The sequence below is a fragment of the Manacus vitellinus genome, unplaced genomic scaffold (assembly GCF_001715985.3).
Source record: "Manacus vitellinus isolate BGI_N305 unplaced genomic scaffold, ASM171598v3 scaffold_58_pilon, whole genome shotgun sequence".
NCBI classification, from domain to species: Eukaryota; Metazoa; Chordata; class Aves; order Passeriformes; family Pipridae; genus Manacus; species Manacus vitellinus.
The window spans coordinates 1,527,940-1,649,835 of record NW_021940671.1 but is presented as its reverse complement, the minus strand read 5'-3'; the positions used below and the strand labels follow the sequence as shown (position 1 = coordinate 1,649,835).

Below are 121,896 nucleotides of genomic sequence, written 5' to 3'. Positions count from 1 at the left end.
TACATCATCATTATCTCCCTAGATGCTGGACTATTACTGTTGATCAGATATAACTGCCAGTCTTTTATTGCTTCCACAAGGTTTAATTTTCCCTGGAAGTGCCATATATATTCTAATGACCTGCTGAATTAAAAGGATTCTAAATTGGTTCCCAATTGATGAGATGGTGTTTCTGAGATCAGCCAATAAAGGGCATTTTCTCTCATAGACAAAGGAACACAAAAATTCTGGGGGTGATAATGGGTCTTCAGGTGTCTGAAAGAGTGATACCTAATTTCAGAGAAACACAAACAATAGATGCATTTTCCATTTACAGTGATTGTAAATAAAGAGGAACATAATGTTTCTGTTTTATAAACACGATCACTTGCCTACTCAGCGTTCTCCAACTATATCAAACTACTGTTATTCTTCAAAGAATTGAGATACAGGAAGAGTTTAACAGACTAACAGCTAATAGATACTAACAGATAGCTAATGGAAGCATGTTAGAATACTAGACACAAAAGGCTGGAGGATCATTTCCAGAGCATATGCTGGCACAGGAGAACCCCATTTTAATTTTCTATAAATACAAGTCCAGCTTTTAAAACAAAACATTATTGGAAGCACAGTGCAAGGCACTTTTCCAAAGATGTAGATTCCTTTATTCCAGATCCTCCTTCCAGCTCTAAGCCCTCATTCTATGGCAGTTGAGAAATGATTCCCATAAATCACCTCCTTCACCCAGAAGCCTTTTCCCCAGTCGGCTGGGGGTGGGCTCTTAGTCTGACTCCCGGCTGTGCTGCTGAATGATTTTCCAATTTCTGGTGGCTTTAGCACTTCAGGTTAGTTATGCTGCACATTATTGAGCTGCTAAGTCATCAGGAGAAAAAGGGAAGCAACCAAGGGTGACGCATGTGCAGACACAATAAAAATCAAAGTAGCCTGCTCTTACCACAGCAAGGGCCAGGGAGGCTCCTGCACAGGGCAGGGATGTTGGTGTGCCCCGAAGAGTAACACAATATTTCCTGAGCTCTGCAGACGTATCATGCTATGTGGAAGCATCTTCTTTTTCCCACTGAGTACGTTCTGAAACACCAAGCAAACAAAAACACTTGAAGGGCAAACCCATAAATATTTCAGTTGGTTGTATATAGGTTACTCCTTTGGAGTTAAACACTGGAGTCAAACTGACACAGTGTGTATCTTACATGTCACAGACACTGAACAACACAGAACTCATCCAGGGAATAGCAAGGATTCCAAGCTATGGGCCAGACTGTGGCACAGGAAGCCATACAGCCTCTTTGGGGAGGATATTCAATAATGGAATGTTTGGAAGGTAGTTGCTTCCTTACCTTTTGGTCTTCACTGAAATTTCTTCACTTAAATGTAAATTTGGGGAAGCAATATTCATCTATGTGATGTCCTTAAATCAAAACAGCAAGGGAAAATATTAAAATTAATTAAATTCTTTACATAAGGCTACATCTAACACTGACCTAAAAGAGGCAAAAAAAATTATTTATTTTAACTAAGATACAATTTTAATAGTAAAGTGTTGCCGAAAGAATCCAGATACCCAAATATGTGGCCAGCTAACCCACAGCACCGAAATCACACGTGTGAGATGACTTCTGATGACTCTTCCCTTCCTGCCTAACAAGGCTGATTTCATGTGATTCAAAAGATTGTGTCTGGCAAAAGTCTGGAAGCTTTATAAAATGACCTGATCTCCAAGAGAGAGGAGAATCACAGAGCAAAGGGCATTCAGCCAAACCCAGCTCTGCTGGAGAGCCTGAGTTGCTGTGGAGCTTTATCACAGTCTCTGCATCCAGGATGAAAGGTCAGCAAAATATGCACCCTCTCTCTACACCCCCTACAACAGCATGTCAAGTCCTCATCGATCCCAGTGAATTATATCTGGCTTCATTTTTGTCACGCCTCTCGTTTGTCCTGTTGCAGGTCACGCTGCCTTCACACACCCCAGGGGAGAAGTTTGCTGTGAACTCGCGCCGAGGCTGCGCTAAATGTTCATAAATGTCATTTCTGATGTGCCTGAGCTCACCAGGCCTCTGCAGGCACAGAATGCTGTACAGCAAAATGGAAAAATGGGAAATGAGAATAGAAGACACTTTGTTAAGGTAATGCTCGTATCTGAATTTCACCCCAATATAGATCATGTGTGGGTGAATATTAGATTTAAGCAGTTAACTGAATGCTGAATATTTTAGTGACAAATATGGTCTATGCACTTCCTAAAGTGTCTAGAAGTATGCAAAGCAATAACACGTGAAAGGCAGGATAGAAAGAGAAAGGAAACTTTTAATCTTAAGGTTTATTTTTAGGTGATACATTGAATGAAGGTTTGGCTCTTCCATAGAACACCCACACCCATGCAGCAGAGCAAAGATTCTGATGAATGTGATACCCAGAGTATCACAGCTTTCTTCATGGCTGCTTTTTTCATATAATGTAGTTAGTTAATTAGATCTCCTCTGATCAATCATTGAATTACTGCTTCAAAAGGCATTATGATATGATGAGAGTGCCTCGCAGCAGTTAAACACTTTGATTTTTCTGTCCTAACACATTTACAGCTGGTGTCAACTAGGTCCTCCCAGCAGGAATAAAGAAATACTTTTTTAAATTACAAGCACAATTTATCTCACAATTTATCTCACAATTTAAAAGCTGACCAATAAATTTACTGTAATATGGATTCATTCTCCCCATTGCTCCTTTCTGGTATTTAAGAACAATCTCTTTCATGTTTTCCATGTGCCTTATGTTTTGATCTCAAGTTCTCTGGAGCTGTGACCTTCTTTCTTGCTCATGTTCCATTCAGCTCTTTTATACCATCACCGTCCCACATCTGTGACTTCAGCTGTGTCACAGCATCCCCCTCCTTGATCCTTGAGGTCCCTCTCAAAAACCAAAGCAGTGTAGTCACTACAAGAAGATATTGACAGGAACTCTTTTATTTTCCTCTTGTGACGGCTTTTGAAGAGAAATTGTAACCTAAGGGTCACAACTTCAACAAGAGATTTGCATGACTTGGAATTGGGGGCTGTTGGCAAATTACTGCCTTGATTTCTCTTCACCCCTCTATGAAAGACCAACAAGGATTACAGAACAATGTTACTCCAAGAATTCCCTTCTTACAGTTTGGACTGCTTGGAAGTCCAGGTGATGTGTAGGTCAGGGAAAGGTCTGGGTTTGCAGCCTCTCCAAAAGCAGATGCCACTTCATGTGTGTAACATTCGGGGATCTTTGCACAGTGATGTGCAGAGGAGTTCTTGTGCTTGCACTACAGCAGGTAAATAAAAAAGCTCTCAAAGATTTGCTTCTGTTAGTGATGCAAGCCCCCAAATGGGGAGAAAAGAGGTGTTGGTTTTCTGAGCAGTATAAATGATGGGAAATAATTTACTTTATAATCCTAAAGAAATACATTTGCCCAATGAAAGAGAGCTGAGCTGTTCTGCTGTTGCCTTTCCAGCAGTATAGTGCAGTTTGCAGGTAATTAAACAACAGAAACCAATACCCATAATTCAACTGTATGTCTTAGCTATTATTTGGCAATTCTTTTTCTTTTGGAAACTCTTATACATAATATGTGCTTAAAATGGAAATTACTCATAGCAAGTTTTATTTCATTGTGAATTGTTCTCATACTGCAATATGTAACCACATTTGTAAAGAACCCAAATCTTCTACTGCCAACTGAAGCTGTCCTGCACTCTTACAAAGTCTGCTATTTTGAATTTGAATGTGCTACCTGCTACGTGGGCAGCAGACCCCAGAGAGATGATATACCAGTCTGGCAGCTCTCCATTCTGTGAAGTGGAAGGGTTCTGACAAATTGAAGGGGATTTAGAAAGCAGCAACTAGAATGAGAAGACATAAGATATCCGTTTTTCTGGAGAGATTAAGACTTGGGTATTTTTATAGCAAGGTTGATTACTGCTCTCAAATTAAACACCACTACTCAGGGAAACGTATTATCATCTGGAAACTCATTTCCTAGTACTTGCAGGTCTCCCCATGGCCAGGCCAGAAGAGGAAAGAGATTTCCAGGTGCCCTGCAGAGCCAAGACGAGAAGGGGTTCCTGCTCTGGACCACCCTGCAGAGCCCTTTTCCTGGGGCTCAGGGAGGCTGAATGTGGTCCCTGTCCTGTGGTATTCACAGACACCACTTCACTCTCCAAAAGAAAGGAATGGGCATTTTGAATAGAAGTCACTTGGACTTCTCTGACTTAAATATTCAGAAGTTTTGTTGCTTCTTTCACTCCTTTTTTAGTGTTGGTTTCTCTGTGAACATCTGTTTCAACTGTTTCTCATGAGCTAGTATTCAGTAAATACTACAAAGCAACGTAATATTTAATCAACATTAAGAAGCAACAGCTGGCTTTTCCAGCTGAAACTGATATGTGGAAAATGAAAACCAAGAATGTTTCCCAATATGATCCTGTTACCAGAACCCACACTGACAGACATCTCACCTGCCTGCCACAGCATCTGGGTATCAAAAAGATCAGGCAGTTGACTTTGGGCTTAGGCTGAACGTGTGTAAGGTGACAACACTCTTTCTAGGAACTCAGCTGTTAAAAAGAAATGGAAGAAATCACAGTTTGAAAGCATGAAAAAGGGGAAGGATGCTGGGGAATAGCACTGACTACCTCAAGCTAATGCAGGGCCCCTCATCCATGTAGAATGAGCTTCAGCTCACCAGGAGCAACTTAATTACTTCTGTTCAATGGTTTCCCACCCACATGTTTATCGAAGTTCGTGCTCTTGGAAAGTGCTGAGGAAACAGCTCAGAGGATGAAAGGGGATTACTCTCATAGGTAACGGGTGCTGCAAAAGCTCCTTGTGAAAGCTTCTGTGCTGCACAAATCCAGGGTGCCTCCACCTGGACAGGATTGTCTGGCTCCTGATAATGTGACAGTTCAGGCTCTGGGACTTTTTCCGGTGCTTGGGATTAGTAAGTAAGGGGATTCCTTTGCACTGGTTGAAAGGGTAAGTTTTGTTTGGGCAAAACACCCCAAACTAAAAATCTCTTAAAGCTGCACATTCCTTCACGTTAAGGCAAGAAACCATCAAGAGATGGAAAGGAAACTCTGTTAGACACACATCCTCTCTGAAATGTTTAAATGACTGAACAGGAGCAAGAGGTTCTTGTATCAGATTATCAATCTCTTGCAGTGTCCAGTCCTCCATAAATCTTGTTCTCAAAGGACAAATCCTTCCTGCCACAGCCACCAACAGCAGTGACCACAGCACAGCCAGAGCAAGGTTTTTGAAGCTCATGAGCCCTGCAGGTGGAACACAGAAATGTTCTTGAAATCCAGCAAGGGCACCACCTAAACACAGGCAGGAACAACCTCATCTTCAGCTGTGAGCATCCATTAATCACATATTCTCTAAGGAGGGACAACAACTGAGCAGATCCTGCAAGGATACGAAGCTGGTGGTGTTTGCACCAAGGAGTTAACAGGCCCTAAGGATTCGTAATTACACAAATAAATATATAGCTAATAAAAAATCCCTATTATCCTGTACTTTTTACTTTAAAATTTCTTGTTCCCAAGAAGTGAATCAGGTCTCTCTTCATATAATTTATAGAACACCAGTTTCCATAACAACATAATTGCTCAATGAAGCAAAAATACCTGGCAGAGTTGCCATTATCATGAAATAATTGACCACAACAGTGAGTGAAAGAGGCTGCATTAAACCCCACATTGCCATGTGTCAACATATTCAATTACAATCCAGTAATGCCAGATCAAAGAGCAGCATTCCTAACATGAGTCATTACAAATCACAGCATATCCCTAAGAAGCAGAGCAAGATAATAGCGACAAATATTTTTCCCCACAACAGAGCACAAAGTCATGTCCAATCATTTAATGGTTGCAGAACTCCGTGGGCAACACCATGACAGGCAATTTTAGGATCTGAGGGGTTTGCTGTAAAGAAATACAGGCAAGAACATCTCTCTCACTTGGTATCTTCATATGAGCAAAGGTACAGGCTACTTTATATTTCTCAAAAGGGGTGTTTGTTCCACAAAGGCTTGTCAAGCATTGCCACGTGGTAAGATCCAAGAGGAAGTGGCTCACACTCACTGCTGAAAACACCTACTTCATTGAAAAACACAGCCCTAGTCTAGATGTAGATCTGCATCTCCCCACAGAGACTGCCACTGCAAGAAGGAGCCAGCTTGGATCCTGTGTGCAGAGTCTACCTGGAGCATGGTAAGTCAAGAAAAAGCCCCAGGTACAAAGTAGCCTGTGTGTCAGGTGAGGTCCAGGTGTGAACCAAAGTTAAATTGCTGCTGTGGTACCCCAAACAGATCAAGCTGACCTGAAATATTGGCCACGCAACTCCTCCAGCTCCAGAGTAGCTCTGCTTGTTCCCAGTACTGACAGTTTTCTTCTGGAGAGGCTGTTCCAGCATATTTCCAAACTTTACACCTCATAAAGACTAAAAGCTATGGTACAAAGTACTCACATCTCTAACTCAGATGTCTCAGCATGATATTTCTGTGTTCCATACCACAGGTCAAAATTATTTCCCTGTTCTTGCACCCCTTGTTCCTTACACACAGGCAGGGTGAGCACAGCATGATGTTGGCTCTGTCCTTGAGCATTCCTGAGTCACCCAGGCCAGGCTTTGCACCTTAGCAGTCAAGGGATGTTTCCACTGATTTTGATGTTATGAGTCACCTTGGTGGGTGAGTACTCTTTCTGCTCTGATGTATTATTGATAACCCTGGAAAAAAACAAACTTATCAGAAACTCTGTAGGGATATTAAAAAAAATCAGGATGGTCTTTTATTTTACTACGTGTTGCTTGTCTAACACACTCATAACAGCTTTCTTTTCCCTTCAGTTTAATGAGAAATTTCTGTTCTTTTCTCCCTTATCAACTTTTGCAAATATACCTTCCCATCTTGTATTTTCTCTACCCAGCACCAGGGAAAACCCTGGCACACATGTACCACGTAGCTTTGGACATTACAGAAGCAAAGAGGAAGAAAGGTCACACATGAGCCTTATCTCTGGCTTTGCAGTTCTGGCCTGATTTGAAAGCAAGACACATATGTCCTTCAATTATTCACTAGGGTAACAGCAAACTCTGAGGCTACCTGCACCTCTTGCTGCCCATCTTGCAGCAGCAGGAGGCTGTGGCACACAAACACCTCAGCATAGAGGTCCCAAGCAACCAGAAAAACTGAAACATTTGTCAGAAATAATGTGCAGTAAAGCAAAGAGAAAATAAGGCAATTAATCACTCAAAAAAGGGGGCTGAGGGAGAAGGGGAGAGAGAGAGAGAGAGAAAGAGAGAGAATGGGAAAAGAAACCTGATAGCTTGTGCTGCCTCTCCTGGAAGTCTGTCAGCCCACTGACAGGAAGATTAAAGATGCTGATGGGAATTCCTTTCTCACCACAGGCAGCTTTAAAAGCACAGGACAATAATCTACTTTTACAGGTCTGGCTGTGGCTTTTCCACAACACGTCTTTTTCCTCCCTTACTCTAAATAAAAAAGGATGATCCATTGCAGCTCAGCTTGTTTTCTGAGTGCTGCCTTCACAGCCGGGGTGAAGGTATTGATTGAAGCACTTGGACATTTATTGGATTTGTGACTTCTCTGATGTGTTAAAAATGTTTTGACCTGCTTAACTCATACAGTCCTACATGCTCCAGCATTTGTTAATGTAACCACTAAAGGTCCAGACTCTCTGCCACACTTCCTTTATGAAGAGACCAACCAGTGAAATTCCTGGAAGGCAGGATACAGATTTCAAAGCATTGGATTTAGCAATATACTTGACACTGGGCTTGAAGAGCCTGCACAGCTTAGAGTTCACCTCTCCTTGACCCTCTGGGAAGGACAATACACATTGCTGTACCCACAGCTTAAGCTGGATTGCTGGTTTCAGTGTCTTGCTTTTTTAGGAACCTGTTCAGCAGAGTGAATTGCACTGGTAGGTTGTTCTGAATGGCCTCTTGAGTCGAGTTCTCCAACCATCCCCATGGCTTATTTACTGAATGGGTTCATCATGGGATGAGGAAATGCAAGAAGGGGAAATTACTTAGGGACAAAGTCAGTGCTGTCCTTTTGCCCCATAAGGACAGAATTTTTGCTGCTTGATTTTCTTATACAGACCTCTAAGTTTTTCATCTGAGCAAGAAAAGAATGATTGATCCTCTTACAGGCAATCTTATACCACTCTCATACCTGTGCTTTATTTTCACCCTTGTTTCCCAATTTCACAGAAAAGGCCTTTATATATCCTGGACAAGGTGACATTTTTGTGTTCTGTGATGACATCACTTGCTCTCAGTTCTCTGTGTGCTTGAGTCAGTCTGGCCTTTTTGCATTTTCAGAAAGGGTCATCCCTGTGGTGATTTCCAGGCTGAAGGATAATTTGTGCTTTACACACAGGAATATTCCCTGTTGCAAGAGCATCAACTCTTGAAATGCTTGATCTAAATCTCCAGAAGAACTACTCACTACTGCAGTTCTCAGTACCTGAGGAGTGATGTCTCACATCAGGCTTTAGCAGTGCAATTAAAAAACAGCAACCTCCTGTTTCACTTGTTTCATGTAACTAATTTATTCTGTTTTCTGGGCTGAGGCTCTCCAAAGGACATAACCAAGCTTAGTAAGGGGAAGAAGAGCAGAAATGGGAGTCAAGTATCCACTTATGGGCAGCAACTGTACCAGCTCTCAGCTGAAATAAATTCCAGGATCCTAATAGATAATGCCACCATATGACTGTAAATAAACTGTATTATTATATTCTTAATAGCTTTTCATGGATATTCAAATGAGATAACATACACAAAATAAAATACTAGTAAAATAACAGACAAAGGAGTTTTAAAAAATAGTAACCTAATTATTTCTAAAAAGTCAAATCAATAATTAAATTCACAGGACAACAGAATTATTATTTTTTTAAAGTGGAAGTCAATAACATGTGTTGTAAACAAAGCTTTAATCCGAGGTTACTCCAGATACACAGTAATGTTTTGCAGTCAATAGGCCCCAAAAGAGTATTAAGCTTGCATAGATGCCTGACTAAGATGGTGACATATTTACAATACATACCACTGATTTATATGTGTTTTTTCCTCTCCATCCAAGCAATAGCTTTTCCTCATCCCTATCCTAACAGCTGCAGCTACGGGTTTTGCTTCAGGCTTTGTTTGGGGGATTAAAAGCATCTCAGTATAATCTCTTTTTGTTTTATACACTGAAGAAAGAATTAGAGATGAAAATTGATGCCACAATGGATTTCATTAATCACACCAGGAGGCTTGGTTTGCTGTAGTAGGCACTTCCAGCAGAAGGTGCTCACAATCAGCTTAAATATTAAACGCCCTCCTGTGTTTAAATAGTGACGATCAAATCTGTGAAAGCACAGCTCCCATGGCAGGGCAGGGGTTCTTTCAAAAGGGCCAATGCTGTTCCAACCAGCTCACCTTATGGTGAATCCTTCTCTCCAGCAATGTAAGCATCAGTTGACTGCCAGGACAAAAGGACTAGAAAAATCAGTGCCTGGGGGAATTGCTACAAGATAAAGGAAGCGTCACCTCTGGGTCAGCAGCGCAAAAGAAATCACGATGGTCATAATGGCCAACAGTTACCACAGTGGGACGGGTGCTGGTGGCTTGGCACGAGGTACCAGGTGTCCGCCTGGCCCTCGGAGAGCAGGAGCTCACATTACAAAAAGCACCCCAAATGTTAACTGACGCTGCCAAGAACAGGGCCGAGAATAGACAGGTCCCGCTGGCTGGGCTGTTGGGGCGTATCCCCATGGAAGGCCAAGTCCCAGTGGCAGATGGCCAGAGGGAAGTTTGCATTCCCACAATTCATGTTCTAACTGTTACGAATAATCAGCAGCTCTCCAGGGCCCTGGGTCTGACACGAGGCAGGAGCCAGCCCTGCTAGAAAACTGCATCAGTCACCAACTGTCCCAGCCAAAAGCATCCTTGGACTGATGCATCAGGGCTGTTGCATACAGATGAATGTGGTCTGAGTATTCTGTAGAGGAAAGGAAAGCAAGCCCCATGGAAACCGGGTCTACAGAGAAAAGCTGTAACACTTGTAATTCCTTTCTGCAGAATCCAGGAATCAAAAGCACAAGTTCCCTTAAAAATGTTTTTGTTCAATCACTATTAAAGTATCATTTGAAATTAGAGCATAATCAGAATTGAGGGAATGGGGTCTCAGCAAACGTGACAATATACAGTTTTATGCTGCCTTATTCTGCCTCAGCCTCTCTCCTGTGGTGAGACAACAAAACCAAAACTGAAAACCCAACAAGTCCTGACCCCAGTAGAGAGAACAGTGCCAGGAGAAGAATTGACTACAACTCCCAACGTTCACTAAGGGTACCTTTAGGACAAATGCTATCCGGGAACATCCCAAACAATCTGAAATTGAAAGCGAGCCCCGGTGGCTGTTGGAAGCTGTAGTCAGCTCTCCAGGGCGAACCACTGAGCAGAAAGATCCCGAGAGCCGCTCTGGTACCCAAAAGATCCCCTCTAGAGCTCAGGGTAGCAAGCAGGCAGAACGCGCTGTGCCCCTTCCGGAGGGGTGCCAAGCTCCGCTTTTGGGCTTTCCCGATGTTCTGGGGGGATTTTCGGCCTGGGGCTGCGGCAGAAGCAGCGAGACCTGCCGGCGGCAGGCGGCTCCGGGAGGGGCCGGGCAGCGACCCGCGGGGTCCCGGTGCCGATGCGGTGCCGCGGGGGATGCCGGTGCCGCCGGAGGTGCCAGGCGCGGTGCCGTGCCCGCTGCGGAGCCGCCGGCGGGGCCCGGCGGCGGGGGCGGGGCCGGGGGCGCGGCGCTCCCCGCCCAGCCGCCGCAACCGCGGGCCGGGCGCGGGGGCGCAGCGGAGCGGCGGCGGCGCGCAGGGCCATGTCGGCGCCGTGCTGCGCTGCCCGCCGCCGGGTCAGCACCGGCGAGGCGGACAGCGCCGGCGGCATGGACCGCCCGGGGCGCGCCCTGGAGCTGGCCCTGGAGGAGGAGCTGGCGCTGCTGGCCGCCGCCGGGGAGCGCCGGAGCCGCCGCCCGCCGCCCGCCGACCCCGACCCCGAGCTGCTCTCGCTGATCCGCAGAAGGAGAAAGGACCTGAGTGCTGGCGGCGCGGCTGGGGAAGGCGCTGCTGGAGCGCAACCAGGACATGAGCCGGCAGTACGAGAGGATGCACAAGGAGCTCACCGACAAGCTGGAGGTGAGGCCCCGCCGCCCGGCCCCGGCCCGCGGGCGGACATCGGAGCGCGCCCCTTCCCCGCCGGGCCCCGGGCACGGGCCCTGCCGGGCAGCCCACGGGACTCCCCGAGGCCCTGACAGGGAAGGAAGGGTCTGAGCGATCCCTCCGAGGCCTGGGGGAGGCAAAGCTGCTGCTTTCTCCCCCGCTGCCGAGCTGGGGCCGGGCTGCAGCGCCGTGCTCGGGAGGTCCCCGGGGGGCCCTTTCGCCCCAGGACCCAGGTACCACCTAGGGGAGGAGATGTGCGCGGTGCTCGGCTCATCTCGTCACAGAAATACCTCAGAAGTTAAATCTGCGCAGCAGGTACCGAGCTACAGAGCATATGTGACCCTTGTGCTTAAGCTGTTGCAGCTCAGGCATTAGGCATGGCAGGAGATAAGCCCTAATGATACATCTCTGTTAGCTGCTTGCTCCGGAAAATACCTACAGGTATCTGGAGAGAGCCAGGGACTCGGTGGGTTGAGCTCTTTATTGATTTTTAAGGACAATAGAGCTATTACAAAGAAAAAGACTTGTGCAGGCAGCTTCTTTTGGAACAACTCTCTTGCACAACTATGTGAGAGAGCCACTATTATTACCAGCACTCTTTTTCACAGAGGTGCTCCTGAAATAGTATTTCCTCCTGTAAGTAATACTGCTTAGAAGGCTGAGAAGAGCCTCTCTCACCTTTCTGGAGAGTTTGAACACTGCTGGATGAACATTCAAATTTCAAGTCACAGCCCTAGACCAGTTCTTTCTGCACAGTCCTGCATATTCCTGTATTCCTTCCTCATGGACTTAACATTTCTCAAGTTCAAGAGGATTTGTGAAATTACTGTATGGCCTTTGTTCTCCTGAAAAAATTCCTCTCTATTATTAAACTTGTCACTTTACCCCCCTAACTGGTCCCTTCCTCTTTGCAGGGAAATCTCCCTGCATTTATTATTCCGACCAAAGAATAGTGAAGGTGACATTTGCTCAAATTGCTGTTTAGTGGCTCTGTTTATCAGATTAGAATTTCCCAGAGTATTAAAACTTGCCAGGGTGAATGTTTTCAGGTTGGTCTTTAAGCAAGAACAGACGTATGTGGCGTTGTGCTGACGTGGTTTTCCTTATGAGTCGGAGTAGAATCGTTTCTGTCATTAAAGGAAAAACACTCAAGTTTAGGTACTCACTGAGCAGCCTGTCAGGGAATTCAGGAGCCTCAAATACCACTCACTGTTTGCAAAATGTGAAGATGAAAAGGAGGGGGGGGGGAAACTGACTTTATATAGCACTTTAAATAACATCCCCCAAATGTTTACCTGTGCTCTCACAGGCCCGCTCAGAAGGTGAATGAAAGGATTGTAAACACAACCGTTTACATCTTTTCATCCCATTACTATTGCCCTAACTTCCCACTGGAATAACAGATTGCTATTTTCCAGGCTACCCATCTGATAGAGTGAGTGTTATCTACTTAAGGGTCATTTTTTTTTCCAATGGGTTTGGCAAATCTAACCCAGTGCTACTTCATACAAAAAAAAAATCAAATTTAAACATTAATCTTCTACAACACAAGCCTGGTAATCCTAGCCTCTGCAAATTAAATGTTGGCCTCCTCCTGTTGCCACTGAAGTGAATAAAATTTCACAATAAGCTTTCCAATTCCAGAGGAGCAGGGAGGAAGGACCCACAGCTGTTACCACCATCAGAAAGTTCTCAGCAAAGAGAAGGAGACCAGGTGCAAAGTCTCAGATGAGATCCTTGGTGACAACCTGATATAATGATGTTTTAGTAGCATTTAGGAGAGATTTTCTCCCAGTTCACAGTTGGTTACAAGAGCTCAGTGAAGCCTATTTCACAACAGCCAAGGTGCTGCCCTGCTCCTCAGGTGCTTTGCCGCAAGATTAAATACATTCTAGTTTTGTGGGTTCATTACTGAGGTACAGCATTCCTGCCATACACCTACTCTAGCAAACCTTTCACTTCACAACCTGGACTTAAATTCATTTCTAATCGTGGAATTGAAGTCCTGTAATAAATTCTGATATGCGATCCTAGTCAGTTTTATCCTCTGCAAGGGATTAAAACAGTTAATACCGCTGCTCCTCTGACACAGAGAAGCCTGCTGTGTCCAAGCATTTTACAGTATGAACCCTCTCTATCGGCTGGGAAACACCCCCTTGCTTTCATCTCTTTAAATGAGGACCAGCCCAGCTCAGTTAAGTAGAAGAGAAACTGTTTTCAGATGAAAACATCTTCTAGAAAGCAGTTCTGTGCAAAAATCAATGAGCAGCTGGTGAATGGAAAGACACTCAGGAAACAAGAAACTCCCCTACTGAGGACAGCAGTTTGCCCTATCAGCACTGTGTGCACAAAAACCCTGTCCAGATCTGCAGCTGTGAAGGTGCTGGGGTGAGGGCAGGCGAGGGGAGATGGCTGCTGAGAGAGGCAGGAGGGACCAGTCAGCATGTCTGGTCTGATTTATCCTCCTCTTTGCAACAGCCTCTCTGCGCCCCACTGCACCCACAGTTCTGCTTTCTCCATCACAAGAGAATAAACTTGATATTCTTCACCTCCCCCTAATTCCAGCCTTTGTCATGGCTTCTTATTGGAACCAAGTGTAGAGTGGGTTTTCTTTTACAGTGAAAGACTAAAGTGTCTTTTAAATGATTGACAAGGCTTATCAGTGGTTTCTAAATCACATTTGAGTGTGTCTGGGGCACTTCGGCTGCAGTGCTGCTCCTCAGCAGGCTGAAGTTCCATTTTCCATTTAGAGAAGGCCCTGGATCTTTCTGAACGTTGCCTAGCAGTGAAGGAGGCAGAGCTATGAAAGACAGAATTTTCTGTGTGCCACTAAAAGTGAAATTGTGGCTGCTCTAGCCCCACTTGAGCTACAAGAAAGATTTCTTTGCAAAGGTTGTCATGGGCCTCATGCTGGGATCTCATGCCTACCTATTGCATTAAAATATTTATAATACTGCTTAGCTCTCTTATTTGCTAAGGTGCTCACTCTTCTAGTGTCTGAAATATGGGGTAATACTCTGCTATGAGCCACTCTTTTTATCAGCCTCACATTTGAGGGTTTTTCATGAAAGTTCAGAATTTGCAGAAGGATTTGGAAGGACACAAGCAAGGTGCTGTTACACTGAGCTGAAAGGAACATAGGAAAGGATTTGGAGATAAGGTCAAGAAAGAGAAAACATGGCAAAGCAAAAGAGGTGGAGGATTAGTGATACAGAGGCCAGAGGGCTGCTGGGGAACTGGAGGGCTTTGACATTCAGACCTGCTCAGGAAGGTGACAGAGACCCTGCAAGGGAGGCTGTGTGTCATCAGTAGTAGGCACCCAGGGGAAACAGCCCCCTCACAGCCTGTGTTTCTAACAAGCAATAAAAAGCCACTTCACATAAATGCAGCCCAATTTTCTTTTCCGCCTAGCAGGTTTATTTTCCCCTCCTCTCAGAAGTGCCATGGGAATTGTTCACCAGGGAATCATACTCTGGGAAAAATGGGCGAGTGCTGCCAGTGTTGGGCCCAGCAGGTTTCTGTTCTTTGCTAAAACACATTCCTAAAAGACTGGTGAATCCGATAGAGAGTAGCAGGAGATTATTCTGGGGGTCGGAAGACAACCAACAAGGAGAGGACTCCTGCTCTTCAGGTTTCCCTGCTAATCCTGGGACTTGGCCATGTCCCCAGCCTGTGATTGTTCTGCAAGTAAGAGTGTGGCTTCAGTCACCAGGGGAAATTCAAGCTCACTTTCAGAGCAGGGATTCTTTCAAATGGGCACAACATAAATCTGCTCTGACCTGATTTGCAGCTCTGTTTCAGTCAAGCCCTCATTTAATTGAGCCTGTAAAACAGGCAAAAGTTTCAGGTTCAGATTCATGCTGTCCCTCACTTTCTAGCCAATCCTGAGCAGAGCAGAGTCTCCAGAACTGAGTGGTTTCTAAGAAACCCAAACCCAGAACTTACACATACATAATGTCTATAGCTACCAGTTCATTGCATCCACTGCCATTCCAGAGCGGACTGCATCAAACAATGGACTTACTGTGCACCATCAAACTCTCAGACAACTAATTAGGTCAGGAATAGAAGGAGCAAATGGATAGATGATTCAACTGTTGTTCATAAGACCCATATGACAAGAAAGATGCCTCATCTACATTCCTCATCAACAGTAAGAATACAGTTCGTGTGGTTTTGACTATAAAGGCAATTTTTAAAGAATTATTCTACTGGCCACTGAAATATTGCTTTGGAGTTAAGCTGGGCTCTGCTAAATCAATTGCTCTGCCTGACCTATATATTCTGTCTATTGACATGCAGCCTACTTTACTCTTTTGGCAGTTATTTCAGTAAAAATTCAATGTGCTGATCTCCGGCGGCCAAGGACAGGCCAATTGCTGGAAATGGAAAACAACTTCAGTGCCAGTGACCTGCCCCAATGTGGGACTGCAATCTCCATGGCATTCTCACGCTCTAGTACCATTCCCTTTCCTGCACAAGGTTTCAACCCTAAGCATAGACAAGGAAAAGGAGACTGTTTGCTTTCCTTCTGCTCCCTTCCTAACCTCTTCTCTCCCGTTATTTAGCACCTAGAACAAGAGAAACACGAGCTACGGAGGCGATTTGAGAACAAGGAAGGAGAATGGGAAGGGAGGGTGTCTGAACTGGAAAGTGACGTGAAGCAGCTGCAGGACGAGCTGGAGAAGCAGCAGGTTCACCTGCGCGAAGCCGACCGCGAGAAGACACGGGCGGTGCAGGAACTCTCCGAACAGAACCAAAGACTCCTGGACCAGCTCAGCAGGGTGAGTCCCCACAGCACAGCCAGGGCAGGCACCTGCCACCCTGGGCACACAAAAGCAGCTCTGCTGTAAACCACCTTTCGGGCAAGTGAGTGGGGAAGCTCCCACTTTCAGGAAAACAAATGCTTCTGCCTCTGGTCATGTTGCACAGGTGTCCCAGTAAGACATGCTGCCTTTAAACTGATTTTACACTTTTAAAGAGTGATGCATTTCTTTGGTAAAACAGTTATGTTTCTGGACTGAATGGTCATTTACTGCACAGATGTCTCTCACCTGTTTTTCGTATCTAAAACTGGTTTAGAAAATCTGTTTCTAATTTACTAATAGGCTGAACAAATGTAGCATGCAAGGAAAAGGCTGATCTGTGACTGTGAGGGGAAAGGCATGTTGCTGGCCTCCCTTTTTTGAGCTACATTGGCTGTACTGTAAAACTGAACATACCCTGTCATTCTAGGACGGTGTGTCACTACAGATAACTTTGCCATGGTTAGATGTGTGAGAACCTACTGAAATTCCTTGGAATGGCATGTTTCATCAAAGAGCTTAACTTGCCTGTGAATGAAAGAGGATTTATTGCGAGGCTGCTACAAATCAGCCTAATTGACTGAATACTTACAGCATGAGTTTCTTTCTGACAGCAAAAGACTTAACAGTTTCTGCCTCCTTCCCCCACAAGTTAACCTGTCTTCCAGAATGAAGAACCTTGTTTTTTTTCTCCCCACTGGACAGTTAGTACAAACCATAATTTTAATGCTTGAGAACACAGTTACTCCAGCAGATAAAGGCATTTTCTTCTTACCAGTTGCTTATTCCCAAAATAGCATAGAACAAAAACACACACCACAGATTCATGGTGAAGAGGCCCATCTAATGTTCTAAGAACATCTTTCAGGCTAGATTCTGTCCTAGCTGAGTCTCTGGGGCTGACACAGGGATTTTGCCTATGGGATTTTCACCCCAGACCAGGAGACTCTGAAATGGGCCAAGTACACAGGTCTTCACTCAATCTGTGTATGCAGCTTTCCTGTGCCTCTGGAGGTAAGAAGAGCAAGTTTTGGGTATGACACTCTGTACTGATCCTTGAAGAAATCATTCCTTATTCTGCTGTAGATTTTCTTGTCAAAGACTAAAAAAGCCACTTAGTGCAATTTGATTTTTTTTAACTGGCTTTAAAAAAAATACAAAAATACCTCAACTTCCTTAACTCAGGAACATTGCTAAGTTTATCCGTGTTTTTAAAGCAATATCTCCCAAGTGCAGCAGATGAGCTAGAGAAGATATTTCACCCTTTCTCTGGACACAGCATATTTCACATACAACATGGATGAGAGATTCCACCCAAGCTTTCACAAGTTGTGTGTTATGTCAAGTTTCTTATACAGGGCTAAGAACTTGTCTCCCATCAGACTGGGTGACCCTCAATAATTTCCTGTGTATGGATGATTTCTGTCACTGACTGGGAAATGTAAGGCTTGTTATGGTTCCAGCATAAGTATAAACTGAAAGAACAGACTAGAAGGTAGGAGAGGAAAACCAGACAGCTTGCTTTGGGCTTTAAACCACATGGGATTATCCTCACATGACACTTGCGCTGCGGGAGCCGCTCACAGCCAGACGCTCAGGGAGACATTCAGCTAAGCCTTGTCAGAGGAGCCACCAAGTCAAGTCTACCAGCATGTAATGTCCCAGCATGGGTTTTGTTCCCCTAACTTCCTATTACTGCCAGAAATAGTCTTCATCAACCCACTCCAGAACTGCCACATCTGAAAAAGTTGAGTCTTGGTGCTGCCCTTCTCGCTCCAGCCCAGCCCTGCTCCCAGCCTGGAGGACTGTAATTCCCCAATGCAGATGAAGCAGAAAGATGCCAAGGCACGTTTCAGTGCTCATCATTGTCACCTGGCCAAAACTTGCCAGTAACTCAAATACACCAACGGATAGAGCACTGGTGTAAACAGTCTTCCTAAAGTCAGGAGAATCTGGGCAAATTAAAAGAGAGTGGGGAATGATCTGTTGTTGTTCACAGGGATTTAGCTGAGGCTTTTTAAAATCTCAGCATTATATTAGCACTTGATTACTGGCTGCTTAGTATTCCACATTTGCTGCTCCATAGTGCAATTGCAGTCTCGTGTCTGGTCTCTTATTTTGAAGAGGTTATGCATGTAATCCCCGAGGCAGTGGTAGTGCTTAAATCCTGCACCCACATAGTCCTGGCTCCTGTGCCACTTAGGCTTTCAATTAATAAAAAGGACAAACAGAGCTGCATGGATGTGCTTGCCTACAGCCATATTGCCATGGGCTGGAGTCCTGCCTGGGATCATGAACTGAGCACTGACAGAGGAAAGGTCCTGCAAAGAAGTGCTGTTACAGCTTCTGTGACCTTTGAGGTGGTGTCCTCCTTGAATTCCTGGTTCTTCATTTTGCACCTGCCTTTCGTGTCATGGTGGGTTCTTTGGGAGGAGGGGGTTAGGAGAAGTCTGGGATAAGGCAGTGAAAGCCTTACTCAGAGGCTCAACTCTGCCCCATCCAATACTGCTATACCCTGCTTCACTCACGGGACAGAAAGGGAGCCTGCTCTCTGGTATGAGTCATTCTACACTAGTAGGCACTAGCTCTTTAAATTTGAATTTCCACAGTTTTTGGCAATTAACATCTCATGGCCCCATTTCACAATACTTGATCATCTCCCTCCTGGAGAAGGTATTCCCTTGGCTTAGGTTCTACATGTCAAATGACAGTCTCAGCCTCAGGAGCTGCCAGCCCACACGGTCCTGTTTGCTCCTTCTAGAGCCCCTGGGCTTCAGCCTCTTTTACCTCAAAGCAGGGCAGCAGCCACCATCCTAACCCTCCTCCTCCCTGCTACTGATGACGTTCTTTAACCAACTAATTAGGCTTTAGGACATTTTTTTAACCCTGCCTCCCCCAGAGATGAAAAGCCAACACAAGCACATACTTTGTCTAAACGTGGCACAAATGCAAACCAACCATGCACACCCCCCCCACACACAGATAGCAAGGGGACTGAAAAAAATCCAGCCTCAATTCTAGCAAAGACTGATAAGGAAAACTCAAGGATAGGGATTTTAAGTCTGTTCCAATCTCTAAAAATTATCCTTTTGCCTCTGCCAAGAGGCTAAAATAAGGTCCTTAAAATGATTTGAGGTCTTCCGATGAGGTGGTGATATAGGAGAACTTTAAATATCTAATAATAGTAAGTAGGCTATAAGGAACTTTGCCTCCTCTTGAAATACAGCCTTTGGTTCTCTGCTTTTAGCAGAATGAAGATATTGCCTGAGGTTATAGCAGCATTAAACCATGGGGAAAATTTGGTGAGCTGGACCAGGAGTGCATAGTGAAGGAAACAACTGAGATGCCAAATATCAAGTTTAAGATCTCCACAGTAACCTTATTTTTTAATTTGCTAAGTGATGATTAAAATCCCTTCTGCACATTGCTTTGATTTCCCTCCCCCTGCCTCAGCACAGCAAAGCAGGAGCTCTCAGCAGTGTGTCCACACCAAGCTAAATGCTGAATTTACCAAGGAGAACTGCAAAGCTCATCGTGAGCAGGATGCCAGGGTACAAACTGCTCACCAGAAATGCTCAGAGATAAAGTATGGGAGTCAAAGAACAGTTCTGCTGAGAAAGTCGAGGCTTGGGAATTATTACATGTTCTGTTTCCAGCTCCTTCAGTCTCTCCCATCTGTTTCAGTTCTCCACTTGGGAAAAAAAAAAATCCTGTGCTCTCTGTCCTTTAGTTATAAAATGTGAGGGCAGTGGGTACAGGGAAAGCTCTCCTCTTATTGGTGCTCACAGCAGGTAACACAGCTTAAATCCTGTCCCCACCTTTGGGCTTCTAGGAGTTACTAATGCAAACAATAATAACAGGCAACCCTCTTCCTATAATGAGGCAACATATTACTACTTTGTCAGGAAGTGAATGAAAAAAGACTTTCACAGTGTTTCTAAGTGCCTTCACCAGATGGCTTTCCCACACATTTCCTGCTACCCAGCTCTGGGCTCCTGTAGCTGTTTGCTGCCTGTAGCTTGGGCGAGGATGTGTCCATGTATCCTTCCCTGTTCAGCTGGGCTTCCTTTATGGTACATGGAGCATAAGGAGGCAATTTCACAGTGTCAGGCTCAGGTAGTTTTTGCAATGCAAATCTGTTTTCAGTGGCAGGCAGAAGCGTGTCATCTTGCACCACTGAAACAGCTCTTTGTGTTCAGAGGGGAGCTCTGGGTCCCTCAGAGGGGCCCTCAATCACCAAGTTCTTATATTCACTCAGCATCTAGAGCCAACATGCTGCTACAAAGAATGAGGTGTTTCAGTCAATCCTTCTGGTACAGCAAGAACATGATCAGCCAGCCCACAAGTCTCCAAAGGAGGTTTTATTTACTAGGCACAAAACCTTCCTTTCAGTAATTTTTCAATTGAAGGAGTTCTGTTTCTAACTTCATGCTCTAACATGCAGCATAGCTTCAGAGGACTGGCAGGCACTGCCTGGCTTGGATTTTAGAGAAATGGGTTTTTATTCAAGAATAAGCTGATCATGTTATATTCTCCTTTCCAAACCACTTTTATTTTAAATACATCCTTTTGTGGTCAAGAACACACTCACAAGAGAGGTGAACCTGTTGTCTATTATTGATTTGAGGAGATTTTTCTGAATGGTTAGTTGTTGGGTCTATCAGCATAGGAACAATGTTGGTTTTGAGAAATTCAGACTATTCACTGAAAAAAAACTACTGGAACAAGTGTGCTGAGCAAGATTCACTGTTTTTGCCATGACAGATTTGTAGCTATTACACTATGAAGTGGCTTGTCTTTAATTCTGTATTTTATCTATACAGGTGCTTAATGCAAGCCTCCTTATGTTTCTTGTTTATTAGGTTGTCTCTGATAACCTGACAGGGTCTATTGGGAACTTCATGCTTAGCACAGAGGCAAAGGAGTCAAGCTGAATTTAAGTCCTGCTTCAGGGGATTTATTTTTAACCAGAAGAGGATCCAGGGTGCACCTAAGCTAAAGAAGAGTTGCTCTGACTAGCCCCACATTTCAAGGTGCAGATCAGTCACTACACTGAATTCTTTTTCATAAAAATTGTCCAGTTTTTGCTGTGGCTCAAAGTGTTTACTGGACCTATTCAGTGAGTAGCTTACTATGAGGAACTCCCCTCTGCACTACTCAGTAGCACAGAGTTTTGTATAGCCAATCTTGATCTGAGCAGTCTAAATTCAGTGGAGGGGGGGAGATTGCACTGGAAAAGGCAGCAGCTACTTTAGGGACTGAAGTACCTGCTTGTCATGGCAGCTCAGGTAGGGCTGCTCACTCCCTGGGGGAGGCAGAGAGTCCTCCCAGCACTGCTTTGTGCCTGGCATAAGGCTCACTTATGCTTCTGTGAGAGGAAACAGATACCACCACAAGACAGAGCCAAACACTGAAGCCAGCAAACCTCCCATGAACCACATGAAGCATTCCCCAGGTCCCCTCCCCTCTGGAGCATCAGCAGATCCTCACACCACACAGCCAGGTCCCTCATCACCCAGGGAATACTGATTAGTGCACAAACAGGAAAGGCTCCTTCTCTCCAGTTCCTTCTCCCCTAGCAGAGAGCACTTGTTAATAATTCAGCTTCGTGCCACATCAGGCCTGGAGTGCTGAGGCTTTCTATGCTAAAGCTGTAAATATAGGACGTGACTGCAGCTGCGTGTTCTCGCCTGCAAAGTCCTTCAATGAAATGATTCAGTGCCCCAGAAGGTAATGAAGAAACATCTCGAGGTCACTGCTGAGTGGCACTTACCCACCATCCCTCTGGAGGAAGGGACACAGGCAGGGAGAAAGGCTCAACCCTCTGCTGAAAGTCTGTCTGTTAACCCCATTTTAGGACACCCAGAGCTTCAGGACCCAACAGGAACAGGGCCATCCAGACACCAAGGCATGAACACAGGAAATGCTAAAGAAGTAATTTCAGCAAAGATGGGTGAAAGGCACCCCTACAGAGTTTGCCCCAAAATTTTGCACCCACTCATTTAATGAAAGATTTTTACCCTGGAATCCTTTAGTTTAAGTGCTGGTGAGCACTGAGGGAATGGACAGAAAGGCAAGGGACTGTAGTGATAGGACAAGAACTAATGGGTGCAAATTGAAAAAGAGTGGAAATTTAGGTTAGATATTAGAAAGAAATTCTTTACTGTGAGGGTGGTGAGACACTGGAACAGGTTGCCCAGAGAATTTGTGGATGCCCCAGCCCTGGCAGCCTTCAAAGCCTGGTTGAATAAGACCTTCAGCAATCTGGTCTAGTGGGAGGTGTCCCTGCTCATGGCAGGGCAGGTGGGACTAGGTGATCTTTAAGCCCCTTAACATTCCATCATTCTAAGAAAGCTGTACATGGGATAATACAGGGGCTACTGAATAGCAAAGCCCTCCCTAAGGAAAGGGTTAAAAATTACTATTAAGGTTAAAAAAAAAAAATGTTACTGTTAAGGCAGTGGAGCTACAAAATCCCTGTGAAAGGATGGCATCCATGGGTCCCGGGGGCTGGGTGGGACCCTCATCCCCCTGCGGGGCAGCGGAGCAGGTTCCCCGCCATCCCCGGGGACCCCGGCTGGTTGCAGGATGACAGCACCGCACGTCCCAGCTGGTGATGTTGCTGTGGCAACCGGGTGTGATTCCTGAGCTCGCGGTGCCACGGCAGCGAGCGGACGCGCAGGGAAACGCACTTGGTGACGTCCGAGCGGCGGGCGTGCCGAGGTCCGTCTGCCAACCGCGTGGGCTCGCTCGCTGCCGACGTGTCCCCGCAGTGCCACCTCACCCCCCGCACCCCTCTCCCCACGTTTCCTCCCCTGCTCACGGCAATTTTTCCCCCCCCAAAACCCCACTGGGGCTGTCCCAGCCCAATGCAGCCTGTTGTCCGTGCCACCCACAACGAGCTCCTGAGCCTGCGGGGGGACAGGTAAATATTTTGTTTCCTGGGTAGAAAGAGTCCCTTGTGAGCTCAGCCCACAGAGGGTGACTCCACCAGGGCATGTCCCTGGAGTCCAGCCCGCACCATGGCACGACAGAAATGATTATCTGCCAGAGCCACTGAGCCTCCACCCTGTGCATGGCTCATCTCACACCCTCACACGCTTGTGGTGCCTGGATGGAGCAGCAGAGGCTGGACCCGAGAGACATCACAGAGCCCAGACCTCCTGTCCCACCACCTCTCCTTTCCCCAGGGCAGCACATCAGCAGAACAAGTGTCCAGAGCATTATCTAGGACAAACACACACAGATATAAAGCACGTGGTAGTCTGCCATGCACTGTTTTTCCCTGCACTTCAGCTGAGCCCAGCTCACAGCCCAGCTTTCTCCTCTAGCCAGTGGTTCTAGAAGAGATTTCTGAAGTTCCTGCAAGGCTTCTGCCTTGAGACATCAGCAGCAGCACTAAGCTGTGAACACCTGAAAGCCAGAATCCAACATGAAACTGAAGCTGAATTTGTCCTGGAGTGAGGAGATAAAAATCTGAATGAGTGCCTTCTTCCCCTCTTGCATGGCACTAAAAATTTCAAGTGGCTATTCTGTTTAGACCCATGTCATTATGTTTATAGGAAGTATTTTACTGTGCAGGAGCTCAGAGGTAGGAACACATGGGCAGAAGAAATTCTTTCAAAATATTTCTGCTTATTCACACTTGCTGTAAACACTTCCTCCAGGAGATTCTACAAAGTAGGACACACAAGGTGTTTGCATCCAGCCACTGCATTACTAGCTAGAACCAGGGCTGAACATGATTGAAGGCTTTGCAAATATCTACACAGGAAAACCAATTAAAAACATTTGATCTTTAAAGAGCCATTCTGGGTTATAAAGTTTGCACATCTTATAATGAAAGTCTTTAAATTCCTCCTTTTTTTCAAGTAGGATTGCTTTTTCTAAATGCAATTTAGTAGACAATAGCTCAAGAGGGAGATCTCTTCTCCACTGCAGGGGTTTTGCCAGCTGTATTGGGTGCTCTGATTACCCATGAAATCATAGAAGCCCCTTGCAAAAGAGCCCAGAGCTTAACCAACATTTTGTTTAGAATGGCATTTAGCAAAACCCAGTTTGCTTTGAGCACAGATATAGGATCAGCAAGACTTGCTGATGCCACAGTGCAATACAGAGCTGGGTAATGCTTGGCAGTGCCACCACAGGGATGGGAAATGCCACCACAGGTGGGAACACAACACCATCCAGAGGCAAGAGTACAACGGGAAACAAGTGATGGATGAGGACATAAGTCAAGGGACCTGCACGACAGAGCAAGTGGAGTGAAAGGCTGCTCATAAGTAGGCCAAGGGAGCATCTCACCAACAACCTCATTAGGTGTCCTCCTGTAGAGGCTCAGTTCTGTAGCTGCTGAGATTTGCACCAGGTTTCCATCATGGAGAGGACCCCTGTCAGTGTTTGAGGGGGGACTATCAAGATCAGAAGTGTTGGGAACAGTTCCAGTGGCTGTTCTCACCATCTCCTAACTGTTCTTCCCAGAAGGTTCTAATGCTGAAGCATGGGAACAACACTTCTAAAAGGAAGAATTTCTTGGGTAGTTTCAGCTGGGTTATGATTAATGCAGATGTGTCATAAATGTAGAGTTCTCACAGAACAGTTACTAGATCTGAGGATGTTTGGATAACTAAAGCATCCAGCTCATTGAATCTGCCCTTTAAATACCATTTACTAGTTTCACTGTGCAGTTCATCTGACTTTAAAGAAAAATTCTGTTGCATTTTGTCTTTACTGCACCCCCCCTTCCCCTTTGTCCCTCATTCATTCTCCCCTCCTGGAGCCATCTCAAGCAATCAGTTGAAGCTTAAGCTATCACCAGCCTCATGCTGGTAGTTGTCTCTGCAGTTTTGTTCCTTAAGCTGTTGTGAGACCAGTTTCTTTGAGGTCACCTTGGCCCTGACTTGCAGTACACCAAGAGAGGAAAATTTAACCTTGTGATTCCCTTGTTCTCCACATCCTTGGAAGTCTGGAATCCACTTCCAGACTTGGCAGAGCTTTGAAGTGACAGAGGTGCTCTTAGAAAGCTGTTCCATTTGGCAACCATTTAGCCTAAGCTGTTCATGGTTACTTGTTGAACAAAGCACCATTGTATTTGTTTGCCTACACACTCAGATCCAGGAAAACTGAAGTCTGCTGTAATTCATGTATTAGACCAGCAGATTTGTTGCTCACACCAGGACTCCAAGGAGGTATAAGCCTTGAGACTTGCTAGAGGGAAGGGTCTATACTTGCAGAAAAGATCTATAGTCCCAATAGCTTTTGCAGGTGAAGTGTTTCAGGACCAAATAAACACCCACAAGTTTTAAGAGAAGGGAACCTTTTGGAGAAGTACTTAAAGAGTTCTCAAGTGTTTCTTTACTTAGTAACAAGTGATTTGCATAGATTTTATTGCAACACCAGAAGACTGAAACACTGACAGACTAGGCAGCAATTGTCAGTATAAACCAGTAAAAAAAGACCCTACTGAAGGAAAAGTCTCCTTTCCACTCAGGCAGAATACACAAGAGCTCTTGATCTTACAGAACAGGGATGAACTGGGTTTTTAAGGTGTGGATTAGAAACTTAGTGACCTATGTCCCATACTGAAAATGTACCACCCCAGGAAAAGGCCAGCAGTCAGACATTACTCCTTGACAAGTTTAAGCCTCATTCTTCATATCCCTTACATAAAGGACAATGTGTATAACTTGCAGGGTAGGAATTAGACTGACATGAAGAAAAAGATCCTTGCTGTAAGGTTGGCTGAGTAGAGGAGATGGCCCAGAGATTCTACAAGGTCTCCAACAAAGGAAGCTTTTGGGAAGTGGCCAACTGGTCAGGCATGGCTGAACAGTTTTCACACTGACATGGGAAGAACTAGGCAAAGTTAAGCCTTCTGAGGTTTCTCTTTTATGCAGACAAGACTTTCACTAACATCAGGTCAAGCCTTCTTGCTATGTATGAATACTAAGGGAAAGAGGCAGAGAAGCCTGAAGGAGTACTCACAAGGAATAAGTGATCTCAAGGACTTTGGAACTGACTTGCACTTTCATCTTCATGGGCATAAAGTAATGAAAGAGTGCAAGCAAATGTAAACAGGCCACTATTCAGAGGCAGGTTCCAACCTTTGCTTGAACATGAGCTCTTGAGCAGACTCAGATTTCATGGGAGTCACACTTTCTAGCAAATTTATGTTTAGATAAAGCCAAATGAGAAAGCCTGAGATGACCATGTTTGTTCAAAAGAGATTGTAGAATTTAGCAGTGTGATATTTGTCCAAATAACATCTATTGATCAGCTATGAAGTTGCACAGGGATTTGCCAACTCGAATTACTCCTGTAAGTTTGCCTCTATTCCAGAGAGATTTATTTCCCTAGGCTTTACTCTGTGTTATTTCACTTCATGCACAAATTCTTCCTAAATGTTGTGCTGCTTAGTCTTCATTTCCCTTTCCACCTTAGCACAAAGGACCAGATATCTTAGTGAAGACTAACTAATAAATATCCAAAGCTTTAAGAGCTCAAGGCAAATGCTTATGGAATCGATTTCATTAATACAACCCCTTCCTGGGCCCTTTCTGTGCCCAGGGCAGTGGTGCCATGGGCACAGGCCCTCACCCTGCAGAGCTGCAGACAAGGAGGGGTCTCTCAGTCTTGGGCTGCTTTATCAGCAGAGGCTGCAAGAAACCATTCCAGGCATTATCCAATCCAGCAGCTCAGTTAATCTCTGCTTACCCAGATTAACTGTGGCATCACGAGACACAGCCCATCAGCTTCAGGCTGGCTCTCAGCAGCTCCCCCCTTTCAAAGGAGTATTCAGGCTTTCAAAACTCAGGAAATTCCTTCTGTCTTCCCATCCTTCATAATCCTCCATCAAGAGACAGTACCAGAGACTAAAGAGGTCAAGCTGGGGGAGAGGGAAGGAGACAAGGCAGCCTTTTGCCCTCATTTGCCTCACCTCAGCACAGGAAGGGAAGATTTGCCCAGTGTGGGACAGCTCCAGACCACAGAGCTTTAGTGCTCCTGGTCCCAGACATGGGCCTCCTCCATCAGTCTCTGCCCCTTCTCATGGTCAGTGAACACAATGCCAAGAAAATATTTTGCCATGTGAAACAGGGAACGCAGAAGCCTTTCCAAGCATGAACTTGTTCAAATGAAGATATTAACTCTCCGGCTTCTTTTAATCTCCCTAAGCAGAGCTATAAGTCACCCCAGGTCAGGGAAAGTGGCATAACTGACCAAAATACCTGCTCAGACCCACATCCCAAGTAGCCCATGATGTTAATCCTGCCCACAGCTCGGTGAATGTGACATAAGCACCCAAAGCCCACAGCCAGGTGGCCACGGGCAACTGAACTCACCCTGGGGACAGGGATGGAGGAAACAGCTGTTTGTCTGGAAAGGCACTGACAAAGCACATACAGCCTCCATGCCTGTCTGTACATACACATCTCCTCCACTCTTCCTTCCCCTCACATCCCTTGGCACACAAGACATTTGCATGAGGCACCTCCTAGTATTTCGGGCACGTGAAGTGGATGGTTTTCATTAAGCCTCTGTCAGCACCACAGACTGAAATGGCTTCTTTATACTGCTTATCCTTATTTATACTCTGCTGATGCCACAGAGTGCAGGTGGCTGGACAACCATCTTGCAGCACCACAAAAGCCTTGTCTGCCCCTTCCACAACACTGCATGAGGCCACTGCAGGATGAATTGGAAAAATCAAGGCCAGGCTGCTGCTGCTTTAATATCACTGGAACATTTTTTGCATGTGTACCAGTCCTCCATATTCATCACAGAAGAGACAGTACTTCAAAGGCACTCATATAATCACTTTTTGGTGCATTCCACCAGCATCGTTAAGCAAATGTCCATAAATACCCTTCTCACATATCTTGTTTCACTCAGATTATCCTTGTCTCCTTGGCAACTGTCAGATGATGTATAATGCTAGCAGGGATTAGCCCCAATGAGCCTTATAACCCTCGTGTAAATTCCAACTCTATGAAGGGACCTGACCAAACACTCTTCTTTCCTGGTAATGTTTAAATGTTGCCATAAACAATATTAAATCCAAGAACCTTTCAGCAAACCTGAGTAAAGATGAAAACCAATATCGAGCTTTTTAAGTGGTACTATTTGTCTTGTCCCCCAAACAAATAAGTTTGAGACAGGGATACACTTGGTGTTTCACATCTTGACATGTAAGGCTGTATTTTGAATTAGGACTTAAAAAAAGGCTTGTGCTGAAAACTTGGGCTCTAATATCTTTATCTTCCCCGTCCCTTGGTGCCAGTGGGGATCACACTGGGAAATGCCAAATCCCTGCAAGAGCTTAACAAATTTATGCTACACTTTAACCTATTAATTTCTGTAAACCAGCTGGGTGCACACACTGTCTGACTTGGGACTTTCTGCTTCTGAGCAAGCAGCTATGTGCTGCACCCTCGTGCCCCACTGTCAAAGCAGACAGACACCACCAAAGCATCAAGCCAAGGAGGTACAGCACAAGCTTTCTGCAAGTGGAGAATGTCTCTGCTCCATACCATGTCTGGGCCTGGTGTGGAAGCTGGTTGTCTCTTGGAAGCCCATTTGGCATTCCTGGGCCAAATTTTGCCATGTATGGTCCTGACTTGAGACCTGTCCCCACGTGGGAGATGCAGAGTCTACCAGTGCAGGGAGCTGAGCAGCACTGCACTGTGTGTAAGTGTTAGGGGTTGGAGTATCTAAGTGATTAAAAACAGCCTGTGATGCACTAGTGACATGGTTAAACTACTTGTTCCTTCTTCACTCTGAGTCTTTATAACATCCCAGTTTGAGGACATCTGCTCTAATTCAACAGAATTAAAAAAAAAAATCTTTAAGCAGAGCCAAAGAAAGGAGGCTGAAAGCAGCACCAGCCTCAGGAGCAAAACCAAATGCAGACACACTATAGCATAAATAATAGTATTTCTGTAATTAAGCAAACAAATCTCTGGCACAGCATTGTGCCTATATGGGAATTCAACAATGTGCCATGGCTGATATCTATTAGAGTAATCAACTAGAAAGAGCTGAGGGAGGAGGGGAAAAAAGGTCTCCAAGATTGTTCCAGGAGGTAGGTCACAAAACAGTCAAGCCAAGGGGTGGTGGGGAAGCCAGTGCAGGCAGGGTAGTGACAGGCAGAAGAAAATCCAAGTCTTGGCACAAGCTGGTTACCAATGATGCAGCCTGGTTTCTCTGCATGTTTCTGCAGACCTGTTTGCTCCCCAGCCATCTGCCAGCTCCAGCACACACCTCATCACATGCAAGACATGCAAGGAAGGAGAGATGGGATCAGTGGCTTCAGGCAGGTGATTTTTAGCACAGATAGGATAAAAATCTTCCTAACTCATGTCTGTGTACTGGCAGGAGTTCCAAACAGCACCATTTTAGACACTCCAGCACACAGCAGGCGCTCAGGAGATTTAGTGTTGCTACCACAGGCTTGTGCACATAGAGAAATTCAGCTACAGCAGCAGGAGTAATAAAAACTGCTGGAAGCTGAATACCATGATCTCCTCTGTCACTGGTCACATCGCTCTTGATGTCAGGCAGCAAAAGGAAGAGAAAGTTAATCATTTCTATGCAGGGAAGCTAGGGAAGATCCCAGTGTAAAATCCTACTGTAGTAGAAGAACTGGAGCAGGAGATCAGCCTGTGCTCAAGTGCAGGATAACCCACACACACTTGAGCAAGGCAGCCCTCTCTGCTGAAGATAAAGTTATTAAAACATAACTGGAAAGCAATGAAATTTGCCACAGTAAAGTATGATCACACTCAAACAGGGCTTTCAAAATGAAGCACACTCCCAACAGTAACTTGCCAGGGAGTCTTCAAAGCTGAAGAACAACTGCTGCCACACCAGTTTTGTTGTGTTTTTCTTGCTGACTTTATAGCTGGTCTCCTGTTCCCTAGTTAGGGCCAAAAAGCACATGCACAGGGTACATGCCATCAGTACTGACATTTGCTTAAAAGCACCTGAGCCAAAGCCAACAGCATTTTCCCTATCCCCTCCTCTTGTTCCCAAAGGGCACCTCCAGGCCTTTACACACTCTGCCCCTCCAAGACAAAGCACTGAAGGTGAAACAGGAAACTCTGGTGAAGGGAAGCATGCTCCCCCCTTTTCTCTTTTCATGGCAGCTTTATCAAGGGTGCTTTTCCTTACCACACAAAGCCTCAGCCATCAAACCTTCACCCACCAGGGCTAAGAGATCTTTTCTCAGCATCAGACACACAGGACAAGCTGCCAATTCTATCTGTACAACATCTCCCAGTGTAAGATCTTGTGCAGTGCTTACAGGTCTCCACACCCCAGCACTGGTTTGCCCCACGTCTGGGCTGCAGATCAGTCCCCAGACCTGCCTGTCACTGCTCCCTGACTCAGCCCAGGCTTCCTGAGAGCTTGCTTGGAGTCAGCTGTCAGAAAGCAACAGCCTCTGTGCCAAAAAAGCACAGCTTGAATGATTCTTACCCCTCTAAGCAGCATCTTAGTGGGGAAAAGGGCTTTCAATTCAATGACACCTGAGCTGCCATTTGCAAAACCTTGGCTACAGGTGCGAGTCTAAATCTAACACGTTTGGGCCAAATTGGCTGCCCACAGCCAAGCACAGTCTTTGTGATGCTTTCAGTGGACTCCAGCTCCCAGACAGTCTTTATTCTAACACAGCTGCTGGGATGTTGCTACAGCAGGTTTTTCTTCCTCTGGCAGCACTGCACCTCCCCTCCTTCAGAAAAATAACTGAACACAAGAAGGGTTTGTGACTGTGTTGTCTTCCCTACAAGAAGACAGGACTATCCATGCTTTACTGATGTTTACAGATACACCAAAGCTTGAAACTCATATAGAGAGGGGCTCTTTCCACTCCCTGATAATGATTCTCCTGCAGGTGTATGATTTGGCATAGTATATTTTATATGCCATCCCACAGCATGTGCTGCACCCACCTCGTTTTTCAGCTATGTTTGCTCTCCACATCTACTTGCTTTATTTTTTTAATTCCAAGCACAGCTTTTGTAGGACTTAAAGTACTGAGATGCCAGTGAGTTTGCCAAAAGCTGTTGTTTAAATAAATTCAAGCAAGAACTTTTAAAAAGCCAGATTGTAGGAGGACAAAGCTCCAAGGAGAGATCCACATTCTTGTTTCCAGACCCTCCTATCATCTAGAGACTGGCCACAGCTACACCCATGCAGTCTCTTCAGAGGAGCACCTCACCTGCCAGGTTGGCAAATGCATAAGAGCTGGCCACTTACAGAAGTACTCAGCAGCTTCCCAAAAGCTGGGTTACAGGTGTTGTTCGGAAAATTTATCTTCAACTCTGAGTACACCTGCTGTGGCTTACTTTAGGCTCTAAATGAGAAGTTACTATTGCATATTTGCCCCTACACACTGCTGTGGAGGTGCAGACTGCTCTGAAGGCCAAGCCCTGCCCTGAGGATCTACGAATTAAAGACTTAATCCCCTTAGTGCCGACATCTGTGGCACTGCACAGGAGGTAAACAAGTGCTCCTGTGTTCATCATCTGCTGCACTGAGTCACGGGCTGAACCTTGGTGGAAACAGAGCAAAGCTGGGCTGAAAGGAGACAAGTGATCCTGTACTTATTACATATGGTAATGTACAAAGTATAGATTGGGCTGCAGCAGATCAAAGTGCTCAGATGTTATTACGAACACACTGTAATTATCTTTTGTCAGCAATCACCAAGAGCAAGGTCTGCCTTGTGCTCAAAGTCTGCTCCAAAGACCTTATGCTCTAAACAGATCGTTTCATGCTGCCAGTGAGGGAGAACAATTCAGATATAGCTGGAGGCTGCCAAAGTACAGGAAGAAGCATTGCTAAGTTAAATGATATCTCTAGAAGCTTTTTGTCTGCAGGTATCCAGCCCAGTTCTGCTGTGCTTAGAATGACAGATCAAATACTAGCTGACCAAGAGATATTTTTAAGTAATGTGTTACCTAACAGCTCCAGAACAATCCCTCAAGAAAGTAGATTTGTACCTTTTTATTTAAGCATTGCAATGTGACATAACTGCCACATGATTTTCATGTTTGGGTTTTTTTTTTCCCCCCAAAACTTTGTCATGGATTTACTCATTTTTATGTCATTCACCTTTCACTTATGACACTTTTGCACATATCAGTGATTAAAGCATTTAGTGAAGAGAAAGCTTTAATGGAATAGTTTGAAACTGTAGCTCTCATCCTGGCCAATATTCACTATAGGGTTTGGGTTTCCTTATTTTTCTAAAGAAAGGACCCACACGTTCTACTGTATCAGCCATGAGAAATAAGCCCTCTGCACAAAACATCTTCTGTCTTGGTTTAGTTAAGCCAAGCTCCTAAAAATTACTTCTTAGCTCTTCCTCCTCCGAGTTTTGAAATAAATTCAACAAGTTTTGTAAGAAAGTAGCAAACACATCAGCACTACTTTTTAAAAAACAGCCTGATAGAAGTTATCTGGAATCAAACTTGGCAGGGATTTAAAAGCTAATAAAACATCTCCAGGTCAATCTACCATAAAATCTACATTTTAGAAAAATCTTCCTGTCTGAAGATTTCCCGAGAGATTAATATATTTTAAACCAACTCTTTGAGTTTTGCCCCATCTTTTTTGGCACTCACTCATTTCACATGTATGGGAACAGACACCAGTATTTTCATGCACTCAGACATGTTTGTAACTGCACATTTGAGCATCAGGTCTACATATATTGGAAAACTTTTGGTTTGTATACTACTAAATCCTAAACCAGTATATTGTGAGCTTAACAAGGTGTATAGATGAAGAGCAGACAGAGCTGCTAGCCTACCAACACATATTAGATATCCCCAGTGGAGCTCAGTTTAATTTTCTTTGAAATAAAGGAGAGAAAGTGCTTAAAGCCAGAGTAAGAGACTGCAAAAAGTTTAATTATTGTCTCTTTCTTCCAGGCACATTTGAGCTTGAACACCTTCAGGCTTAAAGTCTTAGACTAAAAGAATTTCATAAAAAAATAAATTCAAGAATGGAGATTGGCTGTCCTGACTTCTGCCTACCTGGGGAAGACAGCAAAGTCCCTCAGAGCAGGAGGGAATGTTACATTTCTCCTTGCCTCCACCATCACAACCTTCTGCTTAATTTTTCAAAAGGTTTTAATGACCAGGTTAAGTCTTCATGTTTCCAGTTCAGTTATTTCCAAACTAGTCAGGCATTTTGTATTTCATTATCCTGTCATCTGACCCATGCTTATGGCTCACTAGAAATTTACTGGAATATTTTTCAACCTTTAGCTCACATAGAAAAGTCAGACTAAGCTCAAGCAAATCTGGATTAAAAACCCACATCAAAGGTAACAGCCAAAATGCTCTATCAAGATGAAATATGCCTTTTGTCAGGGGAAAAATAACTTATTCATGGAAATTAGGCATTAGAAATGCATTAGAAATTATCTAGGAGAGCAGACCACTGAACTTACTGATGCAAAACATGAACCATCTACCTTTCAAACCTGTACCATTCCCTCTGCTAGTCCAAGACAGAACTTCAGGAACTGCAGTCTCACACACAGCTGTGGGGGGAATGACAGACTTTTTAACCTGAAGGTCCCAGACCCCCTTGCAACATGTTGGACCCAAGATGTGCTCCACTGAAATTAATGTTGTGGTTCCTCTCAGCTCCATTTGAGCAAGACCAGATCAATTATTGCAGCCATAAGCCCTTTCTGCTTCCATGTGCAAACAGATAACTGAAGTGCAGAGGAACAAATGCTTCATTCCAAGTGATGTGCAGCATCCACACGGAACTAGGAGAGCCTGATAGTGTTACATGTTCTTACCCTATTCCTCCTCAACAACCAGGAGCCAGGCTGCTGCCAACAAGCCCATATTCAGCTCTGTTCAGAGCCCAGACACCAGCCTGGGAGCCTCTGTGCAGAGCTGTCTCATCTCCCACACTACTTCTGCAAGGGGAATTTGCACACAGAGAGCAAGAGCCACTTCGTGCACTACTTAGCATGGCGTGTCCTCCAGGCACACTTTGTCCTCTGAGTTATCTCCAGTGCTAATTTATTGCAGCATTCAAAGCATCGTGCCTCTGGCAGTCCCTCCCACAGGAAGCTGGCTGACTCATTTTTCCACACACTGTATTTTCCTCTCCACAAGAGCCAAATGCTTAGGTCAAGAATAAAACATTAAAAAAAAAAAAAAAGGGAGGCTCGTGTTTAAGCACCTCCTAAAACATGTGCACAACCCACAGCCACTTGTGAAGCTATTTCTCTCATTCAGACAATGAACCTGGAGATGTTACACCCAGATAGAGTTGCCCCCATATGGCACACAACTGCCTGTGCTTTTGTTCTAAAAAGCAGTTCCTAATCCTGTAAATTGATTTAGTCCCAGCTAATGGCCTTTGGCCTCAGTCAAACAGTTATCTGAGCACTTAATAAAAGACAAGATGAAGACCACCATTTTGCATTCATTCCCCTAAGCTCTTCACCAAAGCATTCAGGTCTTTGCCTTACAAACTGGTTCTCATATATAACCTAACCTTATAGGAAGGGATAAAAAGAACAATTACATTGCCAGGAAAACCCTGCCAATCTACTCTATTTTCATGCTTTGCTTAATGATGCAGCAAAAGTTCACTGTCTTTATGAAAAGGACTTTTCAAGGACGCTTGGAAATAAAAAAGTAGCAGTACCTTATTATGTCCATCTCCAGCAGCACTTCCAGTCTTCCAGCCGTGAGAAACATGGGAAGCAACCAAAGTCAGCCAAGGCAAACACTTCACCTCCCAAAACAGGCAATCCAGCTTCAGTCTGAGGCAAGCTAAGTTTTACAGAGGTTTCCACCAAGGAACTAAACATCTCCACTCTAACAACACTTCACCTCAACGAGTAGGTTCCAGCCCACTCCCCTAGAAAAAGCCCCAGGTGCTCCCTGCTCTCCCTTAGGGCCAGCTGGGCCTCTGCCTCTCAGGTGTGAGGCATCAGAGCTGATGGGCATTAACCCATTGCCACCCACGGCAGCCACTGCATGACTGGGACATGTTGAGAAGAAACAGCACACATTCTTGGTTTGTTTTATTTTACAACACAGGTTGGGAGTTCAGTGGTAAACAGGAGGTCAAAGGACATGCCAGGCATTTCCCACTTGCCCTACAGAAGGGAAAGGAAATAAATCTGCAGCAAAGAATTCTCACTTTCTCATTTGGAAAATGAAGGCTCATATTTCCAAAATGTCTCAATTGTGAAAGTAGTGCAGAGCTTAGCATAAGCTGCCACTGCTGCCCTTTGTCTCACAGAATCCTCTCAGGATAGGTTTAAAGCTACAGCCATGAGGCTTTTCCCATCAGTAATGTGTCCTGAGCCTGATGCTTATAAAAGTCAGTCTCCTGGCTTTAGCAACCCTTTGGATCTTTGATTTCCTTTTTTTCTTGACAAATCCATTTTGTGCAAAAATAATGCTCTTTTGTTTCCTCTTTTGTCCCCCTGCTCTGTTGTCATATAGGACCCCCCAACCAATCTAGCTCGCCTGTGCCAGCCTGTTTCCCACTGAAGGGAAGGCTCATCAGCCTGCATGGCTGTAACAAAGGAGGTCAGGCACTGTGTCACAGAATCAAATCCTTCTGCCTGAGCAGATAGGGATTTATGGGACCCTCCAAACAAGAGGAGAGAAGGAATAACCAGGAGAAGACCTGCAGGCATGTAAAGAAAAGTGCAGATAGCTGAGCGTGAAGGGGTGTGGTACCAACATACCAAAAGCCAGATACAAAGTAATTTGCCTGAATTGCACTGAAAAAGGTGCAGAGGGAGGGAAACAGGTGCCACATCCAGCTCACAATCTCACATAGCTGTATGGCTTTGAGGCCAGGCCCCAGTGAGGACACCTCAGGCTGGATGCTGCATGTCCCTACTGAGGCTGCCTCACGTACCTTACCTAAATGAAGCAGCAGTCAGGGGGTCAAAGCAGGAAGAACACAAAGGGTGGGCTGACAGGTGCTATGGCAGGTTGCAGAGATGGTTCCTGAGCAGAAAAAGAAACCTCTGTTAGAAAGTAAATCTCACCTGCAAAACCTGAGCAGATATAGCCACTCTGGCTACTGGTATTTAGTCCACCTGCCTGTCTGCTTATAGCTACCAGATATACAATAAGTATGTATTGGATAGCACTTGTACAGTCTTAAAAATCCGGGTTTTTTTCTAAAAATATCCCGTAGGATCAATGTTAATCGTCTCTGTTGGATATTTACAACCAAAATACCTTGTAAGTGTTGCAGGTTCCTTGAATTCTCATTTTTCCACACACCTTCTTCCCGGCAGTTTGCAGCTCTCACACAGGGACCAAGTGGCTATATACTCTGTGTAGTTAAATCCCCCACACCTGGGTAGTAGCAGAGTGAGGGATGAGACAAGAAGAGGATGATTTGTACCCACTAGATCATTTGGCTGGGATGGGGGCAGTGCTGGCCAGCACTCCCCAGCTCCAATGTCCTGCGCTGCACTGGGGGGAAGTGGGAAAAGGGCCTCTGGAAAACCCTTAGCCAGGCCCACCCTCCTCCTCCTTCAACCATGGTGCTCACGGGGCTGCTTCTCACACTTTTAACCTCAGCTGTCACTGCCAGACAGTGTTTTGTCCTTTCCTAAGTGCATTTCTTCCAGAGGCAGTGGATGACAAGCTCAGCCGTGCCCTGAGTGTGGCTGTGGTGGAACCAGCTGTGTCCATCTTGGGGCCGCCCCGGCCTCCCCTCAGAGGGTCCCTCAGCCCCACCGACAGTGCCTGGGCACCACGGCCCAATAAATTCCCCTCCTCACCTCAGCAAAACGCGTATTTAATAATTGTCATTAAAATACTCACTTGCCACACACCCTTCACAGCTTTACTGATGATATCGGCCACAAAAAAAAATCTCTTCACACCAAAAAGGGAAACGGCACCGCCACAACGCCGCCAGGGTGGGCAGTATACACCCTCAGTACAGCTCCACCCTCGTCTCTCACCCTTTTAAACCAAAAAAAAATTCCCCACTAGTAATCCAGCCTCTGGCAATAGCCAGTCTGAGCTTCGTCTTTTACTTTTCCAGTCACTGTTTTAACTCCAAATTCCTCTAATGGTAAGTGATTTCCTTTTCTTTAACTCAACCCACGAGCTTTTTAATCTTATTTTCTCCCCCGTCCTGTTGAGGAGAGGGAGTGAGAGCAGCTGGGTGGGTTCTGGCCAGCCCACCACATTTTCCAATCCTCCACACTTAATGGAGGAGGTGCCTTGACACAGGGAATCCCTCTGGGCACATAAATCAGCAAATACAAGCTGAAGCCCTCAAAGGGTGATGAATGCAAGCACCACTATTACGTAAGAACTTTCCTGGATAGATTAATGCTTTGAATAATAATTTAAAGTTGACCTGAATTAAAAACTTTGGTAAAAATCTCTCAAAGAATTCCCAAACTGAGCAACCCCCAGGTGTGCAAAATATTGATGGTGGCTTATGGAGCCATCCTAACAAATTTTTTTGAAAGTATTATTCTAAAGTGAGATTTTTGTTGTTTCCTCCTTTCCTTGTGTTTCAATAGCCAAATATATTTTCTTTCCAGAGAAGAGCTGGGAATCCAGGAACCTGCAGCCAGGGGAGGCAGCAATTAGTGGTTTGAAGTGTTAATGGGACCACAGTGGGAATGGGGAGTCCCTTGAACTCAGCTATTAGCAAATTAATAAAAGGAATAACACGATCTCCTGAGTGTTATAAATTTAGCACTAATTAGGACTTCTCTGTCTTAGTTATTTTAGGCAAGAAAATCTTCAATATCCTTTGTTAAATCTGAATCATCTTGTTTGTAGAAGGAAATCATATGGAAACATTGGTTTCTTTACCCATCTACAGTCTATTAAGCTTTTGCCATTCTCTCTTTCTTTCTGATTTATAGCTAGATATTTTGCATATAGTTAGTTTAATTTATCAAATTTTCTCCCAAAAGAGGATTTTCTTTGAATGAGACTAATCTATAGGTCATTAATTTCTCACAGTCCATCCCAAGTGTTTCAAAGATCCCCACTTCACAGGAGTGTCAGTGATCCAATTTATTTATATTTATTTTATTTATTTATTGCTTATATATTCCAGATGTTAAACCTCACGGAGTTATTGTAACTGGCAAGCCATCTTTCTCTGCCAAAGATCTACACAGTTTTGTGTATTTTAGCACTGGGGAATTAATCATGAGAGAAACTTAATCAGGTTTGCAATGATAAAAAGCCCTTAATTAGAGCAGAAGCCAAAATGTCCTCCTGCTCTTCCTTTCTTCTTACACTGCCCAGATCTCATTGAAACTTTGCCTGAAGTCCAGAAAACAAATCTCACAGTTGATTGAATATTTCTAATTGTGAATTGATGTCTATGCTTTTGCAGATATGTTTCAAACCCTGCCTGCTGGCTGTGTTGGCTAATTTGCCCATACCCAGGAAATTAATTCTTTTTTAACTACAGAGCAAAGCTGTGATGTTGGGCAATACATGTCTGCCTTTCTGCAAAGAATATTACTTGTCTCTAGCAAGATCAATGCATCACTAAATGATTGGCATAACCACAGAAGATTTAGCTTTTAATGTTTAGGAAACACTGATGGGGGAAGAGAAAGCTCAACAGACTGGCTGAGGCAGAAGAAACTCACTTCCATTTAACAAAAACCATAGCTTATTTAAGCCATAAAGTGTAGATGGGAGGATTCATCTTAATTGGTGTCACTAAGGAAAAGAGTATGTTAGAAGTAATCAGTAGTGAGCTCATGGTTTAAAACACACATGTAACACATGCACATGTACAGCACTGTGGAGAACTGAATTAGAAGCTGTATGAAAATACACCATAAAGCCTGAAAAACATTGGACACTGTCAAGGTGGCTTTCCATAAAATAGTGCAAATTGATGTTAAAATCTTTGGTTTATAATCAGTTAGAAAGGGTAGTTTGGCAGCAGTGTTAATAACCTCTGAAACAAAAGTAGCATGAAAAGGGGGATTCCATGAGCAGAACTCAGCTCAGAAGGCTTTGTCTCATGTCTATGAAAAATCAAAAATGGTATCAGCCATTTCCCTGTCTAGGAGAACTGGATGAAGACCTCTCCTCATCCTCTGTGGAGGGAAACACGTTTCTGTTTACTTCTGCTGAACACTTGGTCAGAGAGTGTTGTCTGCACTGTGTATGAGGCTAAAGAAAGTGTTAATTTTACTATTCTCTACTGCATGAGGTAGGATGTGAATGGTGTGTACTGAGGTGACATTGGAACATTCCATCTGCCATAGGGACCTAAATACTAATCATAACTGAGTCCTTTCTTCCCTCTATGTGGGTTATAACTGCGGGAATAAGATGTGTGAGTGTGTAAGCTGAGCAGCATGTAGATAAATTTCAGATGATGATTTAATGCTGGTGAATACAAATCTTATAGTCCTGCATGCAGTCTGGTACTGGAGAGGACCTTTGAGGTCAATTCATTTCCCTTCTGTCATAGGCAGCCCTCTAAAAGAAACTACATGATAAAGTGATACAGCCCCATCACAAAATTAATTTTTTGCCACCATTTCTACTACTGTAAGAGTGCAGGAGGAAGAATCCTCCTGCAGCTCCTTGGAAATGTGGAAATCTTCCTATTCCCAGCCTTAATATACTCTTATTCAGTTTATTCACATAATTCTTTCCTGCCAAAATTGTGCTTCTGCTTAAATAGCGCTTCTCCCTTCTGTGTGCTCATCCGTGATGTATTTATAGGGAGTCCTCTCTCAGCATTCACTGCATGAGATAAAACAAGCCATCCTTTTTTTAGTCTCCTTTCGTATAACAGACTTTCCACAATCTGAATCATCCTTGCAGCTCATCCCTTCACCTGCTGCAGTCTGAGCATGGGGAGCAGAACCAGCAAGAGCAGCTATCTATTGTCTTACCGGGGATTTTTACGGTGCCATTAATAGTCCCTTGTTTCTTACTGCTGTATTGTGCATTTACACTCTCTGTGTGTAGAATTGTTCAAGCATATCAATTATGTTATACAGTGAACCATCGAATTCTGGTGTGTCATCTCCACTGGTGCCACTTGTGCTCCTCGGGAGTGTGGTCAGCATCTTGCAGGCAAAATCCTTCGGTACTTTTCAGCTGGTGCTTTTTCATCCTTGATAGCTCCTGCAGAGTGTTTCAGCATGAAGATGTTTCAGCAGTCATTACAAAAGCAAGTGAATCATTCAAGAAAAGCACAATCCATCCATCTTCTTTAGTGTCACCAATTAATAGCTGCTCAGGATGCTTTGAAACCTATAGCTGCCTAAGGGAAGAAAAATAACCAACCCCTTCCCACAGTGCTGTGCTATCATTATATTTTGAGTACCTTGCCAGTGCAAAGAAGCTCTATTTAATAAGTGAGGTGAGGGCAATATGCAAGGGGCTTTGATGTGAGGCTTTAAAAAAGGGTAAAAGACCAGTTATGCCAATCTGGGATAAGAAGGGAACTAAAAAACAATTGGTAGACAAGAATATTTCTTATTATTGGAAACCATTTCTCATTCCAGAAGCCAGTGGTCAGAGCCTGGCTGATTTTGGTGGACACGCTTCTGTCTGCTGCTGCCCCTCCAAGCAAGCAGCATTGGGGCAACCACACTTTCCTCCACCTGATGGAGCTGGAACAGCCTTTTACCTTATGCTTCTGATTTGAAATATTTTGCTGCAGACTGTGCAAAAATAAGGGACCATTTTTAAAAAGGGGTAGTGTTGCCTTTGTGGGCAGCTCAGGCTGGGTCTGTGTGCTCATTCCTCAAGTCACAGGGTGCTAGAGCAAAGCCATTGCACCCTTTGGTGGGGCTGCTCCTTGGGAACTCTGTCCCGGAGTCAAATCCTGACCCAATGTTTGCCAGACATAAGGATACACTCCCAAACCCACCCACAGCTGCTGACCCCCCTCCCTCCCTCCCACCTCACCTCCCTGTCTGAGACATTATGGCTGCTGATGGCTTTTGCCACTGGACACACAGCTCTGTCTGTACAGGACATCAATGCCACCTGTACAGGATGTCCGAGCAGGATGGCAATGCCACCTCTTGAGGGGAATCAATTCACTTCCAGCTAATGTGCCAGAGGTGGAGGTCTGTGCCTAAGTGTAATGGAGCCTGATGGAGGCTAATTAAATAGAAAACCATCCATTCGTGCTGTCTCATTAGGGATTTGTCATAAAAACCTTATGTTCTCTTACAAGCCTAAACAAGTGTGTTCCCCATGTAAAAATCAGCCATAAAGCTCTCTGGAGAGTAGTTAACATGTCTAAGCTGTCATTTATAAGGGCTGTCTGCAGCCTGGATCCTGCAGGTGGGAATGGCCTTTCCAGTGTCCTCAAACCACCCTGCATAAGTGGGGCATCCCTCCTTCAACCTGGGAAAGAGGGACAAGCCCAGCCATCCTGCACTGGCAGTCATGTGGAGCGGATGTTTCTCCATCTGGCTCTGACGGGAGCTGGGAATCAGAGGCAAAGAGCACTTGTTATTCCAGAGCTGTGCCAAAGATGTTCAGAGGTTAAGGAAGTATAAGTCTAATAGTAGTATTGCCTGGGAGCTGTGGAGACTGGCTCCCCTCACCGTTGTAAGTGGTCTGGTCTCCTCCTCAACCTCAGCTAGGCTACTGTTTTTGAGGAAAACTGATTATCCCGTAGGACACGGGAATCATCATGTTATTTTTGCAGCGGAAGGAAGTTAAGGGCTGTGTCCCCTTGGCTGCCCCAAGGGAAAAATCAGCATGGTCTAAATGGCAGCTCTCCTCAACGTCTGTCCAGGATGAGCTTTTCACTCACCCAAACAGTGCAGGATTCAGAGTTTCTGCCAAAACTAGGACTTCTGCAGAAGTCATACGAGGGCAGGTCTCCTGTGCAGGAGGAGATAACTGCTTTGGGTCTGTGCGACGACCCTTGGGGTAACGCCAGCTGGTGTCTCCTTGCAGGCGTCGGAGGTGGAGCGGCAGCTCTCCCTGCAGGTCCACACCCTCCGGGAGGACTTTCGGGAGAAGAACTCCTCCAGCAGCCAACACATCGTGCGGCTGGAGAGCCTCCAGGCCGAGGTGAGTCACCTGCGCTCGGCCCAGCTCCTTCAGAAGGCAGCCAGGGCTGTTTTCACTTGTGTAATGACCCTCCCTGAACTGAGTAAACAGAACCTGCTGTTGGAGCAAACAGAGGGGTGGCAGCAGTGGGGTAAAGAACTCCTCCAGCAGGAATTTTTGCTGCAGCCCAGGGATGGCTGGGCTGGCTCAGGCCAGCTTCCAGTGCTGCCTTGGCCACAGCATTCCCAGAAAATGAATGGATGAGAAGGATCTTCCAGGAGCTAAACCACAGCTGTGCTCCTGCAGGGCTGCTGCCCAGTTTGGGTTAAACTCTGGGGCACGGTGGGAAGGACTGCAAGGGTTTTTTTTTATCCTGTTCCTCACGCTTGCAAAGGAAGCAGCAATCCTCTCCTGCCTCTGAGCCACACACTTGGGAAAGCAAGGAGCCCCTGCCTGTTTTAACTTTGGTACATTAGCAGGAATGATACAACCTTCCTTCCTCTTCTCTTCCCTGATGAGGTGTCACTGGGAACCATGTAGGCAGGAACTGCACAGGTAGATGTCCAACTCTACTGCCCAGCCAGTTCTTTTATTTAAAGGCCGTCTGGAAAAGCTTTTCCTAAAATCTCTCAATTTGTTCTTTTCTCCCACTCCCACCTGCTCCTTGCTGGTCCCTCGCCTTTTCTTCCCCTCCCCTTGGTGTGGAGCAGCAGGTCCTTGAAGTAAGTACGGAGGCTTGGAAGGGTTTGCCTGCGTGTCCATCGCTGTTACCATGCATGCCTGTCACTGTGCATGCCCACCTTGCCTCCTCACCTCCTTCCTGTTTTGCTTTCCAAACCCCATTCTCCCCATGTCCTTCCCATGGCCCAGGGCTCCGTTATACAGTTATTCACACTGTGTTCATTACTGGTTTGCCTGCCAAATACAAACTCTTGCTACAACCTCTGTATTAAACCTCTTATTTTTCTTTCTCCAACCCTCTCAAATCATGATGGTGGTGGGCAGAGACATCTCAGAAGCCATTAGTCACCTAAGAGCAGTTTCCAATACCTCCAGCAGCCTTTACCCTACGGAAATAGCAAGTCAACACACTTGGCTAACTTTCCTTTCTGCAGCCAAATCTTTCCAGCAACCTGGAAAGCAGCAAAGAGACAAGGTCCTAAAAAGGCCAAGAAAACAATGGGAAGTTGCTGAATTTGTCTACGGTCCATGGGTTGAAAGGAGGCCATAGGGACTATTTAGAGTTATACTGGGCTGGTGGATGGCTGGCATGCCAGTCCCCAGAGATCCTGTGTGTACTAATCTGGGAAAAGGCTCCTTCTTCTTGGTTAAACAAGAAGTGACCTTGGCTAGTGCTGATTCATCCTGTGCACTGTTCCCAGCTAACTGAGTCACGGAGGGTTTGTTTGGCACACTGTCCCTCCGCCTGAAATCACTGCCCTTGACAATTAAAAGAAATGAACCAATTTTAAAGGCAACTGATCACTGGGAGGCTAAAAATAAGCATGGCACAGAAAGGAGTCTTCACAAGGAAAAAGACAGAAAAATCCCTGATGAGGACCTGATGAACACACAGCAATTAAGAACAGCTATGAGCAGTACTGTGGCACAGCCCTGTGGGGAGCAGGATCCCACAGGCTCACCCTGGATCCTGCTGGCTCACCCTGTGGTCTTCAGCACCCATACAGGAGAAAATGCTACCATGCTCAGTTAGGGACTAGCCAGGAAAAGTAACTAGTTTTGCCCAGTCTTGCAAATGTTAAGGTAGAAGGGGTGGGCAGGGCTGGTCTTTGCTTAATCCTTTTGGACATTTCTGCCTGCTCCCTGACCTGCCAATGCCCACCCAGCCCTTTTAGAGCTGCCTTTGCAGCCTGGAGAAGGAGGAGTTTCCTTCCAGAGCCTTCCTAAGCTTTAAACCACACACACAAAGTTTCTCTCATACAGGTACAGAATACTTATGTACCTACTTTGGCTTTTTTTTGCTGTTTCATTTCTCTCTCCGGAATGTGATTTCCCTCCTCTCTGCTTCCTGCAAAGTGTGGGGTTCCGACACTGCCTCTCTTTCCTCTGCAGATCAAAATGCTGACGGACAGGAAGCGGGAGCTGGAGCATCGCCTTAGTGCCATGATGGAGGAGAACGACCTGCTCCAGGGAACCGTGGAGGAGCTGCAGGACCGAGTGCTCATCCTGGAGAGACAAAGCCATGACAAGGACCTGCAGGTGAGGAGGCAGCAGTGAGGCAGGGAAAGGATGGGGAAATGCAGTAAAAGACACGTTTTGGGGCAAAATTGGCCAGGAAGATAATCAAGAACCGAGAGTCAAAACAACTCATAAATCCATAGAATAAAACGCCTCATGGCAGCAAGTAAGGTCCCAGGTGTTCCCTGGGATCTGGGAACAGATAACAGGAGCCTCAGCGACAGCAAAGAGCAGCTTAGGAGGGAGACCTGAGCAAGGGTGTGGGACAGGGTTCTGGGGAAATTAGGTAAATGTCAAAAGAAGCAGAGAATTTCGGTTGTAGTTCATTTTAGTTAATTTTCTAAGAAAGGGCTTCTTTAGACCCTGCTGTCCCAGAGGGCAGTCACTGGCCTCGTGGCTCTCACTGCTCAGACAGTTTCCTGTGCTGTTCATAGCCATGTGTCACCAAATATCACCCCCCAGAGAACCACCTGGCACCTCTGGGGCTTATGGCATCTTGAGAGAGAGCAAGATTTTTCCATTTTGCTGCCATGGGTTGACAACCCCTGAATCCCCAGGTCTGCAAAACAGCCCTGAAATATTTTTCCTTTTTTTAACATGTATTTGTATTTGTGCATATATTTTCTAAAAATCTGTCTGTATCACTTTCTTTTTGGATTCATTTCCTACTGTGTTGTTTTCAGCAAATTGTTTTACCTGAGTCCTAACTTCTTCACAATGTTTCTCATTTTAGTGCTGATTAACTTGCTATTTTTATCTTTCAGGATATTCTGGAGTCTAAACAATGTCTAATGACATTTGGAGATTATTAAGCTCCAATAAATAGCAACACCAGCCAAGAGTACTTTTCTCCTGGCTGGAAACCCTGCTTTGTGTCACTCATTTCTCCCTCCCAGCTCCTTCAGAAACCAAGAGATTCATCCAGTCCTTATCACCTCCACTAATACTTTTTTTCCAATACCTTTATTTTCTTCACAAGCTGCACCAAAGCCAGATGGAGCTCCAGGAGGTGCGTCTGTCCTACCGGCAGCTGCAGGGGAAGGTAGAGGAGCTCAGTGAGGAGAGAAGCCTCCAAAACCTCAACACAACCAGCACATCCCTCCTATCTGAGATAGAGCAGAGCATGGAGGCAGAGGAGCTGGAACAAGAACGAGAGCAGGTATTTGCCCTCCAGCCCCTGGGAAAGCCCACAGGCCTCTGTGACCAGCCCCTGAGGGAAAAGGGAGTTTATTGCATTTGATCTGGGTTTGGAAAGGGCCAGAAAATTGGGAACAACACCCTTTTGACCACATGAAGCCAAACCTCTGCATCCATTTCAAAACCAACAGAGCAAGCTAGACAGATATTTGTGAGGTTCAGCAAACACACACTTCACTTTACCACAGAAGGAGGATTTCCATGGCCTTGGTGTCCCAGCCTCTTGTCTCTTGTTTCAGCTGAGGCTGCAGCTCTGGGAGGCCTATTGCCAAGTGCGGTATCTCTGCTCCCACCTCAGAGGGAACGACAGCGCCGACTCCGCCGTCTCCACAGACTCCTCCATGGACGAGTCTTCAGAAACCTCATCAGCCAAAGACGTCCCAGCCGGGAGCCTTCGGGCAGCTCTCAGTGAGCTCAAAAGACTGATACAGAATGTGCTGGATGGGGCAGACTCCACGGTAAGTTGGTGGCACAGAGACACCTTGGCTTGTGCATGTCCCAGGCCCAGGTGACAGAGCTTGCTGCAGGTTCTGCTGGATCTGGAAGTTCCCAGTCTCCAAGAAAACCTCTGTGGCCCACAGAGATGGGCTGTCACAGTGCACAGCCTGTTCCATGTGTCTCAAATGGTCAGACAAGAGCCAAGCATGTGGGGTTTCAGCCCTGCAGTGGTCAGACCACCTAAAGTTCCAAGCTCATGCAATAAGTTTCAAGCTCATGCAACCGTCGTTGGCCTGGGAGTCATTCTGGAAAATTAATAAACATAGGCTTACTTTGAGATTTTCAGTAAGTTAGAGTTTCAACGTGGAAATACTGCAGATTGCCTTATACATCACAGTTCAGTTATTTCTCTTAGGGTTTTCCTAACCTTGCTTTATTAGCAATAGCATCACAAAAGCATTGCAACCCCTACGTGGGTAGGTTCTGTCCCTGCGAATTGTCACTGGGTATGAGTGTTGTGGCAAGAGCTGCCAGACAGGTGAAAGGTTTTGCTGGCACAAGATGATGTCTGTGGGATATTGCCCCCAGGCTGCTGAGCAGGAGGGGAGGACTACTCAGCATCCACAGGAGTGCAGAATTACAAGAAAACACCTCACTTTTCACAGTGGCTCAAATCAGGCCTGTTCCCATCCCCCACAAGCTGGTTGCATTGCCAGGATGACTTATTTGAGATGCCATGGTGAGGAACACAGTGCAGACCCTGCAGCTGCAGACCTGCTTGGGAGTACTCACCCTCCTAGTTTAAGGACCCATAACAGCTGCAAGAAGGCTGAGTATAGAGATGAAGTTGTATTTGTTAAATAAAATGTGGAAAGTCCTGCAAAAGGTCCACAGACAGAGATTGTAGCCATATGTTACCAAGCAGGTCTCTGTACATTTGGTTTGTGTTAAGCTCTGCATGCTCTTTGTATCATGTGTACAAGCACTACCACTGGCTGAGCACATTTCCACTGTGGAGGTATCTGGGAAAAACCCTGAAACTCTACCGAGGTCACATTCACATTTCCTTCTTCCTTGTTTAGTACCTCCATCCCAAACCGGTATCAAATTAATGCAATTGCCTTTTTTAAAGTGAAATCTGAGCAAGAGATTTCTCTCCCGCTCTCAGAGCTCTCGACGAAGCGACGACGACACGTTAGAGGAACAGATCAGGAGAACAAGTGAGGATTCACGAGCCCTGAGGGAATTAATGGAGGGAGAACGGGGGAAACTGAGGCAGAGTTTGGAGGAGCTGCAGCGACTGCACAGCCAGGTTAGCAATCCCCACACTTTACATGTGGTCTTGTAACACCAGTGTTCATCCTCCAAGACATGCCTTCCATCGAAGAGATCAACATGATAAATAACTCAGGAGGATTTAGGCCAAAACCACTTATGGCTGGATGAGGGAGACATTGTTAAACCCAGTGCAGAGGATTTATGCATTTAGAAGGAGAGTTTTTGACAGGTTGTCTGGGGTCCATCCCAGGTATTGTCTCAAACAGCCAAACTTCCTTTAAACCTTTCTCCCAGTCCACTTTTCAGCCAATCTGTGTTGCTTAAGTTCATCTCAGCAGAAGACCCCAAAGTACAAGTCTGCTTGGTATGGGGTACTAGAAACCCAAAGGCTTCCAGTCTGACCCAAATTGCTTGCACTAAGCCCTTGTGAAAGACATATACATCCACTGGGTGGATATAACAGTGCTGCTCTGCTGTGCATGAAGCAGGGTTTGACCCCTTCCATAGCAGCATCACAAAACCCTCAGAAATGCACACCCAGAGAATCCTAATCATGGCCAGCCTGTCACCCCAGGGCCAACAGGGCAAAGGCAATCTCAACAACAACAAATGATCCAGCCCTGAAACCAATTCCACAGCCAAGGCACAGAATCCCACTGCATCTGCACTGAATGTAGCACCACCCATGTCTGAGGTCCTGTGCCAAGAGCAGTAACTGGAGAGAGGCACCCAAGAAGATGCTCTGCAATCCCTGTTTCTGTGGGACAAGACTCCATATGCTGGAGGGGATCCAGAGGCTGCAGCAGTAGCATCCTTTGGTGAAGGTGCTTGTGCAGCACCAACTGCACTGGAGCAGGGAATGGGATTAACACTGGTCTTGGCAGTGGTGCTGTATTGCCCTTTTGATGTAACCCTTTAGAGAATAAATAGGAAAACATCCCTGTTCAGAAAGTCAGCACAAGTCTGACAGCCTTGTGTAGGGCTGTGGGGGCTCCCACCACGGGACTGAAAAGAGTGAGAGCATCATTAAATACCCCAGCAGTGATGGCTGCCTGGGTGTGGGGGTGGGAATGGTCCTGCTGACAGAGCAGCTGGTCAGAGGCAGAGTGGAGAAGGGGAGCAGCCCTGGAGCCCATCCTTCTCGGAGGACTGCTCCTCTCAGCGATGTGGCCACCACAAGAGACAATACTGGGGGTCCAAACTTCTGCCCCAGTGAGACATGAGCCCAGACACTTCTCTGGCTGTGCTGCCATGGTCCTGTGCATCACCCCCAGGTCCCCCTTGCCCTTAAACACCTGAGACAGAGGACACAAGGGCTTGACGACTGCAACCTGGCTCTGCTGACCGAGACCTTTCGAGGCTCTTTCACACATTTTGAGTGACCACCTGTACACCACCCTGTGTGTCTGGAGCAGCACCTCACACACGAGGCCTTGACAGGACACCAGGAGGGAGCAGCACGTGGTTGTTTTTTGCTGTGACTGATCATCCCAAACTCCCCAGCCAAGAAGGACCAGAAGACCTGGCCTGGATCACAAATCTGGAACCCTGTCTCTGCTTTTAGGGGTCTCTGACTACCAGAGCTCTGAATATTTAGTGAACAAATGGAAAACCGCACCTCTATTTTCTTCTTACACCTCTATGTGATATGAAGAAAGATGGGGCATAGCTACCAATGTAGCAGACATTGCTCTTGGAGAAATCCTCCAGCCTCTCACAGCAAGCACACATCTCCCACAGCTTTTGCCTGTAACCCATCCTTGCACTTGCTCCACGTTAATAATTATTCTCACCTCCCACTGAAGAGGCAACATCATCTTCTGTTCAGGTGCTAAAGAAAATCGATGCACATGGAAATCTGGTCCAACCTGGGGGAGCAGTGCTCTGCTGCCTCTTCATTTCTCTGTGCTGTCACTGGTATTGATACAATCAAAGGGAAACTCCTCCTAAATGGCTTTTGGAACCGTAGCACCACACACATTCATTGCTCCTGCCTGAGAGCAAGGTGAGCTGGTGGAGATGGGAGTCACCCCTGCCTCTGTCTACACTGGGAAATGGTTTCACATCTTCTCCCTGTCCGTCTTCTCCCTCAGTGGCATCCCATTCTTACCTGAAGCACAGATAAAACTAGTTAAAAGCCCAAAACATTCCCCAAACACTGTGTTTTGGGCCTCTTGATCCCCTGTCCCCTGGGAATTCTGCAGAAGTGCTCAGCACCTTTCACATTGCCCCACTACTGCTCTCTGCCCCATCGCTGCCCTGAGGTGCACCCCACGGGGGGCTGTGGGAGGGCAGGGCTCAGGAACAGCTCCCCAGTTCCCTGGCAGCCCTGGGACACCATGGGGAGTCTCTGCACACAGACAGGGTGTGTTCACACCCTCCTCCCCCCGGCCCAGCCACGCCGCCCTAACGGCAGATCCTCCCACGCCCTGGATGTGATGAGCCCTTTTTGACTGTCTGCCCTCTATTTAAAGATTTCTTTGAAGATTCAAGCACTACTGAGCTGCATTTAGAGACAGGAGGTGGGTCAAACGCTGGAAGGGTTTCCAGGTGATGGAGTAGTGTAACAGAGCATGTGTGTGCCCTAGACAAAAGAAATTAAACGTGTATGAAATATTGCAAAGCTCTGCTAATGCGATCCTTGCATGATTTTACACCCTATTAACTCACTCTGCACAGGACCAAAACGATAGATCATTTCTCAGACTATTTAAGACTCCACACATATTTTAAAGTCTAATTAAAATTGTAAGATGTGCCAGTAACACCTTCTATGGCATGAAAGGGAATGTTCACATCCTTTGTCTACAGCTTCATTCTACAGGAGACGTAATGGCCCCTTCAAAAAATCTTATTTGCTGCTAAATTATGTTAGCAATAATTTAACCCTGGAAAGATCAGAATTACAACAGGCAGGCTCAGAGGATGCATTCACAAGACAAACTGCTTGGAGAGGGGCAATATTTTAGTGCCGATGCCATAGTGACAGCAAAGTCACAGATGGGTCCTGCTCTGTTTTCAGTGCTGTTTCTGCATGTTACTGAGGCTTAGTGACCATCTCGCTCAGACCAGCACTGCCACCATCCCAGGGAAAGCCAGCACACTTTATGAGGTGTTGCACCAGCACTAACAGCCCCCTCCCAGCAGACACAGCTTCTCCTACAAGCAGGGGAGCTCAGCCTCCAGGTTGGCCCACGTGAGTTTTTTTTCCACACACACACTCGTGGTGAATTTGCCTGAGCAGCCCTGGGTTTCACACCTTCCCTCTGCCCACAGGTCACGCTGCTGAGTGTGGAAATGACGACGCTGAAGGAGGAACGGGACCGGCTGCGAGGAGCTGCCGAGGACAAGGAGAGCAGCGAACGGCTCCTGCAGGCCATCAGGGACCGGGACGAGGCCATTGCCAAGTAAGTGGCACCAACAGCCAAGGCCAGGCTGGGTCAGCAGTTACAGACTGCCTTGGCAGGAGGTGCCTCTGGGGTGGATTTGTCCTACCCTCTGCAAATCCGAGTAGCTGTTACAGTGTGATGGAGCGAGTCTCGGTTTCACTGGACTTGGGAAATGCTGCCAGGAGCTTGGGAACGGGGCAGGAGATGTGGATTTCCAGAGCTGCCCCATGGCAGGATTGGGGACATTAAAGAGGATGCTGTGAAGCATGTTTTTGCCATCCCTAGTGCTGGCATGAGTCACTGCAAGGAGGAGAGGACTTCAGGGAACCAAATGGTCTGCCCTATTTGTCATATTTGAATTCTTTTGCTCTTCCAGACACACCCTGCTTTCCTGCCCATCCCCATTACAGCCCTGCTTGGGCTTCTTCCCTAAACCATTTCATTTCTCTGGTCACTTGCTCTCCTTTCCTGTTCCAGGGTCTTTCTTACATCTCCAGTCCTGTAATTCTCTGTTTCTCCTTTTGGGATTCTCCCACTGGTTTGGCTCTTTATTTTCCCCATCCTCTGCACACCTGTGCAGTTCTGCTCCCCTGTACCCTATGCCCCCCTTCCCCAGCTCTGTCCTTGGGCCCGCCAAAATGCCTTGAGAACTCTTTGCCCCGAGGAGAGGGGCAGAAACATTCACACCTCTGTGCTCCAGCTAGAAAGGATATATGTGGTAATCCCTTCAATAAGCAGATGAACCAGGACACCACAAGTCCATCTTCTTAGGGAAACTCAAGCCCCAGGCAAGAGGAGAAGCACAGGAGCATTGCAGCTCTGAAGGTGCAGGAGCTAAATCAGCCTGCACCATCCCTTCACCTTTCTTGAAGTGCCCTGATCATCCCTGCTGCTCTTGCCCAGGTAGCTGGCTACCGAATTCCCATCGCTGTCCCCTGTAACACCTCCATCTGTTGGCAAGGATCAGGAGCATCCCAGCTGTCTGCCAGGCGCAGAGAGAGGTGGTTCTGACATTTCCAGTGCGTGTGGGTTGCGGGCTGTGCTGTGGCCATGGCAACACGCTGCCATCAATCCCCGGGTAATATCCAGCCAGCGAGGGGGAGCTCGGCAGCAAAAGCCTGTCTAAGGTGCTCAAACCAGAGCCGGGAGTGGAAGGGCACAGTTTCTCCAGTCCACTAATGACCCTGCTGGCACAAAGCACCAATATTTACGGCTCACTGTCGTGCAGCACAGGAGCCTCGGGAACGGGGACGAGAGGAGTGTGCAGGGGGGAGTGACGGGTGATTAATGAGCAGAAAGTGGCAGCAAGTGAAAGCAGACAAGAGCGACTTGTTGCTGGAAATGAAAACATCCCTCCCAGACCGAGTGGGCTGTTCCCAGGCACTGAACCTCCTGGGAGGCTCGTGATATGCTTCCCACCTCACACCTCAAGGGTTAAGTCGCTTTTGTTGAACCCCTCCCCCAAAAAATCCCTGACTCTGAACAGAAATAAAATCACTGCCCAAGGCAGACATCTGGCGTGGAAAATTTTTGCTTGAAGCTGAAGTTTGGCAACATGGGAAGCAATAGGAAAACAGGATCCTATAATAGGAAGTGTTAAGCAACCAGTACCTGGAATATAAACACAAGTTCTCAAATTGCTCTTCTGCAGGGGAGCACAAGGGAGCTATTAGGAGGGGAGGAATTAGCTACAGTTAATAAGATGTAATTATTTCTCTCGAAAATGTTTGCAAGGAAAGATGGTTCCCAGCAAGTCATGTTACAGCTTCCCATCACACAGCAGTTAATTGAAAACTTAAGCTTTGTGCTCACCTGTTGTGCTCCCAGTATGGTGAGCAGCATCTCCCAGCTTGGGCAGCTTACTCCATCCTGAAGGATAATTCCTGTCCAGTAGCAGCTGGAACATCTCAGCCACTGAGCACTCAGGGCCCTTTGGGCAACCTTGTCCATGGTGTTACAGGCCCAGTGGCCATCAAATGCCTGGAAAGAAATGCAGCAGTGGTGTTCCCAACCCCATTGAAATTGGGATCTCTCCTTAAAGCATAACATTTAATTCAAACAGTTTTAACAGTTTGTCATTCTTTAAAAGCATTTGCTGTGATAAGCTCTCCTTTCATTCCTTCCTTCAGTCCAAGTACCAAGTAAAAGCACAATTGTACTCTTTAAAGGTTTTGTCTGTTTGTTTGTTTGATATTTCAATTTATTGATCAAGTGGTTAGACACAGGTCATTTGATTTTTAGCACATACTGTTCTTTTCTATGCATTAGTAAACAGAAGAAAAGGAAAGAATGTTTATATATAGATTTTACCATGTTTTAGATCTCTACTTAAATGGCAGGTGGTGCACATTATCCAGGCACAATATTACCTTACACAGCAGTGCATCTGATTTTCTTTTTGTATTCTTCATTGTGTGCTTACCAGAAATCTGCTGGTTTTATAGTAATGATGTCAACAGCTCTGTCCCACTCTTCAAATTAATAGATTGTCCAGAATAGAATGGAGATGAACAGTTTAGGAAGCGAGGACTTGCCAATGAAAGAAATTGTTGACTTCTCCTCAAGGATATTTTTAACTCTTGCTTTAAAAAAAAAAAAGAAAAAGAAAATAAAAAAGAGAAGTCACGTGCCCCAATTTCTGTGATCCCCACAGGAAGAATGCAGTGGAGGTGGAGCTGAGCAAGTGCAAGATCGACATGATGTCCCTCAACAGCCAACTGCTGGATGCCATCCAGCAGAAGGTGAACCTCTCGCAGCAGCTGGAGGCCTGGCAGGTGAGCAGCCCTGGCCCCACAGGGCAGGGTCTGGGTGGCACATGGTCCCAGAGGCACCTTTGGGTGACTGTCCCCCCTCCCTGTGGGTTTGCTGCGTTCTCAGCCCGTAGATTGTGGGGTTTGGTTTTGGCTCTGCAGGAGCCAGTGGTGCAGTGGGGCTCAGGGGGCTGAGCTGCCCTCCCTGCTCCAAGGTGTCCAGCTGAGAGCTGTTCATGATACAGGAACACTCATTTAAACAGACTGTATCTCATGGCTGCAAGCAGAATGGGGAACATGCACATGGCAGAGTAACCTGCTGTGCCCCTGGAGGGGAGGGGTCCGTGCAGGAGGTGTCCCCAGCAGGTACAGCCTGGGGGATGTGTGGACACAGCATGTCCATGCATTTCCATAAAGGACCAGAAAGGTGGGAGAGTGGGAGGCAGAGGGGTTGTTATGACTGTTGCTGCACTGTTTTCATCAACTCAGAAGATCCATCAAGACGGAGAAGCTAAAATCCCAGCTCTCCACCAAGGTAAAAAAACCAAACCCATGGCAGTCCCACAGCTGCCCTGGAGATGCTCTGCTTGGGGTCAGTGGGGAAAACCCTCGTCAAGGCAGAGAGCCCTTGAGAGCAGGCAAAGCTGTCTCCCCCCAGAACCAGCACTGAGGGAGGGCTACTTTAACACCAAATAAAGCAGAATCAAAAGGTCTGTGCCATTTAGAGTGATTTGTTGCAGACCATGCAAGACCCCAACTCTGCTAAAAACCAGCCTGACCAGTAGAAACCTTTCCCGTACAACCTCGCTCCTGTCTCAACTCCACTGTGTTTTCGTTTCTCTCTTTTTTTTTTTTTTTCTTCTTTTCTTTTCTTTCTCCTGCTTACAGTTTGCTTCCTCAGGGCTTTTTACTATCTGGCTCCTTTGGTTTCTGATCTAGTGGCCTTTCTCAGTTCCTGTACCAACAGCTTTAGTCGTACACCCCTCCTGCCTTTGAGGTGAGCTCCCCACACCCTCGCCAACACCCGCCATCCCCTTGCCTGCTCCATCTGCTGCCACCATCACCCACATCCTTCTCTGCCCTCACCATCATCTGGCAAGAGGGGCCAGTGGGGGGTCTCCATTACCCACAATATCCTGCACACACACACCCCACCCCAGCACCAGGCCAGGGCACGAGGGGTAGAAACCCCTTGTCCCCATGGTGAGGCTTTTACCAGATCACCACGGGAAAAGCCAGGCTGAGGTGCACATATTATTAACCCTCTGTATCCACTTATCAAGGATCTGGAAAACTTCCTGAAATAGAGACTGGCATAGGAGCTGTCTGGATCCAAGTTCTGCTTCAGTTTGGATGGGTGGTATTTGAGACCTACTTAGTACACTTAGTATTTAGTGCTAGAGTAAACCCAGCTTAGGGTTTAACAACAGGTCCTATTGCAGCAATACAACAACCCCAGAGCTGCTCCCACCAGCTCTGAGGTGAGGCCCAGGCCCACTAGCACAGCAGTAAGTTGTCTCCAACTTACTGACCAAAAGCATTATTACACAGCAGCAAAATAGTTTCCAACACCTAATGTCCCCAGAACAGCAGCTCAACCACAGAGGCACAAAACAAGTCAGGTGATTTATGTATTTTGGGGACTGTTTTCCAAAGGTGAATGTTTCTGATAAAATAGAATAAGAGTCTCTGCTTTAGCTGGGCATAAGTAAAAGCTTTAATCTGATAGCATTTTGTTCTTGCACCCTTCTAGTCTGCATTTTACCAAGGACTCTCAACAAGATTACTCTGTTCTGTAAACACATAATCATACAGGCTATAAAATAGGACACAAGCAAAAAACCTCCACAGCCAAGTGCTGTGCTCTCTGATTCACACATCTGACAGACAGGGGCCCAAACACAGTGCACTCTCAATAGTGCATATTGTATTTTTATATATATATAAAATATTTTTTGTGTATATATATAAAAAAATATATATAAATCATACTCACCCCTTGTCGTGTGCTTGATCAAGGACACAGATCTGCCATGCAGGAGCCTGGGTACCTACTTCATTTACTAGAAGAGGTGCCTTCAAAATCCCAGTGCCATACATTTTCACATGGCAGCTTCAGCTCTGGAAACCTGTTTCATCTTAATACTGATGTTTACCTTAACCTCTTCAACTCTCCCTCTGCCTTTCCTCTCTCCAGCCCTGCTCTTAAAAGATCCAAAGCTTCCCCAGTCTGTAGCTCTGCACCCTCCTGCTCCCCCAGGGAAAGTCCCCATAATAAATTCAGGTCCAGGTCATGGCTATTGATCCTTTTCCCTGCAGAAAATGCTGCAACAAGAGATTAAACATCGTTTAAGTTTCCACTTCTACTTGGCTGATTTGATTCCACAGAGCACCTGGGTCACCTGCTGGGCAATGGCAGCACCTTCCCTTCTGTCCTGGTGCTTCCCTGACAGGCTGCCTTGCATGAGGTGCCAAATGAACAGCACTTCCACCACTGCAGCCCATCCAGAGAATCCTTGTTCTCACCAGATAGTGCCTTCAGTCCTAATCAGGGACCAAGCTGCTGGAGAACATTTGATTCCTCCTGTAGGGCTAGTTTGTGGACACACATTTTCACTAAGCTGCAGTTTAAACATGCAATTAGAGCAGAAGTAATGGATTTGAAGGTTTAAAATCTGTAGGATTGATAGCCATGTTTTCAAGGAGCACAGCAGCACACCGTTACTGGCAACAGAACTGGCTAATTATTTTGTGTAGAGTAATTCCACTGTGCTGCAAACGTGGACAAAACCAGAGAATTTCTGGTACATCTCAAAAGCCCCAGTTCATGCCGAGCTGTCAGTCAGATTGCTTCCACTGCTCTGCTCTGGGGGAAGGAGCAGATTTAAGGGATGAGCTCACTTCTCTTTGGTAAGTCTGGTGCAAAGCTCACGTGGGGTCTGGACAGCCCCGACACCTTCCCCAGCCCCTCAGCACCTTCCCCGAAGAAGCCCCACTAACGTGGCTGTGCTGGCAGCTCTGCCACACCTGCCTGCTCCCCACAGTGCACACACAGGCCTGCTCAGCACAGACCCTTCCTTCTTCCAGCATCTGCTTTCAGCTGCATTTGTTCTTTTTATTTATTTCTCCCCCCAAAGGGGACATCTACAAGCTGCAGACAGCGGAGGAACATAGTTCAGGGGTGTCACAGGGTCCCAAGCAGGCTCAGTGCTCCTGGGTGAGAGCACCTGAGTGATTTATCCCTCAGAACTGTGTGATTTATCTTCCTGGCTCACTGAAAAGCCTCACAGCAGCAAGCACAGCTGAGCCTGCTGTCGGGTGGGGGCTCAGACCTGTCCCCACTCTTGTCATCCCTGCTCCATCTCATCACTGCACGTTTCATACCCATTTCAGCCGCATCCCGGCGCGAGCTCCCGTGGAGCATCAGCTGCCACTAACACCCCTCTCCTCTCCCTCTGCTGCAGGATGACATGCACAGGGTCATTGACCAGCAGCTGATGGACAAACACCCGAAGGAATGGAGCCAGCTTGCTTATTCCTTCTCCAGTGGCTCCGGAGCCAAGCGGAGTGCCAGACCCTCCCCCGCGTTCAGGCCGGAGCAGCAGGGGGACGAGCCCGTCGGGGCGGAAGGAAACCGTCTCTTTTCCTTTTTCAAGAAAAATTGATTTGAAAAAGAGAAAACTCTCCAACAGTTCCTGCTTCAAGATGGGGAGTGGGGCAGCTGCCCAGCTTGCTGATGGACCCAAGTCTGATCCACTGAGTAAAAAAGAAGGGGGCAAAGGAGTTAACCCTTGAGACTCTGCACTATTTACACCGCACCTGGTCTGAACCAAATGTTTACAAGAATTGGAGATTTGCAAATTGACAATGTGATACTAATAGAAAGAAACTTTTCTTATTCTATAAGTGAAGTGATAAACTTCAGGGTATATTTTAGCGCTTCGGCACAGTCCAGTTTCTGCTGTGAAGAATACTCTGATTGTCTTAAAAGCATTCTCATGCTGGAGAAGGAAATAAGCAGCCCCAAGACAGAGCAGTGCAGGGGATTGAGAACTGCTGTCACAGTGAGCACAGGGGGAAGAAGAGGCTGAATGTAAGAGAAGAGAGGGGAGTCATTTATACCACCCTCCAGTCCTGGCAGCTGTGACATCCTTCATCCATCCCACCAAGACTGGAGTCACTCTGGCCCCAGCACTGCCATGTTTTGACAAATGTAGCTTTCTCTGTGGTGGAAGTTGAGCCCTCACTGCAGATCCTGCCTGGGCACCTGCAGCTCTGCGTGGCTGTTCACCCTCGCTGGGAATCCAGGCTCCTCACAGCTCAGGGCAGGGGGCAGATTGCTGGTGTCACTGTCTTCTCCAGCTCCCTCCTGTTACAGAGGTAAGAGTTGCAGTCTGTAGCTACACAGAATGTTAAGGATTTCTCCCCAAGAGACTGACCATCTACAACAGATTACAGACTGGATTAAAGTTGTGGGTGTTTGGTCCTGGGGCAGCTGCTGTCCCTCTGATGACCAAAGGTAGTTGAGGAGCTTCAGCAAGTCACACACTTCTCCCCAAAGCCATGCACACCTCCCAAACAGAGAAGAAACCTGTCATTTTAACTGGATAGGCCCCCAAAAGCCCAACTAATAATTCACTGAAAGCCTACCCATAATGATGTCAGTGGGTCTTTGACACTGGGTTGGCACTCAGTCCTCAGAAAGCACACTGGCATCTGCCTTCACTGAGGCCAAAGGCCATCAGGGTGTCTACAAAACTCTGGAAAGCCTGCAGGTTACTCTGCCCTATGCAGTAACATTGGCTGGGGCCCGGCAGAAAGGAGGAGTACTTGTCCCTGCCTGCAAGTTACTTCTCAGCCCTTTGGCAAGCAGGGAGCCAAACCTCCTACTGATCAAAGATGATCAGAGCCTGCCTTGCACGACTTCATCAACAAGAAGCAACGTGACTTTTTTGGTGTATGCACACAGCAGTGCTGGAAATCCTGCAATACTCAATTAAGGACCTTCCCTCTGCACTGGATAGGCACCTTACAGCTCTTCTCTTTAACACAGTCTACCATCATAAGCCAGTGAGGAATGCCAGGCTCAGTTCAGAGATGTCCTGCTGCTGTCATGCAATTTTCACACATTCTTGCAGTTTATGATACCCACAGGCCCTAAGTTGTCTCCCTGCTGCTTTAAACAGGCCACCACCTACACTGTCCCACAGGAAACAGAGCTGGGTACACCTTCAGCTCTGCCCTGCTCAGCAACTTTGGTGCTAAAACACCATCCTACAGGGAGCTGCTCTCTCTGCTCACTATTTACAGGAACAAGCTTTCTGCTAGAATTAGGTATCAAAAACCTTCTTCTAAGCAGCAGGTAAGAGGCTGGTGGCTTGGGTTTTATTATTCAACTTACCTATGGGATAGAACATCCATAATACCTCAGTACAAATATCCTTTCTGCCTACAAAGATTTGAGCATTCCCATATTTCCTTGTTAGCATGAAACTACTGCACTGATATTAAATCATCTTGCACTCAGATAGCTCCATGGTACAAGAAGCAGAGTACTCTGAGGTTGGAAGCTATGGTAAAGAGCTGAGTGGTAAGACCCATTTACTTGAAAGCAATGAAACCTGGATTGCAGAGCCTGCTCCAGGAAATACTTGGGCAAAGCCCCACCAATACAGCTTGATGCTTATGGGGAAAAGAACCCGAAGTCTCACAGGCAGGGAAGGAAACTGAACCTTGGCCTCTCCTTTCTAGGCAATGCTCAACTGTTGAGTATCTGCTTGTATCCACTTGTGCAAGCGAGGGAAAGGGATGTAGCACAGTGCCAAGTGCTCTCAGGATGGTGAGTCCTCATCCTCCTGTCTTACCTGTACTGTGACTCTCCACAGGACAAAGACATGAGGCACATGCTCTGCATCTCCTGCTGCCAGGACTGTTACACCCACATGCATTAACATAACCTTTGATACCTGCAGAAGGAGGGTTCACGGATGCCAGCAATACCTGTGAACAGTTACACCCTGAAAAGGATGCTCTGCTTATCGTGGGAGAGCCACGTGAACATCTCGGTCCTCACGGACCTTTTTTCTGTTGTCAGTTGTCACTTCCCAGGCCCCACCAGCTCTCTCTTCAAGCCACATGCCCAGCAGCTGTGTGGGACTCTACCCCCGTGAGGATGGATGGATGGATGCAATCCAAAGGCAAGGGCCTTAAGTTATCCCATGAAGATGCAGTAATGAGATGAAGAAAGGTGCCTTCTGCTACATGTTTGCTGAAGAAAGCGACTCATTCACTTGCAGGGGGAGGCACAGCACATCTCTTCATTTAAGGAAAATCCTTAATCCCACTGCAGTTTTATGTATTTAATAAGAGTGATGGAAGAGATTGCAAGAGGAAAGTCAGCGTGTTCCAAGGTGCCAGTTGGGTATGGTTTCTTCAAACTAGCCCCTTAACCCTAAAGACTTAGTTGCACTACTAAACCCAGAAATACAAGAGAACTGGGTGTAATGAACTGGACAACACACCAAAGGAGACCTCCTTGTGCTGAGCTGCTACTCCACAGGAACAGAAACTGCCTTAACATAGCAGCTAGGTTTTGTCGTTCTGTCTTCAAAACCCTCACCCGTGCAGTCCTTCACACTCATTTGTCACACTGTGTTTTAACAAGGTCCCGACCACTTCACTTCGCACTGTCATCAAAACACTCACCTCCATCCAGTCACAGCCAGGAGCCTGGAATCAGCCTTGCAGTGCTGGTTAGAAGACACTTCACTCGTGGTACCTGATGCTCCCAGGACACACATGGCATAAAGGACACATCGGCTCCAGTGGATGAGATGGAGGAAGCGCATTAATCCGGCAGGTACTCAGGATCTCAAAGGAGATTTAAGGCGTGGGATCAGCAGCTCTAAACACAACCCTCAGCCTTGCTTTTGAGATAATGGTAAATAAAGCAGTAGTGCTGCACAGTCACTGTTCAAATATTGCACAGAGAAGAGATGCCTGCTGAGATTAGGGTTACAAAGGACTTTCCCGCAGTTCAGTAACAGGTGACTGTTTGGGCAAAGCCTGAGGGAAAAGGGATCAGTCTCCCCTTCACAAACTCTGTAAGGGAAGCCACTGTAAACAAGGAACAAGTGTAACTGAAAGGCAAGTCACTAGCACTTTATCTTATTACAAACTTAGATCAGCAACTTGCCATCCAGGTGAACAGCAGATCAGCTAATGACAACAGAATAATTTTGCACAGGGAAGCAGGAAGGGAGGCTGCAGGCAGGGCCAATGCACTTGTCCTACTTAGGATGGTAAATTCCAGATTTGCCTCTCCATCAGGCAAACTCTCTACTCCCCACTCAGCTATAAAAAGCAAGATTGTTTGAACCAAAAAGCCAAGAAAGGAAGTGTCTGGGTGCTGCAGCAATGATTCCCTTGGATCGAGAGGGAAAAAGCACACAGCAGGGACAAGCAGAAAGAATGTATCTATAGATATGTACATATACCACAGTGCTGTAATTTTTGTATGTAGCAGTAATGTAAATAAATGTATGGTTTTTATAAGATACATATTACAAAAATCTATAAAGGCATATTTTTAGTAAAAACAATGCTCTACTTCTTTTGTAAATAGTTCTCTTCAGAATAAAACAGATCATTTATAAGATACCGTCTCAGCTCTCACTGCTTACTGTGCTTAGCTGCAAAACAAGCTCATTTTTTGAACTGTCATTTAACACCCAACAGCATCTTTAATGCTGCATCATCCCAAGAAATTCAGCCACGTAAAGCACTTGTGTGTGTTCAGAAGAGAACGGGCCAGGAGAAAAAAAAAAACATTTGAAGCATCTGATTTACCAGAGGAGCTGGTAAATCATCCCACCTTCCAGCCACTTGTGTTGTTTTACTGGCTGTTATATGGAGGCAGATTCAAAGTGTAAGGAGTTTAGACACAACACACAGACAGTGACACATCTCCAGCTTGCACCAGCCACAGTTCACACCATCCCCACGTGCTCAGGATTCCCCTCTCCCTAGTCCTACCAGAAGGGTGCAGATGGAGAAAGGCACCTTCCCACAGCAGTTTCCATCACACCTCGCCAGGAGTGAGGCCTTGCCCTGGGCAGCTGCTCGTGCATGGAGGGCAGCAGGGCAAGGGGATGCTGAGGGCAGCACACACAGCCACGGCTGCAGAGTTCCTGCACAGATTAATTAAACACACATTAATTTCCTGGGAAAGTGAGGACAGACTCCAGATGCTTTTTAATCACCTCAGGGGCTGACCCCTGCTGCCTTGGAGGAGCTTTCAAAGCTCACTCAAGACTTCTTGTTGAACAGAAAGACAAAAGATTACAGCACAATCACAAGCATCACGCAGAAATAAGTTACCAGTTCCAGCTTACTCTTCATTCACATTTAAAACTAAAATAGCAACTGGACATTTGAAAGCATTAATTGTGGTTTTGTCAATATCCCCTCCCAGGAAAAAAACAATACAGCAGCAGAGCTCACCCCTGGCTTGCCACCCTCCACCTCCAGGTGCTGGTCAGCAGAGGAAACAGAGCCTCAAAAAAAAAAAAGATTTGGCAGCTTGTAACCTTTATTTTTAGTTTTTTAAAATTATTTAAAAAGCATAATTAGAAACTTTCATTACAGAAATAATCCTAGCAAACCAGTTAGACATTCCATTGCTCAACATTTAGGAAACTTCACATCAGCACCACTAGAGACACAGTCCCCACCCCTTCCAAGTGAATAGTTGTGGCAAGAGCAGAGGTTACTGCTCCTCTACAGCCAGCTCTGGGGGAAAAAAAAAAAGAAATTCCCACTTTAAGCCAGAAAGATGGAAACCTGGATTGGCAGAGTTCAAACCATGGCCACCAAGACCTGGACTCAAAGAGGACCAACTTTTCCATATAAGAGAACACTCCAGGCTTGGGTGCACCATTTCCTCATTTTATTGCATCATTTCCAGTAAATTCAGACATTTTCTGTACTTCTGCCTATATGAAGTTACTCCCTCCTAGATCTGCACACACGCTACCACAAGAGTCCCAAAGTTAACACAGCTGGGCCCTTTACTCTGCAAGGGGTAACTATCATAGGACAGCTCCATTCCCACGGGAAGGCTCCAGGGATGGCCCAGCTCCTCCTGGCACACACCACATTCAACACCAGAGAGCAGACAAGGATGGACTGGTGGGAATTCAGCCACCACTTTCCACAGCCACTCAAGTCTTACAATTATCAGAGCTCACTCCAGCAGTATCATCCCAGCTCACTCTTATTCTTGGGTTACCAATGCAAGATATGTGAAGAAAAGAGACGGGTGAAGGCAGCTGGATACATATTCCCAGCACCTGAACTGATTAAAAAAACCATGTGTTACACATTCATTGTTTGCATTTTGTAAAAAGTCTTTAAAGTGATTGACTGTGACGTGATTGTATGATCGGGGCTTTTACCACAACCCGAAAAATCTAAAAAAATGCAGGCAAAATAAGTGACTAAAATTTAGCCTCTCCTGGGGGAAGGGGGAGGAAGGGAGAGAAGTGGGCTGACTCCAAGCTCATGGACAGCAGTGAATCACATCCTACCAAACTAAGGCCAGCAATTCCATAGGGCCACTTACAGACACACTGAGTATGCCCACCTTCAAGGCCTTAAAGGAAGTCATACCCTCCATGCCTTTTAGTCATTTTAAGGAAAAATTATTTTTTAATATTATTTAGGCAATTATTCAGGTGCTGAGCATGTCCTTTCAGCCCAGACATTTGATATTTTAGTTACACACACATACACTCTCCACCTTTAACTACATCTATTCAGGCTGAGGAACTGAGCCCTTGTTTTCCCAGAAAGGCCAACAAGGGCCAGGAAAACATTGAGCACAGTGAGCCCAGTTTGTTTCCAAGGGTGATCCTCCACCACCACATAACCCAAGCAAGCAAGCTTTCCATTTCTTTGCATTAAACAGCAGTCCTCCTTCCTAACAGAAGAATTCTGGGAATGATCCTGCAGCAGCTTTCATATTCAGACATCAACCCAGAACAGCTGGATTTATTTTCATGCCTTTTCTCTCTCAAAAAACAAAAGCTTTGCCACCAAAATTCACATTCAAGTTCAGATTGCCTATCTGTGGACAGGGCAACAAGGAGAAGTTTGGGTTTTTTGGCAGAATCACATGAATTTTGTTCTTCTCAAAAGAAATGGACCCTCACTTAGGACACCGGCAGAACCAGAAGCAGAGGTCAAAGAGTCAAACTTTGCTTTAAAAAAAAAAAAAAAAAAAAGGTTTTATCCAAATAAATCCCACTTCTGCAGGTCAGTTTGTTTTCCAGTATCTTGATACAAACTACAGGAGAGCACAGGTACAGCTGGGCTGCAGCACAAGGAGGTGAAACCCAAGGATCCAGCCACAAATCTGGACCACGGCAAACTGAAATTCAAGGCCCCAGCAGCAGCACCAGCTGCCAGCCCAGGGGCTGGTGAAGTGAAACCCCAGGCTCCAGCAGTGACACCTGCAATCCTGGTACCTAGAAAAACACAGCCTGAGCCCCAGTAAAAGCCTGGGACTCCAGGAGAAGCCAGAGGCCCCAGGGGCACCAGTTGCCAGCCTGGAGCCCAACAGAAATGCAGCCAGAGGCCCCGGGAAGCAGTCGCTGCCAGCCTGGGGCCACCTCGAGTTAAGAACTTTGTACTATTTCTTTAAAAAGATGAACTCTGCAGTCCATGATTGGTTGACATTAAGAAGGCAGAAGCCAAAGCGACAACAGGGAGGCGAGGCTGGTTAAAGCAATATACATTATATACAAACTCTTGGGTTAATTAGTCCACTTGGTAGGCAACGTCCTTCTTGTCTACAAGGCGCACTGGAATGAGCAGGGGAGGAGAGGGGGGCAAGATTCCATCCGATACCTTCTTGGCACTGAAGTGGTAAGGTGCCAGCGCCTCTTGATAGAAAACATGGAGAAAAAAATAATCTTTAAATAACGGCACAAAACTGAGAAAGTCCTCCCAAAGCCTGCCCCAGTGGAATTGCCCGAGTCTAGCTGGAGGGGCTGATCTGTCTGAGAGCAGAGTCTCTGCAGCAGGGAAAGGGCATTAGCAGCACCTCTTCTTCCTTTTACTGTTCTTCGTTAGCTTCACCACATCGTTCTGTTGCTGCTGTTGCTGCTTTGCTAAGTTTTCTTTCTTTGCTCGCAGGACAAGCTCTGTAATGCAATTAAACATCTGCAAGAGAAACAAGCGTGGTCAGAGCTCCCCAGAACTCAGGCTGGCTCCTGTGGGGGTGCTGCTCTTTTGAAGAGACTCCACTGTTCTAGGTATTTCAGTAATGCTTCAGAGATCTTCCCCAACCCACTACAGGCCAAGAGGAAATCCAGTACCTTCCCAACCCACTCCCAAGATAAATTGATAGCACCTCTATCCCCTTTTCCAAATCAGTAAATAAAAACAGGTCAGTTTGGCAGCTGAGGCCACGAGTAAAGACTGGGCAGTCCTACCTCCTACAAGCATTCTCCCTAATGACAAGTCTTTTCTGAGACCCTGTCTAATATGTGAGCACTGCAAAGCTACTGAAAATAGCAGCGTGGGCTCCTTCATTTCGCTTCCCCAACTCTTCCAAGCACAGCTGGATGTCTCTTTTTGACATTTTACCTACTTGCAACTCGTACAAAGCACTTCATCTTTCTTCCTCAATGGGAAGAATGTAATTTTTATTTTTTCCCCACGCCACTATCCCCAAATGGTTGTATCTACACTCCTCTGAATATTACATTACCTCTTCCACATTAATATTTTCTTTGGCGCTGGTCTCAAACAATTGGATCTCCATCTGCCCAGCAAATTTATAGGCATCTTCTGTTTCTACCACTTTTCGCTCTGGGTCATCATTCTTATTCCCCACTGAAAAAGGAAAGGAAAGAAAAGAAGAGTCAGTTTGGCACTTTGGCAGGTGAGCCCACTGAATGAGATGATGTAACTCTGATTATTTACCCAGTATCCGGCAGACATCGTCACAATTTTGATTAATTTCATGCAACCACCGTTTTACATTCACAAAAGATTCTGCACTTGTTACGTCGTAGACAACAATGACCCCATGTGTTCCTCTGTAATACCTGTGGAGCAGCAAAGGACAGTAAATGTTAAGCTGGGTGTCACCTTCTCAGCTCTTTTACTTAGCCTCCACAGGATTCCTAACAAATCCACAAGTTACAGCAATCAAGTGCCTCCATTTTCTTTCAATGAAGACTCATTTAATTCTTTTATAACAGCTTGATCACATGCTATTCCTCTAAACCTACAGACCTCCCTGCTTGTTCAGTCTGTACAAGTAGGCTTCAAAGTCCAAAGGCTGATAATAACTTCCTTGTTCAGGTTGTCAAGACCTTCAAATGTTAATATTGTCTTCCAGCTCCGTGACCAAAGGCAGCACAACCCCAGCATGTCCCTCAGAACTGGCTGTGATGTGAACCCTGGTGCTGTACAAGCCACATCGAGTTTCTGCAGTAATTTTGTTATCTGTGAAAGATCACTTACAGACTAAAATTTCAGCAGATCTCCAAATATACTCAACCCTCAATCACAGCTCTCTTGAGCTCACAAAAATTTCTGTCTTGTTGAGCGACTGTGTTCTGATCACACCTTCCTACTCAACAGATCGACTCCATATGTGCATTCACTGCGCTCTGCTACCTTTAGCCATTAAAAATAAGCTTCATTTCAGTTTATTCCCATTAATCTTGGGCAACCAGCACCTTTAAAGGACAGTGAGCAATTCTGATAGGCAAGAAAAATATCTGAATTCAAGTTCCAACATCATCACCTGCACGAACCTACCAAAGGCAGGCAGTGTGTGCACCAGGAAAATGCTGTATGAAAAACAGCAAGCTCCACCTTATTGGTTTTCAGCCACATTCACAAGGTTACCAGGTATGTTCCCTACTGCAAATTAGGCAACTTTGCCCCCCACCCCAAAAAAAAAAGTAATTAAAACAGCTGATAGTGAAGTCTTCACCAGCATCCATTTTTTATGTTATGTGTAGCTTTGTTCTTTTCCTTTCCTCCTCTCCTCTTTCATATGTACATTAAAATTTTTGATAAAACAAATTCAAGAAACCAGCATACAGTATTGAGGATCTTCCCTTAAATTTTGACAGTACTCCTAGTCCTTGCTCTCTTACCACATGTAGCACTCTCCCTTCCACTGCACTTCAGGGATCTCCACTGTGACCATTCTGCTCCTCTTTCATAATTTATTCCATCTCAGTGAACACACCTTTGAACCTCAAAGCCTTTGAATTCAACCCCAACACACCTTTCAGAAGATCTCGAAGCTTCAGCTCACTTTGCTACTGATGCACTTGTGAACAAATCACAGTCTCTTCCCACCTCCAGCCTCATCATCCTTCTACAACAGAAGCCACCTGCCTTTATAGATCATCAGACAGACTTCCAGAGAGGCACATACCACTCACAGTCACACACCTTCCTCTCCTGATCTCAGCATCCCAGGGTATCAGCACTCCTCCATGACATGATACCTGCTCTACAGAAGTAGAACAGTCTGCTCCTACTGCTCATCTGGGCACTTGCAGAAGGCAGTCAAATACTTCTCCCACACCATGTTTTATCAGTAATTTATGCTGTACATTCACTTTCCCTGGCAAGAACTAACTCAGGTAAGAATTACTTATTCCCAGCCCGTAAGAGATCCTGCACTGCCAAATGTTCTATTCCATTCACAGTCAGTTCCTTTAACAGCTTCAAAACCTGCTACAGCACTGCATTTGTGCTTTACTTTGTTACAAGCTCTACTTTAATTCATAACTTAGATCCTTTAGAGGAAAAAGTATTCCATGGCCTGAATCCACATGTTGCAAAAACAACCCACCCTCTCTTGACACACTGCACACTGGTTTTGATGAATACTGTTTGGTGAGATAGCATCAGAGAGGGACCAACACACTGGATTTCTCTACAGCTGAACAATAAACTAATTATCTCCAAACTCTCCCATATCACCTAATAGTCTATTAGTTCAGCAGCCCTCAGGCTGACCTACCACTTCCTCCCTAACTCTGAGCATTACACTTGCAAAGACAACACCGAGCCTTTGGAGAAGCGCGGTGGTTCAGCTACACCTACGCAGAGCTGCTTCGTTCTGCTGCGCACACCAGCGAGCCTGGTGATCCTGTCACCCAAACCAGAGGACCCCACGGAGCATCCTGCTGCTCCTACCTTGCCCACGCACCTAGATTTTCTTCTAAGCAAAGCACATGATGTCGGGGAGCAGAAAACACGCAGCCAGCACGTTCAGATCCCGCTCCTGACAGGTCGTCAACACGCTCTGTTTTCGCTCCTGGGACGAGGACCGTGGGCTGGACCCGGCAACAGAGACCACCACGGCAACCAAAACTCTGCAGGAGCTGGGAGTTCCAGACACAAAGCACTAATATTGCCAACCAATTTATCAGAATATCTTCCTTTGTGCAAGACAGCAACCCCTGACTCCTGCTGAGTGCCTACCAGCACACACTGCTTCTATTTTTGGAAGGGAAAATTGTCTGGCACATCGTTCTAGAAAGGTTACCAACCCCTCATCTGTCCTTAAGTGTCATTTTTCTCCATTGGCTGTCATTACTAAGAGCAATAAGCCTGAGAGAAAAGACCATGACTACCTGTTATTCTCTAACTCTTAAGCCCCATTATACACAATTTCTCTCAAAAGGCTGGTCATGCTATTTTCTATCAGTTGTTTGATGCACTTCTGCATCCTAGATAACACTGTAAACTTAACAAGTACAGCAAAGATTCTCCAACCCCAAATACAGGACAGTACTAGAAAACAAAATCTGATTTATCCTACCCCATACTTCAACTTCCAGAATGATGCAGTGCAGAATTGCTTTTATAACAAGTTGTGGGCTTTGGCGAGTAGAGAACAGATGGGGCTTTTGGCATTCAGGGAGGAGTAGGTGTAAATTTTGTGCTTTTGGCAACCAAGAGGTAGTTGAGGCTTTGACACAAGGGAAAGAATGTCTTATTTCCTTCCCATCCACATTTTAGGGAAGATGGATACCACAGAAATGAGAGTGGAAGAGAAATGAAGTTCTCAATCTCAGCCCCCCATTGGAGGACTGACTGATGCCAGCTGCCCTCTGTATGGTGGGCACGCTCTGCCATGTACCCTGCAAACCTCCAAAACCAGCACCTGCTACTGCTCCTGGTGATAAACACCTCAGTGAAATATGGAAAAAACATTATAGACCAGTCATTCATGTTTAGAGTGTCCATGAAAGTATCCTGTTGAGGTGAAAAACAAATAAACTTGACCTGTATATACTGCAGGATGCTTTGGTTGGAAGAGTTCCCTAGATCTGAAGGCTTTACATTTGGCTTTGGTGTGGAAGAGGCTTAAGAATGCCAACATTTAAGTTGGAAAAAACCACCTAAGTTGTTTATTCTACCATCAGAATTAAATTTAAAGCCTAAAGACATAAGCTTACTGCCTTTGACACACTACCTAGTAATACTGCAGACTTGGCACAGAGGATCTTCAGAAGTGGTGACCAAACTCACCGTGTCCTTTGGCCACCATCATCCTCCCCTCCAGTCTGAACACGGCTTTACTAAGCAGGAGGGAACATCTGCCATTTACTGGGGACTCCCTACTGCAAGATACCAGTGAGAAGGTTCTCATATTCCCTCTCCTAAATGCTTCCCAGTATTAACATCTGGAGTTCTATCAGTCGGTTTCATGAAGCACAGCAGTAGCTAAGTCAGCTTTAAAAGAGACACAGTATGACTGACTACATCATTCAGTAGGGCCCAGATGTTCATTTTGCCAGGAAAGCAGGTAACTGCCAAATGTGAAGGATAGGTCACTGGTTTAATCCAACTTCTTTGTTAACATTTCACTACTTTGTAGCACACATTTCCTTGCTTTTCATTCACGTAGAATTCTAACCATTTCCAAAGACTTCTAATAATCTGATTTCATACTCATCTTTCTTTCAGGTTCCTGGGAGCACATCTATTGTCACAGGTCAAACAGACCACTGTTTTAACAGTCATACCTGGTTTACATGACACAGCAATTCTACCATCTCAAAAAGCTTATCCCTCTCCTGAACACGCCATTCCAAGGGACACCATGGCTCTCACTGTTCATCCTGAACTGGCATCTGACAACTATCATGTAAAGCTGAAATCCCTAAACCCACAGTCCTGAATCAGGACAAAGTAGTCCTGTCTGCAAGAGCAAAGCAAGTGCAGGGACTGATTGTTCATGCATCTTAATTGTTCCTGCTAATACAGCTGTGTCCTGGCATGCTAAATCTCTGGTGAATTTAAATTTAATTTGGATGACATTCCATGCCAACCAAATTCACACAGCTTGGCCTCTCCTCCCACTAGGCACCAGCTATCCCAGTATTTCCACATTTAACAGACAATAAAAACAGCTGCCTTTATACTTCCCAGTATGAAATTCTGATCTAGTTTAGTTTTCTTGAACTTCTGCAGAATATTCCAGATCAACATGATTTCTGTTCCTTAACAGTTTTATTCTGTTTTACAGCTTCTGTAGCTGTAGTCAAGTAAAATCAAACCAGTACAACCTTTTAATGCTTCCCAATTTTCCACTATTAACTTCCTACCACCTCTACCATTTTGCAATTCTAAGTCCAAACAGCAGTACTTCCAACCTATTACTGTAATTACCAGATGGGCTCTAATTTCAGGCTTGCTTGCCAGCCTTGGCTCAACATCAATCTGAACTCTGCCTTTCACTGTAAAGGGACTTCCTGGCCTACTGTAATAATGAAGGAACACCTTTTATATTCAGTGTAAACCTCAGTCTAGTCAAAGACTAGATAGACTACTACATTCTGTTGACAGGGCACTCACACTCCACCCATGATTTGACAGCCAAGCCCCTTTGTAAGTACTAGCAACTGATTTGTCACTCAGTTTGGGATGGGTAAATCAGTCATAGTATTACTTTGCCAACAGATAGAAAAAAAAAAAAAAGGCAGAACCATTTCTAAAATCCAAAACTTATCTCCTGGATTAGGAATGCTGGACTAGCTTGCCAGCCTAGCAGCAAGAGGAATCCTTGTGTCCATGTAATCAGCATTCCCAAAGTGTTTTCCTCGACCTTTTAAATGCACTTGGACACATGAACTTCTTTACTTAAAACGGCACAAAATTCAAATCTTTCTTCCCAGACTCTGTAACTACTTTAGCAGAGATAAGACAGGAAAACTGGGGCTTTCACTACCCCCAGAATAAAACATACCTCACTTGGGTAAAAAGCTATGCAAAAGGAAGCAGTAGCAGAGTTCCAACAGATCATGGCACAAACACCCTCAAACCCTTTCAGCTTATCTATTTTAAATGTTAATTAAAAAAAAAAAATGACATAAAACACTACACCAAGTCAATCTGCAGCTATCCCTGTTCACAAAAGGAATCCTCCTTTCCTGGTGTTCCCTGTTCAGGGCTGGATACCACGGCTTTCTAAACTAGCTGGCCTCAGCCCCACGACCCGGCGCTCATTAACGCAGCTCCGAGTCAGGGAATCTGCAAACAGGAAGGCCGTTTGCTGACTCAGCAGTAATTGGGGCACTCTGACTCGCCTGTCACAGCTGATGGGGCCGCAGCACCGCTCTGCTGCCTCCCCCTCACCACTTCCTTCCCAGAGCTGCCTGCAGCTCTGAAACAAGAAGTGATGTCACACACAGGAACCCTACAAGAGGCAACTGAGTTTTTTCAAGCCAAACACTTAAGAAACAATGGGAGTAATCCAGTAATGTCCGTACAGGAGCGCAGAGGAAAGGGGAAGCGCACACATCGGCTTCAATTTTGCCATTTCTAGCTGTTCAGACATAGCACACATGCAACCAATCTCATTGTCATGTCTGAGTAAATTAACCAATTCATCAGAGATCCTCCTCCAAAACAGGGGCCAAAGCTGAAGTGAGTCATGAAAGACCAAGTGAAACACCTGGGTCTTTAAGAATTACTATTTTCGGTTCATACCCAAGGAAACAAAAGTTCCATTTCCTAATGTACTTCTCCCTCTTCCCCCAGTGCAACAGTGAGCAGTGCCACCTTTACTGCAATCAGTTTACAAACACATTTTATTCTTAGTTCCCACTGCCGCAGCCCTGGGTGTGGTTTCTTCAGGAACCGGAAAAGCTCTGCACACACTGTTCAAAAGGACAATGAGCTTGAATCTGAACTCCAACCAAGGAAAAGGTTAATATCATGTCTGCTTCAGCAGAGCTCCACACAAAGATAGCTGCTAAAACGCATTTGTCCTAAAGGAAAACTAAGTATCAGAAATCCTGTTCTTCAATCTCCAAGCTGTTCATTACTTGTATGACACTGACAGAGGGTTTGCACTCTGTGCTTCTGCAGTGCATTTAATCAGAGGGCAATCTTGGACAGGCTACAGAGACCAGTTTTCTGCTATATGCAATGAAATAACTCTGGTTCTACCATTTGGAAACTACCAGCAGAGGAATAAGTCAAAGCCACCATGGAAATGCACAGAAGAGTGAGGAAATCTGAAATCCTAGTTCCAAACCTAGGCCACAAGGTATCACCACCACAGTCAGCTGGGAGAGAAGTCCCACTGTGCAGACCACAAAGCCACGGTTACCTCATCAAATGCAACATCCAAACACCTCAACCCCAACGCTGAACTACAAGATCTGCCCCCAGAGCTGCACAGCACAAAGCCCAGCGATACTCACGTTGATGTGATGGTCCGGAAGCGCTCCTGGCCAGCTGTGTCCCAGATCTGGAGTTTCACCTTCTCTCCATTGATCTCAACTGTCCGGATTTTAAAATCCACTCCAATGGTAGTGATGTAGCTGCCTGGAGGGAAAGTGTGGGTAAGTCAGAACTCAAGTCTTGTTTATTTTGGATGTCCCAAAGCACACTTCTGAGCGCTGCTTGGCAGCAACTCTCGGACTGGACAGGAGAACAAGGTTCCCCATATCTGCTTACTGTTTAAAATGCCTTAAGTCATGCTGGTCTGCGTATTTTTATCTGCAGAAAACAGCTTTTTTTCCTAGTCATAAAGTCATTTCTTCTGTGCCACCCTTAAAATTTAAAGGTCAGGGCTACAAAACAAAATTATTCTTCTTGGTGATCAAGAGTAAGCACCCAAATATCTCAAGAAACAGTAACTAGGAGAGTATTTCACTTGTGAAAATGTTGAGACAAAGCTCTCCTGTAAATACTTGTGCAAACACTGACTTTGAATACAGTCTGTTCTAAAAGTTTCCTCCCAATAAACTGGTTATATCACAAATATAAGTGGTTTACCACAACATTGAATCAATCTAAACTCCAAATGGCTAATGGGAAGTCTGCAGAGAGTACAGCATAAGCTCAAACACCAAAGCTATTTCTGTAACCACGTCAGTATTTAAATACTGTGGGACTTTCAGTTTCAAGTGAAGACCAGACAGGATGGCCTGTGCAGGCTTATACCAAGAGATGCAAAGTTAGAAACATGATGTGTTCCTAGTACAGCTATCAGCGGGCAAATGCAGAACAACTTCTTGCCAACCAGCAGCACTGGAGCAAAGCTGGAGCATTTCACTTATTGAAGTAAACAAACCACTCACCTGAGAAGGTATTATCTGCAAAACGCAACAGCAAACTGCTCTTGCCCACACCTATGACAAACAAACACAGCAAGATCTTTGAATACATCATCTTGGGTATCAGGTAACCCAAAGTAACAGTGCCCATCCATCGCATTTTTAACTGTAACTCAGGTATTTTCTCAGCAGATCATTTGGTACCATCCACCTTGACTGTTCATCTCAGCACTCTCCTCAGAGATTTGACCAAGCACAGTCACCCCAAGGCTCAGGATGCTTCTGGTAGCAGTGCGGGGGGGGGTTGTCCCTTCCTTCCTCCAGCCCTCAGCAAAACCTCCAACAGTACCTTCTGCACTGGTCAGTTCAAGAGGTCAGAGAAGAGTAATAACTAAAAGCAAGTTTACAACCAGTAGGCTTAAATCTGCTAAGGAAAGAGCCAAAAAGGGGCATGTCCTGCTAATTAACAAGGGCTCAGAACACTGCTCTGAACCACTCTATTGAATTCCACTGCCCACCTCCCATTCTCTGTGCCCTGCTGGAATTTGGACTGCTCTGACAATAATCAGACCAAGGCTTGGTACTATAAAGCTTCTCATGGCCACAGTTTAATGGAAGCCTAAACCAAACAGAGGAATTTGGAATCACTGTTCTGTACTGCCATCCAAAATAGGCCTGTTACACATCTAACACACCTTTCTGAAGCTGCCAAAATGTTCCACGAAACATTTCTCCAAGTGCTTTGAGTAGCACTTCATCCAGGTTTTCCATAAAACATTGTTTGCATCCTGATCACACCCTCTTGCAGGGAAGCATTTTTCACAGTGCTTCAGACATGAACTGTAAGAAACTCATTCCTGCACAGCCAGCCAGGGGAATCTGGGTATCCAAATGCCTCCACATTGTTATCTCTGCATAACATCTCTGCTGTTAATAACCTTTCCTCCCCAAAATAAATCTGCTATGGCATGAGTAGGAAATTCAACTTCACCAGGGTAATTATCTATTAAATCTTTTCAGGTAAAAGTTATTCAAGTTAATTATTTTGATGATGTATAACTTGCAAGTTCTTCTGAATAAAAGACCTATGCAAAGACAGTGCAGAACTCCAGTAGTTTTCAGGTGCTGGCATGTGCTGATAGCTACCAACAAAAAATAAAAACCAACCTAAAAATCTGCAAAATTCCAGTGAGCCAGGCCTCGTTTGCAAAGAGTTGAAACCACCAGCCATCTGGAGAAGCCATGCTCACTTCTTATTATTACCAATCTAAGAAGGAAGGGAAAGGAGGGAAAAAAGCTTCTAAAAAATACAGTTACAGCGTGCACATAGTCAATAGCTCTGAGCTCAACAGAGGTAGCAGAGCAGTTCCTGAACTTTAACAGAGGACTTGTTATTCAACAGAAGCTAAACCTCTGCAAAATACCAGTCAGCTAAGAAAAAAGAATAACATGAAAGAAAATAAAATTAAATAAAAAATAAAATAAAATAAAAATGTTTCAGCAAGTGCTATGCTTCTTGGCCTTGGCCTCCAGCTTAGTAAAAAGCAAGCAGAGATGCCAGAACCCACAGACCTGTCAGACCACACCACCTTCTCCAAAGTCAGCCGGCCCTGGGCGACGCTGCAGAGCTGCACATGACACTGCTCTGTCACACTGCCCTGCACTGCACAGCCTGCTCTGCACAGCCTGCACTGCTCCCAGCACGCTGGCAGCTCCCAGGGAGAAGAAACCTCCCGAACTCAGGAAGTTCTCCACACTCCCGATGACAAGGATCTCACTAAACAAACACTGCCTCTGACCCACACTGTTCACACATAGAGAAACCACACTCTTGGTGACCCCCCACTTCCCACACAGAGCTATTTGAAGATCTGAAGACAAGAGCCTCAGCCTGTTGAAGACAGCAAAATGAAACAAACAAACAAAAAGGCCTGTTGCCCACACAATCAAAATTAAAAGCAAATTTCAGCGCCAGACAGGGTTTCCAAGAGCCATATTCCACTGAACAGCAGAGTGAATTAAAGAAGCAGATGCAAAGCACAGATCATCTGTATTATTTTTAAATATCTGGCACAGCTGAAATCACCAGCAGCTTCTCAGGATGACCTGTTCTAAAAACACACAAACCTACTACCCTCTTGACAGATTTGCATACAGGGGAAAGCAGATGTGCCAGAATCATCCTATCCAGTGTCAGTCTGCTTCCTATTGCAGGGAATAAACGTCAATAAACAAGGCAAGCAAACTTGTTTTGTGAAAGCAGGGAGAAAGCCTTCCTGTTGGGGTTAGCAAAAACAAAACCAAAGAAAAATCAATACTCAAACTACACAGTGAGATTTAATTACAACAGAGAACCACAGGCAGCCCGAGAATTCTCACAACACTTCTTTCCTTTCACTGGATACACTGTAGGGACTTTGCTCAAGAAGACTCAGTTAAGAAATCTGATTTAATTGTTTAAAATGAAGAGAAGTCTTCCTCAGAGTTCTCACCACCCTGTTTGTCTTGCCTGAACAGTTTTGAAGCTCATCAGCAAGCAGCAGAGCTACTGCTTTACTCGGAATGCAGCATTTGGTTGTAATAATCCTCAGGCTCCCAAAACTGCCTGGGGTTTTAGCTGTTCTGAAGCTGTTGCTCTTTCTCCCTCCTTAGATCCCTCCATGCAGACACAGTTTCATGTAGAATAAACACTTTTAAATATAGCTAAAGCTTCTGAAGGTGACAACTGGTAAGATAGTGCAACTTTACACTTTCATCCAAGAGCTGTTCCTCGCTGCATGCCGGGACCTGCCGCCCCAGGACCACACCTCTGCTAAAGAGGAGGGTGGATGCAATCTTCCCCAGTCTATGGAAATTAAACTGTGAGCTACTGGAGTGTTACCAGCACTGAACTGGACTTGAAGGCAGAAATCTTCCCAGTCCCAGTTCTTACGTACCAAGACTAAAGCACCAGACACAGGCTGAGTTCTCAGCCCTCCAGAGCTTTCTGAAGCTGCTGCAGAAGAATTTAGGGGTCTGTTCTGAAGAAACTCAAACTACCCCTTTATTTTCTGTTTATAGATGTTTGCATTCTATACTATAAGCAGAAATACACAAAGCTACCAACTCTTCAAGGATTTATTCAAAAAAAGTGACCAACTCTAGAAGTGAGACTTCAGGCTAAAGCACAGAAAGTGTCTTATGGAATAATTAAGATAACAATGACTATCAAAACGTAGTAGTTGCCACACTGGAAACAGTGGTCCCTAGGGCAGCCAGCCCTTCCCATCGATCTTTAAACCGCCAGTCAGCAGGAGAAGGGAATTCCCTCCTCATCCCAGCAACAGAGTAGTGGGCGCCGTCAAAACACGCGCTTGCCAGGGCTGATGCCGGCAGCACTGCCAGTGCTGTCCTGACTTCTACGTGCCCAATCTGCCTTTTCCCAAACGCAGTCAAGCTATTTACCATACTATCCTGCGGCAGCCAGTTCCGCAGGTTCACCAGATAAAACCCCGCGAACGCCCGAGCGAACGCGCCCCCCCATTCACACACAGCGCGGGGGGTCCCGGCACAGCCCAGGAACCGGGGGTGCCCCGGGAGCAGCAGCAGAAAGAAGAGGAAGAGGAGGAGGAGGTCGCCCCCTCCCCGCTTGCCCCGCGCCCGACGCGCCCTCAGGCCCTCAACGGCCCGAAGGGCGGACACCCTGCCAGCGCCTACCGCGCCCCACGGGGCGCGCCAGCGCGCGCTCACCGCTGTCGCCGAATGATGAGCAGCTTTGACAGAAAGTGGTCGTAGTCCGGGCCATGGCCAGTCGGCGGGGGCGGGTGCGGGCGGGATCGGGGGGGATATCCGGGGGGGCGCGGAAGGCTCGGCCGGAGCCACTTCCGGACAAACAGCCGGAACTGACAGCGGGGCGCGCCCATGCGCGGGGCGCCACGGGTGGGGAGAACCCGCCAACTTTGCGACCCACCGCGCCTGCGCGGCCCGCCCCGCCCCGCCACGCCGTGGCCTGCGCGGGGAACGGCCGCGCCCTCGCGCGCGCCGCGGCCTGCGCGGTGGGGAGGGAGAGGCGCGTGAGGGCTCTCGCGCGTCTGGGCAGCAGTGGGGGGCCGTCAGGGGACCCGTGAGGGGACCTCCGTGAGGGACCCGCCGCCCCGGGACCCGTCAGGGGACCTGTGAGGGACCCGCCGCCTCCCGCCCTCCACTGCCCTGAGAACCATGTCCTGCTTCCCCTCCACGGGCAGCTTGTGTTCCCCCTATGCCGAGCCGCCTCAGTGTGTCCCCCTCAGTGTTTCGCCCGCAGCTCCCTTTGCGCTCGTGTGAGGGAGGACATGGCAGAAGGTGAGACTGCCCGCAGGGAAGCACCCAAGGCGTGAGGGAGCCCCAGCACTGTCAGCCTCTGGCAAGGCACAGGAGCAGACCACAAAGAGCAGGAGTGTGTTTGGCTGCTTTAACAAGAATGTTGTGCACCAAAGCAGCGATTTGTGCAGCTGCGGGAACAGTTCCCATTCAAAGCCCAGCCTGCAGGTCACAGCAGAGTGATACGAAATGGCCAAGTGTGTGTCACAGGCCTGGCAAGTCAGGCCAATCTGGAATTAAATTCCCGGGGTTTTTAATCCACAGAAGTGCCTCTGTGTGGCTCAAGATGAGCGTCGCATGTATCAGCTGTGCCTGCACCATCCACAGCCCAAATCCACCGTTCAAACAGCACTTTCAGAGTTGTTTTAACACACGGACAGCCTGAATAATTTTATTAATAGTTGCACAGACACTGACTACACAAACTCTGCAAGACTATGGTCACATTTTAGGCAGTAACCACTTCTAGGTGGAGACGTGGCACAAGAAAAGTGCTGGTTTTCTCTTTGATTAATTTTTCTACAAAAATATTCATACTCGTACTTCAACTCTAAAGATCAAACAACACAGTTTTGATGTAGAATATGTAAATTACTTAGGACTTCCCAGTTGCTAAGGCTTTTTAATACATTTGTAAAAACACAGCAACAAAAGCATGTGTTAGGTTTATTTGTCCAGTTTGTACGGACTAGAAATTCATCTGGAAACAAATCAGGATGGCTCAAATAGCATGTCTGAGTTAAAGATTTTTATTTTTTTTTTTAGCACATAAAATTGTATCTTCTAAATACTTCTGATCAACAGTATGTCTGTGGTTTTAATTATAAACTTTCCTTAATCTCGACCTTCAAAAAACGTATTCTAGCTTTCACAGCTCACCCCTGTTAAGGCCCCCACATCCTGGAAACCACTGAGGATGCCACGTAGGTGCAGGGAGATCCCTTGAATCCAGCATTCAAACCACCAGCTCAAACCCAAAATGACAGGGACTCCTATTACCTTTATTTTTAATCTCATGAAACCTCATCACATGAAAAGCGTGAGGCAGCATAATGATACCTAACAAAATGGACAAGTAAGAACTGTGACTTATCAAAAAAAAATTCAAAATATTTGAATATTTTATGCTTTTACATTTGTCTCTCCTCCATTGTAATTTTCAGCACCCTGTAAGTTTAAACCTCTCTCATAAATTATTTTTTGATCTTCTTGAAATACACACAGTTCAGCTGTCACTCAGAGACAGTTTGCTTGACAGTTCAAAGATGTTATTACAGTCAGTCATAGGGAAAAATTATCTTTTACTGACAACTGGTATTTTTAAGACACTTGAAATGAGAAAAAAATTAATTCTTTAGTCTCCGAGTTGGCACAATCAATTTATCAGATATCATGTTGTGGCAAAAAATTAGGGGTATTTTATCTCCAATGTATTATAGTGCAGTGTATAAATAGTTTAGCAAAAAGTAGCTATCAAAATCCAAATTCTGTGTTTCACTGTGACTGAAAAATCAGCATATTCTCCGTAAGTGCAAGTGAGCTCCTATCTTTCACTCCTTCCTCTCAGAAACAACTAAGCTCAGTGCAGAAATTCAGGTGCTGTTTGGGAAGATGAATGACTTTTTCCACTTGCTGCCACCTAAGTTGGAACTACAAATCATCAAAATACCCTAAGTAACAAAAGATCTTATTGGCAAAAATTAACAAATTAATAAAAAAGGCTTTCTTTAACTGTAATTTTCTTTCCCATGTTTTTATGTGGGGCATCAACTGGAATCAGATATAAAATAGGTAAGCCAAGGTGCCTGCAGGCAAGAGCTCAAACAGCCATTCTTCCCCAAAACTTGCCATTTTATCATTCCTTCCTGTCTGCAGTGATGGAGTGAGTGATTCCAGTACAACAACTGAGCTTTTTGCCATCTATTTAGTAGCTTTTGAATGGCATAACATTTTGTACATGTTTCAGTGCAGAGGTTTTTGCATTGCATGGTTTAACTGCTGTTCCTGTTATCCCAAAGCACAACTAATGTATTACAGATGAAACTCATTCCAGTGCCCTGAGCTGCCAAATCCTTAAGAGCATTTAGCTGAGTTTTCACTCTATTACCAATTCAGTGCAAAATACGTAGTTTTAAGATGGTTTAAGATTTGCAAGTATTTTGAAAGGCAAAAATGAGAATTAAAAAAACACCTTCAGAATGCAGCTGAATGTGATAAGTAGAACACAATTTCAGTGAGACTAAAAGGGAAGCGCTGCAGTTGTGTAGACAGTGAAATGCATAAATGCAAGATTAGAAATAATTAGCTACAGAGTAATTTTGTAGCTTGGCTTTGTAGCTGAACACAAAATAACATGTCAACAACACAGCAGTGTTGCAACAAAAGAACACCCAGACCTTGCTTAGAAAACATGAAAATCTATGAGAAAATACTTAGAAGATCTAAACTTATTTAGTTTAGAACGCTGAAGTAACAATGTGGTTGCTGCAAAAATGAACTGACAAACTGTTTTCAATGTCTGTGGGAACAGGACAAGCAGCAATGGACTCAAGGAGCAGCAAGGAAGATTTTTTTTTTTAGACATGAGGTAAGTTCTGATAGTCTAAAAAGTTTATATAATTAAACAGATGGCATAGAAAGGTTATCAGATCTCCATCCTACAATTCTCTAAAAAATAATTATGTGGAATTCAGCTAGGAATGCTTTAGTTGGAACCGAGTCCATCTTAGATATAGGGTAAAATGGCTGATTTTCCCAAGTGCCTTCCAACACCCCTCCACTGACTCCTACAGCAATTCCCTGTTGTCAGGAGGATACACCACAGGCTCGGGAGCTGACATAATATCAAGAACCTTTTAAAAGGTTCTTGTACTTCTGACCAGAGCAAAGCACAGCATTCCCAAATACTTGAGACTGTATCTTGCTGTTTGAGGCATATGGTAAAAATTGAATGTTTTTGTGTTTGCTGCTACTGCCACAGCAATCAACAAATTGGTTCTAGCAGAATGTGTGTTCCACGAGGTTCCATTTTATGCTTTCAAATTTTATGATGTATAATACTGTATTGTCCTCCCATCACCATGGTTTGAGCCATCCAGAGTTACAATCAAGAAAGATTCCCCACACACCACCCACACCACCCACACCCCTTGAAACAACAAATCTTAATGCTCTGGCTCCTCAGGTGCAACCAGCTTCTGTGAGTTTCAGAAAATAGATAAGACTCACTTAACTGTTACTCTGCATGGAATGTAAAGCTCATTTTGCCTTCTAAAAGTTTGTATTCTGCAACAAGATTCTCACTATTTCCATCAAGTAACATAAAAGGTATTAGTAAATTAAAATAATTTTTTTAAAAGAGATATATATTGGCCAGGTAAAATAAAATACTTTCTTGGAGCAGCACAACTCAATGACCAAAAAACCCAATGGTGGAAGTGCCAAGTATCTTGTGAAGCCTTTGAAGACCTAAACATGGAAGGCTTTTCACAAGTTGGATAACTGAAAAGCTGTCTGTCATCAAAAATACTTTGGAAATCAATAGGAGTAATTACAAATTACATTAAATGTCAGTTCTGGCTTGGCCTTAAACCCTGGCTTGCCTCAGTTTTGCAAAAGATTTTTACAAACCACAGTGCTGCCCATTCTACAAACTGTATCCCCTAAAACAAGCAGGTCCGAAAAGTAAATCACAGTATGAGTTTGTTGACAAATGCATTTGTGAAAAGAACAGTTTACAGCAGCAGGATCAAAGTCAGAGCCTTTATTAAATGTTCCTTCTCTAAACAGAGTGCATTTAATCCCCCTTTCCCATCTGTGATTTCTAAGGCTATTTTAAATACTTCGTTTTACAGGGATTTTCAGTCTTCAGAACCGTCACAAGCAGCAAGTTAGCAGTACACAAAAAACAATACAACTGAACTTTCACTGAGTTCTATTTCTGCTTCCCAGGGTGCGTGGAAAGACCAACAACACTTCCAGTACTGGAGGTTTTGCACAAACCTTGGAAAGGAAATAGCTGTCACCAGAGTTTAAGCCTGATGTGCTCTAGCCACATCTCACAACTGGCCACAACTGACCAGTACTGGTTAGTATGTCTGTCTCTTGCTCATTATCTGTTTCAAAAAGGGGACCAAATTTTTAATTTTCAGCTAATGTGGGTCTAATTAAGGCTATTCTGGTATATTTGATACTAAAATACTCTCTGGGAGTCCTTTTCCTGAAATCCCGTCAGAATTAACATTTTCAAAAATGAAAACATTTAAAAGAGGTGTTCTGAGTTGAAATGCTGATGCAGCGGTTGGTTCAGTGTTCCCGTGTCCTCTGGAGCCGTATCACGTCAGGATGGTGTCATCGATCTGTTCCTCGGAGTCAGCCTGCCCCGCCAGCTTCCGCAGGGACCGCCGGCAGCTCTCGTTGAGGAGCTCCAGGCTGGCAGCATCCAAAATCTTGGAAACCGACTGTGGAAGGAAGGCAGCACCAATTACCAGCTCCTCACGACACACCACTCAAAGTAAGAATAAGCATAAGTGCCTTACAAGCTGCACTGAGCTAAAAATCTTTCAAATATACCAAAATTCTTCATCTGGTTTTACAATTCCAGACACGGGAACTATCCAAAAGCAGGTCAGACTTAGAAAACAGGTCTGGAAATGGATGCATGAAGTAGTCCATTCTAAAATACCCCCTAGCACCACTGCAGTGGGATCACACAAGTGGCCAAAGCAATAAATTATCAGTGCCAACTGAGGGAACTCCAGCACAGGGGAGGCTTAAGGCATTTGTCAAACAGGGGGGGGGTGTTAAAAGCCTTGATTCTGTTAATGCTGCACTGTAGGGTTGTACAGTATCAGTATCACTTATTTCTTCAGGGCTTAGCATGAGAATACTGCTGAAGGCCTAAATGCAAATAGGAATGTCCCACTCCACCTACTTCATAAGAGACTTCCAGTACAGTCTGAGGCTGCAGGCACCACACAGACACATGCAGAGTGAGGTGACACAGCCTTGCTACCAACAATGACATTTCCTTGTGTCTCATACCTCAAGCACGTCTTCACCCGCTCTCATCTTCAGAAGGTTGACAATAGCCTGGTCACTGTAGGCTCTTACACTGGTGTTCTTGTCCTTTGTGTTGTCCAGAAGCGCTTTGAGAATTGGTTTAATTGTCTGAGGATCCAGTGGGGGAAGTTGGCTTTTATTTGCCCACCAAATCATCTTTTCTGCAACTAATTTTATGTCACTGGATGAGTTCTGAAGACACTGAAGGATACAGAGGTGCAATTAAATTCAAGTATACCAAGAACAGGTATTTAAAGCAGTTGTTTATATTTTTTTTTCAAATTTAAGTATTTTAAACTATACTAAGAAAAGCAAACAGTTTTCAACTCACGGGTACACAAGAGATACACTTGATACCAACAAGTTTGACTAAACTGGGTAAGAGAAGAACAAACCTTGAAAGCAAAACACCTTTTCAAAGAAAATTTCTATATATGTGGTTGAGAGTGTCACATGCTCCTCTCAACTGTCTCAGGAAATGACAATGACCACTAAGTGCAGAAAAGCTGATAGTGTCAGCACCTCTAAAATACACTCACTCAGCAGCAATGGCCAAGTCAGTCTCTGGCTGGAGTATAAGGTGCATTTCAACAGTGGATTTCACTTTAAAATTAAAAAAAAATCAGAGCTTTGTATTTTAATTTAATCTTACCACACCTAAAACATGAAAGCTAATATCTGAATGTCAAGTGCATTATTAATATGGTGATAAAGGTATTGTGACTATTGTGGTATTTTATATTTTAACACAATACTACAATATTAATATATAAAAGTAGGATTTCAAACAAAAAATCTGCTTTAAAGGATGTTGGCCTGCATCATGCCAACTTGCATGTTTGGTAGTTTTTCAAGTAAATTGCAAAGAAATGTAAACTTTGAAAATGTAACATGCTCCAGCATGACCCCTCACTTTATCTACCCGTCTACCAAGAGGGACAGTGGGGGAGTGGAGGGTGCAGGGAGGGCAGACAACTAAACAAACCAAAGAAATCCAGCCACACATCTAAAAATTAGAACAACCAATAAAGGAATTTTGATGTACAATACTTAAATAGGTAGGAATTGAAAAAGGTGTTAACTTCAACACTCTCAGGTAAGGTAAGGGTTGGTATTTGATGCATTTCTAACAAAGGCCCTTTAACCTTTAGCAACCTTAAAACCCAACAGCTCCCCCCAACTCTTCTCTGCTTCCTTGCCAGCTGCTTGTTACTGCAAGGGAAAAATGCACTTTTAAGATTCAGACCCGAGGTTTAGCACAGAAAGCTCGAAAGCAAATTTCCATATTAGAGCGGGGAAGGCAGTATTGTATCCACAGTTGCAAAGCAGGCTGATACAGTGATTCTGTCTGTGCTCTGCCACAAAAAGAAATGTTTAGATTTTTCAGAGATTTAATAGAGAGGCACTCATGAGTTAGCTCAGAGAGAGATTCAGATCACATGAGAACACCACCAGGTAGTTACCATAAAAATTCTTACCTTAATAAAGAGGCTGGAAAGTTTGGGAGGCAGGTTGCCTCCCTCTTCCATGTGGTATTTCATGAGAAAGCCCATCCCTCTGATGCCACTAACTGCAATGGGGATCTTCAACATAAAGAAAAGAACTGGTGTTACTGCAGCAGAGTTCAACAGCCTTTATAACCAGGCTCATGGTCTGTCAGCTTTTGTGGAAGGCTAAACCCATCTTTCAAAAGAACAGCAGCATCAAAGCAGGAAAACACTGGGTTAATGTTATTGGGTGATATGATGAAAAAGTCCCAATGCAACCATGAGCCAGATGGAATAAGGTGGCAGGCCCCACCAAGCCCCCAAGACCCTACCCCAAACTACTCATTCAACCCCTGATTTAAAATCCTCCTAAAACAAATAATTTGCTCTTCTTGTAAACCTGGCCTGTGAATTGCACCTTTCGTAGGGAAACAGAAGTGGAATTTACTCCCAATGAAAGCTACTCTGCATTTGGAGATTATTTAATCTTCATCTCCACAGAGATGAGAACTTGAAGAACCAGAACAGTTGTGTCATTTCACCATAAAAACTGCACCTAGCCAAGGGAGAACCTCCAGATGGCACTTGGGGGTTTTTGTCTTCTTTGGTAACACAAGAGAACCTGGTCACACACCTTTCAAAGCTGCTCCCAACAAGAGCTCGAGACAGTGCTCGCCCATCCTCAGGCAGGACTCACCCTGTCGGCCGTGGCGTTGCTGAGGATCATCTCCTGAACGTTGTTGTAGTATTTTGGGGAACACAGCCTGCCAGGAGCAACGTTCACAGCCACGGAGAGAGCCAGGCTCCGGCCGTGCCTCACCATCCAGTCGATGCCAGACACGTCTGCTGCAGAGGAAAGAAGAGAACCATGGCAAGTCCCCCACCATCCATTCCTCTTCATCTGAGGAGGCTTCTGGCAGTTTGTCAATTCACTGCCATAAAATGAAAAAACAAGAAGCATCTAAAGGGATGCCTTGCTTCCTTCACTCCTCCCAAAAAGAGCTAAAACACAACACCTGTACCAAGCAGGAACAGCACCTGGGCAGACAGGGAAGCACACACAAATGAGGGACTCTCTTGTTCAACTCAAGTACTTCTGATGGTTGCAAAATTATACAAGCTTTGACTCTCTAATAAAATTGTAAAAGTCATTTGTAATTTGATACCAGTTAACAGATTCCCTTTTTAATCCCACAGGGGAGAGTAATCTGTAGAACTCCCAAACACTATGAGTTCCTATAAAATTTGTGGGTTTTTTCTAACTTGGACGCAAATTAGTCAATTCTTCAGAAGCATGTGAAGCCCTCACATGTGGTCTGCAACTACCATGAGCCACAAGGTGGGATGGCCCTCCTGTCCACCCTTGCCTGAACATCCTGTCACCTCCCACCCTCTCTGTGTCAGCACCAGAAATTACTCAGCCATGTTGGTACTTTTATCAAGTCATCTGATAACAAATCCAGGGAAAAAAAGAGTCTGGCTATCCCCAAATGACAACCAGTACCCTGTGCTCACTGTGTACCAGGATGCACAACTTAACAGCCACGGGTAAAGAAACGCACAAGAAAACACAGAGCAGAGATTCAGTCACAAAGCCTGAACCAGTGGCTGAGAAGGAATCTTGCCTGCTTTCAGAATGAGTTCCAGTCCCTGTGAACAGCTTCACCTACCCAGTAAGTGCTGGTGGAGAACAGTGCTGAGCTCCTCGTCCGACAGGAACGCGCACAGCTCCGCGAGGCAGCCGGCCGAGGCCATGCGGGTGGCGTCCTGAGGAGGAATGGGAGAGCAGGAACACGGGTTGAGCTCAACACACCAGGGACAGGCAGCAAGCAGAGCAAGTGCCAGAAGATGACAGGAAACAAAAAGAGAAGGAGGAAGTAAATAGTAGTATTTCACTCCTAATCCCTGTGGATTTCTGTCAGTTCACAAGGTGTCTTGTACATAATGGAACATAAAGCCAAATCCATGGTCAAAAAAACCAGCAGAGACTGAAGAATTACAGATCTTATCTAAGTTCTGATTTGTTAAATGGAAAAGTCATAAAGATGAAAGTGAATGTTTTAAAAGATGTGTTCACAAGAGTTTACTTTAGATTCACTTACTATAAGTGTTACTTCTAGCCATCTCTGGATGAGCTCATCTCTGTGATAAACTTACTACTTTTAATTTAACACTCCCAGGCTGTTGTTATTTTGGCTTCCTTATGTGATGATCCCATTACTGATCTTCTCACTGAAACTTACAACCCAATGGGAATGTTTCTATTTTTCTATTTCTAGAATGTCAACAGTTGCATGTCTGTTGCACTGACTGACATAAGAAAGAAATTATTAGATAATTAATTTTAATCTCACAGATGTTACTGTTGCTATCTGCCATATAAAAAAGACCCTATATTAAACTTGGAGAGCTTCTTGCTTGTTGGAGAAAAATCTGCCATTATCTGAAAAATTTCTCACACTAAACAATAAACCCCAGCTGAGAGGCTTCAAACACACATCCGTGCTCACAGGGAGGGTACTGGAGGTTTTCTCCAAGATAAAAAGCAAATCCTGACTGTAGAGCTGGCTCAAACCTGTTGGTGAGGAGCTACAGGTCAAACCCACATAAGCAGTTGCCAAGGAAACATTAAACTGGCAGATTTTCAGAGTTACCAGGGACTGGCCAGGGATCTCCAATTCTTGCTCCTGACTGCATCATTAGGAATTTCCTCGGAAGTTATTTTAGAAAATAACTCTGTTAGAAGGTTCAGATCTTAAATGTAAGAGAAAGACTGTCTGCAGCGGGGGTCCTCTGCAGCTGGCTGAAGCAGTACCTCATCGTGTCCCAGCATCCCGAGAAGCACCGTGCTGATATTCTTCCTAATTGCAGCATCTACCTTTGCACCAGCTCCTCGTGTCACAAACCGCAGCGCTTGCAGCATCGTGTCCCTGGAAGAGAAATTTTGCTCTGGATACCTGCAGCAAATTCTTGCACAGCAGTTACACTGATATGCCTTACAGTTTGGGAGGCTGATCCTCTCTGTGCACTGCTGAAAACTCCATCCTAGAGATTACTTCCATGTTTCTGTACTTGTGTCTGTCTGTTACACCATAGATATTTTCTGACTGTTCAAACATTAAAAAAATTCTCAAGTCAGGAAGTCCATGTCTTAGGGCTGTGTGCCCTTAGGATACTAGAACAGCTGCATTACTTCAGGTCAGACTGGCAGTTGATAGTGTCTTTTATCTGAAAGTGGGCTGCTGGGGGTGCCCAGGAGAGAGGAGAAGGGGGGCAGACACCAAGGACTGCTTCTCCCAAACACACTCACAGCTCAGCTTCTGACCCAGGCAGGCTCCATCATCCACACTTTTTACAACCCTGGGATAACAGGTAACTGCTTTCACTAACATGTTACTCTCAGGGGGTTTTGTTCATCCATCCCAGCCCTTTCTTTCACCCTTAGTCAGCAGTAAAATCTGAGCCATCACCTGCAGCTTACCTGATGGCAGAGTCATCGCTGGAGCGAATTCCATTCAGGAGCTCCGTAAAGAGAGGATCCACTTTGACGTGGATGACGATGAGTTTGCCGAGAGCATCGGCAGCTTTAAGACGAACAGCACGGTTTGAGTCTTGTAGAGCTTTGGTGAAGGTTGTTTGCAACTGGGGCAAAAATGGTTTCAGGGCAATCTCAACCTATTCCAGAGATGGAAAAATGGGAAGTGGTGGGGTCAAGTCTGAAACAGCAGCTGGAGATCAAAGCCTGGAAACAGCATGACCTCTACTACAGCAGTTTGTTATCAGAGAGCCCCTGTTAGATCTAATGTGCTACTAAAAGAGGAAAAACATGAAACAATGATTTACCACAAAACCATTAACCTTTTCAAATTTAATCTTATTTTCTGCATACTGAAACACAAGGGTAACGCTGAGAGATTTTACAGTCATGAACAGCCTTTTGTATACAGAGCACTGAATAAAAGCTCAGCTTAGTTCAAAGATACATAAGATCTTTGCACTTAACAATTCATAAAAATTGGTGGACACAGGAGAGATTAAGTACATGGTGGGCTTTAATCACTGGAAAGTGGGATCAGCATTTAGCAATATTTATAAAAAAGACCAGTGATTCAGCACTGGGGGCTTTTTTGGTAGGCCAGAAGCTGCTGGAAGAATGCAATCCAGTTACAGTGCTATTCCTAAATATCAAATCCACAGCAGCAGGCATCCCAGCTGTATTTACATGAACAGCAACAGATATTTCTGAAGGTTATCATGGAAAATGTTCACAAACCACCAATACTTTGAATCTTACCTTAGCTAAAAGCAGGCTTAATGTTTCAAGCAGAGCCACCTTGACATTCCAGCTGAACCGATCTCCCAAAATTCGAATAAGTGGCCCAGTGATGCTCACCACAGATGGTTTAAGAGCTTCAGCAGAAGTCAGTTTAATAACCAGCCCTAAGGCCTTTGCTGCCTCCTCCTTCTGCTCTGGATTACCAGTTAAAACACCTTCTCGCAGCACCACGAGTATTGAAGTCACTCCCTGTCATGAAAATCGGATAAGAGAGCTTAGAAGCTAAGATGCAAAAAATATGTACCTTATTTTTGCTCCCATTATACACCAGATGCACAAACTTGGAGGGTTTCTCTCAATTTCCTGTTGACCTTCAGCTGCTTGATTCCACATTGACAGCCCTACTTTTATTCGGTTTGATTTCATGCCTCTCTGCCTTACTAAGCCAGTTGCTATGAGGAAAGTGGTGGCAGCTCAGGGAATTTTTAAACCAGAGAAATTTGGCACAGAAATCCAGTGTTACTCGCCCACAAAAAGCAGCCAGTGACCATGACTTACATGCATAACAGAATTGTCAGAGACCTCATTACAAGAGGACTCTTCTGGAGGGTAACTCAGGAGAGCTGTAACCTACAAAAAGTCTCTCCAACACACAGGTTTGGAATGCCCAAATAGTTGCTGCTTCTAAGAGCTGTAAAGTCATATCAGTCAGCTCTCCCCAGAGGTGGGTGTCTTGTGGCTGTGATGAATCCACATCCATTCTGATCCTTTACCTTCTTAGGAATACAGAATCCCGGCACATGGTCCCCCTTGGCCTCATTCCCTACAATCCGGATATCCCTGTGCAGGTCCTCAATGAGAGCAAGCTGGTTCCCAGCATCTAATTTCTGCAGAAGAGAGAGAAGAGACAAAGATGAGGCAACATGGCATCCATGTTCTTTGTGAAGTCTTCTCGGGCCAGGCATTACCCCGACACCTTTTTGAGATGCCTCTCACCTTAGTGATGGAATTAAGAGCATCCCAGCTTTCATTCAGAACCACAGGGTTGGTGTCATTAAACAGACGAATCAAGCCCGAAACCAAGCTCCTGAGATGACCAGTGTAGTCTGCTTTTGTCTTGGAGCAGTAGATATTCAGCATGACAGCTGCTGCCTGTCTCATGCCCAGCTCAGGGCTGCGGGTAGCTTCTAGCAAATCTTCAGTTATAATTCTTTGTCCAACATCATCTTCCACAGACAGGATTACAGACTGGCAGTTTGCCATCTCCTGAAGAGTCCAAATTAACTTCACATTAGCTCTCAAACAGAACAAAGCCAGATTTAGTCCCAGCATTTTCTCTTAGAGAAATACTACAACACACCTCGCTTGCTAATTGTTTCTCATTAAATAGCTGCTAACATCACCACTAAAAGCTTGACTCAGTCCTGGAGCAGACATAGGTTTATGACCAATTCTTAACATTTACCAAGTGACCAAACTCTGCTGCACCAGCTACAGGAGGGCTAATTTACAAAAATTAAGAGTAGTTCAGTCTTCCCCATCTTACTCATCCAAGACAGACTGTGAGTCTTGTCAGATAACATTCTTCTGATTTAGGTAGTTTAATGCTGTGAGTCATAACACTAATTACAAGCACATCTGTGGGTACATGAGAGATCTCCAGGCAGACTTGGGGCTAGAAGCTGATCTAATGGGCATCCATGGCAGACAGACAACAGGACTCTGTCACTCATTCCTAATTCACTGACTGATTATGTACATGTCTGTCCGCAGTCACAACTCCAGGATGTTCTCTGGAGTCCAAACACCAGATGTTTTGGAAAGCAGTACAAGGAGGAGTACTGCATGCAAAACAGGAGATTTCCTTCCTGCAGCCCTTTAATCTCTCAGTCTTCTACACCAAGAATAAATATGAAGTTAACTAGACACTCTGGCAGTTCTCCAGGAATAAGTAAACTGAGAATTGTGTCTTGTAGCAGGCCAAAGAGACTTTTAAATGGATACAAATAGATTTGGAAAGCATACGTTTTTTGACTCACAATATGCCACCAGGCAAAAAGACTCATCCTGGAGAAGCTAATGGACTGAATTAAACATGCAATCTGTGAATCTAGAGAACACAGATTCTGGGCTGGGAAGTAAACCTGATGCACTATGTTCAGGCAACCTGTCACAACAAAGAGCTGAGCTGTGCTACTTGCCAATTGCTCTTCACTGGTGCCCAGCTTCTCTTTGAGTGCAGACATCATGGCAGGCAGGATGACACTCAAGTGCCGTGTCAGAGCGTCCCCTGCCACTGAGGAGAGGAAAGCCAGCACACGGGTGTTCACTGGAGGGGTAGTCAGCTACAAAACCCAAAAAAATAACACCAAAAAATGAGACAAAGTTTTTTCAGAAGGAATCTCACTTCATCTACAACATGAAAAATTTATGCATCGCACCCCAAATTACAATGTTTTGAGCTTAAAATCAGAAGAAAATTTCAAATTATGATCTTCCTTTTGCCATATTGGTCCAAAGAAAACTGGCAGCAAGCAGAGGAAACTGCACAGATATGAAGTTAAAAATTTGTTTCCCGTTGTACCTTTGGCACCAAGTAAGGCAGCACCACACGGCTCTTGACAGCCATAACTTGTTTAAGACCATCCACAGCAAAGTCAGCTGTCTCTTCATTATCCTACAGGGAAAGAGAGAGTGACAAACCTAAGAAATTATCTGTGACACACCGAGCTAAACCCTGTTTCAAGGGACAATTTACCCTGTGATCATATAACCAAAACCAAGCCCTTCTATTGAAAAATGTTCTCTTACTACATAGCAAGACCAAAACCACACTCTTCTGTCACATTCGAAAGATTTTCCATTTCAGGCATGGTGGCCAAGCAACTTAAACAGGTGACAATGGCAATTCCATAGCACAGCCAGGTGTAGCAACTTTTAGGCCCAAGCTTTAGCCACAAGATCCTTCCTACCAATGGCTAGGATGACTCCATGGAGGAGACAAAATATCGCTGCCATTCCCTGGAAGGTCTGCCTCTAAAATCCTCCTTCTCCTTTAAGTAAATTATTCAAAACTTGTCCCACAGCATCATTAATCAGGTTGTTGACTAATGCTGAGCAATGCTCACCAGCTGCTTCAGCAAGAAGGGCAGGATGTCTTCAAGAGCCTGATGGCCAATTGTTGAGTGCAGCTGTTCAAATGTTTTGGCTGCAGCCTCACGGACTTCTTCCAGAGGGTCACACAGTGCTTTTCTCACTGTAGGAACCAGGGACTCGGAGAAAAGCAGAACCTGAAGAGGTAAAATTACAGAATACCTAAAACACAACAGTCACATTTATCCTAGTGAAGTGGCTGAGAACGCAGAATTTGCACAACTGAAACTAAATTGCAGTTTAATTGAAATATATTGGCAGACAAGCAGAGTTACTCAGTACAAACAAGCTGCAGTGCTCTAAGGCTACCTAGTGGAAGATTTTCATATAAGTCAGAACTGTGCAATGTTAGAATTTACCAACACATACAAATCCATACATTTGCCTGAACAGCAACTCAATGTAGTTATAAGCCCTGAATTCAGTCCACAGAACAAGTCCAGCACTATGTGTATTATTCTGTCTGAAGTGCAATACCTGCACCATAACATAAATACCTTGGAAACTGAGAATTCCCCCCTGGAACATCTAACTCACCGCATCCCTGCTGGTCGATTTCATGATCTCGCTCAACCCGATGCAGACTCCTTGTCTCTCATCACTCTTGTCTGACTTCAGCCCATCTTCCAGGATAGGAATGATTTCAGGAAGGATCTTCTCTCCTAACTTTCGGACAAGGTCTCCTAATGTCCGTGCTGCAACCTGTCCCCAAAAATGTATTAATTAACTATTCTCCTTTTTATAAAACTTAAGAAGGTGAAACTTAAGCAAATGTTAACTTCTGATCATAACCTACTGTTCACAGTACGGGCAGAGCAGTAGGAACAGAAACCCTACTATTACAAATAACCACAGAAAAATTAGTTTTACTCTCATCACAGTTGCCTTCAGCAAACACTGAACTCAGACATGCTCATGCTCAGAACACTTAAAGAGATGACATCTTTGAAGTGATTTATCCTGTGTTCCTCAGGAATCAGTTTCTAGAGTCACCTGCAGAAAGAGGAAGGTGCAACTCCATTTCTCACCGTTCGCTTATCTGCACAAGTACTGGCCAGGAATTTCAGCAGAAGCCCAAAGAGTGTTGGCAAAATTTCACGCAGCGTGCGAGGAGTGTTTGAGACAACAATCTTCCAGACGTGCAAGGAGGCCTGGCGCACCACCAGCTGGGTGTCAGAGCGGCCCATGTACAGCCCTGCCAGCACCCTGTTCCTCCTCTCCACTCCCAGAGCATTAATAATAGCCTGAAAAGAAATAGCATAAATTGTATTATCCACTCATGAAACTTACAAAAATACATGATTATTTAATCTGTCTTTCCAGCAGGCTTTCCATGCTGATTTAAAATAAGAGAATTAAAAAAGAAATAAAAGCACAACACACAAGAACAGCTTTACCTTGTTTGACTGGGCTGTTCCAAAGTTGTCATCCTCTGAGGCAGTTTCTGTGGTCATTTTTCCAGTGACTCCTGAGATATGGAATAGAAGATCTCCAAGGAGCTGAACTGAGCTAAACCTGCCAACAGGAGCAAGTCAAGTGTTACAAACAGGGCACTCAGGTGGTACCTGTCAAAAATCTGACAGGACATCAGCTCCAGACGGGAGCCAAATGTGAGGCAGAGCTGTGTCAGCACTGAAACAGTGCACAGGCTGATGTGTAACACCAGTCTGCCAACATGGCTGAAAGCAGCATGCTAAAGAGAAAGGGAAGGAATGAATTCCAAACTGGAAAGGCTGGGAGAATTTCCAAATCAAAGCAACGGATCTGAGAGTAGCCTGGCTTCTAAAAAGGAGCAAGACATTGCCAGCATCTGTCTCAACCCAAATGACATTCACCTGGGATAACAGCACTTAGCAGCACTCAGCTAACACAAATCATTTAGTGCAACTAATTTTTGAGCAACTGCTATCAGCTGTGAGTGCTCCACTGCACATTTCCATACACAGGAGAACAATAACTTAGCATTTGGAAAAATGAAAAACAATACATGAGGGTTAAATATTGCCAAATCAACTGCCTTGGAAGTGCATTTCAGTCACCACCAGAATTAATAATCCAGCAGGGATACTCTGCAGGTATCTGGAAACCTGATCCAGGCTGGCAGGGCTTTGCAGCCTCAGTGTTATAAGGCATCATGCTCAAACCAACAAGCAAAAAGACGCACTTGATTTTGCTTCCTGGGAGGTTCTCTGCTTTTCCTTGAGGAGCAATGCAGAGTCTAAATCACACTAGCTTTTCATCCATGGAAAAGAAATGTCTGTGGATAAGCTGGTTATCCCTTACCTTATCCTCCAGAGGTCATCAAACAGGCCATCCTCGAGCTGCGGCAGGAGCAGCGCGATGGCTGTCTCGGCGTACATGCTGATGATGCGCTGCCCCGCCCGCAGCGCCGTGTCCCGCACGAACTCGTTCTCGTCTGCCAGAGCCTGAACACAGACACAAAAGGGGCTCTGAAAACTGGGGGGTTCAGCACAATACACAAAAGCTACAGGAGGAAAACAAACCTATGTTTTTCTCTCTCGGCCGTGAAAAGCAAATGAACTGGGGAGTTGTGAATGCACAAAGGTGATTTCAAGAAATGGCTGGTGACTACAAACGAAAGACAGCAAGCAAACAACTTGGAAGAAAAAATAATTTTTATAATTTAAATTCCCCCTTTTTTTCTGACATGTCCCACAATTACTGGAAATGGTACTTAAAAACACTCTGGAAACTTTTTTTTAATCCTTTAATAAATAGAATTCTTCATGTCTGCTACATACCTTAAGGATACAAGGAATGATGGGTCCAACATAGGGAGTGAACTTATCTCCAAAGGTAATTGGCAGGTAGTTGAACATCATGATATAACCATCTCGTACATGTGGAGCAATATCCACTTTACTGGCAGTAGCTACAATCTCTGGCATAAGTTTCTCCAGCTTTTCTACCCCCAAACCAGCCATAACTTCAGCCAGACCTGAGGAAAAAAAGCGGGGAACAGAGCTGATACACAGGAGAAACAAGCAGCTAATCTGGTTTAATAGGAGATTCAGACATGGCTGTCCCCACCTTGAGCAGCACCAGAGCGATCCACTGAGCTCTGCTCATACGTCAGTGTCTCCATCAGCCACGGCAACAAATCCTCAAAGCACGACTCTCCCATACCCTTCACCATGGCTCCCAGTGCCTTTGCTGACACTGTGCGCACCTACAGACAAGAGAAACAGAGATCTGCAACACACCCTCTCAGAGTTCCTACAGCAGATGTGTCAGACTGGTTAGGGCAATGTCCAGCCTAATGCACTGAAAGAAAAACTTTGTACAAAAGACTTACTTCAGGAACAGGATCCAGCAGAGATGCTTTCAGTCCAGGAGTCACACTGGGCAGGTACGGAGCCAGATCCTGAAACAAAGAACCCAGAGAGTAAAAACCAGATTCAAAATGAAGAAAACCATAAGTCACCTCCTTGTAAAGGACATTCACCCCTTATTATTAGCAAACATCCCTAGTATCCCGAGAGTTTAATCAGTTGCTTTCACAATCCTGCAAATTAGCACAGTGAGTTGTTCTGCAAGTCCAAGAAACACCACCAGTTCTGTACAAATCAAAACCTTTTCTATGCTCACTCACAACCCAGCACTTTCTGTCTAAGGAAAATCCAACACTGTTAACATTTACACAGGGTTTAAATGTAGAGATTATCAGCACAAAAATTAAACATAGATCTTAAGCCTACATTCAGGTCCTACAAATACTTTTCAAACAAACCCTGGATCCATTTGTAAGCAGCTGATCTGTGCTTCACTTGTTTGTTTGTTAAGGCATTTCTTATATAGTAAAAATTACAAGACCTTTTTGCAGGGATAAATATGGTACTAACTAGGTGACCAAAGCACAGAGCAGACAGTCTTAAGCATCTGAGAACTGTCACTGCCTTTAGTCATGATCTGTTCATTTACATACATTTAATTAAAGAATCTGCATGGATGCTAATATTTTCTACCTTAACAGGAAAATCTCCAAGCCAAATAAATTCCCTCTAGGGCTTGTCTGTCATCCCCTACCAGTAATGTATTAGAGTAATACAGTTGGAGAGCATTTTTAGCACCACACCTTCTGGTCAGTCAGGGAGTACATGTTCCCAATGATCTGGGCAGCCATTTTCCTGGTGTCTGTGGAACGATCTTGAAAAGCTCTCTGAACAATTGGCATGATCAGTGCTAAGGATGGAGCATCAATGAAATGGACAAATTTGGTATCCAGTAGAGTCTGCAGACACTTCTGGGTCTTCCTGGAGGGGTCAGTGAGAGCATCCAACAGAACTGGAGCGATTGCTGAACATTTTTTAAAGGGAGAGAAAAAACTTCATTTGTACCTAACCAAACATGCATTGTCAGGCTGAGCTGGTGTTCTCTCATAGGATGTTTTAGATCCTTCTAAAGGAACCAGCAGCACAGAGACAGAGGAAACCCTATTAACACCAACTGACAAAAGGGACAGGAGCATTTAATAAGCCTGGAAGCAGACAAGCTGTCAAGCTTGCATGTTATACTCCCATAGGAGTAGTTTAATTTCTATACAAATTTGCATTTGAACCTAAATCTTGCTGTTATAAACCATTCTCATGTCAGGACAGTAGAGATGCAGGCAGTTCTTACCCAGGATCTCTGGGTTCCTGATGACAGACCCAATCTGCCTGAGAGCCTGCTGCCCTGCATTCTGCACCTTCACGTGGGAATCTGTCAGCACTTCAGTGAGTTTGGGCACGATGTTGGGTAAGCAGGAAGAGAGCTGTTTGGGAGCACAGTATGCCATAGCCCCCAGCAGTTCCACTGAGCCTGTGCACAAAGTACACCAAAAAAAAAAATGAAAAAAGACAAGACAAAACACAAAACAATACACAGCATTAAGAATCGATATGAGAAGATAATCACATTTATCTCAAATTCAAATCTACCACTTGGAGAACACAAAGAAAGGCTGAAATGCATCAAAGCCACTCTATGACACCTAAAAACACTAAAAAATACTTTTTTTTCTTTTGTACTAGGTAAAAGAAGTGTGGGAGGAAAATTCCAGGTTCTGGTGTACTTCTATAGAGACAGAAGTACAAACTGTCCCTGCAATATGCTGAGGGGAAAAAAAGGTTGCCCAAATGTGTCAGAGAACTCGTTTGTATCTCAAGAGCTCTAAAAGTTCCACAGATAATAAACCATCGCAGCCATCTGTAGGGATGATGGAATGCACGAGGGGAATGACAGAGAAGGGCACTGTGAGTTAGTCTCATCTTGTCAGTCAGATATTGCTCCATACCAGCTTTAGTTCTCCAAGATTCCTCTTCTAGGGCTGCGAGAAGTGATGGCAAAACCAGCTTCACTCCATGAGTACTCAGATTGCTCATCACGGCTTTGGCACAGTCATCTGCAGCCTCCAAGGAGAAGAGAACACTCACAAACTGTGACACAACACGTGTTTTTTCCCTTCCTCTGAGACTCACTGGGAACAAAGCCTCCATGTAAATAGTGTCTCAGTACAATGATGCAGCTGGCTAAGTAGCTCCCAATTAATGGCCAACGAAATCAGATGCTTTCAGTTATTAAGAAGATCAAATTGTTATTAGTGGTATCTCAAGGGATAGGTCATCTTCTCAATTTGCCTGGTTACAAACAGGATTCATAACCATTCCATTTGTTTTTCTCTTAACGCTCTGTGATTGCAGAAAGTGAAGGCACTTACCTCTCGCACATACTGGTTCCCATCTCCAAAACAAAGCAGCAAGTGAGGCAGCACATGAACCACATAGGGCTCAAAGAGCTTCCCAAGCATGCTGCAGAGCATCTCGAAGGCAAACAGAGCTCCTAAAAACCCAAAAAGCACAGTCAGAGGAAAACACAACTTCATATAAAGCGGATGGAAAAAGAAAATTGTTTACAAAATATCTGACAATTCCTCCGGAAGCACTTAAAACCTCACAGCTTAAAGTCTCTTGCTTTCTTGCCCTTGTGGCTTGTGCTGTAGTGGGGATTTGTGACCTCAGAAAAGGAGCCCCCCCAGCAAAACCTGCCTCTGAAAACAGGAGGGAGGGGCACATGTGTATGGTCTAGCACCAGAAACCCTTCTTCCACCACGATGTGAACAGAGCAATTTTATGGCCTCAAAACAGTCACTTCCCATTTCTTTCTCTTCAAACTTCAGTAAAATAAATGTAGCTAAGCCAAGCACAAGGGTGCAGGCACTTCATCTGACCAGAGTGGTAGTGGGTACAGAGAAATATCAGGTATCTGGAGGGAAAAGCTTTTGTCCCTTACCCTCCCGCCGGCGGAAGTTCTTCTTGTCCTGGATGGCGTCGGTCAGCGTGGTCATCATCTCCTGCTGCTTGAGAGACAGGATGCCCAGGCCTTTGACCAGCCCTGCCAGCCCATAGGCTGCACCTTTGCGCTCAGCGTACTTATCAGACTCCAAAAGCAGCTGCATCAGCTTCTGGATCATTCCTCCTGCATCCTCCTTAATGGCAGGCACCAGAGGCGGTAAACAGCTTGCCACTGACTCCTGAACCTGTAAAACAATCCACCAGCCATCAGACCACTAAATATTCATCACTAACATAACTCCTCCCTAGACTGCACCCCCAATGGCACCTTTCTGTCACCAGAGCCATTTTTCATCTCTCTGACACCCCTAAAAGTATCCTAGTGTTAAACTGCCTCTGTGGGGGACCTGAGAACTCCTCCCAGAAGGCACCTACCTGCTGAGATGGGGTGGACAAGGCTGCTATCAGTTTGCCAACAATTGGTTTCACTTTAGGGTCACTCTTGTCCAGATGTTTTGCCAGTGACCCCATCAGAATGACCACGCTTTGCCTGACAGCATCATAGCTGGCATCATTAGGAGCATTTTTCAGGAATTCTTCAAACACTGGCAAGAGAGAGTTAACATTGTCCTGAAAAACAAAACCACAGAACTTGCCACTAGAGTCCACTCAGAATGAGATTTGCTATGCTCAGTGGACTTGTTTGTTCTTCTCTGAGCCAACAACTGAACAATCACACTGTATTTACAGTTCATTTCATGTGTCACATCGCATAAAACCTTGTGCCATCCCAATAGGCAACAAATATTTCCTGCTAGAGAGAAGTCAGCTCTTCAAAATTAGATTCCCCAAGCCTGCCAGCATGATGTTCTGCCAGAAGCAATGCAAGCTGCCGGGCCTGAGCATCAGTGCCTGCTCCTCTGCTTGCCCCATTTGCAAAGGGAGAGCAGAAACATCAAACAAACTTCACACAGTTTTTCTAAGAAACAGAAGGAAAGAATGAATAATATGAAAATACCCAAACTGTCTTGGGCTATACAGGAATACAGACATTTGTCCAGAGGTGACTGGCAAGTATAAGGAAATTAGAAGCTGAGCAATTCCCACCCTGCACACCTCCCCCATGTGACACTGCTTGGAAAGGGCTGGCAGGGAGAAGGATGGTCCTCAGTTCCCTCAATGACTTCAGCTGTTTTCAGTTTAATTAAGCCAACAATCAGCAAGCTTTCATGTTTTGCTTCACATGAAACCTGAAAAGGAATTCTCATCTTCCCAGGATTAAAAGATCCGTAGTCTGATTTCACTTTTATTACTCTAGTTTTATACCATTGCAAATCCAGTTGATTCAAGGGTATTTCTTTTTTATAGCAATGACAGGGAAGAACCACACTTAGTCAACAGGAACAGAACAACTCTGAACACACAGAAACTCCTAAACGAAGTTTTCAGCTGTTACAAGTAACAGCAACTTCTAAGAAAGTTGAAAAAAAAAATTTAAAAAATAAAATCTGTGGGCTCCAAGACACTGTCTACATTTTCATCACAGCTTTGTTCCAGTGCTAGAGAAAGAAATGTTCAGACTTACTTTGCCATGAGTGTTGAGCGTTGAAAGAGCTGCATCTAACATGCACTTCCTGACCTCAGGACTGCGATCATTCAGAGCATCCGGCACAAAAAACTGAAAGAGGGGCTTCACCTGAGAACTGTCCAGATGCTCTGAGAGCTTGTTGAGAGCCAGAGCTATGCCACACCTGTGAAGATGGTGACCCTGTAAGCTTACTGACTTTTCACAGAATTTACTTGAGCTCACAATCACATTTGCTATCAGCAGTACATTAAAAAATTGAGAGAGAGAGCCATAATGAAAACAAAGAGCCTCAGAGTGTCCAACCTCTGTGTATTTCATTACATAACCCCATGCTGCAGCCTCCCAAAAGGGCAACAATCCCTCAGCCACAGAAGGACTTTTATCTCGATTACGCATTACAGATACTTGAGCCATCTTAGACATCAGGATCACCTCATCTGCTGCTGAAATACAGCAGCTTTACAAGGTACATCAGACTAAAGGACAGATTAGCTCAAGACAAGAAGCAAACAAGATGATCTCCAATTAAACCTGTATTGTACACAAGTAAACAAAAAGTTAATTATCCAAACTGGAATTCATCCAGTTCATTAAGGCTTGCACTGCGGCTCTTGAACTAATCAATGGCCCATACAGAGGTGAGAACACAGTAAGATAAGACAAAAATCAGACAGTCTGAGAGAAAGACTGTTCTTATTAGTACAAAAAGAAGACAGCATCCATTTGATGTAACTAAAACCATTTCAGTTCTGCCTGCCCAGTCTGCTTGAGTGGCACAAATATTCTCTACCAGAAGGACACGTGAAACCAGCAATTCAACACAATTGCATATAATTTGTTCTTCTAAATAAAAATCAAAAATTCTCATTTAGACGCACAGGAAATGTTGAGCTCAATCTGAAGATGACTGTACCTTGCTTCCCACTGGTCAGGTGGTGATTCAGATATCACTCGTCCCAAAGCATCCAAAACTGGAGGTGGCCTCTGGAAGGAAAAAAATTTCATCAGAATTCCTTTTCCAAGGATGGGGACACAGAGGATCTGTCAGCCATAGCTGCAGTGCCATTTGATAATACTGCACAGAGGTATGATACCACTAGCAGAAGAGCACGGTAAAAAAACAAGAAGAAAGTTTAGACCCCAAATGACTTAAACTGACCCTGCCCTGTCACAGCCTTCCTGGACCACCTAAGGCACACCCTCCTTCAGTACAGTGGTGCTATTGCTGGTGCAAGACACTGAAGTCTGTGAGAAGCTCAAACACAGCAGCAGTAGGCTCAATGCACATCTTCAAGAGAGACAAAAGGAAAAGCAACTAACAAAAAATACAAAGCACAAGCTCATGCCTGTCAAGCCCTTAGGACAAGACTACTTACATAGAGCTTCTCCTGGTAAATCTCCGTGAGTTTGCTCATGACCTCTGCTGCTTGCTTTCGGTACTGAGCTACAGCTCTGGAAAGAGCTTCAGCCCCTGCTTGTCTCACTGCCTCTTCGTGGTAGATGACATCTTTGATCAGCAGAGAACAGAGGTCAGGCTGCAGCTCCAGCCCCATGGACTCCCACAGCCTGCAGGGCACACAGAGAGGTGATGGGTCACCCTTCAGCAAGGGAAGCCACTGCTACATGTAATATCCAGGTGGCCTAGAGCTCCAGCTGCAGGGGCAAAGTCCTGCAGTGCAGCTCACCGAGGTGAGCAGAGGAGAGATCCCCTTAAAACTCAATCAGCCAAGAACAACTCTCACCTCTCTGCCAGCTTCTGAATCTCATCTTTGACATCAAACTTTACTACCCAGAGGCGCCGCAACAGGTTCAGTCCATTCTTCTCATCACTGTCTGGGGTTGGCAGAACCATTTGTAGCTCCATCAGTCCCTGAATTAGTTTACAGGAGAATCAGTGCAAGGATCTGATTTTCAGAAACAGATGCTTTAAAACACTTGAAACCTTTGCCCAGTCAAGCTCTCAGTGGTTGGAAGTATCAAAATTCATGTTTGCTGGTGCCTTACACTGCCTCTGCTGGTCAAGGACTTCCTATTGCTAATAGGTGAGCTGGTGAAACTCAGGAATAGTGCTCCACAGGCAGGATGCAGAGAGGCTCTGGTGACTACAGTCTTTTCTGCTTCTAAGTACAAAGACAGCTCAGGTGAGCTAAGCTGGAATTTGTTTCATGGCAAAGAAAATCAAGCACCCTTGGGATGTTCTATGTTCTCAGAAGTGACTAAGCTGAGGCTTTCCAATATACACATAGGAATTTTCTGACAGTTTCTCTCTCTAAGACCAAGCTCTATGCAATCGTAAATAGAAGGTGTTAAGTTGTCCTAATCACACCTGTTTTAATAAAATAAAGATGTGCATAAACCCAGAGTACCCCTAAATCTAGCACAAAGAGCACTGAGCATTATCGTTCAGACTGCCCCCTCCAGCAGGCACACTACCCTGAGACTGCCATCACAGCTGAAGCCTCTCTTCATCAGTGTTAGAGAAGATTCACCTCCCAAAGATTTCAGGAATTCGGTGTGACCCTGAATGATTCCACCTACCCTGAGAGCTGCATCCCGAACATTCATGCAGGGAGACTGCAGGGCCTGCAGGAGCACGTTGATCTCCTCCTGCTCGGCGTAGGCACAGCCGTCCTCCCCGCTGCTGCTCGCGCACAGCGAGGTCAGCGCCTCGGAGGCCAACACCTAAAATGCCACGAGGAAATATTAGGGATTCCACTACAACTTGTACTTCTGTCAAAGCAAGAGCAGAGTAGGGGCTGAGTGCCATCACAGGAGGAGGAATTCCCAAAGGACAGTGACGAAACCGAGTTCAGTCCTACTCTCTGATTTTTATCATTGACCTTTCTGCCTTCTCAGCCCTTAGAACAAACCCTGAGAGGAGCCACTACTGAACTTCTTCAGCAGAGCAAGGCCTCAGAGAAGGAAACAATGTCACCTGTGGAAGAATAAAGGATATGTCTCATGCAATAAAACCCACAGGAAAAAAAAGATGTAGACATTTTATTCCAAGATACCACAAACACAGGAGAAAATTGGGACTGTATTGACCACCAGGCTCAGAGACTTAAACCAGTTGAGTGCATTTCCATTATTTGGGTGCTGATGAAAGTTAGGGAGAATCCTGATAGTTATGATGCTGAGGACTCACCTGTAACCGTGGAGAACCTGTTCCTATCACCCGGGTCAGCAGAACCAGCATGTCCCTCCGGGGCAGCAACTCTGGGCCATTCTGAAAAGTGAAGATGAAAAGTTTTATGTCTTGTGACTCTGAAGTACCTTGCCTGTGTATGACATTTCTTAAAAAATCACAACCAAAACCTAGGGCTGGACAGGTACCAAAACCTGTGACATAAAACAATCTTACCTTCTTAACTTTAACTTGCAGAATTAATCTGCTTTGTCCAGTTTACACATCAGTTGTTTTATCCTAAGGCTCATCTGATCAGCTGCTGGATCCCCACAGCTCTCACCTCATCCACCAGCAATGCCTGGCCATTTCCTGATGATCTCAGCTGAGCATGGACTGTAAGGATCTGCAGAATCTTGACCAGGAACTCCTCCTTGTCCTCGCTGTCATGAGGTGTCTCGGTCATAACTGTCTTCAGGAGAGGAAAGACTAAGGAAAATGCTGGAGCTGATAATGGGGCAGCACCTGTGAAAAGGAAAAATAACCCTGTGAGCACAGCTGATCCCCCCATGGGTTTTTTATAACACTGATTGGTATAAAATGTACACTTGGGTGTGTGGCCAAGCTTCAGCCTCATGAACAAACATGCTGAGTGACCCTAAGTATTGCTATGCCCCTGCTCCATCAGTGACTTCTGGCATTTCAGTGCCAGGTTAAGGGTAGGACTTGATGATCTTAAGGATCTTTGCCAACCTAAATGATTCTATGATTCTGTCTGGGTTTAATTAAAGTCACATTAGGATTCCAAATTACTTCCAATGCCTCAACAGTGCAAAAATACACACTGTAAATGAAATTTAAACAATTCAGTGGATTAAAGTAGACAGGCAAAACTGAGGTTTTGTCTATACTGGAAATACTTGCAGGCAGCAGGGGATGGGACACAAAATCAGATCCATTACACAACCAAAGCTGAAATAAAATCTGTTTTAGTCAATTTTAAAGTTCATTTGTACCAAAGCAAGGGCCTGTTTGGCAGCTATATTTCCTTTAAACACTTCCTGCCAAACCAGCTAACCTGTCATTCCAGTCTTCAGCTGGATCCTTGAGAATGAGGTCCATCTAATTCTGGTGCAAATCTCAACTCCCCTCCTTGAAAAATCAAAGCTTTTGGATTCCCACTGTTATAGATTTTGCTCCTTCCTTCTTACAGAACCCTGGCTATAGGATATAGCGAATGCTCCTTCCAGTCCCTCAGTTAGTCCAGTTAAAATTCAAGTATCAGATGCCTAGGGAAAACATTTCCTTTCTACATCCAATCTGTGCTGACAGAGAACGCCCAACTTTAAATTTCCAAGATGCAGATGAAGAGCACTGCAGATACAATACTGCAGTATTAGTCAGCTTATGTAGGGCACAGATACTGCAAAAGTAGTTCAAGGGAGAAGTATTAAATCCCAAACATATTGTGAGCTCCTATTTAACATGAACAGCTTCAGTAAAACCCCCTCCATTTCTGATGTGGGATTTTTTTCTCTCTGTTTTCTCAGTATCTGTTTGCTTTTATACTTTTTTTTCATTTTGAAGTATTGGTCAGGTATTTCTAGGTTTCAACCACTATCCCTCTATATGTAGCAGGAGAAAGAAAGCTTTATCTGAGATGATAAATGTTCTATTTATACAGTAGCTGGTACTGACCAACATGAAAAAGATTGCTGAAAAGCCAAGATATATTCTGTAATGAATGATAAATTTTATCATCCACATTACAAGGAGGTAGGGTCTGTCTTAGGTCTCATGGTAACCAGAGAAATTAACCTCTACTAAATCACATAGAAAACAACTACATTCTGTCGCAATGGAAAGCTCTAGACACCTCAATGTGAGAATCCAGGAACTTCGTTTATTGTAGATTGACAGCAGCTTAATATACACTCTATAATAGGTTCATGAATATTACAGAAATTAGGCTCATTACTGGTACTCAGTTAGGTGGTGATATCATCTTAACTGCTTTCCATTGTTTACACAGGTGGCTCGTTAAGTGTCTTTGTTTTGGTAATGCCTAGCTCCCGTTTTTCAGCTCAATTTAGAATACCCAAGGATGCTGCTGCTTTCTCACGGCCCTGCTATCTCAGACTTTCTCATGGGCCTAGTGAGACTGCTTATACTTTAGCAGTAGTCTTATACTTTAGCAGCTCATCCATAGCCTTAGCCATGTTCATATGTCCTCGCATTTCTAACCAATCCTCTACAACATTCCAAAGAACTTTGAAAATGAGAAAAAATCATTTGGGAATGTAACATGACTTGTCCAACAAAGTGCTATGGAAACTACTGCCTTTCTCTTCTGCAGAAGTGGAAAAAAATAATTGGATATTAATTTAATTAAGCACTGTAGGAAATCTTGAAGGACTCAAAATATGTCCACTTTTCTCTGGAAATAAGCCTGAAAATGGATTCAAATGTTAATGAACTTGCACTTACTGTGGCAGTAAATTGCATAGTGAAGACACTGAATTATCACCAAGCTGTTCAGCACTGAAGTGCTGTTCAACATGGTCAACTGCCACTGCTCAGCTGTGACAATGACATGTGCCACAGTCACACCTCTGCACATCTGACCGGCAGCTGAACAGCAAGGGGAGAACTGAACTACGGGGGTAAGGGACCAAACAGAACCCCACATTTCCCTTAAAAATATACACCATCTACCACAGCAGCTTTTACTGAGTTAGATGAGGAACAGCCTCAAAGCCTGGGTGAACCACCTCTATATCCCTGCAGTACAGCAGATGATGTGAGACAACCTAAGCCAGCCCGGCCCCCAAAGGACACACACCAACCCTCCTCTTCTCTACTGTTACTGTCAGTGGAGTGGCACAAGCACTTGTGCACCCCCCTGTGAAGGAGATTCTGGAAGTGATCTAGATTAAAACTATCTCCATTAATAAAATAAAAAAAAGGTTTATTTTAACTCAGATCATACGCTTGCCCTCGTGTTACAGAGTGGAAAGAAGTGCTCCTTCTACAACCATGCCATAATAAAATATTCATGAACTGCAGCACCACACAGCAAACAAGTAGAGGCCACGGGTACTTCACTGCTGAGATCACAGATAACAAGCAATTATTTTGTCTTTCCACTTAGTCTTGCTGAATCCCTTATGCTAAGTGGTGTTGAAATGTAGGAGCTGTCTTTGGCAAAGATGAGCCTTAATTTCACTGCTATTATTTCTGTATGAACCATTTTAAGAAAAAATACTGCTATTTTCTTTCTACACTTACTACACTTGTAACATCACTTCTACTACTACCAGCACACAAAAAAAAAACCCTTAAGGTTTTTCATATCTATGAAGAGTTATCCAATTAAAATAAAAAAAGTGAAGCCTCACAAAATATTATACAAACTTTGAAAACTAAACCAATTTATATTTATTGGAGGGGGGGAGAATGTCAGCAGGATGTACCATACTGACCATCCTTCTTACCTGGCTCTCCCTTGCCAGTTCGGCTGGGGATGGTGTGGGCATGCAGCAAGCTGACAACTCTGTTCAGAGCAGTGGGCAGCTCTTCCTGGCACCAGGATTCATCTAATTCACATTCTGGTTTCATCAGCCGCAAGGTCACGTGGCTCACTAAAGTACCTGCAAAGAAAGAACGAAGAACCCATGAGAGGACTAAACCCAAAGATTCCTCGAGAGGAAAATCCCCAGGAACACAGACTCAAGAACTGTAACAAAGCTCAGAGCAACAGTCAGGCTGCAAAGAGGCACAGAGAGGAAGGCCAGCCCCGGGGCTGACAGGGGACAGCTTTCTTCACAACATGTGTGAGCTACACTCACATCCTCTAAACTCTGCACACAGGAGATGGTCCCACAGCAACCAACTGCTCCCCAGAGCTGGTCACAATGACCAGACAACTCCTTGTCTTTGGTCCCAGTCCTATCCAGAAGTCGTATCTCTGGGAAATCACAGTCATCTCCCTAAGAACTGTTCCAGGTGGTTTTTCCTCTTGGCTTTTCTTGGTTGTGATCCACAGCTTGTAAGAGCAAGAATTTTCACTGCCCTGCCACAAAAATAATCTACCTTGCCCTTAAATAGCAACTGCAAATACTAACCAAAGGTTTTCAGTCGAGCAGGCATGACACAGGAAGCTAAGGAAAGAAAAAGTTTCTTAATCCTTGGAGCAGCCAAAGGAGATCGAAAAAGTGGCAAGAAGGAACTGATGAGACCAGGGATGTACTGAGTGAGACCAGGAGGCTTTTTCTTTATAACAGTGTCCAGGAGTCCTAGAGCTGTTTCCAGCTCATTATCAAGCTGTAAGAGAAACAATTCAAAAGGTTACCATACAAAAACTCCATTGGGAAAAAAACCAAGTTGTTAAATCTAATTTCTAATAAAAGAAACAAACAGGTGATTGCCAGATATTCTCTATGTTACATCATTTTCCTTTCATCAAAATTACTTGGGTCATGGTAGCTGCAGAGGTGGCAAAAAATACAATCAAAACTCACCTCCTTCAACCGTTTTCTTATCTGAGCCTCCCTTTCCAGCTGTGCATGCATCAGCTCCTTCTGCTTGCTTGTCAGCTGCACCTCATCCTTTATTCCTTTCTTCTTCTTTATCTCCTGCAGTAGAGAGCCATAGACATTATTAAGCTAGTTATTAACACCAGCTACTCAATTAGGTAGAGAAGAAAGTTGGACACACTGAGATTATTTGCTGTTTACTTTTAAAACAGTATCAAAATACACTTCCAAATATATTCCCTCTTGAGTAAAGACACAAAATGGAAATCAGCAGGTTAACAACACTTTAATGTCCCATTAGCAGCATAAGTTTCTCCCGTGTTTAAGTTGGTCACAAATCATTTAATATCGTTAAAAAGAGCTGTCCTCCCCAGAGCAAAGAGAAGTCAACCTTTAATAAAAGATTGTTCCAGTCAACCTGGCACATTCCTCTCCTTTCACCAAGTTCTTCCCCCCCACTCACACCCACTGCCCTGGCCAGGCCAAACAGAACTGCTGGCTGATGACAAGATGGAAGCACCTATGGAACAACTCTTACTGGGAAAGTTACACAAGACACATTGAACCAGAGATGAGGAGAGAAAACAGGGACTAGCAAGTAGGTAGAACAGCATATCAAAATACAAATATAACAGAAAAGAAATGGATACATACAGATACAAGAGAAGACAATGTTTAATTATTCAAAGAAGGTCAGAGAATCTTTCCCACACATATGCCAGAAGCCATGCAACAACACAGATGAGTTGCAGTGAAGGTGCTGATCAGCCTGGCTTTCCTGTTCCCATCAACTCACCTCCTTCAGCTCCAGCTCAATGATTTGTTCCTTGAAGGAATAAGCTTTGTTCTCCCTCTTCATGTTAGCCTTTTTCATGCTATCCTGTTGAGCACTGAGAAGGAAAAGTAGAGAAAAGAATCAGCACTGATCTGGACTGAGATCCGGACACAAAAATCTGGGAACTCCAGTCCAGAAAAAGCATCTGACACACCCAGTCACCCACTGGCAAGATGCCAGCAGTGATCAATCCCCAGGTGCAGAGAGACAAGAAATTTAAGTCTTACCTCTGTATTATAGACTTGTCATACAGTTCTCCCTCAGGTGTCTTCATGATGGCAAATTCGTCTCGAGTAACCTGGCACAGAGCTGGATTCTCCATTGATGCTGTGATAGTGCTGATGAGCTGTGGCAGCACTCTACCAGGTGAAAGCAGAGAGAGAGATCCCACTGCATTCATACATGACTGTCAGGGAAATGAAGGAAAAAACATAATCAGAATTCCTTAAAATTGTCTCCAAGAAGTATACCCTGCTGAGGCAGCCCTCATTATGTTCTAATCCCTAATGCCTTGTTTAGTGAGTACTTGAATCTTATCTAAAATTCTACTCAGTTGCTGGTACATTCTTTCTCCCTTAAATTCCACCTCCTTTTCACCAGAGACGTTCTTTTTGAACCTGCCTTTTCCTCACCTTTTAGATAGATCTCCTTCCTTATAGATCAGTTAGTACTGAACTCCTCCAGAAAATTCTCCTGTTCCAAGGTATCTCCCAAAACTACCACAAGGAAAGCAGGAATTAATCACCTGGTTCTCTGGAGTGTGGGCAGTGATCCTGGGCAAGATGTCATTCAGGTGTTTGCTAATGAAGTCTTTGGGATCTATCTTCATCTTGATGAGGAGGGCTGGCCAAAGTCCGGGCTGCACTGCCACTGGTAAGAAGAATAAATGAGAAGCAGGTTGCTGATACAATGAAATAAAGGTGTACAATAAAACCCCATGCATTGACCATGAGGGTCTTATCCCTGCACTTACCTACAGAAGGATGATGGCTCACCAGCAGCATCTCCAGGGCCAGCTTCTCTGGCTCAGAGGAATCCACATCAAGCCCTGCCACACTTGAGATGACACAGAGTGCCTCGAGAAGCACTCGGGGGGGAATGTATGTCCTTCCCAGCTCCGACAGCTCTCCTGACTCCATCACCAGGACCTCGTGAGGCAGAACCTGGATGGACAACACCAAACCCTCCTGAGCCCTGAGCACCTCCCCACAGTAACACCAGACTGAATGCCAACAATCACCTCCCTGTCAGTAACAAACCCCTGAAGTTTTCAAAGGAAGGAAGGGATAAAGGATAACAGCAAAACCAGAGCACAAGAGATGACAGCGGCAGAAAGATCAGGCATGGAGGACTATACTCAGTTGGGGTAAAATAAAACTAAAATGATCACTTCTGGCAAAGAAGACTTTGGAAAAGGTTGAGCCAGCTGGCTGGGAACAGTATGCCCGACTTCTGCAGTCTAATTTTACCCAGTATATTTTCAAAAATACTTTGTTCAGGCTGTGTCTGTTACATGGGAAGATTATTTACCAAGCCCCAGCCTTGCTACCTAATTAATACAGCTTAATCTATTACACAACTTGACATGGTGCTGCCCTAGCAGCAAGCCCAATAATACAGGACTCAGTGTTTCCTCTTTTATTTTTTATTACAGTTGCCATTAAAGTATTTATACTATATTTGTTTTAAATAGGTAGCCTGAGCTATAAGCCAGGGCAAAGGAACCAGAATACAAAGAAAGGAATTAAGCACTTGGTCTTCCAGTAGGGATTAAATTTGCATTAAATTAATAGAAGGCCATGGAAAACTACAGCTTCCTCCCCAAATAATTTTGAATAATACGTCTTTTTGTATATATATATGGAAGAATAGGCACACCATAGACATTTTTACTGTAATATGCAGTAATCCAGTAACAAATGGCATTCTAGGAGAACATCTGGAGCTGAATAATCTTCACATCAGGCTGTATGTCAATACTAACAGCAAATCTAGGGCAGGAAGGTGACTGGCAGTATACAACTGCCTGGGCACAGACCAGGCTTCTTGGCTACTCACCTTGTGAGAACTGAGAACCACTTTGAGCTCCTCCAAGAGCCCATAGGCCAGTTTGTACCCTCCCAGAGAGGACAGGAGCTTCTTAACTGTTTGGTGGGCCTGTCTCCGAACGTGCCAGGTCCGACTCAGCAGGACGGCAACCAGGGCACGGTGGTACTGCCTGAAAACAGACACACAGGTTTAGCCAGGGAGGCAGCTCTGCAAACCAACTGGACACAAAAGCACCAAGAGTTCCACTCTCCATGCCACGTCCCAAGCCCACCCTCCCCACTGCCCACACCGGCACTCCGGGATCAGACACGGATCTGGGACAGAAGTGCACTCTACGTACTGAACTTTGCTTTCAGGCAGCCGCTGGGCATGATCCAGGAGCAGGCGCTCTGTCAGCTGCAGCACTGTGCACATGGCTGTGGGAAAAGACAAATATTTAAAATAGCATGGAACTTCAGAAGGAAGTAGATGTATTTTTTTTACCTGAAAACAAACAAACAGCAAGCAGGACACAGTGAAATAGCTCCCCAAGCTGAGCCTCTACATAATCTTCTCAGTGAAGCTAGAGACAAATCCAACTCAGGTCTGCCAAGACTGGGAACAGAACCATGATTTCATACAAGTGTTGTTAGCTGGATCCCAGGACAATTTTCCTGACCACTGTGTGTGACCTATTTTGGTTTAAGTTGACAGAGCAAAGCAAATGATAAACACCACACTCACTGCATCAGTACTTTATTTCCTGAGCCCTCCCCAAAGAGCTTCAGTGAAACAAAATGAGTACTGAGTGTCAGCTGTCACTGGACCCTTTGGTTTGTGAATGGATGCTCAACCACATCACACAAGCAGGAGCAGAAGCCCTGAAACATGGGGTGGGTAATAACCCCCTAAGCATGGATCTGACATCCAAGGTATCGTGATTTGGGCACGTTAATGATGTCACAGCTGGACAGCTTTGCCTAAATCAGCAACAACAAACCATGACAGTATTTACTCTCAGCATTAGTTCTTGGATCTAACATCCTAAGGGACCATTCCAAAATTTTCCAAATCACGCTGTTTCAGGATATTTGCAGACTTAGGAGAGAAAATGAATGGATATGCACAGTGCCTTCAGGAAGCAGGGATTGCAGGAAGCAAAGGAGAAATTACATTTCCCATTTAGAAAACTTTACCTATTGTACCTTTGTACAAAAGATAAATTAATTCATTTCAGAGAAATGATTAATGAACTGTTTTTCAAAACTTCCAGTTTACAATGTAGATAGTCAGTAATGTTTTCTGTTGGGCACATTCCATTAATTTTTTTTTCAATTAATCTTTAAACACAATCAATCAAAACAGAGCACAGAAACACTAATTTATAGTCCAATTCACTTCTGTCTGTTATTACTCTTCCCCCACATTTCTTAAGATTTTCACCTACATTTTTTATTCTCCAGCCTTATTTTACTTTCTCCCATCTTATTCTAAATTTTATGCTTTTCCACATCCCTCAGATTAGCTGCACCTCTTTACTTACAAATGGGAACACCATTCAGATACATTTTGTTTTGGAATGATAAATGTGTGATAACAGGTCCATCAAGAAATAAACTGATTCATTGTCAAGCTTAGACTACAACTAGTCTAGGTGTACTTCTGAAGAGTACACTGTTCATTTTAATCTGAAACTCCATCCTCCAAGGATCATAGAACAGGACTAACAAAAACATTAGTTCTTGTAAGTACTAAGAAACAGAGTTAAACAGCAACTGGATATACAATAACTGCCAATTTACCTTCCTCTGATGCAGACTGCAAGAACTTCTCAGATGTAAAAATTTGTTTTTTCTCATCCAGAATCAGCTGCCAGAACCCACTCAGCTTAGACTCTGACAGGAAAAGAACAGATGTCTATCAAGGATGTTTCAAAATAAGTCAGAATCACCAGTGCACATAAAATACAGTAGAATTCTGTCTCCTGAAATCCCTCAAGTTACTTCTAAGCCTTACTTGTCTTCAGTTCTAAAGCCTCTCATCTCTCTCATTCAGAACTATAAACATGCCAAAAAATCACCTGCTGACAAAAATACATTTCTCTGACTTACACATGTGAAATGTAAAGTCTGATTCACCTTAATCTTTCATAGGGCAAACCTTCCCAAAAATGAAGGAAAGGAGGGAAGTGGTGTGTTGCTTCTGGTAGAACACACCTGGGTTTTATATCTGATAGATGTATGAACTCAGTTCCTCATGCTTTCCAAAACACTACCCAAATAACAATCAAGTAATTATTTCAATACATCAGTCAACTCCTACCATGTAAGGTCTGAGTGAACATCATCTGTCAGAATAAAGAGGAATATTGCCTTAACTGAATGGAAGCTGGAATTTGCAAAGCCATGGAAGAGCAAGAATTCTTCCCTGAATGAGACAGGAATTAATCTTTCCCTGGTTTACAAAATAGTAATGATTTTCTATGCAGAAACTATCCACAGATTAGGGAATAGTATCCCCTGCACATTATCAGGAAGAAGTGTTAACCCTCAGAACCTGTTTATATTGGATTCTGCCAGCTGTTTTGTGACCTTACCAGTTTGTCCCTCAATTACAGACATCCTGCAGATCAACAGAGCCGCAGCAACTCCTTCAGTTACCATGGGAACCTGAGTACTTTGAGACGCTGCTTTTTCTACTGTCTGGATGAGCATTGGCAGCAAGTCCATTCCCTGCAATAATGTGTCACCTGAGGAGACAAAAGAGACAGGTTACAAAGCAACATGGTTCTTCTCACTTTACAACCCAGGTATCAGTGTTTCTTCTGCTGTTATGAGACAAGGAAAGGAATCAGACACATGCTGGGGGGGATTCTGAATCTCCCAGAGTATTTGCCAATCAGTAATATTAAAGTGTGAAAAGCTAGATGGTAACAACTTCAGTCCTTTCCTCACAGACAGAGCAGTCCCATCTCAATACCAGTTTCTGTTCATGGGATGCAAAAGAAAATGCTAATTCAGTTACATTAAAGGAATTAGTTCAAATCACAGGAAGTCTGACTTCAAAGATTAATGTTTTCTTAAGAGAGGGAAAGTAAATTCCTGGCAAGTCATGACCATCTGTTCCACTTCAAACATTCACAAGTTAAGGAATCCCAGAGGTCTAACAACTGTGGATGAAATGCTGCAGTCAAAGGGGATAGGACCAACAGATGCAAATCTCAAGAGGATCACCAAAAGATAATAATTTCTTAAGTTCTTCATTTCAAACACAGTAATTTTATTTCTTTTTTTTAAAGCTTCCAAGAGTCAAAGACACAAACCAAGATTTCAGTGAGTGGGGTGCTATATAAAACAAAAGCATGGTCCCTGAGCTAGAAATCTTACAATTCTAGTGCAAGACAAAAATAAAGGTGCCCAGTTTTACCTTTGAAGGAGGCCAGCATGCACTGCAGGTAGGCATGTCTCACAGCTGAAGTTGAGGTTTTAAGGCTGAAGGCTTTCTTTAGCCATTCCACCAGCTTTTTAGGAACCTCTGTGGTGAACCGAACACACCAGAGAGCCAGGACAGAGACTGCATGAACCAACGTGCCTTCATGGACTGGGAAGGAACACAGAGCTCATGTCAGTTCAGCAACTGCATCAAGTACAGGAATATAAACCAGAAAGCAGGTAACAATGTCAGAATGCAAGAAAAGAACACATGTGCTCCTAACAGGCACTGCACTTTTCCATGGGGCTACTCATCACAATAGGGCAACAGACTCCATAACACAGTGGCCAAGATTCCAGATTCACCCTGAATTACAGGCTATGTGGAAATCCTGCTCAAGATAAAAGCAGCTTAGCAAACCCAGAACAAAGGCAAGAGGTCTCACCTTCTTGTTGCAGGAAAGGGATGAAAAGCTCAGCCATGGTTCCACTCAGAGCTTGGCTGGAGGGTCCAGAAACCACATGGTGACTAAGGCTGCCAATCCCTGAAAGGACAGAATTCTCTCAGCAGTTCCCAAACTACCAGCACAAAATCTAAAGCCAATAAAGAATGACCCTTCACATTTCAATCCTTGCACAGACATCTTTTTTCTTGTCACTACATCTAGATGTCACATCCACCAGGTACCAACACTGGAGGATCTCTGTCTTCATTTTTACTCAGGAAACAAGTCTTCTTTGAATAAAATATTTGGCCTACCAGCCAATTATTTTCTTTGAATAGAAAGTCAGAACTGGTATGTGGTATCCAGCACCCTCTATGGCTTCAACTACAGCCAATTCAGAGAGACAGGTGGGGAATCCTGAAGGCTGAAATACAGATCCCTCCCATTCAGCCTTTTGCTGAATTTCTTTCACCAAAGAAGCAGTTTTCTTCTAGGATCCTCACCTGAAAGGACGCTCATCTTCTGAGCAACAACTGTCAGCTTCCCCTCTGAGCCTGCCAACAAGGAACACATGGGTGACAGGTGACTTACAGACAACTGCTATGTGCTACATGGAGAATCTTCTCCAAAATACAACAGCTTGCCCCATTATCCCTGAGCCAGGTTGAGCCACCCCTGCCATACAAGCAGCTACAGACAACAGAAAATACAATACACAGAACTCCTTGAGGCTGACAAACCTGTATTCATCCCCACTGCTTATCCTACAATTTACTCACCCCCTAAGATGGCAAAAAGGTGTTTGCCCAGCGACTCCACAGCCGAAGGATCGCTACACTGCCGAGCCAGGTTCCTCAGTGCCACAACTGCTTCATCCATCAGCTGCACACTGTTGGATTTCAGATGACCTAGAAAATAATGCACAAGCTAAGAGTTCCTTATGATAAACTGCTTAAAATCAGCAAGGCAAGGACATATCTTTACACGTGGCTTAACTTGGCTTCTGGAACCATCACATGAACTATTCCAGTTTCAAGTTACAGCATCATCCTCCCTCCCATGTAAAACCACCTCTTCATCAGTAGTGAAGCTGTTACAGGTGTAGCCAGAAAGTTGAGGAAAGCTTTATTCTGAATTCATCATTCCCCCCAGCAGTGAGAGCACTTACTGGCCAGTCCTTTCACAATGTCCAGAGCATACTGGCTGAGATCCAGGTTCACAGACACAAGCAAGCAAGAGATTGCTGAAGACAGAAGAGATAATGGCACATTACATTCTGTTAAGTAACTGTTTTTAGCATTTTAATACACCCTTCCCCACAATTCACATCAAGAGAGTCAGGGTAGTAAGGAGTAGCAATAAAAAAACCCTACTGATGCCCAGTGAATAGATTAATTCAGGATTATTCTTAGCACTCAGCTGTGAAATCCCGTCCTTGGTGCAAACAGTAGCTAAAACACACCCTGACACTTGGGATCACACTACAAATGTTGCTTCTCCACATCTAACCCTAGGATGTCAGACAATCCTGCTGCCTGCACTCGCAGTACCAGCAGCACAGTCCAGAGAGACACTGCCCCAACAGCTCCAGACCTCTAAGGAGGCTCTTTGACAGAGCAACACACAGAGACAACACACTCACTTTCGATTACATTCTCAGGACTCCGTAGCAGGGATTTCTGCAGAGTTGGCAAAACCGAGTCCTTGAACTCTGCGTGGGACATGTAGCGGAGGAGCGGGGAACAGCTGTCCTGCAAAGGAACAGAGCGTCAGCACCACCCCCAAGGCTGCCAGGGGACAAAGCAAAGCACCTCTGCAACAGTGTCTCACCAGTAGGTGCTTCTGAGGCTTTGTCTTGCTCATAAGGATGGTCTTCAAGTAGAAATCCAGGAGAGCACTCTGAGCAAGCAGAAACACCAGATTACAGCCACATCACAACTTGTACACAGCTCCCAGCACACTGTAGGGAAACCAGGCTGGACACCCCACCTCCTTCTCCTCTGGAAGGCTGCCCTACTCCCTACACAGCAGCTTTGCTTCCACCCTCACGTAAGTCAGTCAAGCAGAAGTTGCTGCTCTCTGCTCTACCCTGAGCCCAACACTCAAACCACACTGAGAGCTGCCTTTCATTCCCACAACAGAGAGAAGGCAGGAAGCTGCAGTGTTGGCAACCTACAGAAATGCCCAGGCAACACCAAACAGCCACAGATCTGGCACCTCCTCTAAACCTCCAAACCTCCTCTAAAGGCAGAAGTGCAGAACTACTGAATATATATAGTGAAACAGGGGCAGATGCAAAGTACCAGCCTCACTGAGACATCTGTTCAGCCCCTTCTCCATGATGACAAGTGACGCTTCTTATTCCCCCAAAAAACCAGCAGTACAACAGATGTACCTTGTATCGTTTAATAATATCCATCTCCTTCTGGGCTGTGCAAAACTGCACCACAAGTCCCAGCATTGCAGCATAACTCTGGTTTGGTCCAAGACCAAGAATGACAGATAGGTACTGATCCACCAGATCCTGGTTCTGGAGAGAAAAAGAGCAAGGCATGTTAACAGCAGAGAAGCCAGAACAGCTGTTGACTATGGCACATAAGGTTATACATCACCTCTTTCCACAGCCTGTTCAGTTTCTTCACGGCCCCATCCACCGCCTGCTTATGAGAACCTCCCAGGACTTCCAAGAGGAGCAAACACTGAACCTCCACCTGCCAAGGGCAACAGCCAAGAAAACCTTCATGCACTTGCTTCTCAGAGAGTTCATATCAAATAAGACATGCCAAATGCCGCTGATTAGCAGAATCTGCTTAAGAAAATGTCCTTAGGACATGTAAGTTCTTCCCACAAGCTGCCATTGCTTTCATCCCACATGCACCTCTTTGCAGAACCATGAATAACAGTTTTGGAAACTCCACCTTTGAAAGCAGCAATTTATATCAGATTACATCCCTTCTTGAAGTGTGTTTCGACTATATCCCAAGGTGCTGTGAGCGTGGTCACAGGTTCGTGTTGTTAAAGGAGGTGAAAAGAAAGTAAAAAGCTATTTGATACCGTATGACACAATCTCACACTTCAAGGGAGTCACAAGGACTTCATGCCACACTGCAGATACACCTTAGAAGCACCAATAGCCACCTCTGTATGCACAGCTGCAAGACTGCCCCTCTCTCATGCTTTACACATCTCCTGCTTCCTCCAGCAGAACAGGAGAGATCAAAATACACCAGATTCCCTTGTAAACCTGGATTTTAACCTGCTGTTATCAGTTACATTCAGAATTATTTGCCATGTTTCAGCAACTTAAAGACATTAGAAATATTTAAGTCCTTATCTCCAAAGGGATACTTCTGCAAACCAAAAAGAACCTACCAGTTTTTTCCATGTTTCTCCCTGTCTCTTGTCAGGCGTCGGAAAGACTGTGCGTACAAGCAGGCACGTCCAGGAGAGCGCCAGCAGAGCTGCAGACCCACTGCTCTTACTGTTGCACAAACAGGAGAGGGAAGTAAATCTACAGCTCCCAGTAGGAAATCTACACCTACTAGATCATAACAGACCCATCTTTGCCCATGTCAGAACAGCACCTGACTGACAGGCAATTTTGTCACACAAAAATGCAGCTAAAGCCTTCGCTTTTAATGGAAGCTGTTTCAGCTCTGGTTTGACACTCAGAGCTTCCAAATGGCACACCAGAGGATAAGTCTTGCCTGCTGGGAATAATGAGAAACCATAGCAGAAGAAAGAGACCATTTTTGGATCTTCCCAGCGGCATTACAGAAATGAGAGTTAAATAATTTACCAACTGAGAGTGCCCAAAAAGTGACTCAAGATTTCTCACCTGCTGCTCAACTTTACTGTCAAGAGCTTCCCAGCCTTAGATTGCCAAATCTTTCCTCAGCTCACATTCCCTCCTGGCACACTGCATGGTTCTGGTTTCTGCCAACCCTCACCCCCTCCCTCTGCTACAGGCAACAGATCCCACCTCGCAGCTCCCTGAGGATCCTCACCCCCTTTAGATCTCTATTTCAAAGTGAAAAAATGTAGATAGTGTCCCTGCACACAAGGCCAGTCACCATGACTGAAGGGTGAATATCCTGTCACTGCAAGCCTTGGAACCCAGATCAGGGATTTTTCTAAAGCTGCACTTAGTTCAGCCACAGAGGCACTACAGGATGGCACCCTGTGGCCTGTGTCAGCTCAGCAATACCCTAAGTCACCCTTTGGAACCACAAGTGTTTCCAGAAGTTACCACAAGAGAAGAGCTCCTTGTTGCTCAGCTCAGCTTCCAATTTCATTATCTCCCTGTCTATACCAAGGGATTGAATTCCACCAGCTGAAGACCTGATGGGTAAGGAAATCCCCTTTCCTAAACATTTTGGAGACTGTTTCTTGATAAAAGATCTGAAGTTTAACAAAAGCAAAGCTCTAACTCAGACCCAATCCACCAGCACTGATACCTCTTTCTTGTCTTCTGGGAAAGCAGTGTAAATATCCTGGTAAGAGAGGAACATCTGAAAGGCATTAACAACTTTGTCTCTGAAGGTTTTTAACACCTCTGCCAAACAGCAGCAGAACAACCACTCTGAACACAGGAGCAACTACCAGCAACTCAGAACCATTTCCACACAAGGCAACTCATCCAGCACCTGGGAACTCCAGCCTTGCCACCGATCCCTGAAGACTGCAGAGAGTGCAGAAGGTTTCTTGCCGTTGCCTCCGGCTGGGACTCTGCGAGCTGCTGAAGGGCCGACTGCAGGGCTCGGCGGGACGCTGCATCCCTGCAGTGACAAACATACAGTGAGCATCACAAACCTGCCAACATCACACACAGGGCTCTGTGTGGAGGTAGTAACTACTTTATCCTTTCTGTTCCAAAAACTGGAAAAGTTTCTGGTAGAAAGCTCCATTCCCTTCCACAAGCGACAGCAGTTATGTGGAGGCTCTCCAGCATGTTGCAGAAGAAAACAGGTTCTGAACAGCTCCTCTGCAAGAGATCGTGATTTAATCCCATCTAGAAGTGTCTAAAAGGCATCTAAAAGACACCTCGGTCCTGCTTCACAAGGACATGGGTGTTCATTCTTGCAAACTGAACCACAGGACAAAGGGTTTAATTTCAAAATTAAAGGTAAAATGCAAGGCAAGTGTTGCAAAACTTTCTAATGTCAAACCTATCCTGAGAGCCTAATTACAAATGACACCCTTCAGTGTCACACACATCTCTGTGACATTGCATGCTAACATTTCCAGATGCTCCAGAACAGTCTAACTAACAAACATGTAAATACTGATAGATTAAATCATACAGCCTTTCCACATCAATTTACTCACCGGTATCGATGCAGAGTAAGGCAGAAGAGTTTGCAAAGGCCCTTCACTGCACCCTCTGGAAGATCTGTAACAATGTGTTCCAAAATATTTCTTCATTAATTGATGAGCTCTTAATCTTTAACACAAACACAATTCACTCCACAACTGAAATCAGTAAACTGCTCGCATCACATCTATGAAACTGTTTGCAAGTAAAAGTTTCCGCTTTTTGTATGTTTTATGCATATTTTTAAAAATAATGGCAATAATTTGAACAGATGGAATACAGCCATCTTCAGAAAATGAGAGAAATAAGAAAGTTTTAAAAATTTGCTTCAGCTGTTTTATTCAGACCACTTGAAATTTTCTACACTCCCCTCCATAGACGTGTATCTGAATATTCCATGAGAATTAAAAAAACAGGCTGAGTCAGGAGAGAAACAGGTAACTGAAACACTAATGAAGAACTAATACACACAGTGCTACAGCTACTGACTGGAAAAAGCACATGTGCCAAAAAACAGGGTTCTGTGCTACCTACAAACTTCACACTTGGAATTAACGCTGTGACGGAGCACAGACTCCAAATGCTGCCAGTATCCCCCCCTCACAAAAACACCCCTCACACAGCCCTTGAAACAAAACATTTTAATATTCTCCTCCACCCTGGTAAGCAGGACAATGTCCCCCAAGCTCTTACCTTTCCCAGAAATGCATTTTCCCAGCTCACTGAGGATCTCTCTCCGTTCCTTCACGCTGGCTGTAGTTACTTTTACTGCGAAGCGCTTCAGTGTGTCAGAAATCTGAAACCACAAAGAGGAAACATCAGACTGCCTTTGATATCAACCCACAGAACACAAACCAGGCAAGCAGAACATGTCATCTGCTGCCACATGACCTCTCAGTGCCCAAATGTTGGGCATCCACGGTCTCATCTGCCAGGGAAGGGTCACTGTGCACCACACCATGAAACTCTGTCTCCTTGGCTGAAGGATGACTGCTCTCTGTTTGCTAACCTGTCCCCCTGGCACAGTGCTCATGCTCTGTAAGAGACACCCCTCTAAAAGTAACACAGAGTAAGAGCTAACACCAATAACCTGGAGTGCAGGACCTTTGAAAGCAAAAAATAATGCACTTCAAGAACTCAAAGGAGCTTTTCCATGTACATTATAGCCTAAAGCTCAGGCAGACCTGAAGAGGGACTCCAAACTGCAGACAACCCAGGGTGACTGTAACTGCCCATCCTGAAAAACTGACCTGTGGTTCCAGGTGTCAGTAGTTGTGAAATTCTGTACTGGCATTTCCTGTTTTCCAAAATTAACAAGCACATTGCAAGGATTTTGTAAAATGGACTTGCCAGATTAGAAAAGGTTGTGCCTCACTACCAAACTCCTCCATGTGCTATCAGCCATGTCCAAGGTTACCCAAGCAAAACAAAAATCACACCACACAACCCAAAGGGTTTTTTATGCCTGTGTTAATGTGTGCTGGGATCTGCTGGAGGGATGGGACTGAAATCACTCACCTCTGCATTTACAGAAACCAAAACAGAGCTCTCCAGGAAGGGCTTTTGAAATCCCGCTCTTAAATTCAGCCACTTTATATCTTAACAATAATCATCATCTTTTGGAAGGGCAGCAAATGTGCATGTCTTTAGAAACTCATCAAAACTGTTCCTTCTCCCTTCAGTCTTTTTCAAAGAGCTTCTCAGGAACTGCCTTCAGTGAAGCTTTTTGCTGACACGCTGGAAGGTCAATCCTGCTCAGCAACTACCTGGGATTTAGGGACCATCCACACCTCCCTGAGCCTGTGACCACTTCACACCCCCAGCTCTCCCTAAAACTGGTTGGAAGCAGGGCTGCACCCCTGAACAGCAAGGACTGGGTCGAGCTGTGGAGGACAACCAACAACCGACAGAACCAGAAGCCATTAAGGAGCTGCTCTGCCTTCAAACCTTCCAGTACAGGAGTTCATCATATGCAAACTCAAACCAAGCTCCACTTACTCAAGCTGCTTAATAACAAGCAGGCAGGCAGATGTACAAACAGGAAAAACGTGTTTAAATTCTCTCAACAGTCTAGAAACTGAAATTATAAATTACGTATAACACCACAGGACTTCCCCAGCATCTCAGTGGCTTACAGAACCTGCACAAACCCCGACTCCCCAGTCTCCACGCAAGAGCAGCTGGGACAGGTTACACCTATTTGCTTTTTCCTTTTATTAGGACGTTTATGTACACACGCATACAAATCCAGCCTACAAGCAACGCTGCTGCAGGCAAACAGAGAGAACAAAAAGGTGATATAACAAAACAAGTTAGGAAGACCTAAGTTGAGAAGACCGGAGTTTGCCTTGGGAACACCTCAAGCCCATCAGGGTTAAACAGGCGGTCCCGGGCACGGGAGGCGGCACTCCGGGCTCCCCCGGCGGGGCGGTGTGAACCGGGGGAGAACGGCGGGCCCGCCGAGAGCCCAGCGAGCCCGGCAGCCGCACAGGGATCGCAGCCGGGCGTTGACCGGACGGACGCAACCGCCGCCCCCCGCTCCTCCTCCGGCCCGGCCCGCGCGGCAGCGCCGGCGGCGGGGCGGGCCCTTCCCGCGGCCGGGCACAGCCGCGGGTGCGCGGCCCGCCCCGGGCCGGGCGGACACGGCCCCAGACAGCCGGGGCACCGAGCCGAGCCCCGCCGCCGGGCCGGGCGCAGCGGGCGGGAGCGGAGCCCCCGCAGCCCTGCCCTGCCCTGCCCTGTCCGGCCGGGCCGGCGCGGCCCGTCCCGCACTCACCTGCGTGTCGCCGCATCGCTCCGCCCCGACCCCGGAACCACGTAGCGGCTTCCCGGGCGGGCCCGGCGCCGGGCGATGGGCGCTGCCCGCCCGCCCGGGGGAGCCGCGGCTGCTCCGCACGCGCCGGACCCACCTCGAGCGCGGGGAACAGCACGGACGGGCGGCGGCTGCAGCGCCCAGAGCAGCTGCGGGCGAGGCCTCTGCTCAGCTCGGCCGGGAAGGGCTGAGCTGCCGGC

The 121,896-nt window shown here is 45.2% G+C and overlaps 3 protein-coding genes and 1 long non-coding RNA gene across 8 annotated transcripts; 1 reads left to right on the top strand and 3 right to left on the bottom strand.

Moving 5' to 3' along the window:
* The first annotated feature begins 11,119 nt into the window (after positions 1-11,119).
* BICDL1 (BICD family like cargo adaptor 1) lies at positions 11,120-59,537 on the top strand. 5 transcript variants are annotated; one of them, XR_003916181.1, is made up of 12 exons: positions 11,120-11,234; positions 15,827-16,042; positions 42,010-42,126; positions 42,816-42,827; positions 44,179-44,325; positions 45,284-45,463; positions 45,741-45,959; positions 47,108-47,251; positions 50,494-50,624; positions 53,260-53,380; positions 56,821-57,736; positions 59,108-59,537. XR_003916181.1 is itself a non-coding variant. In XM_029963301.1 (11 exons), exons 1-11 carry the CDS (start codon positions 11,184-11,186, stop codon positions 57,019-57,021), a joined length of 1,539 nt encoding a protein of 512 aa, XP_029819161.1. In that variant the 5' UTR covers positions 11,120-11,183; the 3' UTR covers positions 57,022-59,537. The 5 variants fall into 5 exon arrangements, 3 of the variants coding, with proteins under 3 accessions (XP_029819161.1, XP_029819162.1, XP_017937441.1); XR_003916182.1 differs by lacking the exon at positions 59,108-59,537 and adding an exon at positions 54,245-54,353 and having other exon boundaries at positions 56,821-56,944; XM_029963301.1 differs by having other exon boundaries at positions 56,821-59,537.
* On the bottom strand, positions 44,087-49,226 carry LOC108641254. Its single transcript, XR_001921873.2, has 4 exons — positions 49,011-49,226; positions 45,685-46,244; positions 45,266-45,334; positions 44,087-44,292 (listed from the first exon to the last, which is right to left on the bottom strand). It is a non-coding gene; the product is annotated as an uncharacterized LOC108641254 (long non-coding RNA).
* A 2,391-nt stretch (positions 59,538-61,928) lies between the features above and the next one.
* Positions 61,929-76,849, bottom strand: RAB35 (RAB35, member RAS oncogene family). The gene is made up of 6 exons (XM_018081878.2): positions 76,702-76,849; positions 72,997-73,047; positions 72,115-72,238; positions 65,345-65,469; positions 65,130-65,254; positions 61,929-64,579 (listed from the first exon to the last, which is right to left on the bottom strand). The coding sequence occupies exons 1-6, from the start codon at positions 76,754-76,756 to the stop codon at positions 64,451-64,453; spliced, it is 609 nt and encodes a 202-aa protein (XP_017937367.2). The 5' UTR covers positions 76,757-76,849; the 3' UTR covers positions 61,929-64,450.
* A 4,209-nt stretch (positions 76,850-81,058) lies between these two features.
* On the bottom strand, positions 81,059-121,676 carry GCN1 (GCN1 activator of EIF2AK4). Its single transcript, XM_029963287.1, has 58 exons — positions 121,269-121,676; positions 119,578-119,680; positions 118,899-118,962; positions 118,217-118,348; positions 116,943-117,051; positions 116,183-116,281; positions 115,966-116,100; positions 115,401-115,469; positions 115,213-115,321; positions 114,739-114,813; positions 114,350-114,478; positions 114,074-114,124; positions 113,571-113,669; positions 113,120-113,293; positions 112,290-112,442; positions 111,496-111,588; positions 110,055-110,130; positions 109,724-109,883; positions 108,639-108,828; positions 108,411-108,535; positions 107,893-108,071; positions 107,627-107,720; positions 106,816-106,929; positions 106,420-106,618; positions 105,790-105,945; positions 102,639-102,820; positions 102,317-102,397; positions 101,707-101,850; positions 100,911-101,038; positions 100,545-100,734; positions 100,082-100,152; positions 99,166-99,331; positions 98,016-98,210; positions 97,579-97,825; positions 97,007-97,128; positions 96,584-96,698; positions 95,929-96,108; positions 95,384-95,604; positions 94,604-94,672; positions 94,339-94,477; positions 94,050-94,246; positions 93,571-93,713; positions 92,685-92,802; positions 92,316-92,531; positions 91,825-91,989; positions 91,263-91,424; positions 90,719-90,811; positions 90,336-90,479; positions 89,131-89,400; positions 88,908-89,021; positions 88,153-88,383; positions 87,340-87,533; positions 86,674-86,788; positions 85,529-85,625; positions 84,556-84,704; positions 83,850-83,954; positions 82,354-82,572; positions 81,059-81,770 (listed from the first exon to the last, which is right to left on the bottom strand). The coding sequence occupies exons 1-58, from the start codon at positions 121,674-121,676 to the stop codon at positions 81,645-81,647; spliced, it is 8,403 nt and encodes a 2,800-aa protein (XP_029819147.1). The 3' UTR covers positions 81,059-81,644.
* Positions 121,677-121,896: the final 220 nt, after the last annotated feature.

Bases quoted from the DNA above. Each gene is read 5' to 3' on its own strand.
- BICDL1 (XM_029963301.1), top strand. From the start codon at position 11,184: ATGAGCCGGCAGTACGAGAGGATGCACAAGGAGCTCACCGACAAGCTG. The intron at 16,043-42,009 runs GTGAGTCCCCAC...GTCTCCTTGCAG, and splicing joins TCCTGGACCAGCTCAGCAGG to GCGTCGGAGGTGGAGCGGCA. The intron at 44,326-45,283 runs GTGAGGAGGCAG...TTTCTTCACAAG, and splicing joins GCCATGACAAGGACCTGCAG to CTGCACCAAAGCCAGATGGA.
- RAB35 (XM_018081878.2), bottom strand. From the start codon at position 76,756: ATGGCCCGGACTACGACCACTTTCTGTCAAAGCTGCTCATCATTCGGC. The intron at 73,048-76,701 runs GTGAGCGCGCGC...TGTTTGTCATAG, and splicing joins CTCATCATTCGGCGACAGCG to GTGTGGGCAAGAGCAGTTTG. The intron at 72,239-72,996 runs GTGAGTGGTTTG...CTTTCCCTCCAG, and splicing joins TGCAGATAATACCTTCTCAG to GCAGCTACATCACTACCATT.
- GCN1 (XM_029963287.1), bottom strand. From the start codon at position 121,676: ATGCGGCGACACGCAGGTGAGTGCGGGACGGGCCGCGCCGGCCCGGCC. The intron at 113,294-113,570 runs GTGAGACCTCTT...GTTCCTTCCCAG, and splicing joins CCCTTTCCTGCAACAAGAAG to TCCATGAAGGCACGTTGGTT. The intron at 100,153-100,544 runs GTAAGTAGTCTT...TTTTCCTTCCAG, and splicing joins TTTACCAGGAGAAGCTCTAT to AGGCCACCTCCAGTTTTGGA.